This window comes from Micromys minutus, assembly GCF_963924665.1.
Source record: "Micromys minutus genome assembly, chromosome: 12".
Lineage (NCBI taxonomy): Eukaryota > Metazoa > Chordata > Mammalia > Rodentia > Muridae > Micromys > Micromys minutus.
The window spans coordinates 57,291,694-57,420,552 of NC_137981.1; the positions used below are offsets into that span (position 1 = coordinate 57,291,694).

General features: G+C 47.2%; 2 protein-coding genes across 2 annotated transcripts; one reads left to right on the forward strand and one right to left on the reverse strand.

Annotated features, from left to right (window-relative positions):
* Positions 1–1,140: 1,140 nt before the first annotated feature.
* Positions 1,141–43,780, reverse strand: FAM124A (family with sequence similarity 124 member A; the record flags this gene model as incomplete). Its single annotated transcript, XM_080926977.1, has 4 exons — positions 43,674–43,780; positions 35,843–35,874; positions 16,379–17,112; positions 1,141–1,914 (listed from the first exon to the last, which is right to left on the reverse strand). Exons 1-4 carry the CDS (start codon positions 43,733–43,735, stop codon positions 1,141–1,143), a joined length of 1,602 nt encoding a protein of 533 aa, XP_080783103.1. The 5' UTR covers positions 43,736–43,780.
* A 58,988-nt stretch (positions 43,781–102,768) lies between these two features.
* Positions 102,769–119,380, forward strand: LOC308428268 (uncharacterized protein C13orf42; the record flags this gene model as incomplete). Its single annotated transcript, XM_080926683.1, has 4 exons — positions 102,769–103,167; positions 114,570–114,717; positions 118,300–118,534; positions 119,206–119,380. 4 exons carry the CDS (start codon positions 102,769–102,771, stop codon positions 119,378–119,380), a joined length of 957 nt encoding a protein of 318 aa, XP_080782809.1.
* Positions 119,381–128,859: the final 9,479 nt, after the last annotated feature.

Here is a 128,859-nt window from a genome sequence, read left to right on the forward strand (position 1 = left end):
GCTCCCAAGGCCAGAAGTTGGCATTTGGTGAGGCTGGGGTTGTAAACATATCCGGATGGGTGGTGGAGTCACCATTCACACGGTGGCAGCAACGGACAGCAGATGGTAAAAGCTGTGTGGCTGCAGTGCCCGCTCTCCCTAAGGCTCCTGTGTGCTCACTGGAGGCTGGCCCTGTGGGCAGTGCTGGACGCTTTCCTACATCAGGCACGGGGCACTGCCTCACACAGTCAAAAGGATGGCCCGAAAGGTTCCAGACATTTTAACTGTTTACTGTAAACAGTGCTACAAAACACAAAAGATGCCTCTGGTCATTTATGGAGAGAGATATGTAGCCCTTTTAAAACGTGTGCTTTTGAAGCCAGAGAATCTCACGCCTGTTTGCCCAGCACACCTCATAACCTGTTACTTGTAGCTGCACAAACCAGTCCAGAGGGGACGGTCGCCGGCTTGCTTACCACGAGTCGGCTGAGGAAGAGTGTGCAAAACTAGGTTTCATAACTCCGTGTGCAAGGCATTGGTTCCTCGTGCTAAGTCTTTGTAAGGTTTGTTAGCCGTTGTGTGTGGGCCTAGATTTTCAAGTGCTGAATGCTTCAAAGCAAGGTGCTCTGCTGTCTGCTTTAGGGTGTTGGCAGTTCTGCGAAGCCTTCACTGGGGGCAGTGCGTCTGGATTCTAGGGTCCTGGGTCCCTGTGTGACTGGGCACCAGGAAGGCACGCCTTCTGTACTGCACACGGACACTGGACCAGTCACTGAGTGTCCTTTCCTGTTCAACAATTTGGCCTTGATTTTTTACTTTCGGTGTATGGACGACTTTCGGTCAGCTCCGGCTGCGTCTTCTTTTTCATTCAAAGAATTATATGAAGTATTAAATTGTACTTCTGAGCATTCAAAAATAGATTTTATGATTTAAGGGTGCTGAAAATGTATTTTCGTAAAAATGGCAGTGTTTGTTTTCTGAACCTCTGGAAATACGGCGCCTGTCAGCTAAGGATGGGTGCCGTGGTCAGTTAACAAGTCTCCCAAGACAGAATTAAGTTCTAGTCAGAGCTGGCAAATGGGTCTGACCATCCTGTGAACAAAGAGCCTGGCATAGTGGTGCCCGGGTTTCTGTGACAGAGTCTGTCTGAAAGCCAGGATGCACTCAGATAAAGAACTCCTCCATGTCATCGGCCTCAGGACCAACTGTTGTTGGAGGCAGTAGCATGTCCTGGACACACTGTGTGGCTCTGGGGTCATGACATGTCTGGGGTGTGGATGACTCTGTGGGCAAGGAGGATCCAGAGGCTGAGAGACCAGGGGTAGTTATCTCTGCAGGGCTAGGAGACCCTTTGGTAAAGAGCGGGTGGGAAACACAGGCAGTATCTGGACTCACCTCGCTGGCAGCAAGCAGTGGTCCCTTCTTGGGACTCTTGTGTGCTGGACACTGGCTGCTACATCTCTCAGAGGAGAGGGATGTCTCTACTGTGTTGCAAAACCTACTGGGAGCAGAGTATGCAGAGACCACAGACAGGTCTGAGGAGGACAGGCGCAGGCCTGTGTCCACATCTGTCTCCTGGGCCCCCTCTAAGTCATCAATGGACACGAGGCGGCCGGGTTTCCACTCTGAGGCACTGTGTCTCTGGGAGCCAGTCTGTAGTGGCTGTGGTTTGGTTGTGGAGGTGCCTTCACTGGGCAAACAAAACAAAGACTTGCTTCTCTGGAAAGACCAGGCAGGGCTGGACTGTGGGCTACACTCCTGCTTGTTCCCAGGGAGCAGGGCCACCTGCTTGGATGGGCTGTCGTGTAGGGCTGTCTGGCTGCTGCCCTGTCCTGTGGTTGGTGTGTCGATGGCTGCAGGAGGAGCGGAGTGAGGCTTCTTCTCAGAGGAGCGATGCGCCCTGCTGCACTTGGGGACCTTTTTGTGTGCCCTCTGTGCCTGTGGAGAGAGGGCTCCATTAGTCAGAGGCTACAATGAGGCTCACTGTTAAATGCAGTGAACCACGAAACATTGCCAATCACTGGGAACTCCAACTCTGGCTAGGCAGCTACCTCCGAGACTGAGGGAAACAGCTGCCTCCTCATCCTGACAGGATGTTGTATTATGTAAAGTCCACAGGAGCAAGCGCCTGCATGAGCAGACACGTGGAGATGCGAAGCCCTCAGAGCCCCCTGCACTGCTCAAAGCTCTGCCGCCTCAGTCTTTGCTCTCCAGTTTGGAACACACAGTAGGGCTTTAGTTGGGAGAATAAACACCCTTTATTTATTGCACTCAAACAATTTGAGATAACCTCAGCATAAGAACTGGCAAGTAAGGTTTCCCAGGTGTCTTGGGACTCCTCCTGGAGAGACGTGAACAAACATCTATTTAGCCCAGGTATGGCACCGATAAGACATTAAGGAAATGGTGTCACTCAAGTGAGCCAATGAGTTTACCGGAGTTTCTTACAGTAGCCTGAGTCACTCCATTGGTAGCCATGTCACCAAAAAGCCTAGCCCAGTGTGGGCGATGACGCAGGAACGCAGTATCTTTTGCAAGCCCCACTCAACTTGCAGGCAGCTCTACTGAAGAGACTCACCTCCCACCATGTTCCCCCCACCCCACCTTTGTAGCTGTTTAATTAATGCCTTGGAAAGGACTTTGTCAGTCTTTTACATTTCTCTGAGTGTCCTGAGCTTTTTCACTCTGGGTGGCTTGCTAAGCCTACTTCCCAGAGGGATGATTTCTATTCAGAGAAAACAGCTTCTTAACACCAAGATGCAGTCTGAGATGGGGGCCCTAGTATGGGCAGGATATTGTCCACAAAAAAGGGGCTGTTGGGGCCCAGCATTCATTCACATTTTGCCTTTCAGGAATTAGGTACAGGAAGAGGATTGCTACCTCCTGATGAGTCATGAGGACATGGGGTAGGGAAAACAGTGTCACCCCCCAACACCCAACTCTGCTCCTTTTCATACACCAGCCCTGCAGACTTGGTGGTTCTTTTGCATGGAACCGGGTGCTCTGCTCAGGAACATCTCACCTCCTCTGCTCCTCTCTAATCATCCCAAGCTGATAATGCAAATTTAAATTAAACAACAGATTACAGCAGGTCTGAATTTACTTAGGATAGGCACCCCTGACTGACAAAACCCTAAAATAAAAACGGTTTGCCAGGGTTTTATTAGAAAGAGCATTTCTTTCAAGCAGGCTGAGATGCCTGTCTTCATAACAGACACCCCCTCTTCCCCCATTAATGAGGAACCTGGTTTCCACAAGCCACCTAGGAGCCATGGCTCATTGTAGTACGTGTCCATTGAGGATTTATCATGGGCGAAGGAGGAGGAGCCACAATGGGAAAGATTCTGGTTTGACCACATGATTGTTTGCATTTATTTATTTATTTATTTATCTTCTTAAACCTTTTATTTGAGACATCATGGAAGACTTGGGAGGTACACACGGAGAACACATGATCACTCAATGGACACAGCGCAGAAGCATCAATGCCTGCAGCTAATGTAATGCAGGAGCTGGACTTTTGAGTTTGACATGATACAGGGTCTGGGGGAATGAACTAGTATCCCTCTCTTCCTTCCTCACCCTGGCCTCCCACAGAATCCACACCAACCTCCTCATAATCCTTCTCTAGGGCAGCCATGTCCTCACAGGCTTCAGAGGACTCCCCCTCCTCCATGCCCTCACCCACATACTAGTGCACAAAGGCACTCTTGGTGCACATCAGATAAACTCGGACCACATGCTTTTTTAAAAAACGTTTCGAAAGGATCTAAGGCAAAACAAACGAGAGAGAATAGAGAACGTGGTGTTCAGCCCTTGAGGGTCCTGGGAGAGAACTCACCGTCCCAGTGGGGCAGAGTGGACGTCCGTGGAGGTAGGTCCTGAATCACACACAATTCAGGATATGGGCGTGTCAGAGCTAGGTGGCTTTCTGGCAGGATGGTGGCGTGAAGTGGGGGAGATGGCCGGATGGAGGTGGGGACCCCACTCGGAAGCCACCGCAATGCTGCTCCAGTCCTTAAGTGCCAGGACACACAAGCTGCATCTACGCTGGCAGCTGCTCTGTTTTGCTGGGGACTGCAGCCTGCCCCGTGGAGGTGCCCCCTGGTGTGTCTCAGAGCTGGCTCGGTGCTGTGGGTAACTGCAGGCATCCTGGGCTGAGAGCCTGGGAAGGAGGCTGCAGAGCTTTCCCTACCCTTCCCACATCTTCTAGTCTCTAGGGCCAGGGCTGATGAACATGGAACATCTACTGGACCCAGGCTGCTGGTTCTTCTTTAGCTTTACCCAGTGGGATCTCGTGTGACCTAGAGACAGCCCACCCGTGCCAAGTTGCCAAGGATGGAGCCTCTGATGTGTTGGAGTGCAACCGGAGTTTGTGTCTTCATGGTCGGCCAGCTCTCAGGGGCGGCCTTCCCGAGCCCCAGCAGTGAGAGCAGAGATGGTGTGACGTCAGCACCCCCCCACCCCCACAAGCAGCATGGGCTGGATGCCCCACTGGAATTCACAGGCTCCTTTCCTCACTGTTTAAGGAAACTTTCCAAGAGCAGAACAGCATGCATAAATGACTCTGCCGAAGGAAGGCAGCCAGCCAGGGAGATCTGTTTGTGCTCCTCAAGTCGCTAGGGAATTGAACTCCAGCTCTGAGCCTGGCCTGAGGGTGCTGCACAGGCGGATTTTCTGGTGAAGTGAAGCGTTCTCCTGAGCTGGAGCACCTTTCTCTAGTGTCTTAAAGAGGCTCATTCCTAGATAGGTGGGTGGAGACATTCCGTAAGTGCTAGTAGAGGTCTCCCTTCCAGGGGCGCGCAGTGTCTCCCTGCTTTCTGGGTTAGGAAACCCTGCCCCTGCCCCCTCTTTCTGAATAAGGCATCCTCTCTTGTTCTGTCCTGGGAAAACGTGCTCAGCATAGCCCTGTCTGCAGTCTAATAAATCCAAGACCGGCCTTTGAAATTGGGGATTAATAACCACGAGGGGCATCTCAAGGAAAATGGGTAACTGAGTTCCCGAGAATCTTCAGTTTTCCACTGCCATACGGGTTCCACATACGAAGGTGGGGTTTGGCCCAAGAGAAAGGCATCGAGTCTCGCCACTCTTTTCTCTAGGAGCTTTTCATATGCTTTCTGACGATGCCATCCATGGTCAAAGCCTCTGCTCCTCTGTGAACGGCCAGGAAGAGGAGGGGGGAGGGGAGGGAGGGATGGGGGAGGAGGGAGGGAAAAGGGGAGGAGGCAGGAGGAGGGGGAGGAGAGAGGAGCGGGGGAGGGGAGGAGTCAGGGGGAAAGGACAGGGTAAACTTAGGTGGAGAAAGGCAGCCTCAATTTGTACCTTTGGCATTTTGAGGTAGAAGGCTGGAAGGGGACTCTTGGTTGTATAAATATTTGGTCCTTTAAGGGGGCTGGAGATGTCTCAGCAGTTGAGAGCACAGGCTGCTCTGGCAGAGGACCCACACTGGATTCTCAGCACACTCAGCAGCTCAGGACCGTCTGTTAAGTCCCCATCCAGAGACTCTGACGCCCTCTTCTGGTCTCTGTGGGTACCGAGCGCTCATGTTGGTGCACAGACTTACATGCAGGCAAAATACCCCTGCACATAAAAGATCTTAAAAGGGGGGAAAAAAGCTAGTAGTTTAAGCCAATTTGTCAGGAGTGCCATTTCTCTGACGGGGAATGCAGCTCTGAGCTTGTCCTGAGGCTGCAGCATGGGCAGGTTTCTGGTGAAGTGAAGCGTTCTCCTGCCCCTCTCCTATCTGTGTCTTTTTAGATGCCTGCCCAGCCTCCGAGGCAAAGGCAATGGGATGCTGTGAAGATTTATCTGGCCACCTCTCTTCTGAAAAGCATTCATTCTCTTGGGCACACACACACACACACACACACACACACACACACACACACACACAGGAAACACACAGAAATGTCACACATGTCCAGTATGGCTTTCTGGAGAGCCACCAGTCTTTTAATTGTCCCCGAGGCATTTCTTCTGCCAGCACCCGTATAAGGAGCCCCATGAGCTGCGTTTGTGAAGCCTGTCTGGGAGACTGCAATTGTGGGCTCACAGGTTGCAGTGTGGCCTGTGAAGCAGCACTTGCCCTTCCAGGTGCAGTGGCAGCATTCCTACTCTTGCCCCTGTGCTGTGTTGTCTGGTCTAGTGTGTCTGGTCCACACTTTCAGAGACGGAGCCTCTGCTCGTCCCCTGACTGTCTGTCTGTCTGTGTGTTTGAATAAAAACGGAATAAAATGAAAGTAGGCAGGAATTTGGTTAGTGCAACTACCACGTGTGTTTACACATCAATAAGAATTTATTATTAATGAAATGATATGTCGTGTGTGTATTCTAATAAAAATTTTACTTACAAAATTAGATAGTGGGTCATATTTGGCCTATGGTCTTTAACTTGTTGGCCTTGGCTTAACTGCTTTTTCTATAAACTTCAAAATCAGTGGCCTAATTGTATCAAACCGTCACCGATGCATGAATTAGGATTGTCTGCGCCTGTCTCCTTCTTAGCTTGGCCATCTTCCTTGACCGCCCCCACAACCACCCCTTAAAGTCATGACAGCACCGGCCTGGAACACTGACTCTTGGCCATGTCATGGCTCACAGTGGTAAAGACAGGCATCCAGGCAGGACAGGAAAGGTGCACGCGTCACTCCTAAAGATATCCTAACCACGCACATGCCTCCAGCTCCTTACATGGGTGGGAGGAGGGCTGACTCTGTTCAGCTGGACCGCCGTCTGCCTGGAAGACGGAGGGGCTGCTCTGGTGGACAGAGCTTCAGTTTTGAAAGCGTGCCGTGTTGTTACTGTGGTGGTTTCCTCTTCCCTGGACTCGGGGCTTTAACTCATGGATAACCTAATCACTTCCGTTCTCTGTAGGTCAGAAATAGGATGCAAAGGCAGTGTTATTGGACGACTAAGTGTCAGACTACACCAGGAAAGGAATACCCACGAAGCAGCTTGCCAAACAGTTCAAAACTCCCACTGGCCCGGGCCAGGTTTATCGCATGGCTTAGACAGCAGCTGCTGAACCCTCTCCCTCCCCTATAACCTTAAACTTGGGCAACACACACCACCATTGGACAAATGGCTACAGGTTTTTGCCAGAAATGATACTGGAGACAATGTCTCAAGACGGAGGTTGTCACCAATGTATGCTAAGAGGACCAGAAATAAGAGTTGAATTTACCCCTTGACATGAGTCAGCACGTCACAACCGGGAGTGCATCCAGGAGACTTTAACAAGTATATCCAACTCTGAGACAGCCTCTCTAGGTGGGAGGAGGGCAGGCAAGAAGTCTGAAGCTGTGGCTTCTTTGCCTTGCTAACAACCCCTCAGGCTGCCGCCTTTTCTTCCTTATCCAAGGGCCCATGCCTGCTTCTACGGCCACTTGAACGACTATGTTCTGAATGACTGCGTATTTCCATGACTGCACGTGACTTTTCAGAACCTTAAGAACCGTCTTGGTTGCTTTACTCCAAAAGGATGGCAATAATGCTTGCCACAGACAAGGCAGAACGCAAGCAGTGTCGCAGGGCCTAAGTGATGCACACGCGTTCAGCTGTGGCAACAATATGACATGCCGTAAGCTGGAATTTGTCCACAGAGACGTCAGCCATTTTTACCTCCTGGGGACACAAGGGCTGAAGGACAAATCTGGGCCTGGGGTCTCCGAGTGAAACTGAGCCAATGCTGGAGCCACAGGTGACCTACAAGGGGTTAGGGTAGGTCTTACCCTTCAGTGTTCAGGGGCACAGTGAGTTAGAACAGAAGCCCAGAACTGTTTGCTGATCCGAGACTCTCTCTTCTTAGTAATCAGGTCCTCAGGTTTTCTGCAGGGCTGAGGACTAGCCTTGACGTGTGAATGGACATGTGTCACCGTTCATGTGTGGAGAATAGTGGGCAACTTGTCTCCCTCTACTATGTGGGTCCTAAGCTTGGGACCAAGTGTCGCCATCTTGCTGGCCCCCAAGAGCTACTTTTGAAGTTGGATATTCAGGGCAAGGAACCTGGCCGGGTGTCAGGACATCTGTCTGGCAGGCATGAAGCCGCGTGTTCTTTCTTTATACCACCGGGTAATAATGATAACGACACTGAACCAATTACAACTGTCAAGTTTTTATGGTGGGTGGGGTCTATGTGCTTGAACATACATGTGGAGGGCAGGGCAGGGCTTTTCCTGTCTTTATCTTCCTCTGTGCCTTGAGACAGGGCCTCCCAATAAGCAGAAGCTTACACACTGTGCTAGGCTGTCGGGTAGGCAGCCTCTAGGCTCCACCTGGCCTCTCTCTGCCAACACTTGGGTAACAGGCAGATGCATCCGCACTTGGCTTTTTATGTGAGTACAGAGGATTCAAACTTGGGTCTTAGTGTTTGCACAGTAAGTGCTCTGAGTCCTGCACCACCTCCTCCACGGCCCCTAAAGCTATCGGGTTCTCCTGTAGTTGATTTAAGTTCACTTTGTAAATCTTATTACACTAGTTAAAAAAAAAAAGTCTGCAAATGTTAGCAATAATTGCCTTAAATGAGCCTTTTGTGGCTGAATTAATTTCCTCTAATATTTTATAGCTGCATTGGGTGTATTTATATATTTAGGAGTTGACTTGTTTTTCCTGGAGATATAGGCAATGGAGCCCAGGGCATCATAAATGGCAGGCAAGCAGTCCTACTAACAAAAACTCAGTTCTAAAGGCAAATCTGCATGGTAGCTAGGCGCATCAGAAGTCAACAATAGTGCTTGAAGTGGTTGTTGCACCAATAAACCTTTGTGGTGGTTTGGATAGGAATGGCCCCCTTAGACTCACATATTTGAACACTCGATCACCAGGGAGTGGAACTCTTTGACGGAATTAGAAGGATTAGGAGGTGTGGCCTTGTTAGAGGAAGTGTGTCACCAGGAGTAAGTTTTGAGTTTTCAAAATCGCACACTTGGCCCGGTATTTCTCCCTCTCTCTGTCTCTCCGAGTGTCTGTCTGCCTCTGTGTCTGTGTGTCTGTCTGTGTGTCACCCTGTGGATCAGAATGTAGCTCTCAGTTGCCGCTCCAGCACCATGCCTGCCGCCACACTGCCCACCCTGATGATCATGGACTAAACCTGAGACTGTGAGCCCATCTCCAGCTAAACCTTTTCTTTTAATAAGCTTTGCCTCGGTCAAAGCATCTTTTCACAGAGGTAGAACAGTGACGGAGACAGCCAGTTTCTGCATGCCCCTCAAGTCCTGGTTCTACATATTCATGCCACACAGCCTTGTTCCCGCCACCTGTGACTGTGCCAAGGGTGGAAGTCTGGCATAGGGGAGAACAGTTAGCAGGCTATCTGCCTGGATTCTCCCACCCCACCAGATACAGAGGATAGCAGTCACACCAAAACTTCACTGGGAGTCTGAGGTTATGTCTAAAAGAAAGACTGCTTATTCTGACCTGACCCCATCCTTTCTTGTGAAAGATTAGAGTCCCCCCCCCCTTTTTTATAACATTGGGAGGTTATAAAATCATATTCAATAATGACCGAGCACTGGAAACTTTCTCTTTGTTCTTCTTATTAATATTTCTTCAATTGTTTACATCCCTCTTTGTGTGTGGGAGAAGGGTTTATTTTATCTATAGCTTATAGCAAATCATGATGAGAAGTCAGGGCAGGAATGTGAAGTCAGGGCAGGAACGTGGAGGCAGGAACGTGGAGGCAGATACCATGGAAGAATGCTGCTTACTGGCTTTCTCTACTTGCTTTCTTATACACACCAGGACCACCTGCCCAGAGATAGCATTACTCACAGTAGGCTGAGCTCTTTAAGTCAATCACTGATTAAGAAAATGTCCCACAGTCTCGCCTGCAGGCTGCTTCTATGGGAACATCTCAGTCTAAAAAGAGGTACCTTCTTTTTCGAGAACTCTAGCTCCTGTCAAGTTGACAAAAAGTTACCAGTACCTCCGGGAATCAGGACAAGTCAGAACACGGGCTATGATTAAATCAAAGTCCTTTATACTCTCTTGATTGGTTCCCAAGAGCACCTACTTGGCTCCTCATCTTTCTTGGCCTCCAAGGCTGGAGTCAATGGTGACAAACCCAGAGTCTATCCCATCACTTGGATAGCTGTTAGGATAGCTACACTCACACTGTGGTGTCCCTCTGTGACAGCTTCTAGAAGGTCTCTCTTGGCTGCAGATAGGTACTGCAGCACTGAACTGAGCTCAGCTCTCAAGTATTGTATCCAGGCATCATTTTTTCTTACCAAGAAAAATCATTAGTAAGATATAGGTGTGTAAATGATACATTCTAGAGACTGATGGGTAATATTTACGGAGTGCAATCCATTGGACTGTTGATAACACACCAATCATTTTAGCCTTTGGTTATATTTTAAGGTCGAGTAGGTGGCCATTAACTAACTTTGTTCTGTTGGTTTTGTAAGACAAATCCTGTCTGTCCTGAAATTCTCTCATGCTGGCCTTGAACTCAATGAGATCCACCTGCCTCAGCCCCTGAGTGTTGGGATTAAAGGTGTGTACCACCACTCCTGGCAAGCCATTTTTTTCCAGCTAAGGGCAATTGTGGATCTGGTCCTCAGGGGTCACTCGGATTTGGGAATGACCTTTGGCTCCTCCAGGCTCTCTTTTGCTAGTTGTTCGTTTCATTGAAGTTAAGGTAGCAGCCTTGCTTGACCATGGTTTCACGTGGAAGCTGTCTTAGGGTTTTATTGCTGTGAACAGACACCATGACCAAGGCAACTCTTATAAAAGACAAATGTAACTGGGGCTGGCTTACCAGTTCATAGGTTCAGTCCATTATCATCAAGGCGGGAGCATGGCAGAATACAGGCAGACATGGGGCTGGAGAGTTCTACCTCTTGTTCTGAAGGCAACCAGAAGACTGGCTACCAGGCAGCTAGGACAAGGGTCTTAAAGCCCACACCCACAGTGACACACTTCCTCCAAGAAGGCCACACCTACTCCAACAGGCTCACACCTCCAAATAGTGCCACTCCCTGGGCCAAGCGTATTCAAACGACCACAGAAGCACTGGAGAAATTTTCCTGGGTTGGTCCGGTTCTTGTAGACCTGACACTGGTTCGAATCATCAGGTGGGGTCTCCATAGCCTTCCTAAACACGGGAAGAGGTGCCTTTCCACAGACATGGAACATTTGAGATGTCCTGTTGTCGCCTGGGACCTCACTGACTCCCTCTGGAAATTTCCTCAGACACATCAGCATAGCCTCTAGCCGTGGATGTGGAGCATACAGAAGATTATCCATTCCAACCTGCAACTTCTGAGCAACTACATAAAGCTTGGGAGAAACACAACACTGTCAACAGAACTTAATTAAGCCTACATTTTTATTTAACAAGAATCAGTCGATTACTCCCCCGGTTTGACATCAGTGTACTGGATTTTCGACCTTAGAATTTTTAATATCTCATCCAATTCTCATTCTTTACAAACTTTGAATAACTTACTCAGATATACAAACCCTTTACCAAACCCCTTTACTTACTGGTTTTTCTCCTCAACAGCATGGGGTACAGTGACATTAATAAACTTAGTATCTGATGTGAACTTTTTTTTCTTTCTCCGGGGAGTGGAGGAAACTAGATATTCTTTACAGTCTCCTCATGAAGTCCCAGTGACGAGCAAGAGCTTGGTTACACTCTGGGAAACCAACCAATGTAACGGGCTTACTTCTAGAACAGGCGTGAGGGATTGTGTGAGAGAGTTATTGAAGGAGTACGAGGAACCTTCCTAGACAGCTGCACTAGAAAGTCTCTACCCAGCACGACGATGGCTTTCTCATGGACACGGCGGAGTCCTCACTTCCTAGCCTATATACGCTGGCTGGTCCCCCAAACCACAAGGCTATGCATATAATTAGGGCAGAATTACCTACACCCAGGTAGCAGAAGCAGCTGGATTCTGAGGTGGTCTAATGACCCAACCTAGTGTTTAATGGAGGAGTGTCACAGTCAGAAAGCCCAGCTGCGGTGACCTTCCCCAAGCAGACACAGCTGAAGCCAAGAAGATGGTAGTGTGGCTTAGTGCCGTGCAACACCACCTCAATTAAAGAAAGCAGAGCCAAACGAAGCACAGAGGATGATGTCATAGATTATAACACTATCTGCTTACACGCCGTTAGAGTGTGAGGCTGCAAGGGTTCCAAGGTAAGTCCTGTAGCCTTCATGACTTCGTGGAGTATGTGGAGTCATTTAGCATGACTGTGGTTTGAGTTTCTAAGTAGCAAATAGAAGCAGCAGACACATAACTAAAACTATTGAACCAATGCCCGTGACGCCCAAGAGAACTTGAAGGAAGTTACTGTAGAGATGCTGCTCGAGGAGGAGGGTCCTCCCTCCATCCCCAGGAGTGAGCATCCTATTGGCTGATTGGCTGAAGAGGCCTCTATGAGATGAATAATGATCATCTCTATTGGAAATGCTCCCTCCCGTAGGTATTCCTAGGGCGCACTGTCTTCACTGTTGGGCTGTCTGGTCATTCTCCTTTATCCCTGTCGCAGAGTCAGGGGTCAGCACGACTCAGGAGGACAGCTATGGAGGACACTCTGAGGCAAACATGCTAGGGTATGAGATGGGAGGGCCGACTTTCATCTCTTCTGTCAGTGTCTAAGTAAATTCAAGCAACACATGGCAATTTACCAGTATAATACACACATGTATATACATATACACACATGTACACACATGTATATATACATACACATATACACATAAACACACAGGCACACACATTTATATACATATGCACATATATACACACATGCACACATATATGTATACACACATGCACATTTATACACACAAACACACAGGCACACACATATATAAATATAACACACACACACACACACACACGTTTCTCTCTAAAACAACCCAGTGTCTCACACTGAACAGGAGAATTGTGGAGTTCACTGACAACTGGCTGGATTCAGAGAGCCTTTACTCCTATGACTGATATAGATCTGTCCAATAGATGAGTTTTATCGTCTTCTGAGTCACTCATTGGGGATGGGCATTCTTCTTTCAGAATCTTATGACAGGCACAACACTGGGGCTGGAGAGATGGCTCAGTGGTTAGAGCACTGGCTGCTCTTCCAGAGGTCCTGAGTTCGAGCAACCACATGTGTGATTTTCAGCCACCAGAAAGGAAAGAGTAACTTTTGTTTCCGAATTCTAGTCCCTAATGTCTATGTGGTATCAGGTGCACAGACAACCCGAATACACCAGTCACATCCAGGGAAGCCACACTGGGCCATCCAAACACTGTATATCAGCTACAGCCAAGAAGGCTCTGGGTCAGCCCTCAGCCCAGCTCCACCCAGCAGCTACAGCCAAGAGGACTGGTCTCGGTCACTATTGCTGTTCATGGGGTAGAGAGACTTTCTGCCAAGACCTTCTGGGGAGGGTGTGTCTTGGCAAAACACAGAGGTGAACAGCACCTGTCACAGCAGAGGAAGCTTCACCCCACCCTCAATCCCCACTTAAATGTTTCAATAGAAGCAGTTTCTCATAGACAAGGAAATTATGTTTCAGTTAAATGAATGCCACCCCTTCAGAGAAGGGCAAACACTGAAAACCTTCTTATTTACAAGGAATTTATAGAACAAGAAACCTGTGCAACCTAGTGCTTTTGAAAGTCACAGGAAACAGGCAGCGTCAGACAGTGGCTTAGGTGCAGCCTGGACTTGCAGCCCCGGGCATTTTCTGTTGCTTTTTGGGAAGTTAATCCTTCATTGCAGCCATCGGAGCAGCTACAGAGACCTGAAACTTGTAATTCTCACACTAAATATTTCAGCTAAGCAATACGCCAGGTTCAGACAAAAGGGACCTGCATCTTGAATTTTCCAAAGACTGTATTTTGTGTAATATATTCTATGCAAAGCAGAATAATGAATACGATCATTTTGTCCCAAAGGAGCCTTATCCACGTTTCCAAAGTTTTTGGTGTATGTCTTAGCACACGCAAGGGCAGTTCTTGCCTGGTTAGAGCTAACTGAAGACTCCTAGATGCTGACAGATTAACAAACACTGCTTTCATGAATAGAATCAAACTCACAATAGAAGTTTTAGCAGCTTGGTGGAATCTCCCCTCCCCCCCCACACCTCCTAACATACTCTATAATTATTATGTTTCCTTTCTGCTATCTGCCTCCCCTGCAGAAGTTAGAGTTTAAGCAGTGACTTCTGTCTGGCTGCATCCAGAGGTCACAGTCCTGGAGAATGCACCCTGTGGACTGTCTGAATCTGGCTGAAGTTAGTCATGACATATTTTCCTCGTGACCTAAAGATCCCAGCGGTGTGAGAGAACAGTGCTGAGAAGGTGAGTGACAGCTGTCGGTGTCATGGCTGGATAAGAACACCAGGACTGAGTGTCCAGGCTGAACGTGACGAAGGCAGCCACTTTGTGTGTGACCGTGTCTCTCGGGAAGACATTCTCGAGACTCTGCCTTCAAGCTCATTTTGACAGGTAGCAACTTTGTGAGTCAGGGTGCTTTGCTTTTTAACATCTTAGAAAGTCGCATTTTTATTTATTTTTGTGTGTCTGTTGTGGGTCAGTGGACCAGTGTGAGGGTCCATGAGAGATCAGGTGTTGGAGTCACAGGAGCTGGACTTGCACGTGCCTGTGAACCACCCAACGTGGATGCTATCAACCCAACTTCAGTCCTTTGGAAGAGCAGCAAAAGCTCTTACTAATGTCCACATTTCTCTTGACTTCAAATTCTTCTGTATCAAGTTGCTATTACTCTCCTTGTTAAGTATGCATATTTATCAGTCATTTTTTAAAAAAAAATTTAGTATCTACTTATGAGTATGCAAAAAGGGAGATGCCACAGCCATTCTGAACCTTGTTTTAACTAGACACCATCCCTTTATGAGCAATATAGAGCTCAGGGAGAGGCTGAGTTGTTCATAACAAAAAGCAAATATTCCGTCTCCTCTAGAAGAGCCACAAAAGAGGAAAAGGCTATGAGACAGAAGAGGAGAGGCTAAATGTGATCTCCGTCTGAACAAGGCAGCTGAGGAACTATGCACTCGAGGGTTTCTACAGCGTGTAGCTACATCCACCAACCAAAAACTATCTTAAAAGTATATTTGACTAGAGTTTTAGGGAACCGTATGGTTCATTTTGACGGTCAACTTGATTGCATCAAGAAATGCCCGCTCAGGCCCGTGGAGGTGTCTGTAAGGTTTCCCGAGAGGTTTGACAGAGGAGGGAAAGGCTCACTCTGACAGAGGAGGGAAAGGCTCACTCTGACAGAGGAGGGAAAGGCTCACCCTGACAGAGGAGGGAAAGGCTCACTCTGAAGGTAAAGGGCACCATTTGCCTGTGCTGGGGTCCCATGCTGAATAAAAAGGGAGCCAGGAGGGAGCCACCCCAGTGCACACATTTCTAGGCTCTCCCAGATCTGCAAAGGCTTCCTGGGGCCGACCCCTCCCTGACACAATGGGAAAGTGATGAAAGCAGGAATACTTGGTAACAGCAACGACAAAACAATTTTCTTCAGTGCCCTTCCTCCTTGTGACCTGAATATCTTAACTTTGTTAAAGACTGAAATACATATTCTTTTACCCTGGAAATTAACTTAAAGAGATGGACAGGCGTGTGGCTTGTGTTAGGGCGGGAGGCGGCACTGCTCCTTCCTGTGTGCTATAAGGAAGAGAGTTTGAGAGTCGTCACCTCTACCTGGGCTCTTCAGTTACACACAAGACCGTCTGCATTTCCTTAACGTTTACTGGAGCGACTGTCACCCTTTGCATACGTGTTTGTCAGTGTTCAGATACAGAATTGTTTTTCTCCTATTTCAAAGAAGATGAGCACGCAAAGGCTAGTGTTTATTTGATGACAGAGTCACGTTCCTCGGTTTCTTCAAAAGGAAGTCTGAAAAATCAAGGAGGTCATCTCAAGGCGATCACCGGTCATAACAACCTGTAGCAGCAAGTGTGGTAAGCAGAAGGGGAGGGGGCAGTGGAAAGAAATCCATAACCTTGTCTACAGAGTTGGCACAATTTTCAAACCCCTGGGCTTCTCTTATAGAAATGGAGAATACACCTGAGAAGTCTCCCCAGTGTGTGGAAGATCAAATTAAGGGCTCTTTATCAGCAAGCTCCCAGGTGTGAAGGGTGTGTGCTTTCACCCCAAGAGAGCCAGGGTGTTAGGTGTGCTCAACCTAGGGCGACACCTGGAAGAACTGCTCATGCATCCATGGAGACCTCCATCACTGCGGAACCAGAGGCAGAGAGAGCTGTACACTTCTGCTCTGGATCGTAGTCTAGGATACCCTGCTTGTCTAGGAGGGACAAGGCCACCGTGCTATTCTTTGCCCTGACTCAGACTCGTAACTTCTACACAGCTTTCCAGCACAACAGACTCACAAACAGACAGACAGACGCCCTCTGTACCTGCAGAAGGATCTTGTTGCCATCGTGGTCTTCAGTCTGCCAGCGCCCCTCGCTGATGGGGCTGCAGGGGTTGGGAAGGAGGGGTACCAGCTGCCCGATGTCCTTCACTCGGAACTCCAGCACGGAGGAGTCGGTGGGAACTGGCTTCTGGTCGCTGGGTAGTCTTTTCAGGGAGAACTGGATGTCCACATCCAGATTGGAGAAGATGGGGAAGATGCAGAAGTCTGCTTTCCGCTGGCTGGGGCTCCGGCGCAAGATCAGCTCATAGAAGCGGAGGCTGTCAGCGTAGCTGTTATGGCGACAGTAGATGGTGAAGCGCACGATTTCCTTGCCGTAGTGCACAGGCCTGATTGCCCACAGCGGGGTCCCGGGAGCCAGAGTGAAGAAGTCCTGACTGCACGGCAGGTAGGGTATGAAGCGGCCGTGCACGCGCTCTGTGTGGTGGTGGCGCCAGGGCGGCCGCTGCAGCAGCCGGTGCACCTGCAGAATCTGCTCCTCTCCATATTCCTCCTGCAGGAACAGCACCACCGCCAGCGCCGGCTGTGCACCCTTCAGAGACTTCCGCCTTCGCCTGCCCGTGCGCCGCTCCGACACCCGGAACAGAGGGAGGTCCGGGTGAACCCACGCCAAAACCTTGTCGATGGCCTCCTGCAGGGGCTGTGACTCCCCGGGGTCTGCGATGATGTGGATGCTCACCAGGAAAGGGTCCTGTGCCTCCTCCACAGAAAGCTCACCTGGGAGCACACAGGAATGAATGAATGGATGGACAGATGGGTGGGTGGGCCGATGGTTGAGTGGATGGACGGATGGATGTGTGGATGGATGGGTGAGCATTATGGAGTGATAATTATTCCACTACGAGAAACAGTAACTATATATATTGCCCATGGCAGGAAGAGAAGCCAAATTCTAAGTGAACAGAATCCATGACCTAGAGTTTGTGATTTCAAGTTTTAGAGAGGAGAAGTGGGGTGGGGGAGGGGCTGTCGCTCTTTATGTTGGACAGTGTTAGGAAAACCTTGGTTGTCCACCGGGTTGCATGGTTTCTTCTCAATAAGGGATGTATGCCTCCTGACTCCAAAGCCCCAGAGGGCTCATGAGCCCCTTTACACTATGAAGGAGGGCTTTGCTTTGAAGGAGTGTGAGGTCAAAACTTAACCTAACGTTTCATCTCAACTGTTACCCATCTGGAGAGCAGCCGGGTTCACTGTGACCCTTCCCATTGTCACAGTGTCTGAGCAGCTGATGTGTACGAATGGCTAGGAACTCTGTTTAAAGAGACTGTCTCTGGGGAACACAGAGATAAAACTGTAAGCCCAACATGGTATGTGTCTAGAATGGATGAGACAGAATTGCGTCTTGGGAAGGGGGTTAACAGGAAGTTAGGGGCTCCCTACAGAAAACAGAAATACTGTGGGAGACGATGTTTCCCACATGGCTGCAGTCAACTCTATGGGTCCCAGGAACCAAACTTAGCTTGTCAGGCACGGCAGCTTTGACCGTTACAAACACGAGGGGGTGGGGTAGGCGGATTTGCATGGACATTTAGATACTGTCTTGCACGTGTGTGTGTGTGTGTGTGTGTGTGTGTGTGTGTGGTTATCTGAGGCGTGGCTTTCCATTCACATTTGAATTATGAAAATCCATCATGATCGGCTTAGAGAACTGTCACAGGATTATCTGGCTTTTTGGGGGCTTGCCCTTCCTGCCTGCCTGGCTTCCTTATATGCTGGCCTCACCCCAGAAACAGGGCATCGAGGTGGAAGCAGCCCCTCCCCCAGCTGCAACCTTCAAAAGAAGGCTCCACAATACCAAAGTGTAGCTTCCCTCTCCCAGGATGCCTTGAACTCCTAACTTCAGAGACACGTATATAACTTTGCTAAACACCAGCCAATTTTCAACTTAAATACAAAAGGACTTGGTTTTGGACAAGACAATGACAAAGTTTGGTCAAGGTGTGACAGATGGCTTCCCTCATGAAAACAGGAGTAGGTGAAGCAGAAGGAATGCTGGGTAAAGAACTTGTCAGAGAAGTGAGGTGGCCCCTTTAAGATCCAGACCCCTCACGGCGTGCGCACATAGCCAGAGGGAGTTCTTTTGTGAAGATTTGAGTGCACAAGCTTATTTAGTCCCAGCTCAAACCCCTGAAGTGGCTGAGATCACAGCCTGCATTTTAAAAAGAAGAAAATCAAGACACCAAAGCCAGTTCCCTGCAGCCAGTTCCTTTCCAAGAGTAGCAGGGGCAGAGAAGGAGAGGGGGGGGCAGAGAGGCAGGGGGGGCAGAGGGGGGGCAGAGAGGCAGAGGCTCTGGCGTAGAGACCCGTGAGTCTCTGAAACCCTCTCTGCTGCGCCCACATTCTAGCAGGATGCTCAGCACATGTCTGGCCATGCTGACCGCATCCTCCCACCTCCTCTCCACAGCCCCTTTCTAGCCACCAGCTTTGCATTTCACATACTTATTTGCATTTCTTTCCTCTGGCTCCAGGTTCCTTCTGAGGACAAGCTGCCAGAAGCCACCTCCCTCTTGGCTCCTGCCTAGGTCTTTACATCTCAAAATAGTCTGGAGGGCACCACAGGTCAGAGTCGCAGAGGGTGGTACCCAGGAGATGCCCACAGGTAGACAGGAGAGCCTGGGCATGCAGAAGCCGGGGAGTGGGAGCCACATTTCCCAAAGGCTCCTAGAGATATCAGGACCCTCACCTCATGCCATCCCCTGCAGCCACATAAAGGTTTCCCCGGGAGCAGGAACAAAGGCTGAAGCTGTGGATGGTGGAGTGTTTCCAGCTCTGCAAAGGGCAGGCTTCCCAGCCGGGAGAGCAGAGAGCGAGCTGGGTGGGAAAGTAGTGCAGCCGAGAGGAAGCAGGTGCAATAAGGCCAGAGCGTGCATTGGTGTTAATGTATGTGGGTGTGTGTGAGTGTGTGTGTGAGAGTATGTGTGTGAGTGTGTGAGTGTGTGTGATAGTGTGTGAATGTGTGTGTGAGAGAGAGTATGTGTGTGAGTGTGTGTGAGTGAGTGTGTGTGAGTGTGTGTGTGTGTGAGTGTGTGTGTGTAAGAGAGTGTGTGAGTGAGTGTGTGTGAGTGTGTGAGTGAGTGTGTGAGTGTGTGTGAGTGTGTGTGTGAGTGAGTGTGTGTATATGAGTGTGTGAGCATGGGTGTGTGTGAGTGTGTGTGTATGTATGTATACTGCCTTCGTGTTGTATGAACCTGGAGCCAGAAGAGACTGAAATGCTGCCCCAGCCCAGCCCCGAGGAACACATGGGTGCTTGCTGGTGCTCTCTGTGAGTGACCCTGAATACAGCTCTAAAACAGTTGTTGGGCACTAGGGTTACACACTAGGGTTATCCCTGTAGCAGGAAACCAAGTATTCGAGGGAGGAAGAGAAAACGTGAATAATTAATGGTCATGAGAAGTCCCTGGACCTCCCTGGAGGAGAGTGGCTGCCCCGGGGTGTGTTCTGCCTTTATTGAGTCGATTTTCCATCTTTTCCACAGAGCACCTGTCCCGTCACGGCACAACACTGCTAAGCAAGCCCACAGTGACCACCCCACGCTTCCAGAGAGGCTGGAAGCTGCCACAGGGGCAGACCTGTTTCAGTTAGCTCAGGTCTCCAAAAAAAAAAAAAAAAGGAAAGAAAAGAAAAGGAAAGAAAGAAAGAAAGAAAGAAAGAAGGAAGGAAGGAAGGAAGGAAGGAAGGAAGGAAGGAAGAAGGAAGGAAGGAGGGCTCCTCCTGTGATTACAGGATTAGTTTCTCCTGATACCCTGGAGTAGCTCAGATGTTCAGGAAGCCAGAGGTGAGAGCAGGCCTCCCTCAGGAAAAGATGCAGCCAGCATAGGACCTGTGAGTCCCACACCTCAGTCTTCCAGTCCTTTAGACGCTCAGATTTTTTATTCTGCATAAACTCAGGAAAAAATTAGACAACCCAAACATTTATTAAGTATTTATTGTTTGCCAAGTCCTATCCTAAAGCCTTTGTGTAGTCTCATTTAATCTCCAAAATGCTAGGGGTGTATCTTCTCTACGTGGTGGCTAAAATGCTGAGTTGCTCAAGGCCCTTTGGCTAGGGAGGGCAAGGACTATCTATCTGAACCCCAAGTTTCCCCAGTGACTATTCATAGACTTTACTGCTGACTTAATAAGCCAGTTCAAGCTGAATTAAAAGTTTATTGTGGGCAGCTCTGGGGGAGTTTCACCAGTCTCTGGTGATGAGGTCAGTAAGAGAGAGAGAGAGAGAGAGAGAGAGAGAGAGAGAGAGAGAGAGGGAGGGAGGGAGGGAGGGAGGGAGGGAGAGGGAGGGAGGGAGAGAGCAGAGACAAAGGTCAACCAAAATGCCTGGCTTATACAGGGAAGAGACTCTGGGGGAAGGGCAGCCCAGCCCCTGGGCTGGAAAGCTCATGGTAGGGTGGGGTATGCCAACTATACCCTGTAACAGGTTGGGACTGAGGGATGCTGGGAGAACCTGGAGGCCAGGTGCACTTGATTTGTTAAATAGACACCTCAGTGACCCTAGTCACTTAACAACTATGCTGTCACCTCATGAATCTATAGTTGACACAAGCCTTAGTTTCACTGGGGGGGCTTTAGACTTTCTCTCCAGCTTCCTTAGCATGTCGAGTGCACGGTGCTGCTACGATTTCGTTGACCGGTTCGTGTGGTACTTCTGCACTACGGAAGACAGGGCTGGGGACAGGATCATACTGCTTGTTGGTGGACTTGGGATGCTGGACGGCCACCTGGCTGTCCCATGCATAGGGATCCTCACACCCTTTTCTCCGAAGCAGGGCCGCACGGCAGCTTTGCCTGCTCTAGCTCACACCGTCTGGTTTCTGCTGCACTGTCCACCTTTCAGAACTGACCGATTCCTGGTAATGGGGATGTCTAGCTAAACATCAAGGTCTATACTCCCAGAGTGGCTGTCTGAGTCAGTCTTCGCACATGACAAACAGACATGCTTTCCTGAACTTTCGACAACCGCTGATCCCACTGCCACTGCGCCCTCACTGTGAGGGGCAATCCATTCGTGACCATTTATTTAATCGGGGAAAGCTTATTGAGCACCTACTATGTGCTGGGTACCATATAATGGAAAGTAAGCTAGCCTTAGCCTTCAGAGAGCTTATAATCTTGTGGGAGGAGACACATAAATAGTGACACACACAGTGGCAGCTATTTAGTAAAAGCGCTTTGCCGGCTCCCGCTCGGGGCCATGTGGCACCATGGGGATCTCTGTGAACTCTGTCGAGGTTCACAGCACCGCCCCTGTTCTTCTGTACCCGGCAGATATGACCACCCCAGCATGTTCCTTTTCTCCACCACCCAGTACAAACATGGCTCCACAGCCACAAGCGGGTTTATATACTAAATTCTCAATCCACAAACCCTCTACACAATAAGCTACAACCAATGGCCAAAGATACAGACAGACTACCCATCTATATGAGATTAAAAAAAAAAAAAACATAGAAACCCTTAGAAATAATAACAACCTCATCAAGCTAGAGATGCGCCGAGAGAGACATACACATCCTCCATCTCCGTTCCTCCTGGAATCTCTCTTCTCTCTCCTCCTCTTCCATTTCCCCAGCTCTGTCCCGGCCTACCTCTCCACTGTTCAATCATGTATCACCTTAACATCAACCCACGGTGGCTATCCACAGGAACAGCCAGAACCAGGTCCTATCAGCTCAACAAACCACTCAGCGCCCTTCCAGTGCCAAATATCCACCAATAAATAGCCCAGTGCCCTGAGCACTCAGGAGGCTCATGCTGCCAACTCCGAGGGCTGTTCATTTTAGGAAAGGCACGGGAGAGTGACTGAATCTCTGTTTGCATCTCTAAAGCCTCCAGTGGCAATGAACTGCTCCAGGCTCTGGTGTGACTGTCAATTCGATGTCATTGGAAGGCTGGAGGAAGAGGTCCCAGGAAAAGGAACACAGACTCCACAGAGGGCCGTGCTCTCCTACTAACAGCATCAGAAAGAGGTGCAGGTTCCTTCCTGGGAGAGCCCCTCCTCCGGAATAAGGTGAAAAAGCTGCCTTCTTAGTTTTTAGCATCTTTTAAAGAGACACTGTTTACATCTCTAACCTAACAAGAAAATCATTAACAGTTCTCTTAAGCTACCAATATTTAAGATTAATCTCAGACTTTCCCAATTACGGGTAGTTTTATAATTTCAATAATAAAATTGGCAGGGAAGCAACTGCGGTGGTCCCTAAGCAGTATGGCTCCCCCCTCGGTGTCAGTTCCGACAGCTTCCTGCGGTGGTTAAGCTGAAACCTCAATTGTCACTTGGAGAACAATATGGGATCTTCCTGGGCCCTTCGAGCTTTTATAAAGGACAGGCCTTTGCCACAGCGTGGACCACTTGGGCTCTCTCAGTTTTCAGCACTGGTGCAGAGACAATGTCAAGGGCCGGGACTTCTAATCTACATACTGATCTCTTCTGCAACTAGGGCATTAGGAGAAAAAGAACTTGGCCAGTAAGGCAGACAGCACAGAGTAAGGCGGCTTGTGTGACACTTCTCCGCTTGGAAGCAGGGCTTCCATTTTACCTTAAATGTATTTCTGAGCCCTGTTCAGACTGTGTTCTGAAACACCTCAGGGAAGGGGAGAAGACCAAAGGCAGCCGCTGAACCCCGAGAAAGAAAACTTGAGCTGGCTATAACCTGACACAGATTCTGAGAGTGCCATTAATTAGTCTGAGGGGAGATGAACACAGCTAGACACAGACATGCTAGAGCAGTAACGCTGCAATGGTCTTGAGAGCTTCCGAGATGGGATGCTGGCCTCTGCCTATCAGGATTCTCTGCCTAGTGATAGCTAAATCTCCGCTTTGTAAAACTGTTTTAAGACCCTGGTGAAACTGAGCCTTGTGCCTTCTCTTAGGGTTTCTATTTCTGTGAGGAGACACCATGACTACAGCAACTCTTATAAGGGAAAGCATTAAATTGGGACTGCCTTATAAGTTTAGAGGTTCAGCCCATTGACATCATGGTGGCAAACAGACATAGTGCAGGAGAGGTATCTGAGAGTTCAATGTCTACATTGGCAGGCAGCAGGAAGAGAGTGGGCCTGGCTTGAGCATTTGAAATCCCAAAGCCCAACCCCAGTGACATACTTTCTCCAGCAAGGCCACACCTACTCCAGCAAGGCCACACCCACTCCAACAAGGCCACACCCACTCTAACAATCTCACACCCACTTCAATAAGGCCACACTCACTGCAACAAGGTCACAGCCACTCCAGCAAGGCCACACCTACTCCAACAAGGCCACACCTCCCAATAGTGCCACTCCCTATGAGCCAATGGGGCCATTTTCATTCAAGCCACCAGGTACCCCCAAACCTTCCTCTGCACAGAGATTTCAGTTCTTTTTAAAGCACAGGAAAGGCTTGTCACAGTCCCCTAAAGCAAAGGCATCCTAAGAAAGCTGTGCTCTTATTATCTTACAGACTTGAGAATGTGGCAGGCGGCTATGGAAGCAACATGTCCAGAATTAAAATCCATCTGGTTTCAGAAAATTAAGTCTATTGCAACGAAACAGACAAAGGAGGGAAGTGGCCATCGCCAAGCTCATGGGCTTGTTGATTAGAGAACCCCAGACCTCTCAGTGTTATAAGAAGCTAGGGAATGACATGCTCTCTGTTGTCCCGTGTCCCTGTACACTTCAGGCTCCCTTGAAGAGAAAGGTGCCTGAGCACAGATAGATACAAACTGAGGACACTTCATCTGCACTTTTGTTAACAGACAAGTTCAGGCCATTTCCCCAGGCAGACCAGTTTAAAAGCAGAGTGGCTTCAACTTGAGGAGCCCTACCCCACAAGAGTCTGGTTTATCAGCTACTCCAGGGCACCTTTGCTCACTGTCTCTATTCAGCATGCCCATATGAAGTTTGTATGTATATCTCCCCTCTGCATATCAAGTCACAGTGCTCATGGGACGTCTGGTTATTCTTTGGTGTTGTGGGTCCTGGTGGAGAAGAAAGTGTGGTGAGCATCACAGAAGCACATCTCCATCTCAGTGATACCTGTAGTTCACCCTCGTAACGGATGTACGCGGACTGAGTGAGGGTGCTCCTGGAGATCACGCTTACAATGGTGAAGTGGAAATGGTGCTCAAACTGCTTTAGGCAGATGTCCTGGAGACACAGTCATTTACAATGAGGCAATGAGAGAAAATAAGACGTCTGTCTTTCTGTCTCCGCCATTCTAATGAAAATATTTATAAGTATAGATGTCATTAAAATATGCAAAGACACCAAATGACAAATAATGGATTGGGGGGGGGATTCTAGGCTTTAATATCTTTATGAAGTTGCATTTTCTGACTTTATACAAAACTAAATAAACAACAAAAAACCCCAATGGCTATGAATGATTTGTAAAGTGAAATTATTTTTTAAAATGAGAAATGTCATAGTCACAAGGTGCAAGTGGTATCAGCTACTTTTGTCCCCTCTCTTAGGATCCTGACAACATTGGAAGAGACCATGTATTCCTGAGGGGCCACTTGGGTTTTCTCTGGGAAAATTTTAAGCAAGAAAGTCTGGCTCCATTTTCTTTTTCTTCTTTGGTAGAGATTTTGTATAGTTGTTAGTTCTAAATGAAAGCCTTGAAGCCATATCCCTTATTTTTGAAGCCAGAAGGATTCCCCGTGTCTCTGAAATTAGATCTGAGCATAGCAGAGCATCAGGGGGGTTGTCTGTGAGTCAGGGTCTTGACCCTTTGATTTCCTGACACACTTTTCCTTGTCAGCTGTCAAACGGCCACACTGTCTAGCTTTCATCTCCTGTGCAAAGAAAATAGGAACTCTACAGCATCGGACAACAGCGTGGTACACAGATGCTTAGCATCAGACAGCAGTGTGGTACACAGTGGGGGGAATGAAATTATTTATTCAAAAAGTTCAGCAACATAATCCAAGAATTTATCACGTGAGCACATTTCCTAAACAGACGTTCTGAAAATCAGAGCTCACAGTCCAAGTATAGGAAACATAAGCTTAGGTCTGGGACTATGTCAGGGCACCCCAAACTCCTGCACCCCAAACTCCTGCTAAGCGGCTTCTGGTGGGGACACTGCATCCAAGGCAGCAGCTGCTTGTTTTCTCCCAGGCATTGAGCAGCATCTTTGGAAAGCTGATAAAATGTGGGATCACACAGGCTAGCCCAAACTGCTAGCTGTGCCAAAGTCTCCACTTGAATCATTGCAAGACCCAGCTATATCAGAATGCGAGCTACAAGCTACTAAATGACTCCTTTCCTAAAAGGGAGGTTCAGGAGCAAGACAATGTCTCCAAAGCTGAAGCCATGATTGTTACTCAGAGGCCCGGAGGCACGATCTGTCAGATGTGGGAGGGGCTGCCACAGCAGACTGGCCCTCAGTGTGAGTGAGGTAAAGGAATGTCACTGTCAGAGCTAGGTATGACCAGGGATTCAAAGTCTTGTGTTAAAAACAGAAGAGAACCATGCTTTTGATGTTTCCAAACAGATCGGAGTTACACTGGATGCTGCCGGGTTTTCTGAAACACCAATCTTTTTTTTGAGAGGGTGATGTGATTAAAAAATGACAGGAAGACGAATTTGTGGATGAGTGATGACCACTAATGAACAGGAAGGAAAAGCAAACCTCGCTCTGCCGATTCTGCGTGGAAGGCAGGAGGCTGTCTCTGTCATCTTCTCTATCAGGGGCCAGCTAAGCTAACCACTGAGCCACAGTGAGTTCTCTAACAGGCTGCAAGGATCACCAACATACCCTGTGCAAAATGCCAATCTCGGGTGCTCCCCTAAGGATCTTGCAGTTGCAAGAGGAAAACAGAATCCCCAGAGATAACCTGCAAGTAAAGATGTTCTCAGTACACCTTGTGGCTCCGGGGCAGCAGCTTCAGGGCCTTGCAGCCAGTTGAGATGCCCACACTTTCTAATGGGAAAATACCTCCAATTCCTGCTTCCTCTTTCCTTGTGGTAAGGAGCCAGGAGGAGGGCTTACGGGTGTCTTGAGTTTAGACACCTACTACAGGCTCAAACTGGGAGGGCCCTGAAGAATGACCTCAACTATAGCTAGTTAATTCTTTGTCTGTTTCCTACACGAGATTAGAGATCTGTTTCTGGGATTAGAGATCCTTAGGAGATGCCATATGCTCCCCCAAAAAGTAAATTTTAAGCTCCTACTACCTTCTAAGAGGAATTCTCATGTGACTATAATCTGTATCACACGGGATCGGACCTCAGCAGCATTTGCACGCTTAATTGTTCCCCTCGAGTAATTGCTATTTTCCCTTTCTCCTGTCCGTAAAATTTGCCCCTTTTATTCAAACCACTTAAGAATGCAAATCGGGCCTCATGGCTTGATGACCTCACCAGAGTTCTAGAGCCATGGTTTAAGATTCTGAGAGTGAGTAAAATTCCTCTTCCTTTATCTCAGTGACATTCTCTGAGGGACACAGTGCGCTGAGCTTCTCAGAAAGCCTCAACGGGGGCCTGGCTTTCTCCACCAGTCTAGAAAGGGCAAACGGATGGACCATTTATAGCTGTGAAAAGTTCATGCCCCCAGATGAAGCCACACATCGGAGAAGCCCCTCGGCTGTGCACCCTCCGTGGTGAGATGGCACCACAAACTGTGAGTTCAGGATGCCAGATGCCAGGACCATGAAGAAGAGGCATATATATACACCTGCTCCATCTTCCTGCTCTCAGACATGGACAACAAGGGGGATTTTACTCATTTAAAAATTTTTTTATTAATCATTTTATTTGCTTTCATGTTTTATGTTATTCCCCTTCCCAGTCTCCCCACCCCATCCTCTTCCTCCTTGCCTCTAAGAAGGTGCTCCCCCACCTACCCACTCCGGCCTCACCCCCTGAGCATCTCCCTTCTCTGCAGCATCCAGCTTCCACTGGACCAAGCACCTCCCACTAGGGGAATTTTTTAAAAAGCAGCCATTGCCTCTGGTCCTGATCTCTTGCAATCCTTGACTTACAGGCAGCCAACAGTAAGGGGAAGCTGAGGTTTGTCTAGTCCCAAGAAATTCCTTTTCCCAAAGTCTGGCATTTAGACAAAAGTCAGCATTCCCTCAGGGACTTGAGAAAATAGTCCCTACCGGCTAAAAGGAACCATTCTCCTTCTGTATAGGTAAATGTATAGGTAAAAGGGACCTATGGCTCTTCTGTTGACATATGCCTGTGGTGTCCATTAGCGCTTCAAGTACTATGCCAGCTTCTAGGCTACCCACAAGTGCCTATTATACACTTCAAAGCCCTCCACGCCAGCTCACAGGTTCATCTCTTGGACACCTGTTTCCTTAACCCTGGAATGAGAGAGACTAGGCTGTTTGGAATAAACATTTCTTTCTTTTTTTTTTTTTTTTTTTGGTTTCTTTACTGCGCCCATTTGTTTATCTGGTGCCAGAACCCGGGATTGGTAACTTGGTAACCAAGTAGCTGTTTTGACTCTGGACATTTCTTTCAGCCGGCTCCTGTCTGTTACATTTTGTCTAAGCTCCGCCCACAGTTACCTAGCAACAGCCAGGCGTGCCTGACTCACTATAAAAGGGGCTGCTAGCCCCCTCTGTACTCTCTTGCTTCAGCTCTGTCCTCTCACCTCTTTCCCCCATTCCCATTTCCTTCCCCCCAACACCCCCCCATGTACTCATGGCCCGCCTCTACTTCTCTGCTCTTCAGCCCTCTCTCTCTCTCTCTGTCTCTACCACCCTCTTAACTCCCTACCCCATGCCCTGAATAAACTCTCTTCTGTACCATACCTTAGTCGTGTGGCTGGCCCCTCAGGGGGAACCTGAGGTACCATGGAGGTACCCCCTTACCCCACACCTGACCACACATCCACCAAAACATTCCTTCTCTCCCTTTACCTCCCTTTATAAACACAACACTGCCAGCCATCCAATCTGACCCCAAATTCTGGATTCCATCACACCTTTCTCCAACTCTCATTACAGAACCCTACTATGCCCATGCCCCCTCCCCACTGGATAAGCGTCACCATGGAGCTGCCTGCTTTGTCTACCACTAGAACAATGGCTCCTCTCACCTCCAGTAGACCCCGTGAAATCACAAGGACAAATCTGTGGTTTGGAACATTTTACTCTCTGACAAGTTTCCCATTCTCGTTATGGATATTCTTGTTACAAGAAAACTTTATCCACCTCAGCTACTCTCTCTTGCCTCCCCCAGGAACTTCCCAAGACCTTTCCTTATCTCCTTCCCCCTCCGGGGGGGGGGTGCTGCCTGAAGTCCCACAGCTGGTAGCTTCCATAGTATTTGCAGCCCTACCCTCTCTCAATTCCCTCCTTAAGTTTCCTCTTCCCCATTGGAGCCAGATAGGCCACCAGGTATTAGTGCTCCCTCCCTCCCTCCCTCCCTCCCTCCCTCCCTCCCTCCCCTGTCTTGGAGCTCATAGAAATTACCTCAGCAGGACTCTCTTTTGTAACCCACTTTCTCCTCTTAGGACTATAAGCACTTTGGCTTCAATACAGATCAATAACCAAAAATCGGCACCCTCGATTTCCAAGTTCTCACAAATCATAACATCATCTACCATTGTATGAACAAATGGTCCGAGAACATCATCTCTAAACGTGCTCTGCACTTCCAAAGGTTTTTAAGGTTCTACTTCCCACTCTTAAAATTCTTTCCTCTCTGATTTCTGGGCTCTGCTTTCAAAACATCTCCAAACTATGCCGTAAATTCTACTTCAGGATTTGTTAGTTCATTGGATCAGGCTGAAAACATCTATAAAACCTGTAACAAAATTTGTTTTAAAACACATAACAAAAGGCTTCCAGCTCCACTGTGGACTGTATTTATGTATTTATGGGTTCTGAATTTATGGTCTAAAGTTTTACTTTGGTGCCAAAAGATCTTCAATTAAATCTTCAACTCAAAATCTTAAGGTTCAAAACTTAACAGGGATAAAGCTGGAAATTCCTAATCTTATAAAAACTATTAACGCATAAACTGTTATATAATTCATTTAGTGACAAGCTTTATTTACCCCCCCCCATGTTTAAAACGATTCAAGTTTGTTTAACTCGGGTATGCTTAATAAGAGTATGATACAGAAACTCTTCAGAGCTCTGCTGACTATGTCCTTGAAGTTAGCTAATGAAAAAGCTTCCCAACAGACAGAAACGCCGGCTCCCATTAGGAATCCTGTGGTTTTGAACACGATGACTCTACCTAGATTACAGTGATGCTAACCATTGGGAAACCTTCCCCTGCTGCCAGGGCTGGGCCCACACTATGGACACCGTTGGGAGGACTATTATACTCAGCCTGGTCAATGTAAGATCAATCGCCCCAAGTTCCTTCTGCACATGAAAGTCTCTCAGGTCTTCTGGGTCTGGCAGGGGAAGGCCGCTGCTACCCTGTAGAGGAGCTGAGGAATGAATGACTTCTGCCCCCAACGAAGCCATCGAGGTCATGGGACCCCAGGCAGCTGACTAGGTAGTGGGTAAGTCTCTGCCATTTTAACCGACATCTAGGCCACTTATGCCCCTTGCTGTAACGTATCCTCAGATCTCGGGTGCCTATGTGACATATCAAAGCAGAGTTTGGATGCCAGGTTCTCCCAGTGTCTCTCAGTCCCTGTTGCAGGGACCTCCTTGCTGGTATGCCCTCCAGCCCAGGGAGCTGGGCTGCCCTTCCCTGAGCTTCTCTTCCCTGTCTGATGACGACACTTTGGGTATGCTGGTCCTTTTACCCCTTTGGCCTCTTGGTGTCCTTGGTCTTCCCTCTCCCCATTCCCCTCTCCTCACACGGCCTGCTCTGGGTTCTTCCAGATGTCTCTGCCTGCCCCTGTATTCTTCCTTGTATCAATCACTGTTCCCATCCACCTGGCCTGGAGGCAGTTGAGTCCTCCTTTTTTATTTCTTTTTTTTTTCACTCAGGGTTGACTCCTTCGGCTCCGACATTGGAGTGAACACTACAGGTCCGCACACGTTTATTTCCCTCAGAGTTTCATTCTGAGAATTCTGGGTCAAAGAGAACAAGAAGGTGCGGGTTCTCCCTGCTTCTCCCTGCACTGGTATAAGGCAGGGATTGAACCCACCGACCACACAGGGGAACCGTATCTGGTCCTCATGATGGAGAGAGACCCTCACAACAGAATATTCGGGATGGTGACACGCTGTCATCTTGTTCCTTCTCTGCCCTTTGAGTGCGATTACCTTGGTCATGGGAGATGGGGTTTTAACAATCTACTCAGAAGAGCATAGTGCACCGTGGTGATACTTATGTTTTTCACGGTAGACCTTAGACCCAGTTTTTAAAAACTTTTTCAGGAAGTGCACTCTATGGGGCCTTCTGCATGTGGGCGGGGCAGGATTTATTACGTTCCTGGTGAGGAGCAGCGTCAGGCAAGATGCTGAGCTGAAGCAGGCCAGTGGCCGGCTAGTGCTCTTCATTCTCTGGAAAGGGCTGCGGAGCCCTGGGAACTAGAAATAAACATTCGTCAAAGATCTGGCTCGAGGCGTAAGAAGATTACTAGGTAACGTCTTTGGAAAAACTTCCAAAGCGAAGACTGGGTCTGGCAATGCAGTTCAGAGTTTTCTTGCTACGGGAACTGTTGATATGACAGTGCTCACGTGGTTAGGATGCTGCAGGCAGGGAAAGGCTGAGGCCTCGTGCAAGAGGAGGCACTTGCTCCCCAGGAAGAAAGCCTCAGCAGTTCCTACACCATTACAGGAGAGACTGGAGCCAAGACAGTGCCGGGCAGACACCCCCCCCCCCCTTGACCCGGACTGCTTAGTTACCTTTACCTCTGGCCTCCGTTTCAACTTGGGCTTCCTCATCCCAGTGTGGCCACACTGATTGAAAACAAAGCCCTTTGCTTTTTATTGTCACTCATGTCCTTTAACTGGTGGACTGAGGATGGGTGGCCAAGCCTGGCTTGCTTGGGTTGCAAGCTTCAACCCTAAAATCTCTGGTAACACTTTGGCCTTCTCTGTCTCTGTCTCTCTCTCTTTGACCTTGTCTCTGTCTGTCTGTCTGTCTCTCTTAATTAGGAGGGTTGTGGCGGTAGCCGAGCCTGCTGCTGTGGGATGACCGAAAGTGCTCCCTGGATTGGCACCGCCTTCTCGGCTGCATCCATTTTGATGATGGAGGATAAATCTCTGCTTGCCTGACGGTTATTTTTCTTCTGTTCCTGGATAGAAACGCACACTGTGCGTGCGCTCTCCCGAGTGGAGAAACAAGCCCCAAGAGTTCAGGCGAGGGAAGAACAGAGACTCAGTACTGATCCCAGAACCTCAACCCCAGAGGGCAAAATGGAGGAGAAGGGGCCGCTTGCTGCCTGGACAGGCGCTTTGCTGTCACGGAGGATGGCAGTGGTGGTAGGCAGGGAGAAATGAAAACGTTCTGGAAGGTTTGGAGGCTCAGCTGTGCAGGAGCCAGCGGGGGTTGGGGGGGCTGTTCTTATGATTATAATAATGGGGGGCAGGGGTGATGTTGTATCTTCAGTTAGCTTCAATGACCAGAAACTGCTCACAGCAGCCATTGCTAATAACCGAGTAAAGCTTGACACTAAATTACAAATTCTAGATACCCAGCTTTTTTTTCACGGTCCCCACTGTAGAGCAAAACCAAGCTAGAACATCAATAAACATAATGAGCCAATTAAGCGTCTCTCCATTTGGGAATTACTTAGAGTCGCAAGCTTAACAGGACCAGGAGAGAGGGCAGAGCAAGTCAGTATTCATCAAACCAAAAAGCCAAGGCTTTCACTGCGAGGCAATTGTTTTGGGTGAGTTTTAAAGCAAACGTTCGATCAATACGAACAACTTTGATATAATGTTTATAATCACTAAAAGTCCTGTCTAGACATTCCTCATGTTCACATTTCCTTATATATTTTTTTATAGTGAGCATAAGCACCTTTCAATGTTCTGAGTTTACCCTGAGTATAAAACAGATTTCTACTCACTGTTATTACATTTAATGACCATTTATAAGCCAGGAGTTACAAGACTAGAAAGATGGATTAATAGAACTGTTTACACCCAGGACTGGAGGCATATCTCTGAGAGTGCTTGCTTAGCAGGGCCCAGACTCAGGACAGTCTCTAGAATCACTATGCCAAAACTACACCTATTTGCAGACCGATCTCAAGGATTCCATCAAAAACATCTAGAAACAAGCAACAGTTCAGCCAAATGCCAAAGTATGAAATCAGCTTACAATAATCTGTAGTAGCAGTAGCTTTATATACATACATACATACATACATACATACATATATATACAGTAATAAACCTCCCCAAGGAAGTACAGAATTGGACAATGGAAACTTTGCTTACTGCTGAAGACAGAGATTGAGAAAGACATTAGAAAGTGAAAGGATATCTCTTGAACATGGATCAGTAGAATTAATATGGTGATAATAACAATTCTTTAAAAAATTATTTATTTATTATATATAAGTACACTGTAGTTGTCTTCAGACACCAGAAGAGGGCATCAGATCTCATTACAGATGGTTGTGAGCCACCATGTGGTTGCTGGGAATTGAACTCAGAACCTCTGGAAGAACAGTCAGTGCTCTAACCGCTGAGCCAACTCTCCAGCCCCAATGATAATTCTAACAAAGGTTATTTACAGATTCAATCCAATCCTGATCAAAATACCCATGATGGCCTTTGCACAGAGAAAGGCATCCTAACATCTACACGAAGCAACAACAGCAACAAAATGACACTCCCCAAGCAATCCTAAGCAATGTGGACAATTACTATCCAAGATTTCAAGCTATATTATAGAGCCATAGTAATAAAACAGAATGGCATTTCCATAAAAAACCAATGGAGGAAATTAGAAGACACAAGCATAAATACATAAAATCCTCTCTCTCTCTCTCTCTCTCTCTCTCTCACACACACACACACACACACACACACACAGAGAGAGAGAGAGAGAGAGAGAGAGAGAGAGAGAGAAACAAAAACCCCTTAACAAGAAACCTGAAACACAGAGACTGCTAGAAGAAAACACGTTCTGCACCTGCACATTATAGTTGCAGAAAAGACTCTAAACAAGACTCCATCTGCTCAGGCATTTCAGTGGAACTCATGAAACCAAAAAGCTTCTGCAGCAAAGCAAAACATCAGTTGGGTGAAGAAGAAGCCACAGAACGGGAGAGGCTCCCTCCAACCACTGCTCTGACAGAAGATGAATAGCCAGAATTCAAAACAAATTCAAAGAACTCAAAGCAAAGACTCAAGAAAACAAACGATGCAGTCTAAAAATGGGTTTTGGATCTAAACGGGAGACTCAAAAGGTGAAATAAATATGAATAAGAAACATTTCCAAAGAGCACTCATTCATCATCCTTAGCAACCAGGGACATGCAAATCAGAACCAGAGAGCTCTTCACACCCCAGTCAGGAGGCCAAAGTTCAGTCAGATAACTGTCAGCTAATGTTGGTGAGGACCTGGGAAAGGGACCCCACATCCACGGCTAGTGGGATTGAAAACTGGGGCAGCTGCCATGGAAATCAGTGTGGGGAACTCTCAGAGCTAAGACTCCCATAAGGCCCTGCTCCATCAGAGCTAAGACTCCCATAAGGCCCTGCTCCATCAGAGCTAAGACTCCCATAAGGCCCTGCTCCATCAGAGCTAAGACTCCCATAAGGTCCTGCTCCATCACTCCTTGGCATGCACCCGAAGGACACAACATCCTACTGCGCAGATGTTTGCTCAGCCCTTCCACTGCTGCTTTCATCCACCAGCTACAACATGGGAATAACCTAAATGTCCTCCAACGGGTGGCTCGGGAGGAAACACGGTACATATACACAGTGATGTACTACTCAGATGTCCAAAAAACCCTGAAACCATAAAATTTGCAGGTGCATAGATGGATCCAGAAAACCCCGTCCCAGAGACAGTGCCACCTATTCTCTCTCATCTGCGGTTTCGAGCTCCAGAGATTCAAATATTCAGATGTGAGTATATAATCTGGAGCCATGCAGGCGTCAGGGAAGTAACGGCGTGTGTGGGGAGGAAGGAGTTCCAGAGAGGGGTAGCAGGCTACAGGAGGTATGAAGGGGAAAAGGGAAAAAGAGAAGGGGATTGTCCATAATTGAGGGGCGTCAATACAGGAAGACAGAGAGGGAGGAGGGATAAACATCACCAAGGACGTTTGAAAAGGCGCATAGGGAATTGTTATTGTTACCTAAAATTATATATGAAACATACAAGTATATGTGCACACATAAATATAAATACACACATATGAACACATTACACACACACACCACAGAGAGGGAGAAAGGTTGATTTAGTGAAGTTACACTACTTTGGGCTGGCTTTAATACCCTATCTAACAAAAGCCCTTGTGCCAGGCAGGAGAGACGTCCCTTAGGGAGTTCAAGGCTCTCCTCAAACTTCTGTTACCCTTGGTTGCCTTCCAGAGGCTGACGGCAAGTTGTGATGGCTGAATACCCCACGCGTCAGGTCAGGAGGGTTTGGGATGGAATTGACTTGAACATCTCCTCCCTGTGAATCAGCTTTCATTCAACTAGAAGGCGCCATGGGTCACAATCGCTCTACCAGCCGTGACACCTGTGAACCACAGTGGTGGCCAGCATGACAAGATGTCGGTAAGGGTGCACTTAATCTGAACAATAACCAACAATTGATCTCAAGGCCCACTGAACAGGAGGGAAATCATGCCTGGTACCGCACACCATAAATCAGCCAACTACATGTGACTAGTCAGGTGATGGATCTTAGAGGAGAACCTACAATGGTCACTTTCCTAAACCAGCACAATCCCTAACTGTATTCTAAATACTTGTATACACACAGTAAAGTGTAGATCTTACCCCCACACAAAGAAGGTTCTTTTTGCAGCAAGAGACCATCACAGGAAGCACTACTCCCAGCCCCTACTGACACATGTACCACACAACTCCTGCATCTAACAACGAGGGAGCAACATGGGAGACGGGAAGAGAGTGTGTAGAAGTCAGACCAGGCAGTTTGCTGTGTGACTGTGCCTTCTAGTTATGACAGGGACGCGACACCCATGAAATCTCATCAGCGTGACAGGTTCTCAAGATCTGAACAATTTCAACAGCAGCTGACATCCCAACATGGACAGGGGAAATCTAATGGGCTCCTCACCCCCAGCTGAGGATCTGCATGTGATTAACAGCCCCTGGGAGGTGGAGAATCAGTCTTCTCCAGGGATGAGCTTCCTGAATGGTTATCCCGTGCGGAGTGGTCAGAAACATGCACGCAGCGACGCCACATGGGCTGAACAGGCTCTGTATTTGTTGTGTGAACATACACGTAACAGGAGTGGTTAAAGAAGAGGAGGTCGTGAATTTGGGAGGGAGCTGGGGACACATGAAAGGGGTGGGAAGGGGGGGAGCAAGCAGGAAAGTGACGTAATTACATTTCAATTAAACATTCAGAAGACAACCTTGAAGGACATTCAAAGAATACTCACTGCTGGTGGAGGACAGATGGCTGTAGTCGGACCTGAAACGTAAGATGTACGTAGGATTAGACATCAGTTTCCTTTATCGGAACGAGCCACTTGCGCTAAAAGCGTCGTTCGTGGTGATTTGGTAGTAGCCTCTGCGCTATGTTTGAGTTTTGGAAGGACTTGGGGCCTTCACATGGGCTCCATGAGTCATTCTATGTGACTCTCAGACCCTCTACATTTGCTGTAAAGTTTTAAATATTTGTTTACATTTCTCTAAGTTTTCAACAGATTCACAACTCCTCAAAAGTTACACTCCCTTCAATGGGCATCTGCCCAACAGTACCACCTGGGGTGCTTCCTTGTCTTGATGGGAGGGGCCCTGAGGAATGAGGATAGAACTTGGCCAGGGAATAGGCGAGCAACCGCAGGACAGCAGAGCCCCTCAGCACAGGGCACCTCAGCTGAATCCGTTCCTAAGCCTGCTGGTTGGGAGGTGTGGCCTGTGATGAGGAAGGAGAGTAGAGAAGTGACCCATCCTGTGAGTTTTACTCTTGAGGACTGGCTGGCAGTCAGTCCCTCTGAGAATGGAATCTACCAAGAACTTGTCCTCCCTCTTCTGCTACACTCCAGCCCCACAAGGCAGGGCTGCTAAGACTTTCCTCTTTGGCAAGGAATTCAGTTTAGAGGCTGTCAAAGTCATTCTCAGTAGGAACTTAATCTCTTAGGGACACAGGGATTCACAGCGCCTGGGAGTCAGGGGACGGACTTTTGCGAAGTAAGCTGCTGAACTGAGCTTAATTTTTCAGGTGTATATCCTCTTCCCACCTCAGTCCCCGGCTGCCTTGCTTGAATTATCCAGTTCCACCCCATTTACCACATTTAAAAATTGCACATAAAACTTTTTGAAAGATTACCTTTTATATGTTAAAATGACTACAGCGCCCAGACTAGATGATGCCCTGGTTTATTGGTAAGGAATAAAATGAAGGAAAAGGGCATTGGCTTTCTTTCCCAGATGGAACATTTCAGTAGTCAAAAGTCACTGGTCTTTCAGGCTGAAAAGAGATTTACGGATCTCTTTATAAACTGCACTCAGACGTGCCAAGTTCTACTTTATTATCTGTCATATCCGTTTTGGTGACAAAACGCCTGATATAAATGACTTAAGGAGCAAGGGTCTGAGGGGAAAGAGCAAGGATTGTGCACAAACCGGAAGTGGAGGGACAGGAAAGCTAGCGCACAGCACTTCCTCCTGCTTCTCTTTTCATTCAGCCCAGAGCCCCAGCCTGTGGGAGGGTGCCATCCACATTCCCTGTCCAGCTGAACCTCTCTGGTAGCATCCTCACTGACATGTCTGGGGCTACGTTTCCTGGGTTCTAGATCTAGTCGGTGGGTCACTTTCCACCTGGGACTTCGTGAGAGTGGGACAAGGGTAAGGAGAGCCGGAAGTGAGGCAGAGTGGATCTGAAATGAACAAGCTAGAAAGTCGGATGGGTGGGGCTAGGGCACAGGGCCATGTTGGCTGAGGGAAAGTGGCAAAGGCTGGTGACATCCTGAAACCCAGGATCTCCGCACTCGGCACTGGCACCTTAAACTCTTTCTGATGCCAGATGGAGCAGAAACGACACATTAGGCTGGCACTGAGAAAGCTAGCGATGCAAAGTACAGCGAATGCCCGGCAAGCACCGGGCGGCAAGGCTCTTCATCACAGTCTCCCCACATCTTCCATCACCACACCATGATCGTCGTAGGAAGGCCAGACTTCCCAGAAACTGCACATCTATCCAAATCCGAAATGGGGAGTGTATTACTATGCCCACTACAAGCAAAAAAGTGCCAGTCTTCTCGGCCAGGGCTTGCCAAAGACGAGACCCACACAGGCAGGCGTAGAGATCTGCGCGCAGATGGATATGAATGTTACATCGAAGCCACAGTTAAGAATCTCAAAGTGCCTTGGTAGTATTTTAGGACAAGTGTGAGCATAAAGGACGTCGCTCCACAAAGTTCCCCCAAATCTCTCATGGCAATCTTGGGGTCAGGCTGGCCGACTGATTTGTGAACTCCGATTCTCTCATGCACCAGCCAATCCGCACGGCTCCAGTCTGATCCTGTCTGACTTTCATTGGCGCCCATGCTCATTAGCGGAAGCACTAACCCCTTTCTTCTCGACGGGTGGGCTCTGCCCAGCTCCGCAGAGCGTTCGCCATCCAATCAGACAGAAGAGGGGTCTAAAATTTCACCTTGCTCTCCAGCCACCGGCTCTGGGTCCCTATGATTTGCCTAGTCGCCTTAAGGGCAGGGTATCAGCTCCGAAGTGCCGCTCTTTCCTTTTTAAACCGTCGGAAGAAGAGCGCGTTGCTGGCAGCTCGTGTTGGTCCCGCTTTCCACGAAGTGATGCCCTGCAACTCGCTCAGCACTTCTCTTTGGAAGTCGCTGCGTGTTTGTTCTTGGTTGTTCACGTTCGCAGAGGTATTAATGAATAGAGCTTTGCGTTTCCTTTCTTGTGTTTAGAAAAATCCCCATAATTGGGAATGCAGACTGAGTGAAGGGACTTCCGGTCTGTAGCTCATACCCTAGACGAGTTTATTTAGTGGCACTGCCAGGGAAAGACAATCTTTAAAGTTTAAGACGACTATATGAAGAAATAGATTAAGATAATTTCAGAAAACAACCAGGCACTTGACCAGACTGCTCAAAAGACTTTGTGCTCCCAAACTTTGAACCTATACTGTAGACGGCATATATTAATACAAGGATTATTCTCTCAAACCTGAAAGATATTCCAAATATTGTTTTATTTAATATATGTGCTAATAAAAAGCTAGTTATGATCAGGACTGTATGTTAACTGCATGTATTTGGAATTATAGGGGAAGACATTCTGTAATTAAGATGGTTCGCCTCTGATGGAGGGCCACTAGATAATTTGCACCTATATTCATTTTATTTTTTAAAAAGAGTATCTTTCTAATTCTCTTTTCCAGGACGCTATGGCCTAACAACTGATCTTGACCTTTCTGTAAGACTGACCTTCCTGTTGATGCAAAGACAAGGCTTCCTGTGACGTGAACGTCTGCCCTTCTTCTCTGTGCACTAGGTAGAATGCCACGGTAACGGAGCTAGCTGGCCCGAGACATAGACAACGTACTCCTGTGTGTAGCAAGTTGACGTACTACAAGCGCATTTTGCATTCCCTATAAGATTTCCTTTTTAAATAATGCTGACCCATTAAAAAATCTTACCGTACCCATCCTCCCACATGCCTGCCTCACCCCTCAGCCCTTCCATCAGTGACACCTGGCACAGAGGTTGAAGTCCCCGATGCCAGACCAAACTACTGAATATACTGAATATAGTAGACACGGCGGGGTAGAGGTTATGTCTTGGAGGCTCACTGAGAACAGTCATCACTGGCACTGGCTTCCATCTGTATTCCTGTGGCACTGCCCATCCCTCTGTTAAGCAATTCCATGCCATAAGCTTCTTTGCCCATGTTATCAATGGCTTGCTAGTTTCTCCTAACGGCAGGCAGAAGCACAGGCTGTCTTCCAGTGCAGCTTCCAAACGACATCTACTGTCAGGGGACACTAGTCTGCCTTTACTCTTGGCCCACATTGGGAAGGGAGGTCTGAAAAGGCAGTGTTTCCTCCAAAAGAGAACGAGGGCCGATTACAGATGGACCGGTTCCTCGAGAGGTGAGCTTACAGGGTGAGAAGCATGTTGAAGGCTCCGGTTGGGCTGCAGAACAATGCGTCACAAACCCCTTGAGTTGCTGCACCCTGTCTGTAATTTAACAACAACGACAGATCCCAGGTGTGGCTGGATGTTCGGAATGGTGATGACCAGAATCCTTAAAATGTCAAAAACACCCAAGTATCTACTATGTTGGATATAAAGAATGTACAGAGCTTGGTGTAGGGGCACATGCCTGTAATTCCAGCACTTGGGAGGCTGAGGCAGGGGCATTCACAATTTGGGGGCCGTCTCAGCTACATAGTAAGACTGTCACAAAACAAAGCAGGACCTATGGTTATGATGTCACCATTGCTGTCCTATGAAGCTCTGAGTCTGCCAGCTGGAGAGTTCTTTGTCGTAACAGTATGATGAGAAATGAGCCTCGTGGGTTCAGAGTGATGCAGGCGCTCTGGGGGCTTCAGATGAGCACACTTGTCTACTCTACAACGCCGTTTCAGAGAGATATCGTCTCCAGTGTATAGACTGGGAAGCCGAAGGCAGAGAGAGGAAGTGATTGGCTCACGGATTCACACTTCCTAAGGGGAACCAAGACTTGACTGAAGCAGGCTAACTCTAACTTCCAAAATGGCCCAGCCTCGCCTGTTTGCCACCAGCGGGACCCACAGTGTCTCAGAACCATTTCTCTGATCACACAGGGGAAATCAACCTAAGTGATAACCCAGAGTCCTTAGCTTTGTGCTCTTCTCTGCACACACTCTTCTCCCATTGGACCACAAGGAGCCAGAGACTCTGTCTGACCCGAGGTATCAGGTAGAGAGAAGCAGCAAGCCAGCTCTTGCTTCCTAGTGAGCGTCCTCAACGCTGCCATCCACCCACGTCAACTCCATTCTGAGCATTACGGAGAGTGGAGGCCCCGTTGGCTTCTTCCTCTTCTACCCAAAGCTGGTCCATCCACATGTGGTCTGAAGTCCACTCCTCAGCGTGTGAATATCATGTATAAGCATGTCTTCTGCATCTTTACTGTTTCTTTGCAGTAGAATCCTTTCTGTGGACAGGGACTGTCCCATCTGAGCCCTGACTAGGGACTTGACCTCATCTGTCCTTCGGGCTCCCGACTTCACTCCTCGTTTTTCTGGGTAATTTTTCAGACAAATGCCTCAGCATTCATCTTTTCCTCCCTGATTCCTCTCTCTCTCTCTCTCTCTCTCTCTCTCTCTCTCTCTCTCTCTCTCTCTCTCTGTCTCTCTCTCTCTCCACAGTCCCTACCTTAATGAGATTCTCAATAGGCCATCATTGATCTTTGTTTCTCCCAAACCTAACCCTCTCTTGGTTCCAGGACAGCCTGTTTCTTCTTGGGCACTGTCATCGGTTTCCTTGCCTTTGCTTGACATTTCAGTGCAATGGTTTCTCGAAGCTAAGCTGGCTAAGGACTCAGAGAGCCAACGGAGCATGCGGAGGCCGAGAAAGGCAGCGTACTGTGGGCGCTAGATAAATGTTTGCTGCGACCTTCAATTCAATTCATCTCTCCCAGGACTTCAAGGGCAGTTCTAAAGAGACTGTCATGTTAGACCTCCACAATGAACGCCAGAGACACCCAGTGGCTGACTGCCCATCTTCAGACTGCTTTTGCTGACACAAAAAACATCCCACATTCTCCCCTTTTGAAAGGATCCTGAGCTAGTTTGAGAATCCAATTTATTTTTCTTCTCATAAAACATTACCAAGTCAATTATTTTGTATATACCTTGAAGCCACTTGTAGACCCCAAATTAAGGACACACACTCCGAGTGGATATGTCACTTGAGCTGGGTTTTGAGAGAGAGAGTAGAATTTCACCTGATAGATAGGCATGCCAGACAGAAAGGGCAAAGCTGGCAGAAAGGACAATTTGGCAAAAGTAAGGCACCAGAAAAACCTGCCAGGATGGCTAGGTCAGAGAGCACAGAAACATGTGAAAAGTGGTTATCGTAGAGGAACTAACAATCCAAGGTCACGTTTAATTCTCGTTATTAATGGACAGAAGAGCTGTAAACACTTGGGAGAGGAACTTTACTGAGGAAATCCTGGCATGGGGTACATGCCTGTAAACCCAGTGTTTGAGGGAGGCAGAAGATCAGGGCTTAGGGTTGTCATTGGCTACTTAGTGATTTCAAGTTCAACCTGGACTACATGAAACACTGTTTCCAACAACAACAATAACAGTAACAGTAACAACAGCAGCAGCAACAACAACAACAATAGCAACAATAGCAACCACAACAATAACAGCAGCAACAACAGTAACAACAACAATAATAGTAACAACAACAGAAACAACAGCAACCACAACTACAATAACAGTAACCACAACAATAGCAGCAGCAACAACAATAATAACAATAGCAGCAACAGCAGCAGCAGCAACAAGAAACAGCAGCAAACATTTAATGAGTGAGCTCTGTGTGCTTTGTATTCAGCTGGGATGGAAGAGAAAGGGAAACCAGCAGAAAAACTAGCCAACTATTAACAGCACCTTTGATAGCTAACCCAAAATTCAAAATACACAGAGGTCAAAAGCAAACACAAGGTGAATGATCACGAATTGAGACTTCTGTATAAAATGATATCTTAACTTTAATTTAAGTTTTCTGGTGGTGTCATAAGAGTTCTTTAAAAAATTCTATCCTGATACTGCAACACTCTTTAATTACAAGCAGAAAACAGAAGCGAGAGTGTCTTCATATTAACTAGCTCTTCCCAAGGGTCCTGGTAACTCTCACACTAGCCTGGCTCTTGGGGTGAAGACACCCCTCAAAGACAGCACTACTTCCTCTTCTCCAAGGCAAGGCCCTTGGGCAAACATCTGCTCTAGGTGAGCCCTTCAAGTTGAAAATTAGTGGGACAGTGGTTAGCTATGATAGAGCTGGCAAAATCTGCTCCCCCCATTACTTCCGCTAACCATGGGGGAGGGGAGGGGAGCCAAAGGTGGCCAACTGAAGTTGATAAACAATGGCTGTGTGTGTTAAGTGAAAGAATCCTTGTCTATCATGCGTGAGGCCTTAGGTTGGAACCCCAGCACCAAAAAATCAGGAAATAAACTATGTTGACGACTGTCACACCAACAGAATTGAAGCAAAAGCTATGGTGGGCAGGGGTGGGGGGCTTCAAGTCAAGTTACTCCTCTATCGTGGTAACAAGAGAAAGCCCGCTGTAGGGAAGAAGGAAGGACCAGATTTAGGGTAGGGCTGGTGGAGAAGGCTGCAAGGAAGGGTGGGGCTGGGAGACAGAAAGAGCTTGGGGGATGCTTTCTTGGGTTAGGTCAGAACATAGGTCCATTCTGGAACCGGCCCTTCTCCCTGTTCTCAGTAGATTGCCAAATCCTAAAATTAGCTTGAAACCTCTCCACCTTCCAGGAATTCCAAGGTCTTCTGTAGTCTGGGTAGCCCCTGACCTCTAGCAGGACTTCTCCAGATAGGGAAAGACACACTTTCCTACTAGGGTAGGACTTGCATCCTGGATGTGGTGCTAACTGTACACAGGAAAATCCTCTAGATACGGGCTGGGTGGAAACCATCATGGGACATTCGTTTCTGAAAAGGCATTCCGTCTTTTGTCCTGTTCAGGAAAACTGCTGTTGGGAGAGGACTAATTAGCGTCCAAAGGTCTGAGCCAATTACCGAGTCCTTTGAAGCACACAGCCCATCCTAGCTAGCATCCTGTGGGTACCCCAGGCTGGCGGGGTGGAGAGACCGCTCAGCAGCACAGTATAAGTGAGATGTGCAGTTCTCCCAGCCGGCTTCAGTCCTTTTCCTTGTCGGGCGTCCCACCCTTTCCATCTGCTTTCCTTGTCACTAGGGTCGGACTCCCTGGCGCTCCGGAGCTACCAGAGTTGCCCTGCTGGTGGGAACAAGTGCAGGCGCATCTCTATCTGAAGGGGAATACTGGCTGAACCTGGCACCGTGGGTCCGCAGGACTGCAGGAATGACGCCGAGCCTCGGGTCCGAACCTACCAGCCCCGGGTGGGGTTCTTCCCGTCCCTCCCCACCCTGTCCCAGGCAACCACAGACCATGCCGCACGCACGCAGAGACTAAACCCCAACCCCAGGACTGCCTGGCGGCTCGGGCTCCGGAGCGCAAGTACTGAGCTCCCGCCCCGCCCGGCTGGGCTCGGCTCACCCTCCGGTCTCGGCTCCAGAGTCCACGCAGTCCTCTTCCTCACCGCCCGCCTTCGGATTCATGGCGCGCGTGCCCTCCGCGCTCCCTCGGCCCCGGGACCCTCCGAGAGCCTCGTACCCGGCCTTGGCGACGACCCAGCCCTGCACGCCAGCCGCTCGCCGCGCCCTCTCGCGGCCGCGCCCTCCCCGCCCTCCGCTCTGTGCTGCGCGCGCGCCGGGTGCCACCGGCCGAGGAGCTAAGCGTGTGCACGGGATACGCGCGTGTGCACGAGCGCGAGCGTGAGTGCGGGAGGTGTCGGGGGATGGACTCTCTCTGTGAGCACCGAGTGCCGTGGGCGGGCACTGTTTACCTTGTAACCCGCCTGGTAAATGCCCAGCCGCCGTGCGCTCTACACTGACTGGGGTGTAGTAGCAAAGCTGCCCGCCCCGGGCACAGTAAAAGAGCCCGGAATCCCCGGGCTTGCCCAGAGATTTTCCAGCCCCAGTCTGTTAGCAGCATCGTAAAACACCCACCGGTGCAAACCAGGCCAGGGTGGGACCAGTTAAAACACGTGGGTGTTTTCTTCCAGGTTCCCCAGAACTGCAGACGGTGAATTCATTATCGCCTTGCTCAGTGCACAGACCTAGCAAAGTGGCTTCTCACTGACCCGACTTGCCAGGGAAAGCATTCTTTTGTTATCCGTCTTAAAATAACGCGAAGAGCCCTGGATGTGCCTCCATTCAAGGGGTCTGGCAGCCAGAGGGTGATGGAAGTTGTTAAAACCAGCCATCCCTTAGGGTGTGTTAGTAACTGAGGTAGCAGGAGGTCGGTTTCGCTCTAGCAGGCTGAGTGAGGTGGTGGTGGGGAGGTGGGGGAAGGGTAAGAACAACTGAGACTTAATTCTGCCGGTGTTGTCATTAGAAGCCACGGAAGGCACTGCATTTTCTAGTCACTTTCGTAGGATAGAGCTGAGCAACCGGTGGCCTTGAGCAAGCTCTGCCAACCAGCTACAGCCCAGCCGCCTTTTCTTTTCAGAGAAGTCCTTTAACCTTCTGGAGCCTTAATTTCTTCACATACTGGGTTACTGCTATCTTCCCTGTACCTCCATTTTGAGTTACACGAAATCATGTCTGAGGTCTGTAAAACAGTTTACCTGCCAAGTACTCTTTCCGGGGAGCTGTCGGGTCACAGGCAAAGGCTAGCCCTCTCTCAGCTGGTACTGCAGCATCGCTCCTGTGTGACAAGTGTCAGAAGAGCGATCCTGTTTCTTTTCTGTGCTCCCTTCCCATTTCATATAACCACCATTGCTTTCTAAATCTTATTTTAAAAATGTTACACAAAAGAGAAGGGCAGTGGACAAAAGCGGGGCAGAAACGGAGTATTGATCAGGAAGAGAAAATATAGGTACGTGTGCCCATAAACCTAAAATTCTTTCCCCAAAACAAGCAAAACTGGATATGTTATATTACATTTGGTGCACAGTAACTTAAACAAAGGAGCGGTTCTTTAAGGGAGACGTGACCAACTTACTGGATTGTGGTTTTAAATCTAAAAATGTCCTTTGAAGTCTCATGTGTTAAGGGCTTGGTGACCAGTTGGTAAGCTTTTTGAGAAGTGATTGGAACAGTAAGGTGATAACCCCATCAACGGATCAATTGCTGGATGAATCCATAGTTAATTGGACTATTAGTGTGTGTGTTGGGGGGGGGGGTGTCTAGCTGGAGGAAGTAGATAACTGGGAAGTTATCCTGTCTCCTCTGGGTAGAACCCTGCCACACCCTCTGTGACATGAGGCCCCAAACCGTGGAGCTGAGAAACCACAAATCGAAGCTTCTCAATCTGTGAGCCTCTGCCCCCCACCCAATCAAGAATCAAAATGCATCAGCTGACCCCTTAAGCATAACCACAGAGGCACCAAACACATTGATCTCCCGTTAAGGAATGTTGGTTTAATTTGGTCCTGGGAAAGCCGAATTTGAATTCTCCACTTCCATCCCGTGCCTTCTGTGTGCTTGTAGTTCGCAGTTGCTGGCCTGCCTGTAATCTGGCTCTTGTGCGTCTGTGCTGGACACTTGTGATTTGTGTCTGTCCCCAACAAAGGTGTTTGCTTTGTGCGTGCTGAGCAGCTCACAGAGCTTAGCCTTGGGGGAAGGGATGGAGGACTCTCTACAGAAATCTTTAGCAGCATTTTACCAGGAAAGAAGGCATCTTACTGACCCAGAAAAGCAAACAGCACAAAGAAAGCATCTTATCAGACAATGTCCATGGTTAGCGTCGAGCCAGTGTGGTGTCCACTGAAGCTGAGAAGGCAGGAGGGAGGGAAGTGGCAACTTCAGTGGTACCAAGGAATAGACAAGCAAGAATGGCTGGAGGGTGAGGGGGCACTTCAACACTTTCAGCCTTTCCCGTGCCCAGCACAAGGCCAGGCAGGACGTAAGGCTTTTTCCCCTGCCCATTTTAATGCTCTTTCTTTGTTCTGTAGATTTTGTGTTTTGATTATTATGTGGTGGGAGGATTTTCTTTTTTGGCCCACTCTCATTGGTGTTCTATAAGATTCTTTTTTATATTAAATTATTATTTTTTATTTATTTACTGTTCTCCCTCCTGAATATTCTTCTCTATCCCATGGTGGCTTCTCTCTTCTCCCTCTTTCCCCAGGGTCTCTAGCCTGGGAAACCAAAACCCCACCTATGTCTCTTCTCCTCAGCTATTGGCTGCTGGCGTCTTTATTTACCAATCAGAATTACTTAGGGGCGGGATCTGTCAGGATTACTAAGAGCAGACTCCAAATTTTGGAGGTCACCACTTACACTACAATAAACAGTAAAAGACAAAACCTCAACAATCCCCTTTCATCCCAATTAAAGGCCCTCTTCCCTAAGATATAAATTGAACATGATTATGACAATTAAGTGAATTGTAGGGTACGACATACATTTATTTACAACTTCTGCTCCATCGTATTTGACAATTTAGGTGAAATATTGTGTCATCTATCCACGTCACATAAGGATGCTCTGGGCTCAGGTTGCCTTGCAGAGGGTGAAAGTGTTCCTGGTGGCTGGCAACTTGAAGATGCAGTTCTGTTTGGGGACAGAAGCCGGAATAGCATCACAGCCTCCAGCCATTCCCAGGATGCTTCAGGCCCCCAGGGTTCAAAGCCTCATTGACTGCATTTGGGGTGGCAGCTGTAGGTGTGATCGTCAGAGCTGTGTGTTGGTCAGCACAGGGAGTTTAGCCTTGTGGGTTAAATACTCCATTTCCAAGGTACTTAATGTTTATTGCTCTAACCATGGCATAGAAAGCTGCCTCCTTTCACCCCAAGGAAGAATTCAGGAGAACATTACAGCTCTGGTTGGACAATCTTGAGGGGTACTGAGGTGTAGTTGGTTGGAAGTATAACAAACCAGCACATGTGACGCTGGCTCTGGTCCTGGGCCACGATGTTTAAATGTTGGACACCATGCTAGGGATTTTTATTTTGTAGAATCTCACTAATTTCTATAAATATTTGTGGCTTCCACTACCCTCAAAGTGGGGTTGTTGGTCCGAAAATCAGAAGATGCTCCAGGTGTCTTTAAACCACAGAACTTATGAATACTTCATAAGTTTCCCTCAGTTTCCCATCGTCTTTCCTCGGAATGGTTTGACGCACTCACCTTATCTGTCTTGTATAATGTTCTTTCTCTGCTCCACCTCTGCTGCTGATGTCCCAAGGCTGAGAAAACAAAGCCATTCACACACCGATGTAGTGTACACTCATTCTGCCAGGCGGTGACCGGTGCCATGGGCCCGTTGAGGAGCAGACCTAGTTTCTGGCTTTGTAAAGCCTTTGGAGCCAGAAGAGGACATTTATCAGGCCTCGTAGCCTGAAGGCAAGACTGGCATTCTCACCAAGTCATCCTCCTGGATCTTCCACCATGTGTCTGGGGAACATGGGGCACCATGTGTCTGGCCAGTAGAGTAGCTGGAAGGATTAGAGCCCTCACTAGAGGAAGCAGCAGCACGTGATCCACAGTAAGTAAAGTACATCAGCCTTTGATGAAAGAGACAGGTTGGGTATCAGGAGGGCAGAAAGCAATTGGGAAGGGTGCAAGTCAGAACTTCAAACTCAGAGCCTGCAAACAAGCTTTCCTAGCACTCGCGAGGCAGGAGCAGGGTTGTCTCGAGTGTAAGTCCTGCCTAGGGTATGTCTCAAGGCAGGGGAGGGGGAAGATGGGCCAGTGAGACAGTTTAGAAGGAAAAAGCACTACATCCCCTACACATACATACAGATACATAAAAACACACACATCTACACATACATATTCACATACACACATCCATGTATACACATGCAAACACACAGATACACACAGAGGCACATTCACGCAGACACGTCCACATATACACATCCACATATATACACACATACACACATCGCAAACACACAATAATAATTTAAATAAAAAAAGGAAAGAGAGGAGAGAAGAGAAATGTAAGATCAAGACATGGGATTGCCTCCATTTGGGCTTCAAGGGAGGTGGTCACTTTTATCGCATGCCCCTGTGCCACCTGCATGAAAGCTAATCTGATCTAACAGATGTTTAAATATAGTATGTTTTAGATTACCCAGCATCAAAATATAACATATATTGGTTTAGGAAGTTTTGGCCATTTATTTTAATGAATTGATTTACAAAACCACATCAGAATTTCAGCATAAAAAGAAACATGGGGGAAAACCCATTTTCTTCCAAGTTTTCAGAAGTTTGTCTAATGCAAAAGCAAATATTTTGATCATGACAAGAGAAATTATGAGCTACTGACAAATGTGCTCAGACAAAGAAGCCACTAACCCTCCACAGACGCATAAGGGAGCAGATGGCAGAGGCGGGATGAGGGAGGGTAACCGTGAGCTGTAAAACAATCCCATCAAGATACAGCGGGCTGCTGGGACAGCGACAGCATAGTTGGTGGTCTCAGTCTTCCCAGGACCCCTGCCTGCAGCTTCCACGCTCTCACCTGCCCACCGTGACCCCCAGTGCCAGGCAGCCTGAGGAGTACATGGTGAGGACCATAAAAGACACCTGGTAACGTGCCATGCAATGGAAGAACTCCAAATCCTGGTGCTGGCCTCCGGCTCCTGGGGGGACAGAGAAGGTCTCTGGGGATTATGGTGGAGTTGTCTACTCATGTTGACACCAAGAACCTAAACCTGGAATTTGCTGGCCTGGTCCCCTCCTCAGACTCCGTCTTCCTTGGTGAGTCGGTTTACTACAGCTCAGCTGCCTGAGACTCACTCTAACAAGACTCTAAGACAGCACAGCCCAAGGCATCATGCAACCGCCTTCCTGTCAGTTCAGGCGTTCGAGGCCAAGGTGGGGAGCACTGTTTTCTGCTGAGGCCTCTGTGCATGTCCGAAAGATGTCTGTCATCTTCACCTCTGCACACATACCTGTCTCTCTGTGTGCCTAAATTTCATATTCCAGACTCTGTTCAGATTGAATTTGGAGCATTCTAGTTATCCCATCCTAATATGATCATTTCTTAAGACTGGGTCTACAAATGCATTTGCCTTCTGAGGTGCTGCGATCCTTGGGAACAAAATTGAGCCCAGAACACTACCTTTGGGGCCATTTCATGTAGAAGAGCTTGCAATCGGTAGGACGGCTCAACATCATGCTCCCCCATTCCCCACATCACCTATGCGGCTTGTTTCCTGGAGCGATTGACTTAACCCATCTGGTACTGTTCCTTTGCTTCCATCACAGCCATATGGAGATCTTTGTAAGGACCGCTTAGCCCCTACATATAGACGGCTGAGGTCATGCTTGGCACGTGGGAAGTACATGACCTTCTCATTGTGCTCTGCAGCTGATTTCCAAGCCTCATTCTTTCTACGTGACCTTTGTTGGGGTCTGTGTCCCAGGGTTCCTCTCTACACAGTGCATGCATTCCTTCACAGTGTACTCATGTATATGCGATTCAGCTGGATCTGATCTAGAGACCTTACCCTTGGATCCCAACTGTCAGTGGCGGACAGTCAAGACAAAACATCCTCTCCAGCCCACGTATCCTCTTAAAGCACACAGTAGAATATAGAAGTGTTCTACTGTGTTCTACTTGCTTTGGCTCGGAGATATCTCTGAAAGACCATGTACCAAGGCATGGTCACCAGCTGACAGAGTTAAGAATTGGACCTACTTGAAGAAAATGGTTACTTAGAGACATGTCCTTAAAGAATATATCGTGCCCTTAGCCCCTTTCCCATTTGGTTTGCTTTTTGGATACTCGAGGTATCTGTGCTCTGCCATGACATTCTGTCTTAGATGATCAGTAGACCTGTGCGGTTACTGTCACTCAGTGCTACATGACACTCAATTCAGAAACTTGTCAGAGCCAGAAACATGTAAGGAGTGTGGTGAGGGAGGGGGAAAGGCAGGGGGAAGTGATAGAATGTGGGTTAAGTTTTGATGAGTCACTAGAGGTCAGCAAAGAGACTAAGAGGGCAAAGGGAGACCCTGTCTTCTTAGGTCCCCCAACTCTGCTCCTCACGGCCTGGGAGGACCTCAGCATTTGGTCCCAGATCATGCGGCCCAGCTTTGCTCTTCTCTTCGCCTTGTGATAACTGTGTAGCCTAAGGGACAGGTACAGAAGCATGGTTGTTGTTTACAGTCCTGTCTGCAATCATTTCAGTCCCCCGACTTGTTCCTAACGTGATAGTTAGTGGTAGAAGTTTTCTTCCCCAGGCTTGGTGGTCTACCATGCCTACCAGGATGGACCCCGGCATGCTTCCTGCCATGATGATAATGGGCCAAATCTCTGAAGCCGTAAGTCAGCTCTAGTTAAATGTTGTCCTTTATGAAAGTTCCCTTGGTCATGGTGTCTCTTCACAGCCATGAAAGCCTAAGTAAGAAGACACCTTTAACTATTTCTGTCAGGTATTTTAGTCACAGCCATGCAAAATCGGCCAGTGTATTTAATCTCACAAAGAGAGGCATCTGTACTTTTCTGTGTGGAGCCACTCTAAAAGGACATGGGGCTGATCTTGAGATCCACCATCTCACATGCTGACAGATTAGGGGTCAGGGTGAACTGCAGAGAGCAGAGGGCACGTGAGGGCAGAAGGTCTAGAAAGGCCCTAAAGCAAGCCTAGCACAGCTGCGCTGCTCCTTCTCCTGCTCCACATCCATGGGAGGAGTTTCCATTACCTGCAATCTTCAAGACTCTTACTAACGCACACCACATCACCTACCGATTTACTCAGCATTTGCTGGCTTTTCCCCAGAACTGTCTGTGGTCCAGAGCCATATTCCGAGTTGTGGATTTGCAAGTGTTGTAAACCAAAACCCCACAGTGGCCTCTCTGCAGAGCTGCTGAAGTCTCGGGGTTAGATAATTGTTCCAGTTGGGTTCACCAGTAGACAGCACCCTAACTACAGTGGAGGGGCATGGAGAGAACAATGGAGTGTTTCTTTGGGGTTCCCTGGTGCTGACAACAATGGTCTTTGCTTTAACAGATGTGTGGCTGTTATAGATAATCAGATGCTTGATTTTTTCCTTCATCATTTCTAGCGGTGATCGTCAAAATAAAGTCTGTCCATCTAAGATGCCTGTTTGTGCCTTTCCTCTCAGATAAGCACATTGCCTGCCCTTTCATGTTTCTTCAGTCTTCCATGGTTCTCCTGAAAATATTATCAGCCACTCTGCATAATGCAAATTTTCTGTAACACACACACACATACACACACACACACACACACACACACACACACACACAAACACAACCATAGACAGAGATCGAGACAGAGAGGGAAACAGAGAGAAACAGAGAGACTCAGTTAGCCTAGGCTGACCTTGAACTTAGTGTATAGCAGAAGATGGCCTTGAACCCTTGACCCTCCTACTTCCTCCTCCCAGGTGCTGAGTTTACAGCCACTTTGCCCATCAAGTGAATGTTTTATCTTTATAATCTTCGTTTCCTCTCTACTGGAGTAGATTGTAGTTCTTATAGACCCTGTTAACATCCATTTCTCCTGGGGGGGGGTCTCCTTTCTTGGTTTCCAAGGTAACTGGTCCCTGCCCTCCTCCCACTCCTTGGGTGGTTATATTCTTTGTCTCCCATACTGGCACATCTATGGCTGTGTCTTCACTGTGCTCTTAGCTTCTCTGTCTTGGCTGCCACCACAGGCCTTCATTTCAGACAGGTTCCTGTGACTCCCAGCCACAGTATCTCCTTGAACCAGTTGAATTCTTGATCTCTTTCCACAATCACAGGCACTCATGACTGAAGTCACCCAAAGCTGAACCCTCTGTGGTCATGGCTTTCCCCCTCCCCCAACTATTATCCTCTACAGTCTACGCTTAGTAAGTGGCATGACCACCTATCCTCACGTGCAAGCAGAGCTCTAGCCAGTTTTGTTTTATTCACCCTTTGTCTTTAGTCATAAATCAGTTAACTAGGGTCCCCTGATTGCTGGATGAGCCCTGAAATGTCTCTCACCTCAAGTCACTCTATCCTCAGATTAGCTCCAATTCCCTCCCCTCCAGAACACCTCACTGCGTTCCTCTTCCGCTTTACATCCCTACCATACAGCCAGCTACCATACGGTAGCCAGAGGGAAGACAGGTCTGGCCATGTCCTCTCCTCCGCAGCACACAGGAGTACAATGGCTTCCAACTTTTCTGACCCCAACCTTCACCCATGTGTCACCAGAGCGTCCTCTTCTACCATCCAACGGATCTTCTGTAGTTCTTCAGACGCCTCCCTCCACACACAGGACACACCGAAATGCTCTCTCTGACCCACGTTACCTGGTGCACTCCTAGGTTGTGATTATTTCCCTCTCAACTAGATGGATTTCCCTATTCCACTAAATACTGGGAGAATTTGGAACATTCAGAGAACCTTTACAAGGTCCTGGTTTATTGTTTGTGAGATTCTTTGATTATTGTCCCCATTCTGAAGCCATAAACGTCACGGAGATAAGACTATGCTCTGACTGCTGAGCCTTCACTGTCCACACACTGGGTGGCATTAAAGGTCTTAGTAGGCTTTCTTGCCTAGGATTTATCATTCAGCATAGCATATAGTAGGTCTTTCACGAGTGTTGATGGAAGGTTGGTTGAATAGATGGTTTTTGAGCATTATTATTCTTCTTATAGCCCTTTTAGTAAACTATGAAATTAAAAATTACTCTCCTTTTTAAAAGTCAATTTTATCTAAGTGCTCATGATGGTAAGGAAAACTGTAGAGCAAAGCAGACACATTCATATCCCCGAGTTTTCCCCTCTGAGAGTTTAGCTGAAAGAGGCACACACAAAGAGCGCAATGACTGAAGACTAACTCTGACAACTCCCCAAAACTGACCCCAGTGGACACTGGGAGACCTCTGGACTCTCTTAGGCATGAGTAACTTTGAAAACATTACTTTGTGAACTGGCTGTGCTTTTCTGTTGGCAATTTTCCTCAACATTTTCCAGAATTCCAAATATTCCATCTGAGTCATCCCTAGGTATGTGACAGCAATCTGATCTCTTCCATGTCTATCTGCCAAAGTTGATCTCCAAATGCAGTGGGTGCCTATGCTGGGTAACCAGGGGTCCTTCAGGGTAGAAGTCACTAAATACTGGGAGTTGTGTGCTGGAAGTTGTAGAATCTTCTCTGCTAGAGGGAAGGGGTGTCGTTTAAATATGAAGAGTACTCAGTTGCTTGGGGTAAGGTTAACAATTTGGTGAAAAGGGATCTATTGATTCCATGAGTTCCCCAGGTCTCCTTCTACATTATGATGTAACATGACCCTGTTAATAATGGTTGAAAGAAGGGAGGGTGTGCAGCTCTGTATAATTATTGAGATTGCTTCTGGGGCTGGGATTAGACAGACACTGGAATAGATCACAGTGACGAGAGTCTGGCTGTGAGCTTTGGAATAGGAACCAGTCCCAGGGTTTTGTCACCTTGGCAACAGGCAAAGCCCAATATGGGGAATTTGGAGCGTTTATGTTATTAACTAAAAATTAATCTGGATTCCGTGGTAGAAGGGAATGCATGTGGCATTTTATCTGCCAGTCTCAAAATGCTGTCAGGTGCTAAGTGACTTAGAAAACTGACAATGCATAAAATGAGGAGGTCCAGAGGAAACCACTGCATTCAGTGGAGAAGATGGCAATGTGGGCCACCAAAGTTGGAAAGTACTAGAGTGTTTTGCACATGAACTAAATGCCAGAATGATCTGTGGAAGAAATAGACGGCTAAACATCTGTCCATTTTCTCTTTTATGATGCCAAACACTAGGATATTTGGGAACATTCACATGTTTGGCATTGGAAGGACATTTCTGTATGAATGATTATGTGCTCTTAAAAAAATCTCTATTCTGGTGCCCAATAAGTAATTTTTGCAAATTTTCTTTATTGAATGTAACTGGAGTTTACGTTGTATAATCAGAGAGCCTTTAAAAAATAGACATCCGATTCTGTAGTAGACTTTTTCTGAGAGTGGGCTAGCAGAAACTTTAACTGGAGAGATGCTTTTGACCCCTGACCCCCATGGTGTCATCTACATAGGTTTCTTTCTGATTTTCTTGGTTCTGATCTCAATTTTCTTGCTAGATCCTGTAATTTTCAATAAGGGACTATTTCTATTCCAGACCAGGTCCCTGCTATTCTCAATAATTCTCTCTTTCCTTTTTTCTTGATGCTCCTATGAATTTTTACAAATACAAACACCCTCACTTCTTTCCTCAAACTGAGCTGTAGTATTAAGTCCCTGGCTTGGTTAATGTTCTGTTGCTGTGAAAGAAAAAATACCATGCAAAAGACAACTTATAGATGATGGCATTTAACTGGGGACTTGATTAGAGTTTAGAGGGTTAGTCCAGGAATCATGGTGGGGAGCATGGTAGCATTCAGGCAAGCAGGCGAGGGGCTAAGCAGTAGTTGAAAGCTTACATTCTGATCCACAGGCAGAAAGCAGAAAGAGAGACTAGGCCTGGTACCAGCAATGAAAACATCTAAGTCCACCCCCAGTAATAGACCTCCTCCAACAAGGCTACACCTCCTGATTCTTTCCAAACAGTCCCACCCACTGGGAAACAAGCATTCGAATATATGAGTCTATGGGGGCCATTCTCACTCAAACTCCACATTCCACCCCGACCCCCATAGGCTTTTATTCATATCACAACGCAGAAGCATTCAGTCTAACTTCAAGAGCTACCAGAATCTTCCACAGTCTTAGCATTGCCTAAAAGACCAAAGTCTCTTCTGAGACTCAAAATAATCCCTCAACTTTAACCTCTTGTAAAATCAAACAACAACAGAAGAAGAAGAAGAAGAAGAAGAAGAGGAGGAGGAGAAGGAGGAGGAGGAGGAAGAAGAAGAAGAGAAGGAGGAAGAGGAGGAAGAGGAGGAGGAAGAGGAGGAGGTGGAAGAGAAGAAGTAGGAGGAGGAAGAGGAAGAGGAGGAAGGAGGAAGAGAAGAAGGAGGAGGAAGAAGAGGAGGAAGGAGGGAGGAGGGTGAGTAGAATAGATCATCTTTTCAACACACAGTGGCACAGAATATACATTATCATTCCAGAAAGAAGGAGATGGGGCATAAGTGAGGAAGTGTTGGACCAAGAAAGACAGAAACTCAGGGAAAACTGTAAATTTTCTCTCTATGCCTGATGTCAAAGGACTTCTTAGATGGCTCATCATATCTCTTGTTCCATGCAGTTGACTGCAACAGTTCTCTCTTTTGAGCCGGTGGCACATCTCGTCTGCAGCTCTCTCCTCGACGTGTTTTCCACAACATCTTGAAGTTTCCGATGCACCAGGCTTCACTGTCATAGCTTCACACATGGTTCCTCCAGGCCCCCTGCTCCTGCCATGTATGATTCCTGTCATATGCCTGCCCCCATGCTCCTGCCATGTATGATCCCTGTCATACACCTGCCCCCATGCTCCTGCAGATCCCTGTCATACACCTGCCCCCATGCTCCTGCCATGTATGATCCCTGTCATACACCTGCTGTTAGCGTCTTTCCTTAACCACACAGGAAGATCTCACAACTACTTTACTCCTGTATCTTTCTTGATAGAGCCAGAGCCACATGGCAAAAACCGCCATATTCTGTTGCTTGCTGGGGCTCATTACAGACTCCTCCATGACGTAGATTTGCATAGCCCTTGACTCGATGGGTTCTTTTGTTACATAATGTTTTATTTTCCTTTATCTTTCTTTTTCATAAGTCGGAAGCTAAGTTGAGTGTGATGTTGCCTAGCGGTCACCCTTTATTCGATTAAGATCAGTCTTTTCTTTGAAGTTTTCATTTCCTTAAGCACAGGACTTGGCTTCATTGTTACATTTTCTGATGTTCCCTTTTCTCCTCCAACTATGTACTTGGTCTTTCTTTTCGCCATGTTTACTATATCTCACTGTAGACCCAATAAAAGTGATCACTAGTAATCATGCGACACAGTTGATACAAGGTTGTCTTGAAATCTCTTTTGCCAAGGCTATTAATCCAAAACTTTTAAATTTTGCTTCAGATAGATTTATTTTTTTTTTTAAACAAGGGCAGAAAGCAGCCACATTTTTTTTTTTTTTTTTTTGCCAAAATATAACAAAAATCATCTTTACCCCCAGCCAATATGTTTCTCCTCTGAAACCTCTTTCTCGGGGTTTCCATGGTTCACATTTCTCTCAGCACTACTATATTTTATGATTGTACTATGTGGCCCATTAAGCCACACTTAACATTCAACATCTTCTTTAGTTCAAAGCCCCAGAGTCGTTTATATCTCTCCCAAGGACAGAATGCATAAGCCTGTCACAGCAGTAGCCCAGTCTCTCCTTCCAACCTCTGTTCTATGCTGTAAGAAACATAATCACCAAAGTAACTTACAGAAGAAACATTTAGGTAGGGGAATAGTTTACAGTCTCAGGGGTTGGTCCAGGACTGTCATGGCAGGGGGGCAGCCAGGCAAGTAGGCTTGGGATGGCTCTAGAGCAAAAATGAGAGCTCACAATTTGACCCACAAGCAGGATGTAGAGAGACTAGGCATGGAGTGGGCTCTTCTGAAACCTCAAAGCCCCAGTGTGTTTCTCTTCCTTCCAACAAGGCCCAACCTCCTAACCCTTTCCAAACAGTTCCACTAACTGGGAACTACGTATTCAAACTCTTGAGCCTACGGGGGCCATTCACACTCAAACCACCACAGTCTCATTCATTGCACAATATTTTCATGTGGCTATATCAGAGAGATACCTAGAACCAGAGCGTACCCAATAGTCGTCGTAATCTTCATTTTAAAACTTACTGCCCTCCCATTTCCAAGTCAGTAACCTATACTGACTTGATGAGTAATCTTTGGCAACTCTGTATTTTTTATCTCCTAATTTTTTGAGTTGTCCCCTCTTTATATCTCCAGTTCCACTAGAATGGTTTTTGAATGACTTCTTTGCTGAGGTAATAAATCGAATTGAGCCAAATTAAAGTATAAAGGCAGGTTTATTGGGGCAGCTCTGGGCAAGTTCACCAATCTCACAGGAGTAGGTCAGGGACATCACAGAGCTGGGCCAGGCTAGGTGCTTCTTGAAAGAGTCAGGGAGGGGGTGGGGACATGATGGTGAGGTACTGGAGTATTGCCTTATCCACTGAGTTTTTAGAGCCCGTCGGTGGTCGTAGGTACAGAGGCCACTCTGGAATCTGGATCTAGGTGCTAGGTTTGTCCAATGTTTTTCATGGGCTTTTGCAAGTTCAGGTTCCTAGTCAGAAGAGAAGATCAGAGACCTCTTGGCTCACTCCATCTTGGCTTTGTTCCCAAACCTGTAGTCTAACAGTTTTAATTTTAACTTAGACAGCCTGTGATGATCTCTCAACCACACTTGCACCAGGTGAAAAACAGGTATAGAAATACAAACCAGGGGGCGTGCAAGTTGGCTCGATAGGTGAAGTGCCATGAAACCTGACGACCTGACTTTTGATTCCTAGAACCCATATAAAGGTGGAAACAGAGAACCAAGTCTACAACATTGATCTCTGACCTCTACGCATGTGTGTGGCACGAGTGTGTCCACACAGTCACATCTCACATAGCTGAAATAATAGCAATTAAAATGAAATGCAAACTAGATCCTGGTGCTATCCAGTATAATTTTTTTCAGTCTCTTACCATTCCCAAAAGTTGTCAGAAACAGCAGGCACACAGACAAGATCATGAGTCACATCATGGGAACATCTAGCTTGACATGCCCAGGCACTCTTACACTCTTATCCATTTGGCAGATGCAGATAGAGAGCCCGGCAGAGGTGGTCTTAGTTTGGCTTGCTGTAGAAAAATATCATAAATTGAAATGCTAATGATACTGCCTCAGTCCAAACCCTCAGCGTGTTTATTGGGTTCAGCACGGTGGGAGGGTAGGGATGTCTGTAGAAGAGCGGCCTCAGGCTGTAAGCATCAGTAAATATCTGATATTCAATCCCTCCCCAAGGGGTTGCAATCCACATATTGAGAGTCACTGGTGTAAGACCAGAGGGCTTCATGGTGAGGGTAGACATCAAGCCAAGGAAACAAAAGGAATGATTTTTACCGAATTGCTGATCTCTCCATGTTGAGTTCTCCACATGGCTCCAGCTTATGTTATCTCTACACCTAGTTAAACTTAGTTAGACAGAAAAGGTTTTTGAGATTTGTGTGTGTGTGTGTGTGTGTGTGTGTGTGTGTGTGTGAGCATATGTGTGCACACGTATGTGCACATGGGTACATGTGCATGCATGGAGGCCAGAAGAAGGCATCTGGTGTTCTCTGTCACTTTTCACTTATCTGAGGCAGGCAGGGTCCCTCCACCAATGTGGGACTAATGTTTGCTCAGCTGGGTTAGAAGCCAGCACACTTCAGCTGTCTTCACCCTTAGAGCTGGGGTTCATGTATTCAAGAAACAGGACATGTATGCTGGGATCTGAATTCTGTCCCTCATGATTGCAGATTATGTGATTTTTAACTGCTGATACATCTCTCTGGGCCCCATTTAGTAAAACTTCAAGCTGGTATAAAGTTAGTGAAGCAGTTACTTTTACACGAGATTTTCTTTCTCTGAGAATGTTCTTTCCCCTCTTCTAACAGCAAAGTAAAATGGCGAACACATTCCAAAAGTAAGAGGTTGTAGGACTGTTTATTACATAGAACTGTTTAGCTCAAGAGAGACCATGACTCAGAAAAACACAGTTTCACACCCTTCAGAAGCCATGGGAAAGAATGTTGTGATTTGCCACTGTCTTGTGCTGGGAGAAATAAAACAGTATAGTGAGCGAGTAGTCACTGGAGTCTTCTCTTCTGCTGAGACATTAGGAGAGAAAAATCACAAGAGTTGAGCACCTTACCTCTGGGATAATTGCTCTCGGTGGCTGGAAGCATGAGTGGAAATGGGCAGATGTTGGGGGTCGCACAGTGGGCACCCTAACTGCAGAGTGGCTGAAATAGGAGGTGCATCTCACGACTCCTCTCCCTATTAGAATGACACAGAGAACCTAACTCAGAGCCGGATTTCACCATCCTTTGAGTACATTAATTCATATTAATTCATCCAACCCTCCAATTCCTGTTTACTCCCAAGTTACAGATAAGGGAGTCTAATGGGCTAAAAAGGGTTTGGTCAGGAAAGTGGTCAAGATGGAATGTCAGGTTAGGGTGTTAATCCCTGAGTTGTGTCTCCAGAAACTGTCACTCCTGTCATTGTTCTCTGAAAAGATGTTCCAAGCAAAATCTACAGGGGAGGCCGGTAGCAGTGTTTGCAAGACGCTGCTGCTTCTTGAGTGTCAGACGGCTATGAAGCTGCGTGTCCCTACCCTCGGCGGCTTGTGTCAGATACGCTGTGGGAAGACATGAGCTCTTCTGCCCGCCTGCACAAACATTCCTCTGGTCCACTGAATACTTGGAAGGTGTCATATGTGGCTTTCTCTCTAGGTTGCCTCATCTGCCATCCAAATATGTCTTCAGAAGTAACATACGATTGCTCAGATTCCAGTTTCCTTATTTGGAAGTGAAGCCACACTTCAGTTATGCCTCACTGGGAAGAAGCAGCTTCTCACAGCTAACGGTGCAAATTCAGACATCATCTGCCTTCTGTGCCTAAGCTCTCTTTGTTTCTTCTTAGATATGGTGGATGTTACCCACTGCATTGTTGGCTTTCTGTTTAACAGTTAGCAGGTGACATTATTTATAAGTTGCAATGGTGATAACCAGGAAGTAGGGAGATAATAGCCTCACTTCCAGGAAGTTAACCTTGGGAGAATGTGGGAAGTGTCTTAGCAGCCGGGACCAGATGGTGAGAGAAAAGAACAGAGACAGACCCTGGTGTTACCACTTTACCAGTGATGGGACCTGGGAGAGTGGAGCTGGTTAATGAGATGGGTGACTAAAACCTCACATAATAGCCAACTTTATTCAGAGCATCGAACAGTGTATACTCTGAGGAGTCACATGATAAAGTGTTCGATAGCAAGGGCAAACCAGGTACGGCAGGGAAGCCACACTTGGTGAAACACACGAGTAACAGCAGCTGAATAAACTCATTCATCACTACACCAGGGAGGAACGAACTTTCTAAGAACAAGTCCCTGTTTTGAAGAAACTGAGATCACAAGACTCTTGTCCTGTTTTTTTTTTTTTTCTGCGTTTTCTCACAAGCACTCAGAATCCTTCTCCCATGATTCCATTTTGTTAACAAGTCACAGTATCCGGGAACCCAGCATTTAAAGGAGACACATGGGAAAGAGGACACCAGGAAAGGACACTCAAGGTTAGTGGGAAACGATGCCGTGGTGATTCAGGGCATTGACAGACAGTTTGGGGAGGTGGTTGGTCAGCTAGTATCAGATACAAGGTAGAGGTCAAGCCCCAGGTGACCTCAGAAGAAGCTTCTAGTACAAGGGAGACAAAAGAGTCCTCACAGTGGCTGTCAATGTGTGGTCCCATAGCTAGAGATGAAGAGAACCAGGTGACAGACAGGCTGCTGCTTCTAGTTCAAGGATCCAACCAGTGAGGAATGAATACATTTAGTGGAGACAGAGTTGTCTCAACGTACAGTCCATAGTGTGAGGAAGCCAAGGCAGGATGTGACAAGCCACAGCCTGATCTCTCCACTCATATATTTCAGAATCTCCTGTCTAGGAATAATACCTCTCATTAGCCTAGGTCTTTGCATTTTCATTAGCTTAATTAATACTAGCCCTCACAGATATCCCGTAGGCCAAGCCGGCATAGACAATCCCTCAGTGAGACCCTTCTCAGACAACCCTAGCTTGTGTCAAGTTGACAATTAAAGCTAATCATCCCAGTATCTTTCTTGGGATAGTGTCTAGAAAGGGAGGGACAGGTCTTGTTCAGGGCCATAGGCAAAATCACCCTGAATACTGGGAAGTGGCTAACAAGCAACATTTGTTCTCAGATGAATTGGCTTTGCTCTGTGGCACTTGTCACCCCAATGCTGTCAGGCTACCTGGAAGTCTCCTCCGGTTCCTTTAGTATAGCAATCTTTATTTGCTTGAGAGAATAAAAGGATCATCTTGGTTAATATCTTTCAATCCCAGGAATGAAAACAAAACAAAACCAGAAAGCAGATAAATACAATCTACCGTACTGATGTGTGGGTCAAGCCCACAGTTGATCTGTGTTCACTTGGAGTGAACGTTTGAGAGGAGTTTGTCATTTTGTTTGGTCAAGCACACACTACCCCAGGACCTTCATTTACTGCTCATCTGCCTGGACACCACTTCTCCCTGATGGCCTCGTGATGATTTATTAGATTCTTTCAGTCTTCGCTCAAATATTGATTTAACAAGCCTTTCCCTTATAACATCTTAATAATTGTACCTCATTCTATCTCTCCGCTGTATTTTCTTTATAGGTCAGACACTATCCGACACACCTGTTTATTTATCTACGCACTGTGCAACCTGGACTGTTTAGGAGTAAACATTTTGAAAAATGCCACTGTGGGGGAGGGATGGGGAAAGGAGGGAGTGTTTAAAGTTGTGATCAGATGTAACCAGGGATCTTGCCAAATACGAGAGAAGAAAACAAGCGGTTTGGAGGGATTCAAGCCTCTCAATGGTTCTGTCACCGTGTTACACTGAACTGTCGCTGAGTTAGCATTGTGACTTGTTAGGCTTAAAATATAAATACAGGGTAAAGACCTGCTGCCTTTGTAATTTCATTGCAAATTGACAAAACGTAACTACATGTCCTCGGATTACAATGTGAGGTACTGTGTGTGTGGATGGTTAAATAAAACTAATTGATTGATTGATCATGTCAAATGCTTGCTTTGTGGAGATATTTTTTTTCCTTTTTTTAAACTTTATTTTAAAAAACAAAGATAAATGTACAAATTTTCACCATTTTTGCATAAAAGTATACAAATACATTTTTAAAATTTTTAACAACTTTATTTTAAAGAACAAAGATAAATGTACAAATTTTAAGCATTTTTTTGCATAAAAGTACATAATACATTTTTGTCAGTACTTTTTTTTTTTTTTTTTTTTTTTTTTTTTAAGGTTTGATAGTGTGATCAAGATCCCAGCAGTTACAATGAGCAAAAAGTACATGTAAAACAAGATGCAACCTGGAAATGGTCAAAGTTTTCTTGGTGTGTAAAGATTTTTTTTTTTTAACAATGAGCAGACAGTACATGTAATACAGGGTACAACCCGGAATTTGTCAATGTGTTCTTGGTGGGTAAGGATTGAGCATGACTATTTTTTTTTGTTTTGTTTTCTTTTTTTTCTTGGACTTCATACAGTCTGTGAGTTGTTTCTGGGGCCGTGCGAGCCTCTGGGGTTAGCATCCCACTATCAGTGACTGCATATTATGTCTGTTCTTTTGTGACTGGGTTATCTCACTCAGGATGATATTCTCTAAATGCAACCATTTTCTTAAGAATTTGGTTAAGTCATTGTTTCTGGTGGCTGAGTAGTATTCCATTGTGTAAATGTGCCACAATTTTTGTATCCATTCATCTTCTGAAGGACATTTGGGTTCTTTCCAGCTTCTGGCTATTATAAATAGAGCTGCTATGAATATTGTGGTGCATTTATCTTTGTTGTGTACTAAGGTGTCTCTGGGGTATATGCCCAGAAGTGGAATAGCTGGGTCTTCAGGTAGTATTCAACAAATGGTGTTGGTCTAACTGGCACTCAGCATGCAAAAGAATGAAAATAGACCCTTTCTTATCTCCTTGTACAAAGCTCAAGTGTAAGTGGATCAAAGATCTCCACATTAAACCAGATACACTGAAACTATTAGATGAGAAAGTAGGGAAAACCTTAGAACACATAGGCACAGGAGAAAATTTTCTGAACAAAACACCAATGGCTCAAGCTCTAAGGTCAAAGATTAACAAATGGGACTTAATGAGATTGCAAAGTTTCTGTAAGGCTAAGGACATTGTCAAGAAAACAAAACGGCAGCCAACAGAATGGGAAAAGATCTTTACCAACTCCACATCAGATAGAGGCCTAATATCCAAGGTATACAAAGAACTCAAAAAGCTAGACACCAGAGAATCAAACAACCCTATTAAAAATGGGGTACAGAGCTAAACAAAACATTCTCAGCTGAGGAATATTGAATGGCTGAGAAATATCTGAGGAAGTGCTTGACATCCTTAGCCATCAGAGAAATGCAAATCAAAACAACCCTGAGATTCCACCTCACACCAGTCAGATTGGCCAAGATCCAAAACTCAGATGACAACAGATGCTGGCGAGGTTGTGGAGAAAGAGGAACACTTCTCCACTGTTGGTGGGATTGCAAACTAATACAACCACTCTGGAAATCAGTCTGGTGATACCTCAGAAAATTGGACATAGTACTACCTGAAGAGATAATTTTTAAAAGTTGCTCTGTCTCTTTAAAAAGTTTTCTTTTAAGGATTTCACCGTGTGTACATCTGTATTTCTCCAGTAATTGGTTGCAGTAACCAAGTATCCCTGGTGAACATTTTTATAAAATCCTTGTTAACCCGGCTGTGTGGAACACAACTGGAGGGTGAATAGTTAGGAGCAGAGATGCTGTTTGGAGGCTCAAACACTTCTCCCTCCAGCGCTAGCTAAGTGAACAGGGAGCTGACTTTCCTTCTGCCGTTCCCGCCGCGCCAGACTAACACACGGCTTGAGCCTGTAACCCTTTCTTCCCAATTTCCTATCCTCATAATAAGGGTATTTAGTCACTATGCAAATAACACACTGGAGATGTAATTTATTAGAGTAGGTATCAGGAAGTACCACTTACACACCAGGAGCCCGACTTAATAACTCAATTCCACCTGCTTTTATGAGAGGCTTAATCTGCAGGCTTGACTCATCCTCCCTGTACGGCACAGTCCCACGTGTGGCTTTTAGCCACCACAGAGAGGAACATAAGGTGCCTGCTGCGTCTGTCTCCCCCTGGAACTTGCAACAGAGCTCAGCCCGCAGACCAGCTGTGGGCAGCAGGAGCCCTCCACAAACACATTTAGTTGCGAAAGGGAAACCTCTTTTCCCTCTTTTCCCTACGGAATCTTGGTGCATTTAGCTTCCCCAGAATATTCCAGTACACTTCCCCTGTAAACATTGTCAGGGACACAATGGGGATGGATCAGCCCTTGGAGAAGTACTTACAGGGATTTTAGAGCACAGGGATCAAATTACAGTGCTTAGGCTTGTGTTCAACCTTGACACGTCCATCAAAGCAGCCTAGGATTTAAAAAAAAGTGCTAATAAAAACATCCCAGTTTCCTGATTTTTCTTTTCAATAAAACAAAAATATAATTGAGGTGTGAAAACACACATTTCCGTGGTTAGGATTCCACAGAGAACAAATTCATAGGATGAATATACAAATTAGTACATGCATCCACATATATAGAATTTTTTTTATAGTGGGTTGGTTCATGGGTGGTAGTTTTGTCAGAAACATTACATAAAGGACAGGCAAAACCAGGAAGGCTAAAGTGTTTGTCCTCTTCTCCAAACGAAGGGGGTCCTATGTAGTCAACCAGTCACCAGGTCACTGGTTAGTCATCCTAGGGAATGGCGCCATATTGAGGCCTCAGTGTGTGTCTGTGCTGTTGGCAGACCTAGTTCTCAGAACCAGCTACAACCGGGTAAACCTTGGTGAATGGAAAATCTGTGTTGTCCAGGCCAAATACAAGCCACCCCATGACCACTTTGTTCATGAGCCCATTGGGCAATGGTCAGGATGGGGAAAGAGGCTGAGTGTCTACAGAATGCCTCATCCTGTCTCCTAGATTGTTGAACTCCCCACCAAAGTCTTTTTGGTGAACATTATGGTGAACATTTACATGAGACACAAATGTCTTCACATCCTTCATTCACTTGGAGAGATCTATCTGCATACTTTTCCCCAGATGTTTTTTCTCCAGTTTTCCAACCACAATCTTTCCAAGTCCTCCACCCAATCCATTTGCCATAGCCATAAACAGTCACCCATTTGGACACTTCTCCTTCCAAACAAAATGAGTGGCCATGTGTACTGTCTGAAGTTCTACCCACTGAGAAAATTTTCTTTTGACAGTTTCTTTCAGGGTTGTTGCAGAAGAGGATATAATACTGTGGCTGTCCACTTCTGAGTAGTACCTACATAATGTTCATAACCATCAGTCATCCAGGCCCTAATCTTCTTTTCCTCAGTCAGTAGATCCTAGGGTACACCCCACGAGGTTACAGGGGATTCTTGGGTGTATGCTTGGGTGTAGACGCCACTGTGGTGAGAATAGAGATCATAGGCACTTGAGCAACTTCTTCATGTAACTTCCTGGTGCCTTCAGGACCTGCTCAGACCCTTCATGTATATTTCATTTCCATTTGATAATGATGAGATGCTCAGGTCTCATGGTAACTAGGTAGAATATGTTCACTGTTGAGTTTTCACTGAGGCCCAATAGCAGGCCAAGAGCCATCTCTGAAAGGGACACTAGCTGTCTGCAGATGGTGGTAGAACCTTGCTCCAAAATCCCAAAGGTCTTTTTTGCTATTCACCCATAGGGACCTCCCTGGGAAGGCTCCAAACAGGATCCCATCTGCCACAGACATCTCAAGTCCCATCAAGTCTGCTTCTCCTGTTCCAGGCCCCCCACAAAGTTAAGCTTTCTTTAGTCACTTGGTAGATAGGCTGGAATAACACACCCAATAAAGAAATGTGCTGTCTACAGGATCCAAAGAGGTCCACTAAACATTGTGTTTCTTTCTTGGTGGTGGAGGGGCCAGATATAATAACTTACCCTTCATGTTAGAAGGTATATCTCTGTCAGCCCCAGACCACTGAACTCCTAAAAATTTCACTGAGGTAGAAGACCTTTGAATTTGGGTTGGCTTTGTTTCTCATCCTCAGATGTGCCGCCCCAGTCTCTGTGAGTCCCTACGTGTTTCTGTCCTGTTGTGTTTCGAAGGGCTTATTTCCTTGATGTCCTCTATCCCTTCTGGCTCTTAAACTCTCAGCTTCCTCTTCTGCAGGGTTCCCTGAGCTCTGAGGGGAGGTGTGTGACAGAGAGAGCCAAGCTCTCTCACTCTCTGTGTACTTTCTGCGTGTGAGCTGCTGAATTTGTTCCCATCTGCTGGAGAGGAAGCCTCTGAACAGAGCACATATGAGTACCTCGGAATGTCATTAGGAGTCATTTATTGGTACCTTCCTTTAGTAGAACAGGAGTCTTTGGGTTTCCCCCAGGTCCCCTGGCTATCTAGTCTCAAGTTCTTGGTCACCCAAGTAGTGTCAGGCGTTGTGGAGCAGCCTTAAAGTGACAGCCGATATTTGTGCGACCACTGTACTGTCTTATCTTGCAGACAGGACGCCATTGTAGATTGAAGGCTGGGGCTGGGTTAGGGGTTATGTTTCTCTTCTGGTAGTGTGTAGAGTACCTTCTGTTCCTTCATGAACACCAGTCCATGGCGGTGAAGGCTCTAGGTAGGCACCACCTGGGCTTCTCCCCATTCAATGTGCCTCGTGCAGTTTGTGGAGAACAACCTCTAGCCTTAGCCACAGTCTGTGCTGTTTTGGGGTTCCCACAGAACCCCTTTGGCCAATAACTCAACTAGATGAAACCCATTTCCAGTACTGGAAACTTCATTTGATACAGTAAGATGTTCAGTTGGTCCACAAAGTCATTTATATCTCCTTCCTGTATGTATAGATTTTAGAAATCTTTTGTATTGGGTTTCCAGACTACCCCTAAAATGGCCTTTAATTTTCGCTCTCCCCCAATATTCCTTCTTTGTGCCCCCTTTCTCTTCCCACTTAATTCTCCTATTCCTGTCCCCCAACCCCACCCATCCTTAATGATCTGTTATATTTCCTTTTTCTTAACAAGATCTATCTGCTCTCTCCTTGCACCTACTGCCTTACTCTATACCTAGCCTCTGTGGTCTACAGTTGTAGCTGACTGAACAGCTAATATCCATACACAGGTAAATAAATACCACCTTTGTTTCTCTAGGTCTGGGCTACTTCACACAGGATGATTTTTTTCCCCAGTTCAATCCTGTAAATTTTGTGATTCCATTTTTTCTAACAATAGAATAATATTTTTTGTGTTAATGTACCACATTTTATTTACCTATTTATTTGTTGAAGGGCATCTAGGCTGTCTCCAATTTCTGGATATTATGAATGGAGCAGCGATGAAGGGTTGAGCAAGTGTCTCTGTGGTAGGATGAAGCATCCTTTGGGTATATGTCCAAGAATGGTATATCTGGATCTTGAGGTAGATTGATGTTGAATATTTAACTGTTTCTCAGACAGCTGAGTTACCTCTTTTGAGAATTCTTTGTTTGGATCTGTACCCCCTTTTAACTTTGTTGTTATCTTGGTATCCCGTTTTTGGCATTTTTAATATATTTTAAATATTAGCTCTCTATCAGACACGTAGTTGATAGAAATGTTTTATCATTCCGCAGGCTGCCATTTTGTTCTATTGTCCTTCGCTGTGCGGAAGATTTTCAGTTTCCCAAAGTACCATTTACCAATTGTTAATCTTAGTGCTGTGCTAATGTTCTTCTGTTCAGAAAGTCTTTCCTGTGCCAGTGAGTTCAAGACCATTCTCCACTTTCTCTTCTATCAGACTCTGGGTACCTGGGTATGTCTATCCATCTGAAGACGAGTTTTGCGCAGGGAGATAAATAAGGATCTATTTAGATTCTTCTGCATGGACCCATCCTTTTTGTCCAGCACCATTTGTTGGAAATGTCTGTTTCACACTGTGTATTTATTGAGTCTTTATAAAAAAAATCGTGTGTGTAGGTGTGTAAATTTATATTTGGGTCATCAATTTGATTCTATTGATGAGTATTTCTGGGTTTGCTTTTGCTTTTAATGACCGAACAACTGGGCTAGAATTTTGATGGGAATTTCATTGTATTTGTGGATTGCTTGTGGTAGGGGAAACATTTTTACTACATTAATCCTACATTAATCCATGAACATGGGACAGCTTTATATCTTCTGAGATCTTCAATTTCTTTCCCTAAAGTCTCGAAATGTTCATTATACAAGTTTTTCATGTGGTTGCTTTGGGTCACTCCAAGATACTTATATTATTCGAGGTTATTGAGCAAAGTATTGTTTTTCTGATTTTTTTCTCAGTCCATTTGTAATTTGTATGTAAGAAGGCTACAGATTTTTGTGTGTGTGAGTTAATTATGTATACTGCTATTTAGGTGAAAGTGTCTATCAGCTGTAGGAATTTCCAAGAGGAATTTTTAAGAGGAATTTTCAGGGTCACTTATGCAAACTATCATAGCATCTTTATATCAAGTATCAGTAAAGATGCTCCTTCCTTTCCAATTTGTTTCCTCTTGATTGCCTGCAGCTGTTTTACTGTTCCAGCTAAGACACGTCAAGTACTTATGGCCTATGCATGGAGACAGTGGACAACTTTGTCCTGTTCCTGGTTTTAGTGGAATTGCTTTGTCTTTTTCTCTGTTTAAGTTGATACTGGTTGTGGGCTTACTGAAAACTGCCTTTATTGTATTGAGGTATGTCACTTGTAACAGCTGGTACCTCATCCTCATTTTGGGAACAGGGATGGCTTTGTAGTAAACAAACAATGACCCGCCCCATCTGGCACACAGTGGACGTTAACAGCCTGGGCCGTGACCAGCTCTTCCGTGCTCTTCATCCTCAGGCTCATCTTTAGCTCCTGTCCACTGTTTCCTCACCTCACCACCTTCAGGCTTTTTGACACACACCCGCAGCTTTCCTTCTGGTCCCTTTCCTTCTAAATGTCTTCTTCAGAGGGCTGAGCCTGGCTTGTCTCTCTGCTCACACATCCCTGGCTCCCTGGTGTTCACCAGGTGTGCTGGCTGATGTTGTGTCAACTTGACACAAGCTGGAGTTATCACAGAGAAAGAAACCTCAGTTGAGGAAATGCCTCCATGAGATCCAGCTGTCAGGCATTTTCTCAACTAGTGATCAAGGGGGAGGGCCCAGCCCATTGTGGATGGAGCCATCCCTGGCCCCGCCCATTGTGGGTGGTGCCATCCCTGACCCAGCCCATTGTGGGTGGAGCCATCTTGGGCTGGTAGACCTGGGTTCCAAGAAAGCAGGCTGAGCAAGTCAGGGGAAGCAAGCCAGTAAGCAACATCCCTCCATGGCCTCTGCATCAGCTCCTGCTTCCTGACCTGCTTGGGTTCCAGTCCTGACTTCCTCTGATGATGAACAGCAATGTGGAAGTGTAAGCTGAATAAACCCTTTCCTCCCCAGCTTGCTTCTTGGTCATGCTGTTTGTGTAGAAATAGAAACTCTAAGACAGATGGTGTCTATCCTTCATGTTAATTTGTGTTTCTTGGACGCAGTGGAAGGACAGATCTTGTTTTTATTTCTATTCTGTTAGCCCTTGTCTTTTTATTGGGGGAGAGATCTCAATAAACAGTGATTGTTGATTACTATTATTTTGTTGTTGTTGCTGCTGCTGCTGGTGGTGGTGGTGGTAATTGCAGATTGTCCTGAAGTTGTTTGTATTTTAATGTTAATTCCACTTCCCCAAGAAGGGCTGCCTTTTCATGTACTCATGAGGTGACTTCATCTGAACCTTCTCATTTTAATTAGTAAAATAAAGGAAAGCCAGTAATTGGGCGGGCATAAGGGAGGTGAAGAGAGAAGATGGGGAGAGAGGTCAGAGGAGGAAGTTGTAGGTTGTAACATGGAAGTCCACAAAGACCAACTAGATCCAGGTGAGATTAATTGGCAATAAATAGGTATGAACATTTAAGGATTGTATAGGTCTAATATCTCATGTAGAAGGGCAGTTTGTATCTTTGTCTATTTGATGTAATCTTGTTGTGCAGAGTGTTTGTAGATTGAGAATGGAGCACATAAATCTGTATAAAAAGCTATCGGGCTGTAGAGTTGTGCTTGTGTTGAGTTTTGGGGTAAACGAACACCCCGGGGTGGAGGTGGAAAACCTCCAGGAAAAGAATTCTTTCGGACAAAGAGAGACCGGGAGGTAGCTCGACCGGGTGACAGAGGTGTGAGCAGATCCATAGTAAAACTGGGCTTGAGGAGTGAGACCTCAGGGCTGCTAAAGAGATAAACCCGGATATTTTTTAATATTTACTGCAACAAGTATTAGATAAAGGTGGTGAGTGTGTCTGTGTGTGTCTCTCTGTATGTGTGTGTGTGTTACTCTTTTGATTTCTCATTCTGGGATTATTCATTCATTGTGTTTTTTGGGGTGTGGTCAACCTTTTCAGGTTGAAGTTTTTCTTCTAGCACTTTCTGTAGGTCTGTATTTCTAAATGGATACTGCTCAAATCTAGTTTTATCATGTATACATGTAATTCTGAATAGAACCTGCTCTGTCTATACAGTGTTGTATGTATGTTTTCAGGGGCTGCTCACTTAGTATTGGATGAACCAGTTGGAGTGCTTTCTCCTAGAAAAGACTGTTTCTCTTGATCTTGAAAGTCCTTAGTTGCTCCATCTTTGGGGACTGTCATTGTCCTTTTGTGTCTGTTGTCTTTGTTCAGCTCTTTTTGGGCAGTCATGTTGGTGGGACTCTACAGGTTTACCTTATAATATTACTAGGAGACACAATTTCATAGCAAAATCTCTGATCCTCTGGCTTTTTGCAATCTTTCTACCCCCTCTTCTGCAATGTTACCTGAGCCTTGGGTATAGAAATGTTTAGTAGATGTAACCCCTGGGACTGGGCTCTACAACTCTGAAGTTTGATTGTCTTTTTTTTTTTACAGTGGTCTCTGTCTATTGTAAAGAACTGTCTCCTTGTTGGGGCATGAAGACCATACTTACCTGTAGGTTTAAGGAAAAATGTGTATATTGTTGTTAGGAACTGTGCTGGTTTAACAAACTAATGCTGTAGATTATCTTCCAATAACCATGACTTTAGTAGCACTGAGTAGTTATCCAGGTTTGTAATACCAGACTTGGTTTCTTTTCTGTTGATCAGGTCTTAGGTCCAATTAGAGAGGTGTTGGTTACCACCAAGGTATACACCCCACTACTGTGCATTCAGGGTTATCACTCCTATCTTTCTCTTTATTCCCATTCATCTCTTTAACCCAAAATATTGATTCCTGCACTTTTCCCTGTATTTTCTTTAGATTTGGTTTGTTAGTTGTAAGAATCTTTAGGCCATTTATGTCATAGGAAGTTTTCCTTTCTTCTTCAATCATGGCCATGTATATTAGTCTAGCTCAGCCTAGATGTCCATCAACTTATAAATGGATACTAACACTGTGGTATATTTACACAATAAATATTATTCATCTGCCAAGAAAAATAAAATTTACATGCAATGGATGGATCTAGAAACAATTATTCCGTGGGATATAACTTGGACCCCTTACAGATTAATGTTAGCTGTAAGCTTCAGATGTGTGTATGTTTCAATCAGAATAACCATCCACAGAGGTTAGGTGGCTAGAATCACCAGGGATCAGGGGATCTTCTGAGGAAGGGTGATTAGAATACAGTGTCATAAAGAGATAAAGTAGACATTAGAATGGGGAGATCAAGTGTGGGAAGGGGGATGGTAGAGAGCAATGTAAAGAAGGAAATCTAAGTAGGGGCAACTAATATTAAAGACCTTTTGAAAAACCATATGAAAACCTTCTACTGCAGAAGCTTCCTAAGTATATAAAAGGAATTAAATGGAGTCACTGTATAATGGGGAGACAGTGTTTCAACCAGGTACCTTATGTTACCAAGCAAAGCCCCCTCTCAATAACAGGCTACATTTTGTTGAGTCATTGGACAAAGGGGCTATAGACACCTCCCTCAAATATACAGGCTATCGGTTGCCCTCCACAACCTGATCCTTCAGCCCTCATCAGAGAAGTTCCTTCCTGCAGTGGGTGGGCATTAACACAGAGACCCACAGCCGTACAGTGTGTAGAGAGTGAGAGACATTGGAACACTCAACCCTAAATAGGATGTCTTTATCAGGGCCCCGTCCTCGAGGCTCAAGGATCTCTGCAGGAGAAGAACCAGAGGTGGTGGGTGACTGCAGGGGTCAGTGAGACAGATGCTCATGTGAACTCACGGAGACTATGACAGGCACACAAGACCTGTATGGGTTCAAAACCAGACAGGAGAGAGTCGAACAAGTCCCACCACTGACCAAGAAGTTATTAGCAATTGATATTCACTGGAAAAGGGATAATCAGTTTTCTCCAATAGGGTATCATTGGGTGTATCAACCACACCCCAATCTAGGACCCATGCCTAGAAGTTGTCCGACACAAAACAGACTCCGTGTTTTTATTATTATTATTTATATCTGTGCTTTCTGGTTTGCTTTGTTCTGTTTTGATTTGATTTAGTTTAGTATTTTTTTTGTTTGTTTTATTGGGCCTTGCTTGTTCTGTTTTAATTTTTGCTTTTAAGTTGAGGGACAGCATGAAGTGAGTGTGTGGGGAGATGGGAATAATCTAGAAGAAGCTGAGGGCGGGGAAAAAATTCTCAAAATATATTGTATTTTTAAAATATTAAGCTAAAAAATAAAGTGGCAAAAACTCATTTATAGTTTTTCTAAGTTTGCTCCCTTGCCTGTTATCTAGGCTTATTCTAACCAGAGTATATGAACATTCACTCTAAATAACTAAACATGGCTTTGCAGACACCTCTGTCCCTGTCACTGTCCACTGTAGCCATGGTTTTCAATATCATGACCTATGGTGAGCCTTCCTCCCCTTCAAGCTGTTTGCAGACAAAGTTCCAAAGACAGAAGACTTCTGTAATCTGCACTGGAGAGAGTGGATTTGTTTACAAGGGTTCCTCTTTTCACAGAATTAGTTCAGGATTCATATGTCAGGGTGATGATTTCACACACCATAATACACTGGTAACTGACCCACGTACAGAGAGAAATTTGAGGATGAGAACTTTGTTCTGAAGCACATGGGTCCTAGCATCTTGCCCATGGCAAATGCTGGACCAGACACAAATGGTAGCCTGCTTGTGTGTTTGTGTGTTTGTTTGTTTGTTTTTATGTGCACTGCTAAGACGGAACAGCTGGACAGGAAGCACATGACCTCTGGGAAGGTGAAAGAAGTCATGAGCGTTGTGGAAGCCATGGAGCTTTTTGGGTTCAGGAATGCAAGACCGGCAAGAAGATCACTATTTACACTGCTGACAACTCTAATTCCCCTGACTTGCAGGCACCTTACCCAGCAGACTGTCCCTTCTGTGGCTCATGAAAGCCCCACCCCCACCCGTCTGCTCACAATACCCTGTAATCTCTTTTCTCATTGAAATTCTTCAGCTTTCATATTTTCCTCATTCCCCTCCGAGTCTCACTGGATTGCAGAATTAATTAAGTTTGTGATTATAGATCAAAACTAAATATGTAAACATGTAGTGGTTCTGTCCAGGTCTGCTTTCTGTTGTAATAAATCTCAGAGACCAGGTGTAACAGTCGCTGTTAACTGTCACCAGGGTTTGGAATCACCTAAGACCACCCACCCTCTAGGCTTACCTGTGAAGGGATTATTTAGTCTCTGGGAATTCCTGTGGGAAGACCCACCTTAAAGACAGGTGGTGCTCTCTGGGCTTGGGATCTGGACTGTAGAAGAAGGAGAAGCCCTCTCTTCTCCTCAGAGGCTGTTGACCACCTGCCCAGGAGGACAGAGGAAGCAAGAGAGTGGCCAAGGTTCAGTCAGCCATGCGTATGATGGAATGGCCTCCAAAGACTGTTGCAATAAGAGTGTCTTTATTGTTCCAGGGACAGGATACATAAGGACTTTTACAGGGGAACAGACGGCAAGGACTAGTTGGTCATAGCATCACCCAAGCAGAAAGGGCTGAGTGGTTATAATCCAACATCTAATTATCATGTGGGCAGGAAGCCAGAGCGGAAATTGTGTGCTGAGTTATGCAGCCTTGCAGAGAGCTCTATACAAGGTGGTATCAGACAAGGCCTACCACCTGTGTTCAGGGACACTCTCCCGACAAAGTCAGGCTCAGAAAGGGAAGTCTTGCACTGAGCTCAGAAAGCCATCCAATCATTTCTGCCTAATAGCAAGCTTCTTCAACAGCTAAGCACCAGGGGTCACTATTTGCTGACCTCTTCCTGGTTGTGGGTAAGATGTGAGCAGCTGCTATAAACTCCAGCTGCCTTGACTTCTCTGTCATGATGGACTGTCCCTTGAATATAATTCAGTCCTTTATTCCTTGAGTTACCTCTGCCATGATATTTTATCACAGCTGTGGGAAAATAAGCTAAAGCACCAGGTACTTCATACCCTGGGCATGAGTTTCGGAGAGTCCAAGAGCTGAGGGTCTTCTCACTGTGTCCCAAACTGTTGAGAATACTAGGAAATCTTTCTGCCTCCTTTCTTTCTTTTCTTTCTTTCTTTCTTTCTTTCTTTCTTTCTTTCTTTCTTTCTTCCTTCCTTCCTTCCTTCTCTTTCTTTCTTTCTTTCTTTCTTTCTTCCTTCCTTCCTTTTCTTTCTTTCTTTCTTTCTTTCTTCCTTCCTTCCTTCCTTCTCTTTCTTTCTTTCTTCCTTCCTTCCTTCCTTCCTTTTCTTTCTTTCTTTCTTTTCTTTCTTTCTTTTTTTCTTTCTTTCTTTCTCCTCCTCCTCCTTCTTCCTCTTCCTTCTCTTCCTTCCTCTTCCTCCTCCTTTTCCTCCTTCTCCTCTTCCTCCTCCTCCTTCTGCTATTATTGTCATCTTAAGGGCCCTTTCTTATGACCTCACCTGATCCTAATTACTTCCCAAAATCCCCATGCCCAAGAGTCACTAACATGTCAACCTAGAGGTTAAATTTCTAAGAAAAAAATGTATTGAGAAAGGAAAGCAGGCTGAACTTACTGGGTCAAATCCACATTCATAGGGACTTAAGGGGCACATTCAAATTACAGCACTAGAAACTGTCTTGTTGAGACCTCCAGTTGATGTGAAAGAGTGTGAGAATAGTCAAAATTGTATAGATCCCAGAAGCTAGATCAGGACTGGTGGCTTCTGGTATATTCTGTGCCATTTGTCATGTTTATAGGTGTCCCCTGCTCCCAGAATTATATTTAAACCCAAAAGAACCCCTTTCTTGCTATATTTCCCTCTCTTCCTCTAGTCTTCAAGTTATGTATAGTTTTTCTAATGCATGGACATAGAGGGCAGGGCAGCTAACTTCCTAGAAAGTAGAGCAAACATGAGAACTCACTGAATCCAGCACGCAAGCACACTAAACTCCTATCTGTAAGCAAGGTGCCCCAGTGGACTCCCAAACCTTCTGTATTGCTTCTGGTTCTCCCTCAATAACTTCCCACTTTCTTTCCTCTTCTCTGACAGCCATTTGCATTGACTTCTTAATGTGCATCTATTGCTCATTTGTCAACTGACCGTTCGGTTAGTCCACAGCTGGTACACTGTTATCTTCGTCTTTGCCCTTTGTACCCCATCCAAGGGGACAGTGCTGCCCATCGTAAAGGAACAGATCCTGTCCCAGCCAAACCTCTCTGGAAAGGCTGTCACAGGCATCCCAGAGACACCCCCAGTCTCCTGTGCGATTCTAATTCCAGTGTTGTCTGCAGTGAACATCTCCATCTCCCACCACGGCTTTTCCCCTTCCCATCGACAGATGCCTATTGCCAACATCAGGAAAAACAAGGACTCCTTGTGTCGTGTGGTGGCTGAGCTTATACCTGCCTTTGATTCTCTCCTTTTACTCTCTTCCCATCTGTCCTCAAGACATTAACAAAGTACATTTTACACAGAACACTGTGTGTGTTCTGTTTGCTCACAGCACCTCACTGGTGTGTCTCAGGCAGTCTTGCCTGCTATTAGTGTGTCTCAGGCACAGTCTTGCCTGCTATTATAGGCCCTTGGATGTTGCTAAGGGTTCTTACTTTTCAGAATCTTTGAACTCTGTGCACTCTTTTGCGTGCTCAATGAGTAGCTTTGGAAAGTGTTCGGGAATTAACAAAGGCCTTGCTATGCATGTGTTCGCCTAAGTCCCTTTGAGAAAACAACACCTGTTTCTCAAAAGGGGCAGCAAAGAAAAAAATTGTAACTTAAAAAAAAAGATATTTTAGTTAGATTGTAGGTTTAACCACAGTGGCAGAAATTAAAAAAAATAAAAGACAACAGGCTAAGAATGTTGCTGGGACTAGAAATGTGGCTGGAATTGGGCACACCTGTAACCCCAGCACGCCTATAATCCTGCACACCTGTAATCCTGCACACCTGTAATCCTGCACACCTGTAATCCTGCACACCTGTAATCCTGCACACCTGTAATCCCAGCACACCTGTAATCCCAGCACACCTGTAATCCCAGCACTCAGCGACTGAAGCTTGAAGATTGTGGGGAGTTTGAGGCCAAGTTGAGTTAGATACTGAGACTCTGTCTCCATGAAAGTAAGAATGAAGGGGTGTGGGAGAAAGATGGGTGAGGAAGGTGAGGGAGAGAGGCAGGGGAGAGAGAGAGAGAGAGAGAGAGAGAGAGAGAGAGAGAGAGAGAGAGAGAGAGAGGGGGGAGGGAAAAGAAGCAAGAACAAGAAAGACACTGTTCCTGTTTGTTCTTGAGTGGATAGGATATCAGTGGTCACATTCTGATCTATGCACCCTCTCTGTGGAAACTCAGAATTTCACCATTGTTTTGCCTTCTATCCCAGTGGGAAGGAGAGGGGCAATCATGTCTGTGTACCAAAGCCTCAAGAAGCTTGTAGCATGTAGCTACTTGCTGTTCATCAGGCCTTAGTTACTGTCTGTGTGGAAGGTCAGCTTAGCTAACACTGAGTGAGGGGGAGGGTGCATGCTGGGGAAGGGGCAGTCAGCCGGCAGGAGCGCTCCTTCGCACTGGACCCCTGAAACTGGATCTTGCCTGTATCGCCTGCAATGTGAGCTTGCCTCGGGCATATTTTGTCCTCTATGAAATAGAGCTGGCAGATGGGGATGGAGGCTTTCAAGAAAGGGGAAGGACGAATGCTCCGCCCGGCTGTGTAGCTAGGGCTTGGATGTGTGCTGCGCAGTGGCTGCCTCGCTCTGAGCTCAATGGCGCTAACAGAGATGAAAAGTAATCGCTGCAGGCAGCACGGGAGATGCAGTCCAGCTCAAACCTGGCCGTTGGGTTAAAGGTTTTCTTCCAGCACAGCTGGATGGAGTCAGAAACACCTAGATATCCAAGTTTCAGGGGCTTTGAGCCCATATAAATAGAATGTCTGCAAGGCGGCTGCAAATACCTAGAGGACACACAGTGACTTCGGAACCATGAAAACAGAATTTAAGGGTCATCTGTCACCTCCCTGCCTTTTGCCACAGGCTTCATGTCTCCCTCCTGTGCAGTGTCCTGGTCCTGGGTCCTCATGGTCCCTTTGGCTTAGAGAGGAATTTGGAGACTCCTGTTCTCAAAGCTAAGTTACTTACTCTGCCCCCCACCCCGAACCAAGGTACCTGACAGAAACAACCGTAGGCAGGAAGGTTTGCTCTGGCTCATGGTGCAGAAGCATTGCTGGTGGCTAGGGCATAGGACTGTGTGGTGGGGACACCATGGTGGCTGACAGGTAACCCAGCTGGAGAAAGCTGGAGGGATGGAAGAGTAATTAAAGTGAATTACTGTAAAGCTGCAGACCCTTTATGTAGTGAAGTAAATGAGGGGAGAGAGGTGAGAATGTGAGGCGCTTTTCAGAGTCAAACCACCATAGGGGCTTTATGGTGGAGGCTTCTGGATACACGCCCACAAAGGCTGCCATCAGATTGGGCCAGTGCACTGGGTGTTGTTGCCTAGAAATACTTTTCCCCTTGTTATGTTCATAAGCACACAATGTTCAGGCCTCTCTCCTTAATCCTCCCCAGAAAGGATTGTGTGTATGTGTGTGTGTGTGTGTGTGTGTGTGTGTGTGTGTGTGTGTGTATGTGTGTGGTATATATGTATGTGCATATATGTATTGTGTGATTTGTATGTGTACACATGTGTGCTTGTGTACATGCATGGTGTGTGTGTATGTGTGTGTACTTGCTTCCTATGGAGTTCAAATGTAGCCAGTTGGTTTTCTGGACAGAATACTTACTATTTGAGCTCTCTGCTTGAGTCTTTGGCAGATATTTGCATGTGAAATTAAGGCTGGTTGAGACAAGTGTACATTTTCTACTGAAAGCTTAAAGTGATATCTGACTTCTAGAAAGCAAGCTTTTAAGTGGTAAATCCATGCAGAACAGAAATTTATCTGAGTTCTAGCTCCTCTGCTTTCTAGTTTTGTGAATTTGGAAGAATTCTATAACTTCTCTCGTTACTGTTCCGTGTTTGAACATTACTCCCAGAATGTATGCTTTTTGAAGCAGACATACTCCTCTTTGCCACCATTCCCCTATAAATAGAATGGCACTTTGCTCGTGACATTCAGCAAATAGCAGTTGAATAACTCAATCAAGTGGAAATAGTAATCCTGTCTCATGGGGCAATTACAGAGACCGAGTAAGAAAGCACTGCCAAGTCCCTGGACTGGGACCTCATGTGACTCAACATTTCATAATTCTCTACATGTTTATAGTGTTAACAGACTGAAAATATGGCTGAAACAAGTTTTATGTCCAATGTTTTATGATCTGGGGCTCAAAGCCCAGGCTTTGTACATGGTATACAAGGTTCTGCCATGGAGTCGCAGCCCCAAATTCCAAGAAGCCACAGTTCTGTATCATCACCAGGGAGTCCACCAGGGTCTCTTCTTACTTGGTTCCTGTGACCTCTGTACATGGATGATTCTGTCATTCACTAAGGTTCACCAAAACCGAGCTTACCAAGTTCACCAGTGACTATGCCACTGCTGAACTGTGGTACTTCCCAGTTAGCCCGGGCTCCTAAGGTTTTTGCCTTGCTCAGTGTCCAGGAAGCTCACACTTTCTTCAGCTTCTGCTTCTCCAGTGAAGCCTCCTTCTGAGTCCCCATCACATCCCTCAGTTTTTGTCAGCCTCAGACTGATGGCCACAGGTCTCTAACCTTGAAGCTGTTGTCTGTTTTCTCTCTGCATTGGTTTCCCAACTAACGGAGACATTTGAGGAGAGTTGTATTACGTAATTTTTATAAACATCATTTAGAACGTTAACAGTAGATAACAAACATAGCACTTACCATGAGGTTATGTCCAATAAGCCCATTGATGAAAATACAGTAGGTGGACCATGAATCGCGTATGTCTATCACGCAGACATGATAGATCATCAGCACAGCACTCAGAGTGAAGGCTTGTTCCCCCTTCTGCTCATGGAGATTTCTGTCGCTGCCCAGTGTGCCAAAGGGATGCTACCATGCCATTCCTATACCAGAAAAGACCAAAAGTCAAGAAATATCAAAAGTCAAGATTCAAAGTGTTTTGTACTAAATGTGCACCCCTTTTACAACAGCATAAAATATAAAGTAAAATAAAAAACAACCTATTACATTGTTGAATCATCTTTAAGTTATAGACCATCCGTGTTCTGGGATTGGAGACTGGGGGTTACTGGTACCCAGAGAGGGTAGTAGAATATGTGAGCTACTGGCTGTGAACTGCAGAATCAAAATGCTGCTCCGTTGGGTGGATCCACAGAGAACATGTCTGGGGAGCCTCTTCTCCTACCTGAGATTTACAGAGTCCAAAGGCAAGTCAGGGGGCTCACTGATAGAGTCTAGTGATCCAGGGTCCTGGGTGAGGACTCGCCTCTTTGTTTTCAGTCCTTGCAGGGTTTCTTTCTTTATCAGGCTGGGCTGACAGTGTGGTGACAGGCTGACTGACTTGCCCTGATCTCATTCCAGAGAGGACTTCCACGGAGGAAAGGACTTACTATGGATTTTAGTAGATACTTAGAAAAACCAAATTATGAATCTCACGTCTGTTTCGAGTTTACTAATCACGGTTCACGCTCAGGTTCTACCCGATACCTTAAGGGCAGTTCTCCTCCCACCCTTACGAAATTACCTAGTGCTGAGTAGCTTGTAGTCAAACATCACAAGTGCTCATCCATTTTCAATGGGAGAGGCTGATTTCGAAGACTTACGTTTTGTGAACCATAAAGTATGTCAATGGAGAGGAAGAAACAAATCACCCAGTTCCCCCCCCCCCTCTCTCTCATACACACACTCACACACACAAACACACACACTGATTTTTCTAGACAGGGTTTCTCTGTGTAGTCTGGCTGTCCGAACTTGCTCTGCAGACCAGTCTGGCCTCGAACTCATAGAGAGCTGACTTCTGGAATTATAGTCACATGCCATCATGCCGGTTCTTTTGATTTTCTATGAGCTTATGTGCATTGGTGTTTTGCCTGCATGTAGTCTATGTGCAGTGTTGGATCCCCTGGAAATGGAGTTACAGATAGTTGTGAACCCAGCCAGTTCTGGAGGAGCAGATGGCACCCTTAACCATTGAGCCAACTCTCTAGCCCCACAAATAATATTTTTAAAAATTAAACCTGCATTACACTGACCCAGCCTTTATGTCACTGAGCAGGGGACACAAAGCCTCACACCATGTACAAGGTGTGAGACAGGAAATAGACACTGTTCCTTTTAAGTCAACTTTGGCTTTCAGGTGAGACCCCAGGTCCTCAGGGTCCTCCCCTTTCATCGTGTGTGAGGATTTCAGCTGCAAATTCACATCAGTAGACTTGGGCCTCAGTAGACACCGCCTCAGTGAAGCGAAGACTCAGAGTGGTTGGTTTCAGAAAGTTACGAAAACTTCAGTTATAATCTATTTTCTGAGGACAGGTCGGCAAGCCAGTGTCTCCTGGAGAAAACACGAGGACCCAGTGTCTCGGAGACAGTCTTCAGAGCCATGTTCCCTTCTTGCCCCCAAGCACTCCCTTCCCTGGCCCTGCCACGACTTCTGTGCATTCATCACTGTCAACGAAGGCAAGAATCCACAGGAGCAACGTGCCTGGAGGAGATGTTACCTCGAGTCGGTGGTGAGGTGTAACGTACACAGTTGCAGGTGGTGGTGAGGCCCATGTGTCTCCATGACTTGGAACTAGGCGATGTCTATGTGGGGAGGCAGAGAGATTGGGTGAGCTCATTTGGGCATCTAACGAGCTCCCCAGAAAACTGAAAGGGAATCAGACCCCTGGTGTGTTGGCGTGCAGTAAAATGTGTCTAAATGCTTTCCAGTCGCCGGCGCACAGTGGAGAAAGGACAAAATTGTCACTGGAAAAACAAACCTGCTATAATCTCTTTCTCATGAGCAGCTCCACTCACTGGGGGCATTCCACCATTTTGTCTCTACCACACTGAACGTGGCGGCTGGGGCAATCGATTCCACAATCGATCCGTCAATTCAGTTAAACAACCAGTGAACAGGGAAAAACCAGCAATCAATAACCGTGGCTTTGCTGAATGGATGGGTCTATTTATTGGCTGACCTGTGTACAGTTGCTGCCAAGCCTGAGAGGTATTTTGAGGACCTCCAGGCCAGAGACAGGCCCTGGGGAAAGCCTACTGTGTGAAAACTGACTCAGCTTACCAAGGATGGCAGGGTTCACTGTGGCACAGGCATTGTCCTTGTGACCCACGGTGGTCTCTGGAGAGCCCTGGGTGCCTGCTGTTACCAACTGCCTGGAGCTGAGCATTAAACAGGCTAGATACTTAATACACTATTATCACTTACTTCTCAGTAAGCCCGTAAGTTAGACATTGCTTTCCCTCCCTCCTCTTACCGCTTGGTGAACAAAGAGAAAGTGGTTAGTCTATTAGCCAGTAAGGAGAGGCAGGGTCAGGGACCCTCTGATCCTTGCAGGGGTGGCTAGTCCAGGTTGTCACCTTGTCTGCATCTGGACCCTGTAAGGGCGTCTCTTGGGCAGGTTATTCCACGTGGAAAGACTCGCTCTGGAGGCAGGACGAAAAGGGAAGTTGTTCATTTTGTCTGCTCGCCTTCCCTTCGAGCCGTTAAAACCAGTGGCTTTCTGGTGACCGCTTGTGCCTTCAGTGCCAGGCTGGGACTGTTCAGACACGCAGCCCGTGGACTGAGCACCACCGTGTCCTCCGCCTCCCTGACCCGAAAATAGACACTGCTGGACTTTCCATCTGTATCCTGTGAGCCAAACTAAGAGTTCCTCTAGAACACACACACTCATTCCATCCTTAGGAAAACCTGAACACAAGTGCCAAAGTTCAAATCCTCCCGGGGAAACCCTCCATCCACCTGTGGTGACTCAAAGGGATGGTCTGAATATTGGCACATCTACTTACTGTGGAACTGTAGGCAATTCCTCCAACAGCTTTTCCCTCTGTAGAGATGCTTTAATTAGTGTGTACAAAGTTCACTGTATCGGGCCTGAGACGGTGTAAATGTAAAAGAGCCAGATTTTTTAAATTTAGATTTTTATTTATTTTTTATGTGTATTGGTGTCTGGCCTGTGTGTATGCCCGTGTGCCACTTGTATGCAGTACCTATGAAGGCCAGAAGAGGGAGCCCTTGGAACTCGAGCTGTAGATGGTTCCGAGTTGCCATGTGGGTGCTGGTTATCAAACACAGGTCCTCTGAAAGAGCAGCCAGTGCTCTCTCGATCATAAAAAACATTAGCACTGGAGATGCTCAGTAGGAGTCACATAGGCCATGGTAAACTGTCCTCATCCGCCTGTGGTCCTGGCACTGATAGCCGGGACTTCTCCCCACAACTGAGTGGATCAGCTTAAGGGAGCATTGGCCCGGGTAGCAGCTCCACTGTGAAAACTGGGAACTTCCTCCTTTTCCAGACAAGTACAGATGGCCTCCACAGTCAGTCCTCTCTGTCTAATTGTGGCAAAAGCCACTGTACTGCACCAAGCCCTTTATGGATACAGATGTGTCCTCTCTAATCCTCGCAGTGATCTTATTATATTGTGGGAATCTTTTCTTTCATTTTACCATTGATTCTGTAAGTTAAAGTGATTTTACAAGTGTGTGGTGAACATGGATGTCCTTGAGTGACTAAAGGAATGCTGGGAACCCCTCCCTCTCTACTAAAGGAATGCTGGGAACCCCTCCCCCTCTACTAAAGGAATGCTGGGAACTCCTCCCCCTCTACTAAAGGAATGCTGGGAACCCCTTCCTCTCTACGAAGGAATGCTGGGAACTCCTCCCCCTCTACTAAAGGAATGCTGGGAACCCCTTCCCCTCTACTAAAGGAATGCTGGGAGCCCCTCCCCCTCTACTAAAGGAATGCTGGGAGCCCCTCCCCCTCTACTAAAGGAATGCTGGGAACTCCTCCCCCTCTACTAAAGGAATGCTGGGAACCCCTCCCCCTCTACTAAAGGAATGCTGGGAGCCCCTCCCCCTCTACTAAAGGAATGCTGGGAACTCCTCCCTCTCTACTAAAGAAATGCTGGGAACCCCTCCCTCTCTACTAAAGGAATGCTGGGAACTCCTCCCCCTCTACTAAAGGAATGCTGGGAACTCCTCCCCCTCTACTAAAGAAATGCTGGGAACCCCTCCCCCTCTACTAAAGGAATACTGGGAACCCCTCCCCCTCTACTAAAGGAATGCTGGGAACCCCTCCCCCTCTACTAAAGGAATGCTGGGAACCCCTCCCCTTCTACTAAAGGAATGCTGGGAACCCCTCCCCCTCTACTAAAGGAATGCTGGGAACCCCTCCCCCTCTACTAAAGGAATGCTGGGAACCCCTCCCCCTCTACTAAAGGAATGCTGGGAACTCCTCCCCCTCTACTAAAGGAATGCTGGGAACCCCTCCCTCTCTACTAAAGGAATGCTGGGAACTCCTCCCCCTCTACTAAAGGAATGCTGGGAACCCCTCCCCTTCTACTAAAGAAATGCTGGGAACTCCTCCCCCTCTACTAAAGGAATGCTGGGAACCCCTCCCCCTCTACTAAAGGAATGCTGGGAACCCCTCCCCCTCTACTAAAGGAATGCTGGGAATCCCTCCCTCTCTACTAAAGGAATGCTGGGAACCCCTCCCCCTCTACTAAAGGAATGCTGGGAACTCCTCCCCCTCTACTAAAGGAATGCTGGGAACCCCTCCCTCTCTACTAAAGGAATGCTGGGAACTCCTCCCCCTCTACTAAAGGAATGCTTGGAACCCCTCCTCCTCTACTAAAGGAATGCTGGGAACTCCTCCCCCTCTACTAAAGGAATGCTGGGAACCCCTCCCTCTCTACTAAAGGAATGCTGGGAACCCCTCCCCCTCTACTGAAGGAATGCTGGGAACTCCTCCCCCTCTACTAAAGGAATGCTGGGAACCCCTCCCTCTCTACTAAAGGAATGCTGGGAACTCCTCCCCCTCTACTAAAGGAATGCTGGGAACCCCTCCCCCTCTACTAAAGGAATGCTGGGAACCCCTCCCCCACTGGTGTCCTCACTCTTTTTACCTGATGTTCACTGTGTCCAGTGCGTTTACTGTCTCAGCCTGATCCTTTCATTCCTCAGATTTCAAGCTGCTTATATTGAAGTGTTGCCTGACTTATTTATATTTTGGCATTTCCTTAGCAGCTGATATTTGTGTTTGTGTGGACCCCCTTTTAAATTGCGTGTCATCAAAGGAAACACTCGGGAATCTAGTCTAGGTCTAGTAAAGAAATACACATATCTCTAAATGCACATCAGAGTGAATATATTACAATGTTTGTCTGTTTTTACCAACTTGGCACACACTAGAATTATCTCAGAAGAAAGAACCTTAACCAAGGAAGTGCCTTCTCCATCATGTTGGGCTGTAGAGATGTCTGTGTGGCATTGTCATTGATGTGAGAGGGGCTGGCTTACTGTGGGAAGTGGCACTACTGGGCAGGTGGTCCTGGGCTGTATAAGAAAGCATCTCTCCAGGAATGCTGCTTCTGTTCCTGCCTTCAGAGTCCTGCCTTGAGTTCCTGTCTTGACATCCTTCAATGGTCGACTCTAACCTGTAAGAGACATAAATTCTTTCTTCCCGTATTGGTTTTGACGAGTGTTTTATCACAGCAACAGAGAAAACTAACTAGTTTTTCATGACACTATTAAAGGTAACGAATATCTATGTTCGTACCTGAAATCACAGTGTGTTTTCTACTCTAACCTATGAGTGCTTTGCAGGCAGAGCTAGTGACTCTTGTTAGTTCTTCATGTCCAGCTCAGAGCCCAACAATTGTCGTTTATAGTACATGTCATGTTCAACTGCCTTTGGGTGCCATTGGTTGCAGGTAAGGCCCTTGGCTGCAAAGCTTACTGCTCTCTCCTTGTCTTAGTCAGGGTTCTCTAGAGTCACAGAACTTATGGGAGTCTCTATACAGTAAGGGAATTTGTTGGTGACTCACAGTCTGTAGTCCAACTCCCCAACAATGGCCGGCAGCATCTGTGAGTGGAAGTCCAAGGATCTAGCAGTTGTTCAGTCCCACAAAGCAGGCAGGCAAAGAACAAGCACTTCCTTCCCCTAGATGGTGCTCGCTCGGTGCACGTGGGTCACTCGAGTGGAAGGTGATCACGCTGGCGGACAATTAGAGGTATTTGCACAGCCCGAGGAGCGTGGAGGAAACCACAGCATGGAGAACACTGGCAGCCTAGATGCACAGGGCAGCAGAGGGCTGGGAGGGCACCGGCTCATCTCTTCTTCCCAGTTTGTCCTTACAGCAGGTTCTGGAGTTTTAAAGACTCCCTTTGGGACGCCTGGAATAGCAAGTGGGGTGTGAGAACGCCGTTGCTCCTTGAGATGGGACTGAAGGGCTTCCTAGCTGAGCAGGAATGGGGTCTGTTCAACAGGCTTTTGACCACGTGGTAGGTTGAATTCAGTGTGTCTGCTTGTGCTTGGGTACCTGGGGGCACACTGAGGCTGATCTACATGATGCTGCAAAGTCAGACAGGAAGAACTGGGCAGTCGGGTGCTGCCTTTCTTGGTATGATGAAGGAGAACCTTATGACCAAATTACATCTATTCGGCACTGTGTCTTGGGGTGTGTGCATGTTGTGCCCTGTTTCTGTCCAGTGAGCTCCGAGCCCTTCTGTTTGAAGATGTGTTCATCCTTCCAGCTCAGCTCTGGGAAGCCCAGGCTGGGTGGCTCTGGCATTCTAGGTACTGAGGTCTGTTCCTCTTTTCTTCTTGTGACTCACATCGCTTTCTGCTCTTGTGCCTCCTTCAGTGTGGCTGGAGTCAGAGGGACTGAAGTGATTAGGTCCCAGCCCCAGCCCAGCCCCAGCCACAGCCCAGCTCAGCCACAGCCCAGCCCTAGCCCAGCCCCAGCCCCAGCTTAGCCCAGTCCAGCCCAGCCCCAGCCACAGCCCAGCTCAGCCACAGCCCAGCCCTAGCCCAGCCCCAGCCCCAGCTTAGCCCAACCCAGCCCAGCCCAGCCCAGCCCAGCCCCAGCCCCAGCCCAGCCCAGCTCAGCCCCAGCCACAGCCCAGCTCCAGCCCAGCCCCAGTTTAGCCCCATCCACTACTCCTTTATTTATTTTTTTTGTTTCTTTCAACTTCATATCTCACCCTTTTCCTTATCTTCCATCTGGCAGTCTTTCTGCATTCAATTTCTTTGCTGAAGGGATGCAGACAGAGGCAAACTAGAAGAGGTAGTTACCTTGAATGACAGACTTCGATGGTTTATTTATGCTCAGCCCAGGGAGTAGCATGAATAGAAGGTGTGGGCCCATTGGAATGGGTGTGCCACTGTGGGCATGGGCTATAAGACCCTCACCCTAGCTGCCTGGAAGCCAGTCTTCCACTAGCAGCCTTCAGATGAAGATGTAAACTCTCAGTTCTTCCTGCACCATGCCTGCCCAGATGCTGTCATGTTCCTGCCTTGATGATAATGGACTGAACCTCTGAACCTGTAAGCCAGCCCCAATTCAATGTTGTCCTTATAAGAGTTGCCTTGGTCACGGTGTCTGTTCACAGCAGTGAAACCCTAACTGAGACACAGAGCAATTTCCAGACAGATGTGGTTATTTGCACAAGACTTGCACAAGATTGGACCCCTCAACATTTCATCAAGGATTGGGGGGGGCTCATGAAGTCCCACCCCTCCCAGAGGGACCATGGTCCATTAGCTACTGTTGGTGAAGAGGTATAACTTTGTTCAGTGATACATAAGTTGCCTGTATTCCACTGAGTAGCTTCTCATTTATACTTGGGCAACTGTAATTAAACTTGATGAACAATGTAGGCTTAGAGTTTTCAAAGCCTACTTTAATAAATATTCTTAAATGCTTCAACCTTCCTTCTAGCCCACTGACCTGGGTAGGGGAAAAGAAAGATGAATAGAAAATGGGAGGTGTGGACCTCTTTAGAAGTAGTTTTTTGGGACAATTGTCGTCTTTGTTGTCAGGATATCAGCAGTCCAGTCCGAAACATCAAACACGAATCAGTAGAGGCAATTCACCCCAATTGCCAAACACCAGACATGAATCAATAGCAGAGGTTTGATCCAGAAAAAACTTTGAGGCTCCATCGAGTCAGCACAAGTCTGAGGAAGTGGCAAGAAATAGCCCGAATACCACGAGAAGCCTTTGGGCGCTTTTCTCTCTATGAAGACAAGGGGAGATCATTGTAAGGTGAACCCGGCCACTGTCTGTTGGGTTCTACCTGTGCTCTCTCTAAACATCACACACCCTCCCACATGTCTGCTCCAGCAAAAACACCCTCTCACAAGACAGCTCCCAAGAAAACATCACATGACACAAATGAGTTTCCACAGAAACCAGAAATTTCCATTTCAGGACAATACACAGAAGAAGACTTGATAGAAAGTAGCTCAGTGAGAAGAAAAGTGCCAGCGAGAGAGGTGGGATCACGAGGGATGGGAGGGGAGGGGGAGGAAAGGGAAGGAGAGAGGGAGGGCATATAAAAATGACTAAAAGTTGTTATATAAATGTATGACACTGTCACGAAATAAAAAGCAGGATGAAATCGGGGTCATAGTTTTAGTTTTGAGACATGAAGATAGTTCTGAGAACTGCTGTCCAGAGAGAACACACTCCCAAACAGGTAGGATGGCTTAGAAAGCACCTTTCTATTCTGCAGACTTTAGGCTTGTTCTCCTTTCTATGGTTTTATCTGGCCTACGAGGGTTTTTAATTTGTTTTTTTCATGCTGTATTCCCTCAGGCACAAGGATACTGAAATCAGGCCAGACTCATATATGGTAGGAATTCTGCCCTGCCTCTCAGAGCGCAGGGAGTGCATGTTTAGTCCTCTCTGGGGATGCAACCAAGACAATGTGGAGGCAGCAGAACATTCAGGAGAGAAATCACATGGCAGGGGAGCCCCACAAAATGATCATGGCTCCCAGGGTACTGGGGAAAACCATGCTCTTGTTGTACACACCTAACAAATCTCGTCTCTGTACAGAAGTGTCTCCAGGCTTCTGATGGAATATAGGGCAACCCTGAGTGTGTCTAGGATACAGAGTTGATTAAGGAGGAGCCCCAGCAGGGCAAAGAGGTTGGAGGCACTGGGGAGTAGTGCTCAGCCAGTGAGAGGCTGTGCATGTAGCTCCTAGTACCAGACTTCTAAGAAAAGAGCTGGTCTTATGACTGCAGAGCCTCTGGGCTGGTTTTACAGCTGACTGGAGATAGAAGTAAATCAAAATGCAATAATTTGAAGATACAGCTGCCAGGGTAAATTATTATGGGATGGATGTAATACACTAGACAAAAAATTTATTCCATTAGTTTCACTAGAGCTGAAGGCCAACATGGTAGCCCATAATTGGGGGACTGACATAAGAGCGCTCCCGTGAGTTTATAGCCAATGGGCTATCGAGTGAGATCCCGTATCAAAGAGATAGAAAACTGTATAGATGGTAGAGCTAAAGTTACACTCTCCTTCCATTTTTCTCACTAAGTTGGAGCTCTGTAGACCAGGCTATCCTGGAATTTGCAATCCTCCTTCCTCAACCTCTCCCTCACTTGTTGGGGTTATAGACGTATGCCACCACACCTTGTTTGAAAGTCCCATTTTAAACAAAAACGTGATGATGTTTTTATGAAGTCAAGTTGTCCAGTGCCCCATTCAAGACACATGATTTGATGGTACATGTGATGTTTATGCAAATGCTGAGAACAGCATGGAGACAGCTCATTTGGGGCATTGCTACACAATTAGTGGCCCTCAGAGGGACTCCTATATCATCTTGGGGTGACAGTGGCAAGATGGTATTCTCTCTACCTTGAATGGGAAGGATGCCAAGATGGTTGCTGGAGTGAGTGAAAGGTGAACCCCCCCAAAAAGCCCCTTGAGGATTCTGCCAGAATAACGATTTGCTTAACAAGGTTGGGCAGGGCCTGGGACTCTGCATTTTCTATAAACTCAGTGGTGATGACAGTTCTGGGGTCCTTGGACCACTTTGCAGATCAAGGGTGTAGAACAAGTCTGGACAGTAAAGCTTCCCACGTCAACACCAAGTTCCCCAAAGGGAGCTAAAGGAAAGGCCCCTGACACCATATTCCTGTATAGGTTACATCCCGGTCTCAGCTTCCCTGGCTCTGCTGAGATGTCCCAGTCTAAGAAGCCTTGCTGGGTTCCCTGGGGACAGAGTTCCAGGCAACTGGATTTGGAGTCAAAGTTCAGAGGGCCTCTTAATTGCACAGATGCAAGGAGAAAGCCTGCCAAACCAAACCATGGCTAAATTAACTAAAGCAAGCCCTTGGACTAGTGTGCACAGGCTGTTTCTCCCTGAAGGTGGGGCTCGAGTTATCAGTCTTGGACATGAGTAAGGTAAGGGTTTTTATGGTTCAGGAGTGGGGGGGTTTCCAAATGAAGGTTTTGGCAAGCAAATATGTGGAGTTACAGAAGCAGAGCATAGGCACAAGTGGGTCATAACAACCTCCTGAATCAAAGACATGGTGGCAAGGTAGTCATGACAACGTGGTTATAAAGAGGTGGTCATGACAAGGAGTCATAGCAAGGAGGTCATAACAAGGAGGTCATGACAAGGTGTCTAAGAACAGCCCCCAAATGCTCATATGTCTGAACAACTTAGGCTTTCAGTTGGTGGGACTGTTGGGGGGAGGATTAGAAGGTGTGACCTTGTTGCAGGAGGTGTGTCATTGGGGGCAAGCTTCCAGGTTTCAAAAGACACTCCCACTTCCCTCTCTGCCTCTGCTTTCTAAGATCTATGATCTCAGCTGTTTCTGCTCCCATACCTTCTTCATTCCACCATCACAGCCTTCTGGACCCATCAGCTCAACAAAATGCTTTCCTTTTTAAGTTGCCTTGGTCGTGGTGCTTTATCACAGCAACAGAAATGTAACTCGTATTTGTCTCTTAAAAAAATGTGTGTGTGTGTGTGTGTGTGTGTGTGTGTGTGTGTGTGTGTATCCATTTCTAGCAGTCTGGTTACAATTAGGCTCTATCTGAGGGAAGTGACTGGATTCATGAAGATGAGGGTTTTTATGAGCTCATAGTGGGCACCAGGCCCTGGGGTTCTTTCCTGGGGTTTTGGTGGTATCAATTGAGTTGGAGTCTGATGGACAGATCACAGCTTAATTTCTGAGGCTTTGCATTTACATGTAAGTTTCTGGCAGAGGTAGGGCTCAAGAAGGACCTCCCAGAATTTCTGAGGTCACATCGCGAGCCTTGGGTCTGGACTGTATGAACCATCCATATATGGCATATAAAAATTCCTCCTAGTCTCATTCCTGAACACTGTTAGGGCTCACCAGGAATTATGACTAGGTAGTGACACTCAATTAATAGTAATGATGCCACTGATTGCAGACCTCAAAATCACTCCAAGCCTAAGATTCATGAGGAAAGTTCCTGGTTCATTCAAGGTTACACAGCTGGCTCCTGAGGAAAATGCTTAAGTCAGAAGCGTCGCTGGCTTCCAAATTCCACTGGATTCTGTTGGTATCCCATTCTCACCTGAACTAACCCTGAGATCCTAGACAATTCCCCATCATTTTGGCTCTTTGTTCCCTCATGGGTAAAATAATGAGGCTGGACAAGAAGGGTATAAGGAAGTAGTGAATGCCTGCTAACGTACAGGCATTTTACACATGTTATAGGTTACTTATGATCCACATATATGAAGAAGCAGGAGCATACAAGTCAGTCAACTAACAGGTTCTCTACCTCCTCACACACACGTGAGGTTCATACAAGTCACACAGCCGTTTTGTGAGACATCTTCCTTCACATAGCTTCTTGCTATTGTCAGGCATGAATGGGTTAACAAATGTCTTACACCAGTGCTAATAAGTGCCTGACTTCATGCCTTTCAGAGGTGGCATTGTAACTTCTTTGCAGGTCCTTCCCATTTCCAACCTCAAGCAGGTTTTAAAAGCTAATCAAACATCTGGCCACTACTGAAGTTTTCATTTATCAAAATAATCAGGCCTGGCACAGACCTTTTGTTAATCAAATAGAGCTGGAAGCCACTTCCCTCATCCGGGCAGAAGTCCCTGCTTGGACTGGTTGTCAGGCCCCCTCTGCATAGCACCTTCCATTTGCAAGTAACAAACAGCACCACAGGACTCTGGGTACAGAAATTTTAACATACAGATGGAGAAATAATGATTTTTAAATTTGTATCTCAATACTTCAACCCAAGGGGGAAAACATCTAGTATGCTCTCTTTCTTCCCAGCTCAACAAAACAGAGTTTGGGAAGCTAGGGAAAGGCTTAGTGTGTGTGTAGAGGAGGGGGGGGGCTTGCATGCAACCTTGAGGACCCAAGTTCAAAGCCACAGCCAGCAAAGTGACAGGTAGTTCTCTGGGAACTAGCTGGCCCAGCCAGCAAAGCCAAAACAGCAAGCTGTAAGTTCAGTAAGAGATCTTGTCTCAAGTGAACAGCTGGAGAGCAAGGGAAGAAAGGACACATCTCCCTCTGTGCCTCCGTATGCATGTGCCTAACACACTCAACACAAAAAGTAGAATTTTGTCTGGACGTAATTATTTGTAATGTTATTACTAATGGTAAAGACACTTTTTAAGCCAGTTAGGTGGTGTCAGCAGGACCGGAGGGAAATACTTATCTTATTAAGTGTTAAGACAAATAGCCTTCAAGTCCTTTCATGTAAGATGCTCATGGCCAACGATTGCTCACTACAGGGAGACTATAAAAGAGACAATCTCTGTCCTACGGCAGAAGTTTAGTAAATGCTGCACAAGGTAGTCCTAACGTCATTGCAGCAGCTTAGACGAGAAGATGGTTAGATCTGCGCATTCATGCACAGAGGCAGTTGAGCACTGACAGGAAACTAGAATCAACGCGCACAGCGCCCCTTGAGGACAGTGGTTGCATTGTTCTTGCTGTCTCCTCAGGGCCACGGCAAGGGTGAATGGGAGAGGGCTGCCCTCTGGTGACAGAAGGAAACGCTCATGCTGCACGAAATGAACGCTGTCAGCCCTACAAGGCGAAAGCTCAGCTCCTGTGGTTTTATCGCTTTAACCACAGATAGAGGACAGACCAGTGGAACCAGGAAACCCCCGGTCGAGTCCAGGACAGCCACGAGCATAGACTATCCCACAGTGAATATTTGTTCATTGATTACCACTGTATAGACACCGGGGTGACTGGATGCTGGCAGGTGACCAGGGCAGTTCTGCATGAGCAGTGGGAATCCTGCTGAAGTGTGACAGTTTTCAGTCTTCTCTTCCCAGAACCACTTAGTCCACCCAGCACTGTAATGAGCCGTGAGGTTTCTCCCCCTCGGCTTTCTGAGTTATATATAGTTTTGGACTGGCCAGGCAGTCTCTGTACACACACACACACACACACACACACACACACACACACACACACCTCCGTCAGCTGTCTGCACTCGGGTGAAGTAGCCGTTGGCAGTTTCGCTAGGCCCTTTGGGAGCAGATGAGGAGCCAGTTTTTCTGGAAGAGGAAACCCCGGGAGCTGCGGATTTAGGGAGGAGGCAATATAATTACAGGGCAGGGTTACACAGGTGCCTGGCATGTTTGCCAATCTTGTGATCGAGAGAGATTTGTTGCCTCTGGAAACACCCGCTCCTTACCGTGAATAAGATGGACGCCCACTCTTGGGAGAGGTGGCTGCAGGCAGGCTGGTGGCAGAATGGGAACAATCTCCAGGTCCCTTTTCCAGCAAAACTCAAGGAGGAAAATTAGCAGTGTTTACTTGGGGTTTCACCGCACGTTTCTTTGGAGGCTGATAAAAAGGAAAAGTTGTATTCAACCCATGGAAAGATAGAGGCTGATCCTAGATGAAAGCCTCTTGGGTTTATTATGAGGGCACAGAAATGCAGGAATTAGGTATCCCAGAAATGAGAAGTGCTAGAACGTTCTAAAAAACCAAAACAAACAAGCAAACAAAACCTCCCAAAAACCTAGGTCAAACTGAGGTCCTAACTGGATGGTTCAGGAAGCTCCGTGGGAGACTGCCTCAGTTCTCAGGAGACAGGAGGAAATGTAGTCAGAAGAGCTTCCAGTGTGCCTGCCGTGACTGCCCTGACCTGCCCACAGCAGCCACCTTTCCTCACTCCCTGTTTCCAGGGCTGAGGCAAGTCCTCTTTCCAAAACCAAAGCAGGGCAGTGTCCAGGGATGGGGGAGGCAGACTGTAGGCAGACTGTAGGCAGACTGTAGGCAGACTGCAGGCAGACTGTAGGCAGACTGTAGGCAGACTGTAGGCAGACTGCAGGCAGACTGTAGGCAGACTGTAGGCAGACTGTAGGCAGACTGTAGGCAGACTGCAGGCAGACTGTAGGCATGCTGGAAGTGCCAATCACCTTCTCACTATCTGCCAAGCTGTCACTCAGCCCACAAGTGTCAAGAACTTTCTGTGTGTCGGAGTGTTCTGGAAAAGGCCGAGGAGACAGGGCCATAAGCAGAACAGACCCCTTCCTAAGGCTCCACTCTCCTCTCTGTCCTCCACACACAAACTTTCCTGTGGGACTGATGTCACCTGAGGTTAAACCATCAGAATAAAGACCCACATGGCGCCGAGACCTTGCGTCTGCTGGTGACTAGTGAAGGAGCGGTTAGGAAGCGCAGTGCGGACGTTCACAGAGATTCTTGGGGAGACGCCATGCTTCCTGCCTCAGTGTGTGTGAATCAAAGATGATTTTTTTGGGTGGGGGGCTTGGCCTGATGTCTGACGGCTCACATTTGTAATCCTAACACTTAGGAAGTGGAAGCCGGGTCTAGGGTTCCAGGCCGGTGTTGGCTACATGAGTTTCAGGCTAGCTTGGGCTACATGAGACTTTGGTGTCATCGGCTACTCTACAGCCTTTAACAACTGTTCTGTGTTCCATTCATGTAGCTAGTTCTCGTCTGTCGGAACTCTGTGGCCATGACTGGTTTTGGGCAGGAGGTTTAGGATTGAAAATTCTAGGTCAAAGCAATGGCACAAACTTGGGGATCTTAATAAATGTTTCCAACCTATGTCCAAAATTATTCCAATACATTCTTTAGTTCATAGTTGTATGGGTGTGATAACGCCCCCTTCTTATCTTCACAACATTGAAGCATTATTTTTCTCAAGGTCTTGTCTAACCACATCTAAAGTTATCCTGTCTTTATTTAAATCTCTTCCATAATGTGGAAGCATTCCACAACTTCCTTGGTAAATCTGAGGCCTCTGGGCCCTGGGCCCGCCTACTTGAATCCCCAGGTCAAATAAAAGGAGACAAACATTCATTCCTCTGTGGGTAGAGCTGGTTCTAGTGTGGTGAACCTGTTCATTTCCTGTAGCTCTGGGTTCAGATCTGGGCTATGTCACACCATCAGTGTGGGTGCCAGGCTCACACACCTACAACTGTCTGTTCCAGTGCTCCGCTCTCTTGACAGCCTTGCCTCTGGTGATTTCTCATGAAGGAACAACTTCTGAACCTTTTTTGATCCTTGGGCATGCTTCATAGGGAAAGGTTGCACATTTTGTAGTCTCTCTGAGTCAGGGTTTCCTGGAAAAGGACTGTGAAGATCTATGCTGTTGATCTTGTGGAAAAACATGTGCACAGAAAGCACCATTTTTAGTGTGTAATCCACGGCATTGCACACAGCTGCCCTCTTGTGCAGCCACCACCACACCCCATCTCTAGGACTCTCTCATCAACCCACATGGAATCCCTAAGCACAGTGAACACTAGCCCAGCTCCTGACAATCACCACCTCCTTTCTGCCTCTGGAAACCTCACATGAGTGGGGCCAGGGGTGTTTCTCGGGTTTGCTCACTTCACTTAGATTATATTCATGGTTTACCCATCTCATTGTACATCGCTTGCCCATCGGTGGGCATTTGAACTGCAGCCAACATCCTGGTAAGATTCTACACACACACACACACACACACACACACACACACACACACACACACCAGCAGCAGCAGCAGCAGCAGCAGCAGCCCCTCCTTGCCATCTTTGCTCTATCAAGTGAGTACATTATGTGCTACAAACAGATCCTGATTCGCTCCAGAGAGGACACAGACCAAAGGAACAGTTCCCCCCAAGTCTAGCTTGATGAATCACTGAGTTTATTGGGTATTCTTGTTGGTCCATGGGAGACACGGGTGAGAGCCAACCCAGCATGGGGGACAAATCTCAGAGCAGCACCCGGAGCTCCTTAGACAATTTGCAGGCAGCTTCCTAGAGGGTCTGTTCTCTGCAAACTGCTACTGCTTATAGATCCTGTAGCCATCTGAGTTTCCCAGTCTCATCATTTTCATGGGGTTCCCCAGTCTCCTAAGTTTCATAAGCATCCTAAGTTTTGGGGCCTCCCCCATGCTCCAGGAGGGAATGGTCACTCAGTGAGCATTCAGTTATGGTCAACCTTACCTGTGAAGAGAGTAATTCACCAGGTTTAGCGAAGAAGTCTTAATTCACAGCAAACAGTCCTGTCCAAGGTTGTTCAGGTGTCATTGACTAAAGCTTCCTGCTTCACACAGCTTTGCTCTCTGACTTGAGGCTTTGCCTCGTGCTTGGGGCCATAGGGCACAGGACATTCTCGGGGAAGTGACTTGAAGCAGGTGCTGTCTTCTGCTGTGGTTCCCTGTGGCAGGTAAGCCCCACTTTTTGAAGTGTTCTTCATATTGATGCCATGGAGAAGCAGGAGGAAGCTAGATGTCAGGTCACCGTGATTGGAAACATGGCCACTGCTCCTTAGCACACACCCATGGCTGTGGCTGCTTTCCTTCTACCTTGAGTGCTTATCTGTGCAGTTTCATTCTTGCCCCCATCATGACTCATCCCTGTGGCCCGGGGAGAGGAGCTGGAACTCATCCTTCCACGAGCATATGCCAGTTGCCCGGACACACTGAGCCGCAGAAGCAGCCAAGACCTTACCGTGCAAGGCCTGCTGGTATGAAACAGCCTGAGGTGGGGGAAGCTGCCCCTCTCCCCGTATCCTTGAAGGTTGTAGAAGGAGACACCTTGGATGAGGTTTTTGCCCAGGAAGATAAAGGATATTGGCGCCTTCTTGTGAAAACCTAGAGTATAGGTTTTTCCTCCACAGCCTTCTCCTGGTCCAGAACAGAAACATCTCCTCTTGCTCTGTTTTTTTTTTTTTCCCTTTCTCTTTTCCAAAGCCATGCATGAGGTCAAGCCATGCACTAGAGTTTTCTGATATGTTCCCACCTCCATTCCAGAGCTCAGCAGTTTACAAGACTGTTTATCAACGGTCCACAGAGGCCGAACTGGATGCAAACCTGTACCCCAAAGAGGCGATTTCTCAGTGCCAGGACACCGTGTGGGGGAGTTCTGATTGGCAGGAGGTGGCCAACCCCCTGCCTCCTGACTAAAACAAGTACACTTCATTTTTGAGCCACTGTTAGGAGTGTAGACCATAGCAATAAGCCCACGGTTCTGGAGAACAGTAAACCAGAAGAAACGTGGGCTTCTGGGAGTCCTCATAGAGAGAGGCATTTATCGATCCTGGATTATCATCACCCTAATTAGGAAAGGGAAACAAGGAGTGGGAGACACTGCCTTACCCCAGCACCGCAAGCCATCAGGTTCAGCATTGAGCCTGCAGGTTGGAAAGACACACCCCTCTCCCCGTCATTCTGCTGTGGACGGTAGATACTATGAGTGTAATCCAAAGAATCCATCTTTCTCTGGCAGTTCTGATGAGATGGTGTAGTGAACCGCTTGGAAACACAAATGAGGCAGGGTCCCTAAATCTTGTCTTTCCAAGCATTACATAACCAACTCCTAATTACTCATATCCTTTTTACATTTTGTGGAAATGTCACCCATTCCTCCGATGATTTATAAACTGACTTTGAATAATATATTCAGTTTTATCATTAATCTCAGCTAATTCATTTTACAACAAAATTAAATGACTGAGGATATACTTTACTCAAAGTCAAATATAAGTGGCTTAGAGATCAATCATGAGAAGAATAGTGTGGGGGCTGGAGAGATGACTCAGTATGCTGTTCTGCTCTTCTGGAGATTAAATGTGAGTCCTACTACCCACTGCAGAAGGCTCACATTGTAGCTACAGCTTCAAGGTGTCTGAACACATTCTCTCTCTCTCTCTCTCTCTCTCTCTCTCTCTCTCTCTCTCACACACACACACACACACACACACACACCCTCCCTTCCCCTATGCCCCCACATCTCCCATCAAACTCTAACGGTGTTACCAGGGGACAGACTCATCATAGGCTGCCCACACTGAGGTCTCTGCCCTTGGCAAAGAGCTCGCTCCGCTCCGGCAAGCCACCAGGACTCTTCCAGCAGCTGCAGGCCTCTTCACACTCGGTGGCACTCTGGAAGGACATCTTTGCAGCTGCTTTTGAGAGCTGAGGCTCCAGACTGCCAGAGCAGCAGCTTTGCAGAGCTGTGGTTCTAGGCTTCCAGACCTGCTGGTAACTGCTCAGAAATGCTCTGCAAGGGATGGTCCTGGGCTGGCATCTGCTTTTACTTAAGTTATTTTATCCCATTTAAAGGTGTTTGTTAGTGCGTTCCAGGGGGCTCCAAGCACATCGGGAAGCAGGATGATTAAGCTACCTACTGCCTTGCTTTCAGTCACTGTGGAGGTGCCCAGGGAGGCTTGTACATGCTCTGTTCTGGGGGCAGGTTTTATTGGATAAAGATGATTTTCATGTTACTTGGTCAAATGCAGCACTGACCTCTGGGCCGGGAAAGCCATCCATAAGGAGAGTTCTTTACCATTCAGCACAACCAGAAAGTGGAATGTTCCAGTAAGCTGTGCAAATGGACCACCTCGACACAGGATCCATGTTGTCGAACGCTGTAATCTTACCCTTCATTAACTATTCAGAAGAGGAATTTGATCACTTCCTTCTCTCACTGTCCCCTTCTTCCTCCACAGTCTTCCTTTGGCCCCTCAACGGCTCGCCTCTGACGTTTTCTTTACCTGTGGGAATCGGGACCAGGGTGACAGGGATTCCCAGACTTGCTACCAGGAACAAAAGCATTTGGCACTTTGTTGTTGCTTTCAAGGTCAGCCTTCTGTTTAGGAAGTGCAGGTACCGGCTAGTGAAAGAGTTGGGATGGCATCCCCCTGTGGTTCCAGGCTATCCCACAATGGCGGCTGTGTACCAGGTTGTAGGGAAGAGGGTGAGGTGCTTACTGGAATCCTGCCAGAAAGGGAAAGGTGTAGGGCAGGTGGCCTATGAGCAGCTGGCAGCTCCAGACAGGGCGACCAACTGGCATGTGGGAAACAGACCCTTCTCACGGGAGTGGGGGAGCCTGGCACTATCTCATCTGATGGTTGAGGGGCCTGTCTAAGAGTGGGGGCCTTTATAAATATCACAGCACAACAGGTCTCTTGGATTTGACTGAACCCAAAGCATTTGCCTGGGAAATGAGCTTGACAGCTGTCAGGCAGGGAGGGAAATGGTTTTTCATGGTGATATTTGATGCTATCATGTTGCTACTTTTGATGGACAGAATGGGACAGTTAGTGCTCTCTCTGCCTTATCTCATGTTGTTGCTTTTTGCTTGCTTTTTATTGGGTATATTTGGAACAAACACACTTCTAACATTCCTATAATCCAATAGGACTATCCCTTCTTTCTAGGCAAGAGCACACAAACCTTAGATCTTTGTTGGGGGCATGCTAATAAAACACAGTATTATTAACTATAGTTTTCATGTGACTCTGCCTACTGTCACATCAACCAGGGAGTAGAAACAGCCCAAATATCTGCTGACCAGTGAACAGGAAAAGAAACTGCTTTTGGTACACAGTGGGATGTTATTCTGCCGCTCTCAAAAGGCTCCTGTGTGGAAGGCTTAGTTCTCACTGCAGTGGCTTAGGAAGGTTGTGAGGTCACAGGGTTATGATGTCATAGGTGAATTGATGCACCGAGAGTTTTATAATTTGATGGCATTTTGAGAAGGCAGCAAGATTAAGAGGTAGGTCAAACTGGACAGAGCAAAGAACTGGGGGCCTTTGACTAGTGTCTTGTCCACCGAACTACTGTCTCCCTTTGCTTCCTGCCTGCTTTGGAGTGAACAGCTTCCTTTCCACGCATCCCGCTGCCTGGATGTCTGTTCTCACCTCAGGACCTTAGTGCCTGTGAGCCAAAGGAAGATTTTCCCTGCGTTGTCTCGTCATATTAATGACATACTGACCGTGATGGTTAGTTCTAACTGTCAGAGCATCTGACTGCGGGGTTACCTAGATGAGGTTGTCCACCGGGGAATGTCTTGATTGTTCTAATAGGCATGGGAAGATCCAGCCTGAAAGCGGACAGCACCATTCCTTAGTGTGGGGTCCTGCTCAGTGGGTGAGCAGAGGAAGTTATCCATTCCCCTCTGCTCTCAGCCGTGGGTGTGATGTGACCCACTGTTTGAAGTTCCTACCTTGACTTGCCCGCTGTGATGGATGGGAACCAGGAACCATGATCTAAAATAGGCTGTTTCTCTCCTAAGCTGCCTTTTGTTGGGGTGTCATGGCAGCAGAAATGACACTGGAGTATTGACTAGCACAAGTGATTTAAACATTCCAAGAACCACACGGAATAGGTGTGTGTGTGTGTGTGTGTGTGTGCGCGCACGCACACGCTTTTCATCTCTGTTTGAGACCAGGTTTCTCTGTGTAGCTCTGGCTATTCTGGACTCACTTTGTGGACCAGGCTGGCCTCAGACTCAGAGATAGGCCTGCTTCTGCCTCCCAAGTACTGGGATTAAAGATGTGCGCTACCACCCCGGGCTAAAGGAGTGTGTGCTTTTGATGACAGAGTAGTATGCTGAGCACCGTGGAATGAGCAGATGATCAATTTTTGCAGAAGAATTTAAAGCTCCACAAGTTTAGATAATTACCTTAAGCTGGTAAGTAGCCACAATCTGAGTGTCCACATAATTCCTACCACTCTTCTTGGCCCACTAGGCTGTGAGCGGCTGTGTAAGATGAAGCCCACTTAGAGGAGGAGGGCCTTAGCCACCCTGTTCTGTTCATGCTACCTGTTGGTCCCTTGACATCACTGTTGAGATCTGCTGCTGGGGCAGATGGGAATTCCACTGTGATCATTGTAAGAACATATTCTGAAATAAGGCAAAGCTTATCACACAGACTAACGTTAGGTGGGTTCTCTGTTCAAGTCTCAAGGCTCAGACACTGCCACAAGCATCACGTCTGTTGGAGTGCAGAGCCAGGCCCAGCTAGAACACGGCAGCTGGGTTTGGGAGGAGAGAGGTGCTGAATTTTCCCTTTGCATGCCCAGAGCTCTTCAGGACAAAAGAAGATGGAGCCTGGAGGGCCAGACTTGAGGTTTGAAGGCATTTCGGTAGTTTTCAAAATACATTTTGTAAAACCACAGGGTGAGTCACATTGTTTCTTCCAGCTGAGACCATCAGAAAAGCTGAGCAGCTCAAGGCTGAGAAATCATTCACCTGAACGCTCTTCCTTCGTCCTGCAGAGAAGACACCCTGGAGGTTAGAGACACGCCTTTGGGGGCGGGGCAGGCACAGGAGATAATGCAAGCCTCCTATTGGTTTGTGTCTATTGTTGAGGCTTTGTCTGTGGTCTGAAGTGTTCTGTAGATGGACAGCCACCTCTACTTTTTCTCAATGTTCCACTCCCTTTTTATCCTTAAAATAGTTATTACATTTACTTAAATGTGTGTATGCATGCATTTAAATGTCTGTCTGAATCCGTCTGTCTTTGTATATCCATAGTATGTGTTTGTGTGTCTCTCTGTGTTTATGTATATGCACAAACAAATTTGAATGTGTCACTGTGTGTGTCTCTGTGTGTGTGCATGAGCATGCTTGAACATGCCTGTGTGTGTGCCTCTGTCTCTGTGTGTTTATGAACATGCTTAAACATGCCTGTGTGTGCATGTGTATGTGTGTGTGTGTATGTGTGTGCATGTGTGTATGAGTGTGCATACCATAAGATGCATGTGGGAGTTAATCTTAGTGACCTCACGTCGTCAGGCTTCAGTGCAAGAGCCAGCCGTTCTTCCTAAGCCTGCCCTTGGAGAAGAGTCCATTGGAGAAAAGTGGACAATAGTTTTATGCCCTTTGTGAGCAAGAGGCAAAGCAACAGGTGACATTCTAGAAAAGAAACACTGTTTTTAAAACTCTCTCCACACGTTTCCAGGAGGCATAAGCAGGGCCTGCAGTCACCGGCACTTCTGAGGAGGCCGCTGCTCTTGGCCTCCGTGGGCTCCTCCACACTGTACCCCAGTGAAGGCAGGGACAGGAGCAGAAGAGAGATGTGTCTCAGTGACTTTTGCGTGGAACATGGGGTTTGCAGCTGTTCTGTTTTCCTTTGTATCTGATAAAGTCACAAATGCGTTCTATCTCAAAAATAAAGCAAATCCAGCAAACAGCCAGAGGAAAGTGTGGTACATTCAACAATGCCTTACACATATCACCTGACCCATGTCTCCTCTAATATCCCAGCCTGTACCCCCAAAATACCTGCATTTCAAACATTCAGAATTCAGCTCTTAGCTCCGAGCCTGGATGAAAACCAACTGTAGCAAGAAAGGAATGTGGCAGTAAAGTTCCGAATGGAACTTTGAAAACGGAGGTGGGGGTGTGGGGGTGAGGGTGAGAGTGGGGTGGGGGTGGGGAGAGGTCTGGGGGTGCTCTTGAAAAGTAATGTGTTTGATTTGTGCTATTCTGAGACTCTAGTCTCCCCGTGTATGTGATCACTCATCCACTCACTGACGCATTTGTGCTAAAAGTCGTGATCCAGATACCTGAATCCTTCGGCCCTCTGCTATCAGGTGACCACCCAGAGGTCCTCTTACACAGGGCCAGTCTCCTCCAGGACGCTCGGATGCCTGCTCAGAGCCCGGTTTATCAGGGCATCTGCCAGCTCCTGCCAAGGGCCCTTGTTGTGTCCACCCTGGCCTATGAGGGGAGCTGGATCTCACCCAGAGCCATACCCGGGTTTTGGTTGAGGGTATAGCAGAGTAAGATTTTATTTCGGAGCTACAGAATTCAGCACCAGGGCCAGCTCAACTTAGGCAGAACTGTAAAAACACCGCAAAGACAAGCCAAATGGGACCAGAGCACTCTTGGGAACGGAAAACGCAAAGGAAACGTAATGATTGAGCCGGCAAAGCATCGCCTCCGCCCCCCACCCCATCTGAACCTCTCCATGGAAAAGCATTGGATAAATTTGCAAGTGTTTAGAAAGGCCTGCCTGGGCACTGTCTCCTAGAGGGGGGTCTCTGCATGTCATCTTAGCTGTCCCATGTAAGTGTCCCTCCATGAGAGAGGTGCAGGTCGCTTGCCTGACACAGCGCTTCCTCGCTGGGACTGTGAGAGCCGAGCCTCCTGGGAGGCCAGTGGCGCATATGGGCTCCTCTGCCTGCTGCTGGATCAAGTAACGCTGGTGCTGGCGGCCGACCGTTCCCACGGTGGGAAACCGAGCACCATGTTCAGAAAGATCCACTCAATCCTCCACCACGGCCCACAGAGGAAGGCGGCGGCCGAAGGCCCCTACTACACGGGAACCAGCCCTACGGTCAGGCTGATCCGCAGCACCTCCATGTACGTGGTTGCGGACCACTTTGAGAGGCCCGGCGAGCCCCTGAGGAAGTACCGAAGCACCCACAGCATGGACACCAGTCTTCAGTACCTGCAGCAGGAGGACCGCGCCTGGATGTACTCGCGCACCCAGGACTGCCTGCAGTACCTCCAGGAGCTGCTAGCCCTGCGCAAGAAGTATCTCAGCAGCCTGGGTGACCTGAGGCCCCGGAGAGAACAGGGATCTGGGTCCACCTCTTCCAAGTCCTCCAAAGGAGCCGTGCAGAAGACCCCAGGAGAAGGCAAGGTAACTTTGGAGCCTGCTGGCTGCAAGCTGTGGTTCTTCTCAGAGCCCCTGCTCTCCGGTGGGCACCACTTAGTGGGTCTGGCTTTCAGGGATCCCGGGGAGCTGCTTTTTGGTGTCTAGGAGGTTGGGGACCAGATCTAGAGCAGGAAAGAAGGGAGAGGGCTTCGGTGCCAGGAGATTTTGAACCTGCATCTGACCATATCGCTTAGTGCCTGATTGGATAGAATTGGCTTTTTGGGAACAATGCCGAATCTCCCCAAGAATGATTGTTCTTCGAATGATTGCTGTCCTCACATCTGAAAGGCCTCCAGCCAGACACGAGTGTGACATCAGGAAAGGAACGTTGTGTGTTTGCCTCACAGTTGATGTGGACCGCAGGATTTTGCAGACACTGCCTTTCTCTTTCTTTTATAGCATTCAAATAGGCCAGATCTTCTGTGTCTCAGAAGGGTAAACTGAGGTTTAGAAACCTACCCCTATCTGCCGGTTCATGTCCTTAGCATGTCTCATCTTATTTTATTTCTAAAACTGGATCTCTCTGTATCTGAGGATGGCCCTGAACTTACAGTCTTCCCAGCTGGGTCCCCTGAATGCCGGGGCTGGAAGCCCGTGCCACCGTGCTAGCTTGTCACCGTCACTGTGGCACCACTTCCTGCTTCGTTGCTTATTTACAGTTCTTGTGGCTTGAGAGTTGTCTGTTGCACACCTCTAACAACCATGCTGATGGCTAGACCAAGTGTCCGGAGCAGGCCCCGTTCTCTCCCCAGAGTAGCCTGCAGGCTCGACAAGGCCCATTAATGTTGAATGGCTGATTGGCCTGTCTTCAAATCTCTAGGACTTGGCTTCACTCAACAGGTTTCAACCGTTTGCACTTTAATACCACAAGGAAGCGGGTTAAGTAATCATTTTAACTGTAAATGTGTGTAAGTGGTGAGCACCTTATGGGGAGAGCCTCTGAGTCTGGGGTCAAGATGCTGAGGCCTGTGCCAGTTGGTTATGGGGTTTGAGCCAGCTTCTTCCCTTGGAACAGGCACCGTGACGTGACGAAGGGGCTGCAAGGCTCTGGGCTCCCTTCCAGCTTGACTCTTGGGATTTGGGGCCTTGCTTAGTGGCTTTCTGAGGACAGCTCTGCATCTTCCTGCAGGAGGAGCCCTCCCTGTTAAGTCCCGCTGGCTTCTCAGGTGCTGAGGATGGGGGTGGGCATGAAGAGCTCTAGCCCAGCGGAGAGCTGTAGTGAACACGACCCCCCCACCACGTATGCCCTCCCCAGGTTATCTGGCGCCTTCACTCATAAACTACCCTGCAGTTTCCCCGAATTTAAAAAGATGTGTGGGGACAGAGATCGGTAAAGGAAAACGGATTTATTTGTAGTCTGATCAGAACTGGAGGTAGAAAATTCTGGGATTCTCTCCCCTTGCCCGGAGCTACAATCTTGTAGAAAAGATGAAATTGAAGTCGATTGAAATGTGTGTGTGCTGTTGTAGCTATGAGGGGCTGTTGGAATGTGTGAAACTTCTTCTGTGGAAGCAAGCTCTTCCCCCCCCTTCCCTCTCCTCCTCCCCCTTCTCTTCTTTCTCTCCTCCCCTGGGGCCAGGGTTTAAGCCTATTTTCTATGGGTAACTTTTGTTCTTTGGACTGTTTTTTAAGGGCTCCTTTACACAATCAAGCCAGAATATTTTAAGGATGCTGAAGGTGAATAGGCCAGAATTTGAGCTTCATTCTTTTGACTTCATGGGGTCTGGTTTAGTGGCGAAATGGTGATGTCACGCCCATGAGGAGTGGTGCCACCCAACAGGTGCTGGTACCCAGTCCCTCCTGCCACACCAGTATTTTTTTCTTGACCTCAGAAGTGCCAGGCACTTCCAACGAGCAGCCACAGACCTCCTTTACCTTCTGCCTACAGAAAGCTCGGCTGTGAGAGGATGCAGTCAGGCTCCAGGACTGGCACAGTGGTTACCAGAGGCCTCTTCCCTCCTGAAATGCCACAGTACTGCCCAGGGTCAGGATTTAGGCTCCTATTGCTGTTTCTTCTGCTCTCTAAAATAGGTGGAAGCGTGTGCTGTCTCTCAACAGTCCCACGTTGAAGATGTTGTGCCCAGCGCTATGGAAGGCGACAGTACTGGTTGGTTTTGTGTCACCTTGACACAAGCTGGTGTTATCACAGAGAAAGGAGCCTCAGTTGAGGAAATGCCTCCATGAGATCCAGCTGTAAGGCATTTTCTCAATTAATGATCAAGGGGGGAGGGCCCAGCCCATTGTGGGTGGAGCCATCCCTGGCCCAGCCCATTGTGGGTGGAGCCATCCCTGGCCCAGCCCATTGTGGGTGGTGCCATCCCTGGGCTGTTGGCCTTGGGTTCTATAAGAAAGCAGGCTGAGCAAGTCAGGGGAAGCAAGCCAGTAAGCAGCATCCCTCCATGGCCTCTGCATCAGCTCCTGCTTCCTGACCTGCTTGAGTTCCAGTCCTGACTTCCTCTGGTGATGAACAGCGATGTGGAAGTGTAAGCTGAATAAACCCTTTCCTCCCCAACTTGCTTCTTGGTCATGATGTTTATGCAGGAGTAGAAATCCCGACTCAGACACCCTCTCTCTTTAAATGCTGTGGTGTAAAGGAGAATAGGTGTATATTGGAGCTGGGTGTTTGGCTGAGTCAGGCAGATTTCCATGAGTTTCGGGCCAGGCAGAGGCATATGATGAGCCCCTGTCTAAAACAAAGGAAGAAAAGGAACAAAGAAACAATGTTTGGGAAAACAGCAGAAGGCAAGAGGCCGTAGTGAGAGCTCTCAAAACTTATCTTAAAGTTCTTTGATTGAATCATGTTTGATAGACGGTGTCCTATGCCCCATGTGACTGGCAAAGAGCATCTCACGGAAGAGGTGTGGACTTAGTGTGGAGCAGCAGCCCGTGTGTCTCGGTACACACCGTACACACCGGGGAGAGCCTTAGTGTGGAGAAGCCCAACTAGTTCTGCTGTGGCAATCAGTGTGAGGACTTCAAAGAGGAGGGACCACAGGAGCTGACTCTGACCAATGGGCTGGGGCTGTGCTGGGGTGGGTTGGCACAGACAGATGTGAAAGAACAAGAGGGGCTCATGGAGGTTTCCTTTGCCCTTGGCAGAGCATCTGCTCCCCGCCCCCACCCCATGTTTACAAGGGAAATTCATTTGGCAGGACTTGGACCTCCTACAGATAATTACCTCCTACAGATAATTCTAAGAGCCTAGAAGAAAGGAAACAGCCCAGGTACCACTAGGGCAGGTGACAGGGCGGCCGGCTGGTAGGAGGTGCAGGAAGCACTGGTAATTGCCTTCAGGGAGTCAGGGACTGCGCAGGAAATGCAACAGGGCTTGGTTTGGAAAAACACAATAGATTCCACACAGGAAAAGTAATCCAAGCCTCCTGCTTAATGAAGCAGCAGGGATGTGGACCCTTGGGTGATAATAACCTTAGGGACCCCTGAAAGCAAGTGAGAGTCTGCTGTTCTCTGGGATAGATACCCTTAGAGGATGACTCTCCTCCCCAGTGGCCGGAAAAGGGCAGATGGCAAAGGGACCAGAGAGTCTCGAGGGTAATCAGTCCTCAAAAGAAATCAGGCTACCTTACGGCAGGTCTTTCTGCATGGTTAGGGTAGAGAGAAAGCAATGGGCTCTGCCCGGAATTCTGAGCTCACGCTTGAAGTATCTCATGCTCACACAGCATGTTGGTAACAAACCATCTTATCTGGCAGACCACCTCTTTTGCTTTTTATTTTTCCTTTTTTTAATTGGATATTTTCTTCATTTACATTTCAAATATTATCCCCTTCCAGATTTCCCCTCCACAACCCCCCTATCCCATTCTCAGTGGTTAAGAGCACCAGCAGCTGTTCCTGAGGACTCAGGTTGGATTCCCAGCACCTGTTTTGGGGCTCACAGCCATCTACAGTGCCAGGGTCCAGTGCTTTCTTTTGGCCTCTAAAGACAACTCACATACACAGTACACACACACACATGCAGGCAAAACACTCAAAAATATAAAAGGTACTTATTATCGTTATCATGTGTGTGAGAGCATGATGTCTGTGTACAAGTGCCTTTACATGCCTGGACATCTTAATGGATGCTCAGTTTTGTTTTTTGCTCTTGTATTTTTCTTAATAAAACACAGTTCACTATGTAGCCCAAGCCAGCCTTTAACTCACCAACCTCCCGCTGTTTCGGCCTCCTGGACATCAGAATTACATGCTTATACCACCGTGTGGGGTCTCTACATGTTTGCTCATATTTCCAGAGAGAAATGACGGGGAGACAGGCAAAGTCTAATGGAAGGATATGGTACACAAGAAGAGGTTGTCATGGAAACAGTCTCTCTCTTAAGCAAGGGTTCCAATTTGGTGGAACCATGAGTGTTGTTGCGGTTTTTTAAGTATTAACTGTGGCGTATGAAAGTGGCTGATCACCAGGTGACAGCAAATTCACACCAGAGAGAGTTATTGTGAAAGGCCTCGGGTGGGGCAAGGTTCAGGACACAGGACCCCAACTGCATTCAAGGCGAGTGGTTTGGTTGGGGATGCTCTGAAACGGTCGTGTACAACAAGACACAGCAAGTTATTTTGCTAACGTCATATGGAACCCAGATGTCCAGTGTGGAAGAGATAAAATGGAAATGAAAACGAAACAAATACAATATTGATTTGAAAAATGCTCAGGATATAGAATAACATTTCCATTTTAATTAATTGAATGAATCAATTAGTTGATTAGCTCATGTTTTGATCATACTGGAAACTTAACCCCGGGCTCCATTTGTTCTAGGCGAATACTCTACCATTGAGCTATGTCCCAACTCCACATTTTTAATATTTCATTTTATATTTTTAAGTAGAGTGCCATAAGCTCACATTCCTCTGCCTCTTCTTCCCGAGTAGAGTACTGAGATGCCAAGCAGGGCCCACTGCTCCCCGCCCTTAACCGTTTACAACAGTAACCCAAATATGCAACCAGTTAGGACCCTCCCTTGGCAGCACCAAATACCTGAGGTCCTGTGAAATCAGACAAAGTAAAACCCCATCCGAGAATTAGATGCCACTTGCAGTAAGCTTTGGAGTTACTGGGGACAGGAGGGGAGGCAGGTGGCCCAGCTCCCTGCGGTCATTCCCAACAGCTTGACTAGTTTCCTACAGTTTTTAGGCCAAGACCTCAGGCCAAACCAGATCTTAGCTTTGATAGAATTTCAGGACTGGTCAGTTTAAGCACAGTTGGGGTTTATTCACAATATTTTCATGTAGGTCTAAGCATCAGGCCTGAGAAAAGACAAAACACTCAGAAAAAAGTCAGATACAGCCAGGAATGGGTGAGTTTCTTAGAGAAGAATCCCAGGAGGTGTGAGTTTGGGGCTCTTACAAAATTCATGTCTCAGGCTTTGGTGAGGTTTGAAGTAACTCTTTAAGAGTAAGTGGCTGAGAAGCCCAAGTGAGCTCGTTGGGTTTCTTGGGGCCCAAGAGAAGATTACAATTGTCAAAGTCCTCACAAAGCAAGAAAGTAGGGCACATTTATGGCAAAGTTTTTTTTTTTTTTTTTTTTTTTTTTTTTTTTTTTTTAATTTCAGACAATATTTGGGGAAAGGCATTGAGGCCCTAAGCCTAACAGATTGTTACCTGAGCATAAAGTGTATATACATGAAGAATATTAACCTTATGTCTTCAGCCTTTGTGGCAAATGTTAATTGTGTTGAAATCATGCATCTTAGCTGGAAAGAGGACTCGAGTTGCGGTAAATATTAAAGGATGGCTTATCCTTTATCGCCCGGCTGTGGTTCACTCCGCCGCCCCTATTGTTTCTGTCCCAGGTGGATACGACCGCCTGGCGTTTTCTTTCCTCCACCCGGCACAAAAAACTCCAAAGCCCGGTAGCTTTTCAAGCAGGTATATATTAAATTCTCAATCCACAAACCCTCTACACAGTAAGACTACATCTAATGGGTAAAGATACAAACTTCCCTTTTATATGAGATAAATGACCTGTAGAATTCTTAATATTCATATCTACCTAACGCCAATTAAGTCCACCTGGATCCAGAAACGACAGGGGCGGTGAACCACACCTGAGTTTTTAGAGGCGGCCTGGAGTGCCTAGTGGTGTGGGGACTGCATGTGTGAGCTGGGCTAGAACAGCACCTGCAGAGACCGCGGGACTGATAGAGGATAAGCCATCCATTTAATATTCACTGCAACAGACTCGGTCTGACTGGATGAGGGCTCTTTGCCCTGCCATGTCTTCACCATGTCCCTTCTTCCTCTCCTGCCTCAGCAGGTTAGCTGCGCTGCTCTAGAGATGCAGAGAGCCTCACTGTGGAGACCCAGAGCTGTTGGCAAAGCATGAACCGGGGGTGGGTGGGGCTCAGAAGGCCACAGACCTGGGGAGCTCCCTATTGTCATAATGTCACAAAAGTCGGGCAGACCCCGAGTCAGTGTCCCTTTGGTGCAGGCGGAGACGGGAGAGACCAGCTACCGAGGGAGGGTCCTGAAGCCAGGCTACACTGTTTTTCCTCATCCCCTGAAGCCTGAAGTTTCCCAGAGAGGGAAGCAGGGAAGTTTGTGAGGACTATTGAGCCCAAGACTACAGATGCTGAGGAGGGCAAAGCCCCTGAGAAGCTCACATTCCCAAACACAGTGAACTGCCTAAGACTGGGATTGGTCATACATGCTGGCTATCCCCCTGTCTCCCACCACCATGCAAACAAGTATCTAAGTAGTGGACAGTAGTGGAACTCTGCCAAAAGACAGCCACAGTGTACCTATGCTGAAGAGAAGGATGCTGTTTGGAAACTAATTAGCCTCCACTTTAAACATGGTGTTTCAAGATTTACACACACACACACACACACACACACACACACACACACACTCCTTGCATGCATGGTAACCACAGAAACAAAAGCATCCTCAGACTGCCTAAGACTGACAAAAGGCCAGACAGAAGACCTACCTAGTAAGGCAAAGACAGTTTTCAGATATTAAAACCTTCAGTACCATGGATAACACTGACTATATAGATTTTGGCAGCATGTCATTCAAGGGGAAGGAAAGCAGGGTCAAGAAATGAAGCCCTTACCAGATAAGACTCAGAGAGACAGATGCTGGGACCCACTGAAGGAAATTGCTTTTAAGCAACTGTTGACATTTAAGAGTCCAAGCGGGAAACGTGGAAAGCATACAGTACCTGGTGGAGAATTCCAGCAAAATGACAGAAGCTTTTCCAACAAGACCAATGACCAGACTGGAAAAGACATAGATATGCCCTGAAGAGGGGCTTGGGGAGGTTGTTAACTCACTTTATGTCTACTTTACTCAAGCTAGAGTTATTTGGAAAGACAGAACATTGTCTGAGAAAAGTTGCTCCACCAGATTGGCTCATGGGCAAGTCTGTGGGCATTTTCCTGATTAGTGTGGTAGGGCCCAGGCCACTGCAGGTGACACCCTGGACACAGCTGGTGGCCCTGCAGTGTATAACAAAGCAGGCTGAGCAAGACAGGAGGAGCAGGCCAGTAAACAGCAGTTCTCCCATGGTGTCTGCCTCAGTGCCTGCCTACAATTCTTGCCCTAGGTTCCTGTCCTGACTTTGCTGACTGTAGCTATAAGATGCAATCAACCCTTTCCTCTCCAACTTGCTTTTGGCCATGGTGTTTTATTGCAGCATTAGAAACCCTAACTAAGACAGAAGCTGGTACAAGAGAGTAGGCAGTTGCCATGACGGGCCCAACGAGGTTTTCAGGAGAACTGTGGAAGGGCTTTGGGACACTGGGCTAGAAAAGTCATGGGGTGTTCAGAGCTTAATGAACTGTCATGGGAATGTGAAGGATAAAGCTGAGAGCAGTGTGGGTGACACAGACCAGCACTCAGAAGCTGTGGGACAGGGGGCCACTGCTGTATCTATGCTGGTGGCTGAACTTGGGGTATATAAAAATCCCTCTGGTAGTTCTGGATTTGAAGGCATGAAGGGGGTCAGGGAGAACAGCTTGGCCCGAGGAGATGTAGCCGCAGTTGTGATCGGAGCCCCAGGTCTGAAGAGGTCATGGTGAGACGGGTCATGGTGAGACGTTAAGGCTTACTATCATGTGACAGGGTCAAAGGTCCTGGAAAGATCCCAGGCTACTAGAGAGAGTGCAGCCAGTTGTAGTGACACGCCAAGACTGTGGGGTGACCACTGAGGGGCAGCCTCAGGTGTGACATGCAGGGAACTGCAGCCTAGGACACAAGCACACAGTGTGTGGTGCGTGGCCAAGCCAGAGAAGAGCGGCCATCTGAGCCCGGGGAGCCCAGGGGATAGTGAATAAATCCCAGACACTGGGCACTGCGTTTGCTTCTGTGCTGTTCGCACTGTGACTGTGTTCCAGTTCTTCCTTCTTGGAATGGAAATCATTTAGCTTGTGTTTTGATTTTACAGGAATTCATAGTTAAAAGAAATTTTAGAGTTTTACAGAAATTTTAGAGTTTTAGAGAGACTGGATATTTTAAAGAGCTTTTGAGAATTTTAGAGAGACTATATTTTAGAGAAACTTTGAGAAAGACTGGGTATTTTAAAGAGGCTATATTTTTAATGTTTAAAATTTATAAAGTGTGTGGGACTCTTAAAAGTTGGAATATATATATATATATATATATATATATATATATATATATATATAGAGAGAGAGAGAGAGAGAGAGAGAGAGATACTGACAGATATTAACAGTAATGTCTCAATGAGATCTTAAGAAAAATAACAGAGAAATGCCATAGTTGAATAGTGATGTGTTTATGTGTCAAGTTGACAAGGGATCAATTGTGCTGACTAGATTTCATGTCAACTTGACACAAGCTAGAGTTTTTTTGGGAAAAGAACTACAATTGAGGAAAAACGACCCACCAGACTGGCCCATGGGCAAGCCCATGGGTATTTTCCTGACTGACTATTGATGTGGGAGACCCTGCCTCACTGTGGGTGGTGGTCCTGGACTGTGCTTCTCCCACCCCCACTCTGTAAGAAAGCAGGGTGGGCAAGCCATGACATCAAGCCAGTAAGAGCACCCCTCCACGGTCTCTGCTTCAGTTCCTGCCTCTGGTTCTCACCTTGACATCGGTCTCATGATGGGCCGAAAGCTGTACGATGAAATAAACCTTTTCCTCTCCGAGTTGCTTTTAGTGATGTTTTCTCATAGTGACAGAGACCCAACCATGGCAGTGGGTCACTAGCAGACGTCACACAGCCAAGGAAGGTGTCAGCACAGGTGAAGACAGAATGGCAGATGAGAAATGATCCAAGCCAGGTTAGCAAGAAGAGTTAGCAAAGAGAGGCAGCAGAGCCCTGGGAAGCGGGGAACAGGGTGCCAGCGACTAAATCAAAGGCAGCCAGGGACTGAGGAGCCTGAGGGAACAATCTATGAACTTCCACAGTTTACCATGCACAGTTAAACACCGAATTTAGAGCTTTAGAAAATGATGGGAAAGATACACCAGGACAACAGAACTGGTGGAAAGGTAGAGGGGAAAAACCATATTTCATACACTGGAGCAAAGGTTAAAAGCTACAGATTTCCCACCAGAAGACAACACAGCATTGTTCTTAAAATGCTGGGAATGTAATACTTAAAAACAGCAGCACCACCAAAATACAAAACTCGTTGTCTCAGTTTCAGTTGCTGTAACAGATAATCTGATACTGCGTAATTTGTGAGGCAGATAGATTAATTCTTACAGTTTGGGAAGCTGGGAAGTCCAAGGCCAAGGGAGCTGCATCTGGCAGAGTCTCCTTCCGTTATCCCCTGGTACACACTGTTCTAAGTCAGGAGCGTGGAAGAATAACAAAGGAAAATAAGGAACGTGGCTCAGTCAACGCTGTGCCTACAACGGATCCTGAAAGAGTCTGGAGTCCACTCCCAGTCCTCGGTGCCCTTTGACTGAGCATTGGCATCTCTGCTTCCTGCAGTCCTCCCTCGTCCCCATCGTCCGCTCTTCCGGCTTTCCACTGCCAGACACACAGGCTGCTCAGCCTTTGGGAGGATTTCTCTCTTCAAAGTCAGTGGGCTTTGAGCCCCCCTCCCCCTTTGCTCCCAAGTTAGCTGCTCTTTTGGAGAGGGCTGGATAAGTACCTGAGGATAATCTTCCGCTTTTAAGAGAAAGTATTTAGGTGTGGACTGTGGACCTTCAGCAGATTTTCCTGTAAGAAGCCCTTTGCAATCCCAAAAAATAAAAAGTAAGAAAGAGATGACGTGGTTAGTGTTTCCCAGTCATACAATATGTCCACCGCAATACGCGCCCAGAGATGCCGCCCGCCCCACATTCTACCCCATGCGTTCATGGTTAACGCATGCGCACATACCACCCCCGGAGCCTCCCAGATCCGGGATTCCATGCTTCATGCAACAGTCCCCATTAACAAATACCTGTTTCTCTGGAATTCTTCATGGGGTATTCCTCAGTTCGTGAGCCGATCCTGCCCCTCTCACTTGGAGTTCAATGTAGAGCCTACCACAGCATCCCGGCTTCCACAGGGCAGGCGCCTCTCAGGGTTTGCGCGCCACCTTCTCCCTGTAAAGCAGTTTGACAGCTGCTATGAAGGCGAGACACGGCGAATTATTTTCTCTAGTGTCTGACGACAAACTGTAACCGGGAAAGAAATAGATGTTACTGTCTTTCCTTTCACGATCCCCTTTGAGATGAGAAATCCTGCATTGGCCATTGATTTTCCTTCCACAAGACTCTCAGACAACTGTGCCTTTACATTTCTCTAATTGACATGTAATAGTCACACGTATTTATGTGGCAGAGTGTGACGGTGTGCAGTGTGTAATGACCCCGTCACCTTCTTAACTACTTACGCTTTCTGTTGAATATCTTTGAGCCCCTCTTCTGGTTCTCTATGTAACATAAGAGATTGTGAGACAGCCCACTGCCATGGTGGGGAATGCTAGAACTTCTCATGTCCAACTACTCTGGCCTGCGTTAGCCCTTTGTGTCTCTCCCCCTCGCCTCCCTTCCCCCTCCCTACCGACCACTGTTTACTCTTTGCTTCCAGAGATCAAGTCTTCTAACGTCCACGTATGAATGATTACATGAGGCATTTGCCTTGCAACATCTGATTTATTTCACCAAACACAATGGCTTCCAGTCCCATCTACTTTTCAGCAAATGTCAAGATTCTATTCTTTCCTGTGGGTACTTACTAGTCCATTCTTTAAAACAAACTCCGATTGTCCAGCAGTGAGTACCATGGTTAAATCTATATCTTGGGCATCAAATTTCCCTCAGAAACCTCACAGATACAAAGCCCCATGAACATTTAGTTTTAGGGATGTTACTTTTCTCGGTGTCTCTGGATTTTTGTCCGTGAGGACACTCAGGAAGCTCCCAGGCAGCTTTCTTACCCATGCCCCATCCGTCTGTCACAGAAAGCGGCCTCGAAGAAATACTCTCAGTTCAGCACTGATGTGGCGGAGGCCATTGCCTTCTTCGACTCCATCATTGCCGAGCTAGAGACAGAGAAACGGCCGAGAACTGCTGAGGCCGACCCGCAGAACGAAGACGTGGACTTCGATGGTGAGCGCGGAGAGGAGGGGGGGGCAGCGGGGCAGTGGTGAGGGGAGGCGGGGCTGTGGGTGGGCTCCTGGGATGGCACCGTGGACCACACCTTCCTGACCAAAAAGAACTCCTTCCCTGGCATGTCAGGCTTGGTCCCTCTACCTTGTCTTGGTCACCCTTGCTGCCAATGCCCAGCCTATATTTGTGGCTCATTTACTACAGCTATCATGGAGGGACTTCCCTAAGACTCCATGAGGGAAAACAAGAGAAAATATGAAAGAGAGAGGCAATCAATGGACTTACGGGGGGAACGCTTCTGTTTTTCAAGATGCGAAAAAGAGATCTGAAATGTGAACATTCTTAATGCTACCTAATGGTGCATTCAGAATGGCTAAGATGGCGGAGCTGGGGATGATGGTGCCACCGATAACCCTAGCAATGGGAACAAGGAGGACAGACGAGAGTTTGGAGGCCAGCCTGGGCTATTGGAGGCCAGCCTGGGCTACATAAGGAGATTCTGTTTCAAAATTCCATCTCTTGGGGCCCAAATTCATCTCTCAGTCCATAAAGTGCTTGCCTCAAAAGCTTGAGGCACAGAGTTCCATTCCCCACAGTTCCATTCCCAGCAGCCATATTTGTGTGATGGCGTGAGTCTAGTGAGCCTATGATCCCAGCGTTCAGGAGGCAGAGGCTGGAGGATCCCTGGGTTTGCCGACCCGCCAGGCCAGCTGAACCACTGAGCTGCAGGGGAGTGAGAGACCCTCTCTTCCAAAGCGGGGAGGGGGAAGACATTGAAGAAGGCACACTAACAAAAACACACAAGCAACAAAGCCAAAGCAAGGCCTCACAAGCCATAGAAGAATGTTTGATGAATGGACCCTTTACAAAGAAAGAAACAGGCAAGTTCTTTGAACTCAGCCCTGAGCCTTCTTAAGCTACCTCGGGTGGAGCCTTAGGCAGAACAGGGGTGAGGGTGCCCGCCCAGACCCAGAGCGTCCCAGAGAGGGAGGAGGGGTGGGGTAAGACTTCACTGAAGGGACTCTGGCCACCTTGAGCACAGCAAACATGGTTCTGGCAGGTCTTGCCCTTCTCCCTGATTCCCTCTGTCCTGTTAAAAACCATTAGACTACATTCCTAAAGCCAGCCACCATCACCTAATTATATTTCTCATCAGAATCAAATTCCTCATCCTAATACGGGGTTTTCCCCTTTACCTTTATAAACTGCCATTTTCCTACGCAGCATGTTTGTCTCCTTTCTATCCAGAACCGCTCTGGGGGACAAAGTATCCCTACCCCCTCTCCCTTGTTCCCTTCCTCTTCTATCCCTCTATCTCCTCTGTCTCCTGTAGTTTTGTCCTGTATTCCCTGCCCCCCTGTCCCTCTGGGGCAAACATACCCCCTTTATGCTAAAAACTTGATCTTGGGGATCTTGAGCCCATAACATTCCTCACATCCATTTCGAACCAAAATGCTGTCCTGGAAAGGTAGAGGTCGCAACGCTTATGAGCTGAGTCCACGTTTCAGAATTGCTAACATCTTAGTCTGTGTCTCCCCTCCCCCAACTGTGGAGCTTACCAGTGGCTTTATTCAGAGTCGATAACTCTTGGGCAGCATGTTGATGTCGGTTGGTGAAATATCAGGTAATTCTTGAGTGTTATATGATATAATGCTCACCGCAAGGCAGGCTCAATCTATCCTGTTGCCTGCTGAGTCAGGCACTGCATTTCCATGATGGCTCCTGTGACTGCAAAGGCAGAGCCACCGTGGGTCACTCTACATGCCTCCCATGCTGCTCCTGTCCCCATGGCAGTGACCTGGAATCTCACTGAAACTCAGGAAGGGATGTCATAGAGTCCTGAAGACCCAAGGACATCCTCATGGTTGTAATGAACATGATGGCTGTGTCATGAATGTTGGGCCATGTGTGGAAGGCTAGGAATGTAGTTTAGTTGGAAGAGGGCTTGCCTGGTGCTCACAGAGTCCTGATGTCCATTCCCAGCACTAGAGCAACCAGGCATATAGTTATGATACATAGAATTCCAGCACTTCAGAGGAAGCTCAGAAGTCTAAGGATATTCTTGACTGCAAAGAGAGTTCAAGGCTAGCCTGGGCTACATTAGCCCCACCCCAAACAAAATGAAACACATAGCCCCGTAATCATAAGAAAGACTGCATTCCAGGCACAGAGGTGAATGTCTTTAATCCCAGCACATGAGAGGCAGAGGAAGGCAGAAAGGCAGAGAGAGAGGGGGGGGGGGAGAGGGAGAGAGGGAGAGGGAGGGAAAGGGAGAGAGAGGCAGAGAGGCAGAGAGGCAAAGGCATCTCTGTGGGTTCCCACAGTGAGTTCCAGACCAGCCAAGACTCCACAGTGAGACCTTGTCTCAAAAGGAGCAAAGAGAAGGTTGTGTCACACAGTGTTGTGTAACAGACTTGTCCTGGGAGGCATGAGACAAATGTCTGCTTATCCCAGTGTCTAGGGCATAGACAGATAACCCACGACAGACCAAAGGAACTTTTACACCAGTGTCCAAACTGGTGAACCAATGAGGTTTTATTGAGGTTATGAACAGTAGTGTGGGTCAGGGGTTAACGATAAAGAGCAGGGCAAACCCAGACAACAGCTCCATCTCCAGAAAGCCCACCCGCCACAGGTGAGGACTCCTGGCTCCTGACTCTGTGGTTTGACACTCAGAGTCTCTAACAACTGTTTACTCCTTTCTAAGTTTTGGGTGGGGACTCCAGAGTCTTCCAGGCACACGTGACCTTCTGGTGGCCATTTATTCACCACTGTTGCTGGGGAATCCACACCAGCCTGAAAGAAGTGTTGGAATTCGGAGGGAGAGCCGCAGTTGGGAGGAATGAGCCATAAGGCAGCCTGTGAGGGTGCTTAGTGTCTGAGCCTGAAAAATGGAATTAAATCCTAGAGACAACTAACTCGTGAAGGTTGTCCTCTGATGCAGTGTTTCTCCCGAAATATCACCAATAATCTATTTTCACTGTCAATCAAATTAACCAGACAGCATACTGAGTGTAAAGAGATAAAAGGTGTAGGAGCCATGGCCATGGTTCGGAGCTCACATTGCTTCCACAGAGGACCAGAATTCAGTCCCCAGCACCCACGCTGGGCCCCCATAACTTTAGCTTCAGGATTCAGCACCGACTTCTGCCTCTGAGAGCACCCACACCCACACCCACATGTACACAATTAAAACGAAAAACTACTTTTAAAAAGAAACTATAAAACAATTACCATCTGTGAGTCACTACCACTGTTAACATTTTGGGGGCGTGTGACCTTCACAAAGGGCTTTCAACAATTCAAAATACAACTCAATTTGTATTTATACTTCCCTTCTAACAAAAATAGGATCTCTTTGAACAATATACAATACATTGTAGCACCTTTACGAGTCAAAGAGTACAGATCTGGGCTCAGTCCCAATCACTCCGACCCCCGGCCCCTGCAGCCTCCTGCAGAACTCCCCGTAGTGAACTCCACCTTCCTTTGCCGTGGATTCCCTTCCTGTTCATGCTCTCCTTCACTTTCTGATCCTCTGACAGAGGCCACCTGCCCAGGTCACTCGCTTCTCTCTTCCAGTGGCTACCAGCTCACGGGAGCACAGCTTGCATTCCAACTGGATCCTGCGGGCACCGCGCAGACATTCCGAGGCCATTGCTGCCCATGCCACCGCGGATAGTCGGTTTCGGAGGAGCACCGAGCAGAGGGCCGCTGGCACCCAGAGGAGACTTGAGAGACACCCCATTTACTTGCCCAAGGCTGTGGAAGGGGCGCTCAGCACCTTGAAATTTAAGCCCAAAGCCCACAAAAAAGAGTAAGTGCTTGGAATGAGCAACAATCTCAAACATCCCGGACCTCAGAGGTGGATGCTTCTTACAGTGTGTTGGTCCCTTATCCCAAGTGCTAAAGTTGTTGATTTTAAAGGGTAAAGGTCAGGGGCGGGGCGCGGGGCGGAGCGCAGGGCGTGGCGCGTGGTAAGATGCTTTCTCCCAGGCTGTACTCTGCAGCTGTCTGTGGAGCTTGCTTTCACCCTTACTTCCCCGTCCTCTCTGCCCACTGCTTGCACCTTCTGGACATCTATCTCTAATATAGCTTGGGCTGTACAAAGCAGAGAACCAAACAGGAGGCAGCATTGCACGGAGACATTGTTGCCTTGGAAGATAGTGGCCAACCTCTGCTCTGCAGAGCAGGACTTCATGCTGGCCTGGCTGGCCCCTGTGAGGACAAATGCCACTGAGCCCTATGGCCTCTCTGATGACACATCCTTCTCTCCCAAGACTATTTCTCGTGACCAAGTTTCACGTTCTCCGTACCTCATGCAGGACAACCACTAGGTCATGTCACAGGATGGGGGTGGAGGGGTGGGGGCTAGGGGGGGTGGGGGGCCAGCATGATGTTCTCTGCAGGAATGGTGATAATTTGGGTGTCCCTCTCCTTAAGCAGTGGTCAGATTGAACTTGACGTTTTTCTTTCCCTCCCTTGCAGCTTGGGGAGCTCCAGACAGATCCTTCGCAGCTTCTCCAAAGAAAACATGGAATGGGAGGAAGAATTCTTTACACAGGAGTCCCCGGTGTCTCTGAAGGAGAGACACTACCTCACAGAGAATCCCAAAGGGGAGTGGCTGGTTCGAGAAAGACTCTGGGAGCGGACAGTGCCCTGATTTGACTTAGCCTGGGTCTATACCAGGAGGTCTGCTTTCAGGAAAGTGTGAAATGCTCGGTAGAGTGAAAAATGAGATTACAAAGCTGTAACACAACCAAACTCCTCAACACGCTCCTCAATAGGAGACCAGCCAGTGCCAAAAGAAGCTGAGTTTCCCAGGGGAACATGTCCTGGGGGAGTCAGAACCTGTGCTTCCCACAGGAGTGGCCAGGAGAAAGCAGAACCTGGCTCCTGGTGTTGCAAAGCAGAGACGCCGGAGACTTGCATGGGCGTCCCTGCCATCTTCCCTGGTCTACCGCACACAGATTGTGCAGATGGCTGCACATGTGTGTTCAGAACTGAAAAGGAGCCAACCTGGAGTTCTGGCCCAAAGTTCCCAAGACTATGTCCCAGAAGCCTATTGGTGAAGTCCCGAGGTCCCCCTTTCATGCAAAACACAGTCAAGGAAGCACCTGCTCTGTGCCAGGTCTTCTCAGGATTTCCAAAGAGGTTTCTGCTGCTAGGCTAAAAATGAGGCCAATATCCTTTCGATAGGGAGAGAAAGGTTGTATCCGGGCTTGCCTTGTGATCACACTGTCGACCCAAGCCTGATTGTCTCATTTCTCCATAAAGACAGCTGACTCAAGGTGGTGGAGGTAGGTGGGCATCCTCTAACTCCCCTTTTTAATTCTTACACACATAAAGCTGTATCCACGAAATTGGCTCACCACAGGCTCTGCATCTCCCGGTCATAGGGAGCTGAAGCGTGATGTCCTTTCTCTCTAGAAAGAATTCTGTGTTTCGGCCACTGGCTGACTCACTGTTCCACTTTCAGTGTGTGCTTTCCATATGGTCCAGCAAACAGTCTGTTTGGCCGTAGAGTTACGCTAAATAAGGTGAAGAGCCATTGGTCAAAGAAGACCCTCCACTTTGACCTTCCTGCTTTTTATCTCACCCAATACTAATCTGGTGTCTTGGTCACTGTTCCATTGCTGTGATAAGACTCCATGACCAAGGAAACTTACAGAAGAAAGGGTTTATGTGGAGCTTACAGTTCCAGAGGCTGAGCTGAGCCCGTGGCCATCTTGGAGGGGAGCAATGGCTGCAAGCTGGCAGGCATGTCAACGGAGCAGAAGCTGAGAGCTCACATGCTGGGAAAACAACCACAGGGAGGAGAAGAGGGAGGGAGGGAGGGAGAGAAGGAGGGGGGCATGTGCACTAGCTAACTGGGAATAGTTTCTGCTTTGGAAACCTTAAAGACACCCAAGGAATACAGCTCCTCCCACAAGGCCACAGTTCCTAATCCTTCCCAAACAGTTCCAGAAACTGGGACCCAGTATTAAAGTATATGATTCTATGGGACCATTCTCAATCAAACCATCACACCCGGGAGCTGAGATCAGGGTTGAGGGTGGGAATAGATCTTCCTCACTGACTTCTGGCTTCTCATTATTCAACAGTGACTTTTCAGGGAGCATCCGCATAAATGTGAGCCTGCCTGGGATAAGGAAGCAGCTCTAGAAAGAAGGCACCCTTTAAATCAAGTCAGGGACACTCTAGGCTTAGTGACCATGACAATGGCATAAAGTCCTATGCACTGTTTGATTATTTTTTAAAAAATAGTAATAATAAAAACCTTTATTTATGTTACTTTTCATGTCTGAAGCTGAGAATTTTTAACTCTGAAGAAAAGTGACAGCAGCCGTACAGCAGCCCTCAGACTGTCAAGCCAACACACTTCCCAGGTGAACACACACCTGTCTTTTGTGTCCTCCTCTGCACTGTAATTCAGGTGCCAACATCAATGTCTGGGAGGTTTCCTTTCTTTGTGTTGACCAAAAAAAAAAAAAAAAAAAAAAAATCAACATCTGGAGAGCCATTTTGAGACAGTCTTCCCCGAGTGTGGCTTTATTTGAAGTTCCGTGTTTGAAAGCTCTTTGCTGTGGACAAATGTGTGGGTCGGGGTGGGAGATGGAGTGTGGAAAAGAAGCCCACTTAGCTTCACCAAGCAACAGTTTGTAGAAAGCCACTCAGATGCACCTGGGGGAAGGCACTGTGCAAACCTTGTGTTTAAGGTAAGACAAGGGAGCGGGATGGAGAAGATGCTCAGAGCCCAGCACACTTTCTTCTTCTCTGGAGTTTCTTCTCTGTGGGACACTGTATCAGTCCACTTTGCTTGGGGTTTTAAATGCTTTTGTCTTTAGGAAGATAGCCTGCTTGCAAAGTTCTTAGAGTTGAACTCATGTCTTATGGGACAACTTTTCTTTGGAGTTGATGGTAAATCCCAGGATCTGGGCTATGTCTCATGAATCTTGTAAAGGGTTTAAGACAAGTCAAAATTGAAAAGATAAAAGACAGTTTGTGAAAACCATCATGCTCTGACTGATTCTTTTCCTTCCTGAAGGATCCAGTAATTTAAGGGGACCAGCCGGTCAAAGATGCCTTAGTCTGGGCAGATGAAATCTGCAAAGTATGATGTCTTACTCAATAAAGCTCTTGTCTTGTAAACAGAAAGACCCAAGTTCAACTCCCTGCAACTTAAAAAAAGAGATGTATTTTATTTATATGAGTACACTGTAGCTGTCTTCAGACACACCAGAAGAGAGCATCAGATATCATTACATATGGTTGTGAACTACTATGTGGTTGCTGGGATTTGAACTCAGGACCGCTGGAAGAACGGTCAGTGCTCTTAACTGCTGAGCCATTTCTCTGCCCCCAACTTATTTATTTATTCATTTTTAAGTAAAACAAACATTCCAAAAGCCAAGTTTGGTGGCACACACTTGTAATCCCAGCTCCAGAAAGGCAGAGACTGGTGGATATTTAGGACTACTAGAGTCTGTCAGCCTGTCCTAATTGACAAACTCCAGACCTGCCAGAGACCCTGGCTCAGATAAAATACCAGGTAGATGTCACCCAAAGAAAGAACCCAAGATTGTCCTTTAACCTTCACACATACATGTGCGCACACCTGCACAAATGTGAACACACACACACACACACACACACACACACAAAGGAACAGTGAACAGGAAAGAAACAAAGGAAGTACACAATTTTAAAGGAGAATGAGACTCCTTGGTTCTGAGCCACTGGCTTTGTGACCTCTCATCCCCATGCAAACTTCCCATCACTGGGTTGCTATGAAACAACTGAGAACACAGCTACTGGGATTAGACCAGAGCAGCTTCTAACAGAAGGCTGTATTTCCCACATCACTGGTTGCCTGTGTTAACAATGCATCACAAATACGTTAAATTAAAAAACATTATCACAAATATAAAAGCATAAAACCCCACCGGGTCTATTACCTTAAAGTTTGGAAGTGGGACACCCATTTACGGGCTGGGAGGGCTTGTTCCTTCTGAAGCCCTCCTTAGCCTCCGAGGATGCTTGCATTCCTTGGCTAGTGACCCTTTCCTTGCATGACCCTAGCCTCTTGCTTCCTCGGCTCCAACTGCTTTCTGCCAGCCCTTTATAAGCACATTTACAATGATATCTGTCCCTTCCATTTGGATAACTCAGGATACTTGATCCATCTAAAAATCTTTCATTTAACCAAACAATCAGAATCTCTTTTGCTGGGCAAGGTAACGCTCCTTGGTTCTGGGGTTAGGAGAACATCTCTGGGAGGCTGTTCGTTTTTCAACCATACATACCCAGTACCACAAGATGTTACCAGAGACTTATCACAGGAAAGTTTGAGTTAGTTGCGGGAGGTTGGCTGGGGCAAGAGTTTTCAGACTCCATGGGTTTCCTTTCATTCTCCACGGTCAGCTTGCAGTCCATCCAGCCAGCGCTGTTCCATCCCACCAGCGGGTGTCCTCTTGGTCGTGCTCACACTGACCTGACCTGAGGATGCTCACTCAGGCAAATGCTCCCCACTTCATGGGGAGAACGTGGTCTGAGCTACTGCCCCCAGTGCCTGGGACCACACGAATCACAAATCGATGATGGCTTGATTGACAGTTTGTCTGACTGAACAAGGCAAAGAGCTCATGCTAAGGTCTGTGGGCAGCAAGAGACGTCACCTTGTAAAGGGTCTGGGGAAGAGAGAGGGAGTCAGGCTGAGGTTGTACCGCGCATGCTCCGTGCTGGAAGCTGTAGGTTGAGGCTGTATCGCGCATGCTCCGTGCTGGAGGCTGTAGGTTGAGGCTGTATTGCGCATGCTCCGTGCTGGAGGATGTGTGTCAGGTTCGAAGCTGCTCAGAGCTTAAATTCATTCACGACCTACGGATGCTGAGCAGAGCAACCAGAGATGCTGGACACTTACTGCACTGAGGTGGATGGATCCTGGAGCAGAGGAACAAGATGGATGTGTGAGAAGTGAATGGGCCTTGAGCAGTTAGCGCTGGGGGTGTGCTGAAGACACGGAAGGACTTATTTATCCCAAATGTGAACCTAGCATAATCATACTTTATTATTGTTGTTATTATTACAATTATTATCATTATGATCTCCTAGTAGTTTGGATTATGGCTTTGAGTCATTATGCCTAGCTCTGTTATTATTTTTTATTTTCAATTATATATATATATATATATATATATATATATATATATATGCACACACACACACACACACACACACACACACACCTGCATGCGCTTATGTGCACCATGCATTTGCAGGTGCCCAGGGAGGCAGAGGACACTGGGTCCCCCTGGAGCTGGAGATAGTTGTAAGCCACCCAATGTAGCTGATGCGTCTGAAACCTGGTTCATATGCTAGGACAGAGAGTGGAGCCCCTCTCTAGCGCCGCTCCCCCTTTTACAGACAGCCTCGTTATGTAGCTGATAGGTCTAGAAGTCAGTGTGCAGAATAGGTTGGCCTGGAAAGATGCTGCCTCTGCTTCTTAGGCGCTAAGATTAAACGTGTGTGCCAGCATGTCCGGCATCATCGGCATCACTGGAGACTCAGGCTGGCTGTGCTGTATGATACTGGAATGACAGAGCATGTCACATGCGCGGCTGTGACGTTCTAACATCGAGTGCCGAGGTGATCGCTGCCCGTCAGAGTGCGGGGCTCATAGGCGTTATTAGCTGGTTATAATGGTTAATTATCACCGAGGATACTCATTTTGCCACACACTTAAGACCGCAGTGCGAGACGATTCCTAAGAATGTTCTAAGCATTACCAGAGGAAGAATGAGCTAAGAAAACCACTTCCAGGAAGCCGCTGTGGTGACAGTGGCCTCTCCAAAGTCACAGGTCTGTCCCCTCCCCCACCCCACCCCCATGTCTGTGGATGGCTGATCTGGGTCCAGGTCTGAGCAGGACGCAGCGGGAGAGGTCAGTTTTGCAGCTAATATTTTCTCAGCCTTTCAAAGCATCTGCATTAAGTGCTCGCCAGTTGTTTGCCTTGCACAATGTGAAGTGTCTACAGCCAGGTGGCCTGATTTCCTCTTTATCAAATAAATCAGATTCAGTTAGATTCGAAGGAGGCTGAATGTGGTGTTAAATGAGCCCCTGCATGTCACGGTGCTTTTAGGTTTGTGAACATCACCCTTGCCTGTTTTCATATGTAACAATGCAGTTACAGGCTATGGCCTGGAGAAGATCCTAACCCTAATTTAAGGGTCAAGGCTGTTTCCCAGAGCACACCCCACACCCCTTTCTGGGATTGGTACAAATGCACGACTTTGGCCACACGATGGCGCTTCATGACCAGCGATTCCCGGTTGGCCGCACGCTGAAAATTTAAAAGATATGCTGAAGAGAGGATAAGGGAAGGATTGATCAGGGTAAAGTAGGTTCATGTCGCCGCAGGGAGGCGAGCTGGGCTCGTGGGTGGGTGTCCACACTGTAAAAACAGCCCATGTTTTCTCTGGTTTCCTGGATCCCAAGCAAAGGCACTGATGTGAAATGAGAGGAGTAAGAATTGAATGAAACCCAAGCCCTGGTTCACATGCAAATCAAAACTTCATCTTCTAGTGTGCTAGATGAAAAGGCCTCTGTCTGCCTGTCTGTCCATCTGTCTGTCTGTCTGTCCATCCATCTATCTATCCATCCATCTATCATCTATCTTTTCTTCCTTCTTTCTATCTTATTTGTTTATCTTTGAAAGAGTCAATACTAAAGTCTATTATCATTGACTTTTATTATTATTGATTATTTCTAGAAAAGGGGGAGCACCTGATCCACTGTGGTGTAGGAGCCCCAAGACAGCCTCTGATTTCTCTGCACCGCTGTTTGCATCTCTCCAGGGAATTAATGATAAGAGAACCAACTTTACAGGGTCATAGTGAGGAGGAAAGGAAATCACGTAGGACCTAAGGACATTGCTCACAGCCACTGGTGAAAACCCAGCAGCTCTGTGTCTTTTATCCCAAACCAGAGTTTGTACTGCGCATGCGCAGTGTGTGGTAAAAAACCATCGGCGATCCCCACAGCTGATGTTGCCAGTGTAGAGCACCACTGCCGGCCGCGGGCGGTTAGGGACATAGACTGTCTTCTGCGACTGGCTCCCCTGGCTTCTGCATGATAAATTAATGCCTACGGAAATAGGACTGGAAGAAACCCCGAGCCTTTGTTTCAGACTGTTTTCACCATCATCATTATGGATTATTAGTTTGTTTTTTTTTGAGACAGGGTCTTACTGACTTGCCCTCCCCATTCTCCTGCCTCAGCTGTCCTAGTGAGGAGACCACAAGCACCAGTCACAGTGCTGCTCTACTGACACTCTTGTTTCTTTTTCCTTTTTCTTTTTTGAGACAAGGGCTGGCTATGTTGCTCAGTCTTATAGAACACTCTCCCTTCTCAGCTTTCCAACTGGCAAGGGCCCATAGCCAATCTCATGGTGACTGGCTTGGAAGTCTGGCTTTTACCCCAGCCTTACCTTTAGCTCAGTTATCCCCAGTCAGGCCGCCCTTCAGTGAGATGTTAGCCACACCGGGGAGACAATCGAGTAGCACACAGTGCTACCCAGATGCCAACGCACAACAGTCAGCCAAGCCAGATAAGGGCGGGATTTTTCCCCACGCGAAGATCCTTGCCCCAGAGAGACCCCTCTCATTTGCTTCCTTAACCAACAGCGTTATTGAACTCTGGTTCAAGAGTGTGGTATCCTCTAAACAATAAAAGCTTGTTTTTCATGGATCCAGGAAGCTAAGACTGTCTTGCTTGGTCAGCTTTCATGTTATCAGAAGAGCGTCTGATGAGGTTGTGTTTACAAAGACCTGTCTCATTGAAAGGATGGTGGTGTCTGATCCTCGTGTGTTGGATATGTGCTAAAGGTTAACATGTCAGACAGAGCAGAAGGTGTGCCGAATGACCTCCTGCAAGTGGAGTTTGATAGCAAGCAAAACCATCTAGAGTAGAACAGTGGAAGGGGTTGGGGGGCGGAGAGCTGGCTGAATGGGGCGCCAAGGGAACTTGCTTGACAATGCAGACACTCTGTCTGTTTCAGGGTATGAGTCACACTAGCAACATACATTTGCCAGAATCTATTGGATTGTTTACTTCAGAGCAAGAAAGGCAACCACGAACCAACCAACAAACAAAACAACAAAATCTCCCCAAACCCCACAAAACCAAAAAACCCTGGTCTCCCAAAACTGTGATCTCAGAATATGCAGGGAAGCCCGTGATGTCACGGGAGGGGAGGGGGCCTTTTCTCAGAGTAACAAGTCCTTCCCAGCTGCTTTGCAACTGAAAAACATACGAAATGTCAGCTAAGCTTGCAGACAGCTTCGAAAGCCAGGGACAGCTCCTCACGCACACACTGCCTGTGTCTTTTCAAATGTTTACAGAGTATTAACAAAGAGTAGTCCTTTGGGTAGCAGTTGTAATTAGGGAAACTGGCAGAGAAAATTAACACATACCATAAAAGAGGGATAATTAGCCCTCTGCCTCATACAATATTATTATCAAATGGCATTCACCCTGGAATCTGATTGGTTTACACACACTGGCCTCATAGGGATGCTCCACCCCTCCACATCACTCTGGGTATGAAGCTGCCACGTTCCATGGATGATGGGCCATATGGTACTTAACATCAGAATGAAAATGAGCCTGCGCTTCTTGTGTGAGATGTGAACATTTATTAGAAAATCAGAAAGCCTAATTTTCACCAAGTTCCTCAGACCTACCATCTGCTTCATGAAAAAGAAAGAGGGAGTTTTTTTTTTTTTTTTTCTTAAACCATTTGCTTATTGTGAAGTTGTGAGCGTGAGCATTTGTGTATGTGTTTGCAGAAGCAGGTGGAGGTTGAGGGCTGCAAGGGGGAATCAGAGCAAATACATTTGGCAGGGCCGGAAGAGCTGTCAGCTGTATGGGGGGGAGGGTTTGGGGAGCATAGTTATGGAAATCATTTATCCTGGAGACGTTTTCTCAGGACCACATGTCCTCTCCACACAGAATCAGCACAGAGCCTTCTAGCGTTTGCAAATATGCAAAATTACTCTTTCAGTCCTGGTGTCTCTGAGGGTCTGGTCTCTCCATAATCGATGGAGTCAGCGAAGACAGGAACGATGCACTGGAGAAAGTCAAGGACAGAGATGCCAGGTAATCTTTCTCAGGCGAGCTGCAGCTGGCTGGGAGAGGGTTCTGAGAGGAGAACTCGAGGGGCACCTTGTGCCAAGCGGGAGCTACTGAGACACACGGTCAGGTACCTACAGGAGAAGTCTGTCTGGGCACTGATCTCAGTAAACCGCCTCCTGCATGGTCAAGTTCTCCAGATGCTGTCTTTACTGTGACTCATATTTTAGTAGCTGCTGTTCCCTTCATCCTGAGTACTCAGGAAGTCTAGCAACCCTCTTTCAGTTTGTTACATTCATGGTCGTCTTGACTGGAACAGCCTCAGGCGATACTTGTGGGATCTGGTTAATGACTGGTTTTCTCATCTGTGACCCCCAAGAAATACTCAGGATGTAGACATCAGGCAACAGTTTGTCTGGGCCTTCAGCATAGCAACAATTCAGTGCAATAAATAAATAAAGTTTATATAAATAAAGCGAATAGTTTTCAGGCCCCAGCGGACTCCACATGGCAGGACAGGGTTGAGGGCTGGTTGAGGCAGGCATTTCTTGGATGGCATCCAAACTGGTTTAATTAGAAGCCTCCCAGTAGACAGCATCCTGTAAGAGGCAGCCTTCCTGAGGGGTGTACTTGAAGCCAAGTTCAGGCTTCTGGGAATGTGCATGCTCATGACCTAACTTTCAGACACAACTCTGCTGGGCTCAGTCCCTAGTGTCCTCAGGTCTCATGCTTTGTGGGAAAAAATGGCTCTGTCAAACAGCAGGTAGGAATTTCTACATCTCAGAAAGAACCCAGAATGCCTTTGATCCCAGCACTCTGGAGGCAGAGGCAGGTGGATCTCCATGAGTTCAAGGCCAGTCTGGTCTACACAGCAAGTTCCAGGATAGCCATAGCTATTTAAAGACCCTTCAGAAGGAAGGAAGGAGGGAAAGAAGGAAGGCAGGAAGGAAGGAAGGAAGGAAGGGAGAGAGAGAGGGAGAGAGGGAGGAAAGAGGGGAGGGAATGAATGAATGA